The sequence below is a fragment of the Brienomyrus brachyistius genome, chromosome 24, assembly GCF_023856365.1.
Source record: "Brienomyrus brachyistius isolate T26 chromosome 24, BBRACH_0.4, whole genome shotgun sequence".
In the NCBI taxonomy this organism is placed as follows: Eukaryota; Metazoa; Chordata; class Actinopteri; order Osteoglossiformes; family Mormyridae; genus Brienomyrus; species Brienomyrus brachyistius.
In genome coordinates, this window is record NC_064556.1 from 7,498,706 (window position 1) to 7,628,475 (window position 129,770).

The 129,770-nt window shown below is 45.8% G+C and overlaps 7 protein-coding genes and 1 long non-coding RNA gene across 15 annotated transcripts; 4 read left to right on the top strand and 4 right to left on the bottom strand.

Moving 5' to 3' along the window:
• Positions 1–9,134: 9,134 nt before the first annotated feature.
• Positions 9,135–12,676, bottom strand: kpna7 (karyopherin alpha 7 (importin alpha 8)). 2 transcript variants are annotated; one of them, XM_048994880.1, is made up of 11 exons: positions 12,525–12,676; positions 12,337–12,439; positions 12,121–12,261; positions 11,944–12,029; positions 11,506–11,774; positions 11,355–11,437; positions 10,835–11,098; positions 10,448–10,681; positions 9,983–10,165; positions 9,498–9,644; positions 9,135–9,278 (listed from the first exon to the last, which is right to left on the bottom strand). In XM_048994880.1, the coding sequence occupies exons 2-11, from the start codon at positions 12,400–12,402 to the stop codon at positions 9,189–9,191; spliced, it is 1,563 nt and encodes a 520-aa protein (XP_048850837.1). In that variant the 5' UTR covers positions 12,403–12,439; positions 12,525–12,676; the 3' UTR covers positions 9,135–9,188. The 2 variants fall into 2 exon arrangements, with proteins under 2 accessions (XP_048850837.1, XP_048850836.1); XM_048994879.1 differs by having other exon boundaries at positions 9,498–9,647.
• Positions 12,677–12,957: 281 nt separating this feature from the next.
• LOC125720242 (tyrosinase-like) lies at positions 12,958–18,771 on the bottom strand. Of its 2 annotated transcripts, XM_048995464.1 has the most exons (6): positions 18,563–18,771; positions 16,901–17,699; positions 14,912–15,128; positions 14,146–14,293; positions 13,650–13,831; positions 12,958–13,474 (listed from the first exon to the last, which is right to left on the bottom strand). In XM_048995464.1, exons 1-6 carry the CDS (start codon positions 18,574–18,576, stop codon positions 13,248–13,250), a joined length of 1,587 nt encoding a protein of 528 aa, XP_048851421.1. In that variant the 5' UTR covers positions 18,577–18,771; the 3' UTR covers positions 12,958–13,247. The 2 variants fall into 2 exon arrangements, with proteins under 2 accessions (XP_048851421.1, XP_048851420.1); XM_048995463.1 differs by lacking the exon at positions 18,563–18,771 and having other exon boundaries at positions 16,901–17,762.
• Positions 18,772–21,805: 3,034 nt separating this feature from the next.
• Positions 21,806–36,477, top strand: grm5a (glutamate receptor, metabotropic 5a). Its single transcript, XM_048995256.1, has 9 exons — positions 21,806–21,902; positions 24,344–25,199; positions 25,960–26,209; positions 30,349–30,584; positions 31,378–31,624; positions 32,053–32,227; positions 32,410–32,536; positions 33,034–33,982; positions 34,699–36,477. The coding sequence occupies exons 2-9, from the start codon at positions 24,458–24,460 to the stop codon at positions 35,393–35,395; spliced, it is 3,423 nt and encodes a 1,140-aa protein (XP_048851213.1). The 5' UTR covers positions 21,806–21,902; positions 24,344–24,457; the 3' UTR covers positions 35,396–36,477.
• A 1,913-nt stretch (positions 36,478–38,390) lies between these two features.
• LOC125720132 (ras-related protein Rab-38-like) lies at positions 38,391–41,606 on the top strand. The gene is made up of 3 exons (XM_048995257.1): positions 38,391–38,836; positions 39,585–39,865; positions 40,851–41,606. The coding sequence occupies exons 1-3, from the start codon at positions 38,638–38,640 to the stop codon at positions 41,001–41,003; spliced, it is 633 nt and encodes a 210-aa protein (XP_048851214.1). The 5' UTR covers positions 38,391–38,637; the 3' UTR covers positions 41,004–41,606.
• A 5,789-nt stretch (positions 41,607–47,395) lies between these two features.
• Positions 47,396–80,353, bottom strand: tmem135 (transmembrane protein 135). Of its 2 annotated transcripts, XM_048995292.1 has the most exons (16): positions 80,201–80,353; positions 55,487–55,519; positions 54,465–54,592; positions 53,684–53,776; positions 52,386–52,419; positions 52,228–52,293; positions 51,787–51,833; positions 51,266–51,307; positions 50,994–51,164; positions 50,835–50,904; positions 50,575–50,742; positions 50,400–50,463; positions 50,201–50,277; positions 50,018–50,116; positions 49,871–49,938; positions 47,396–48,441 (listed from the first exon to the last, which is right to left on the bottom strand). In XM_048995292.1, the coding sequence occupies exons 1-16, from the start codon at positions 80,306–80,308 to the stop codon at positions 48,309–48,311; spliced, it is 1,401 nt and encodes a 466-aa protein (XP_048851249.1). In that variant the 5' UTR covers positions 80,309–80,353; the 3' UTR covers positions 47,396–48,308. The 2 variants fall into 2 exon arrangements, with proteins under 2 accessions (XP_048851249.1, XP_048851248.1); XM_048995291.1 differs by lacking the exon at positions 80,201–80,353 and having other exon boundaries at positions 55,487–55,838.
• On the top strand, positions 65,083–95,599 carry LOC125720153 (interferon-induced protein 44-like). 5 transcript variants are annotated; one of them, XM_048995314.1, is made up of 8 exons: positions 65,083–66,106; positions 66,690–66,765; positions 68,962–69,157; positions 70,254–70,406; positions 70,666–70,837; positions 71,363–71,463; positions 71,909–72,081; positions 73,099–74,750. In XM_048995314.1, exons 2-8 carry the CDS (start codon positions 66,713–66,715, stop codon positions 73,259–73,261), a joined length of 1,011 nt encoding a protein of 336 aa, XP_048851271.1. In that variant the 5' UTR covers positions 65,083–66,106; positions 66,690–66,712; the 3' UTR covers positions 73,262–74,750. The 5 variants fall into 5 exon arrangements, with proteins under 5 accessions (XP_048851271.1, XP_048851276.1, XP_048851272.1 ...); XM_048995319.1 differs by lacking the exon at positions 73,099–74,750 and having other exon boundaries at positions 71,909–73,089; XM_048995317.1 differs by lacking the exons at positions 65,083–66,106; positions 66,690–66,765; positions 68,962–69,157; ... (3 more) ...; positions 71,909–72,081; positions 73,099–74,750 and adding exons at positions 87,056–87,158; positions 90,705–90,771; positions 92,264–92,459; ... (2 more) ...; positions 94,597–94,697; positions 95,143–95,599.
• Positions 81,329–82,501, bottom strand: LOC125720173 (uncharacterized). Its single transcript, XR_007385366.1, has 4 exons — positions 82,152–82,501; positions 81,864–82,023; positions 81,608–81,767; positions 81,329–81,351 (listed from the first exon to the last, which is right to left on the bottom strand). It is a non-coding gene; the product is annotated as an uncharacterized LOC125720173 (long non-coding RNA).
• Positions 95,600–107,564: 11,965 nt separating the features above from the next.
• LOC125720167 (interferon-induced protein 44-like) lies at positions 107,565–110,973 on the top strand. The gene is made up of 3 exons (XM_048995352.1): positions 107,565–107,686; positions 108,280–108,380; positions 110,510–110,973. Exons 1-3 carry the CDS (start codon positions 107,605–107,607, stop codon positions 110,672–110,674), a joined length of 348 nt encoding a protein of 115 aa, XP_048851309.1. The 5' UTR covers positions 107,565–107,604; the 3' UTR covers positions 110,675–110,973.
• The last annotated feature ends 18,797 nt before the right edge of the window (positions 110,974–129,770 follow it).

Here is a 129,770-nt window from a genome sequence, read left to right on the forward strand (position 1 = left end):
GAACATACATATAGTCCATACAGAGGTAAGCAAGGTAAATAAGATGGTGCACATAGTGAACAAAGAAAATGTGGTTCGAGCTTATAAAAAGTACACGGTACACCAGTAAATGACATGAAGTGAAAAAGAATGCAATAATAAAACATTATGGCTACGAGTAATTCTGCAGTGTTTTATAATTTCAAATTACGTTGCAATTATAGTGCAGCGTATAAGGAATTACTACTTGTCCTTAATTTCCCTCTTGGGTGCTCTCTACTAAATTAATGGTGTGAATATTGAGGGTGTTTCTTCATTCGGCATTAAGGAGAATAGGCTTTCCTTTCAAAGGGGGTGTGGAAGCGATGCCATTTACTACTCAGCTGGCCAAAGGTTCCAGCAGTGGGCATCCAGATACTGGTTATGGTGTCACTATACTGGGGGATCTGTAATGATGGTTGTCTGAGACCCAGAGCACCGTCCTGGCTTACCATAGTGGCCAAGTGGTGGGCTGAGATACGGCCACTTTTATACTCATAGTACTGGTGCCTTTAAATGCCAGCGCCCCCTAGAGGCTTTTCATAGAGAACACGAGTAAACCAGTAATAACTGCTTTTTCAGGACAGTGGATGCATTTTGTGTTTGCAAGACAGGTCGTTTGCATAACCGATCAAGAAAAAAACAAAACAGCTGGTTTGCTACTTCAGTGCTGGTACTGGACCAAATATCAATGGGAAGAAGGAGCTACTGAATTTTTAGTACCAAAAGTTCAGTACCTGGTGCAGTGTTAAAGCGCCCAAAGCAGAAGGCAGGATGCAGGGCCGTTCTGTAGTGTCAGTGTGTCTGAATATCAGACTGACCGTTGTAGGTGACTCGCGCAACAGACCTTGTGTTTAAGGACAGATTGTAAAGCCAACTTTTAATAAGCTCTTCACTGGTAGGAACATTGCACATTCATATAAATATATACTGTATGTATTTTTACAATGGACTGTCAATATCGCTAATCAATAATGATCAATTCGAGAACATTCAGACTAAGACTATTAAATTACAGATAAGGACAAGAATATGGAGAGCGCCCAGCTAAGACTATAATGCAAACAGGGCCGGCATTAGCGGGTACAGATCGTGGGTGCAATCCTCAACCGAAGAGAAACTCTTGGATCTCCATTGATGATGTTCTTCACATCTGCCTGCTGGTGAGTAGTTGCCAGGAAGTTAGATGGGGAAGGTGGCCCCTCCCGTCCCAGCCTTCTGTCCACCTGCCCTCCCTGGCTTAAGAATAGCCACACAGTCTGAGTGGAGAGGGGGTAAAGATGCAGAGGGCCTGGTCGCCAGGCAACCCGGAGAAAGGGCGCTGCTGCAGTGCTCTGACCCCACCTCCGCACGTGCCGAAGCCAAAACATATTCCTGGTGCCCCCATATACTCCACGCCCTTCTGAATGAAGGCACGGCCGGCAATGTGTCATATACACCAGCGCTGGAGGGATCCTCCAGGGAGGGTGATGAGAGTAGCAGGCAGGAGCCCCGTGTGGAATGAGGGTCAGTGTCACTCTTACCGTCAGACCCATCCAGATAGCCATCCCAGCCATAAGAGGCCGCCAGAGAAGTTCCTCCTGCTTCGCACCCTGGGCTGTGCTTCACATCCAGTGGACCTTCTGCTGTGTCCCATCGGTAAGCTGGGAAAATGGGAGATCCTTATTGATGACCTGGGTGTCCTATAGCACGAAGCCTTCAGCAAAACTGCAGTAGGGAGCTATGAGTAAGATATGTGTGAGATCAATGGTCATGTCTGGTGCAGTTTTGCCATGTGTAGGCAGGTCTGCAAGGAGCCACGAACATCATCAAGTCCCTCAGCTGGTAAAACATTCACGTCAGCGGAGGATTTGCTGATCACTAACATCACATCATGCTTCTCTGTGCTTGGGGTTTCTTCACAATATTGTACACTACACTCTGCACACAGCCAATTTTGTACACACTGGTGTGCAGCCGGAGTGACACACGCCACCGTTCTACGCACACCTCTACAGCGCATGCACCCCCCTTACACCTATGCGGGAAGAAGCCGACATGCTGCACGTGGAAATGTTCTCAGCGTGCGACAGTTTACTGCATACTTCTGGAATGCTCCTCCGACACTGTCAATGTGTTGAAACCAGATTACAATTTTACGTAAAAATACAAGACCTTCTGGAGCAGAACCAGGAGGTGTGACATCTTTTGTCTTGATAAAGACATTCCCTATGTTGTTAATAATTCTGCTTAATATGGCATCCAGAGAAGGGAAATTTCCCAGTAAAGCTGGAAGCTTTATCGGATTGCAGCCTGGGGCAGTCTGACGTATCACAAGGGACTTTTCTATTGTCACTCGAAAATGGAATTGGATTCAGCTACAGAAATGCATCCCTAAATCGTAAGCACTGCTCGAATTCCCAAATAAACATGATACAGGTCGTCATCGACTTAAGGCCGCAGTCGTTTCCTACCGGTCACAAGCCAGCCCTTTATTTCATATGCAAAAATTATCATATCCTGTATGACAAAAGTATCTAATCTTTAAGTCATATTGTTTGGTGTTGGGGGCGGCATGGTGGTGCAGTGGTTAGCACTGTATGGGGCGGCATGGTGGTGCAGTGGTTAGCACTGTATGGGGCGGCATGGTGGTGCAGTGGTTAGCACTGTATGCTGCGGCATGGTGGTGCAGTGGTTAGCACTGTCGCCTCACACCTCTGGGACCCGGGTTCGAGTCTCCGCCTGGGTTACATGTGTGCGGAGTTTGCATGTTCTCCCCATGTCGTCGTGGGGTTTCCTCTGGGTACTCCGGTCCCCCCCCCCCCACATTCCAAAGACATACTGAAGCTAATTAGAGTTGCTAAATAGCCCGTAGGAGTGCATGTGTGTGTGAATGGTGTGTGAGTGTGCCCTGCGATGGGCTGGTTCCCCATCCTGGGTTGTTCCCTGCCTCCTGCCCATTGCTTCCGGGATAGGCTCCGGACCCCCCGCGACCCAGTAGGATAAGCGGTTTGGAAAATGGATGTTTGGTGTTTCCTTTTTATCACCATTTAAGCTACTAAGATAGGGATGTATACTGTACTGTGAGCTGTGAACAGTAGTCTGAGCACAAGATGTCTCGTGGGAAGGGTTGCACTGCCTGCAATTGGGGCGGAAACTGTCATACACTCTGGGCAGCAGGAAATGCGGCATAGCCGAGGGCATTTCCAGTCTCGATATGGTCATTAAGTTGATCAGTGGCAAGTCATATACAAAAATGACCTGCCAATTGAAAAGGTGTACATTCCACAAAAATACAAATATGATGCTTTTAAAAGTAACATTTTTGCCGCCCTCTCATCTTTTTCTCTCCAATTATATGAAATACTGGCTTGTATGTTGCACTGTTCTGCAGCGACATTAATGAATGTTTAATCTCCTACTCCAGTAAGCCCATGAGAAAACGGTGCCCATGCGGACTCACTTTGGGTTGGCCTCTGCCCCTTGACAGTGGGATCGAAGCTTCTCCCCAACTGATTGGCAGGAAGTTCCATTATGACAGAAACTGGGGTTGCAGACTGTGATCTCCACCTCACAGCGCCTCCCAATGTATGGGGAGGAACAGCTGCATTTCTGAATAGGAGTATGTGACCTAACTTAGAACTTACCAAAAATGATGGATTCTCAGTCATTGCAAATTTAATCCGAATGGTAAATTGCAGGTGATACACATTATACACAAATGTTTTCACTATTTTTAATATATGCTGATTAGTACAGTGCCATGACTCACCACCAGAGGGCAGGTTCGAGCAGCTGCCACCATTCTGACAGGGCAGAATGGTGGCAGACCAGTCCCCAGGCCCAGAGATCCAAGGGCCCCCCCACCCCTCAGCAGGGGCCCGACAGAGCCAGGAGGGCCAGAACCCACCAGGCAACCGCCAAAGGTGAGCCAGTACCCACCCGAGCATCCAGTCTCGAACATCAAGAATCACCAACGCACCAGCGGCCGGGGGCCCCATCCACCGGCAGGGAGTGTGGCGGGGGGGAATAGAGCCCGAGATGTTATTTCAGGTGGAGTCTAGAACCCAACCTGACACATGCGTATAGACAAACAGGCATACACATGCACAGGCATACGTTCCCACCCTCATGCACACATAAACAAATCTTCACACATTCACCCAACATTTAGACACACAGAAATGAACGCTGTACACATACTCTCACTCCCCATATATACTCTATGTGGACCCCATTTTTTCCTCTGGCCTGGAGACCAGAAGACCACCCCGGACCCCGCAGCAGCCGAGAACCCCACCAGCCCAGACCCCGACCAGACGGCCAGCTCTTCCTCTCAGCCCCCAGCTCCAAATGGCGAACAAAGAACGGGGGTGTGAAAAGACCCCATGCCCCCCTTCGCCCGCTCAGATGTGGTGTTGATGCGTGTTGTTCTAAAGTGCTTTTTAAACAGGGGAAGGGCACGGTGCCAACCACTCCCTGCCAACCAACAGCTGGTGTTAGCTCGGCCCCTCCCCAGAACTCTCAATGTCTATGGCATTATTTTCTATCACTGCAGAATGGCATGACGCATATGGAACGGGAAGGTGACAATACACTTGCGGCTCGGAGACAAAAAGGGTTTATTAACTAAATAGAACACAACAAGGAATGTAAAAAAAAAGGACCACAAGGGGTCAAAACAAAAATGAGAGAAATAAGAATCTAACAAGAAACCATAAAGCAAATACACTGGGGAACCAAGCAACACGGAGAACAGGACTGAGCACCAGAGTTAAGTGACAAACACAGGAACCACACACAACTACAATGACCCATCAAAGAACAAACCCCGAGCAGTCACTTAAATACACAGCTAACGATATACAATGCAGAACAGATGAGAATCATAACCAATAAACCAATCACAAGGACTCGAGGAAAAGAAGGAATAGGTGTGGAATGTTACAATTAAACAGCACGGGAGACTATGGAAAATTAACCAACACTAAAGGTTAACTAAAACAAGGAAAACTGAGTAAATGAGAACAAGGAACGAAAGACAAGGAACCAATTGAAATGTAAAAAGACCAAAAACAGGAAAGCACTGCTAACCGATTACACTTTGGATAAGGCTTGTTCTTAACCAGCTTTAAAACTGCGACTGTCTCCCCCTGTAATTTTATTTTCTCTAACACAGTCATTTTTGTGTCTTTTTTAATGACTACAATCTGATTCTTTCATTTGAAGAACTGGAACTGGAAATCGACAATGGTTAAGGGGTTCTGGGGACAAACCTGATTCCTCATCAATGGAGAACCTGCCCAGTCCACTCCCAGCGGCCACAATGGAGACTCTTTCAATGTTCGCATTCAATCCATCATCCAGGTCTTCCACAATGATCTCAGCAAAGATGGGATCTTTATCATGCTTATTGACACGTTCCACTCGCAAGAAGAGCTTTGCTGTGCTGCTCATAGTCTCATCACCATATAGCTTGATTCCCCGGTCAGCAACCAGTATCTCTATCTCTTGTAAGCCCCTTTGGTTGGGACTGGGTTGAGCACTGAGGAAGACCACCTCACTAGTAGGGTGGTTGGCCAAAAGCTCAACTGTCTCTCTGAAAAAGTAATAGAGGTCTCCCTTAGAACCATCATCAGTTGCTGTCAGTCGCACCAAGCTGGTCCCCAATGGCATTTTCTCCTGCTCGGCTACAGAATAGATGGTGGGTGTGAAGAGGTCGAAGATCATTAGTGTCCAGGACCAGCACAGTGACCATAGCTAATGCCTCAAGGCCATCTGGGGTGGTGGCTGTCACAGTCAGTATATAGGTGTCTCTAACCTCCCGGTTCATGATAGCAGAGCTCCCTCGTCTGGTGTGAATGCACAAGAAACAGAAATCCCCAAGTGCGTAGTTTTCAGCCTGAAAAAGGCCACCATCCCCAGCAGAGATCCTGTATATGACCTTCCAGGACCTAACAACTAACGTAATTCCCATGCGAGCTTCACTGTTGATGTAAGTCCCGGCTGCAGAGTTCTCGTGGAGGGTGGCGTTGTAGAGCGAGTGTGTGAAGTTAAAAGTGGGGCCAGGTGCAAAACTCTGAGAAACTTGGCAGTGGCTGAGAGGCAGTAGGGAGAACTGGAGGGCGAGGCACAGTAGACTGGTCCACATGGCTTCCCAGTGGCACCTTTCCACAACCCACAGCCACTGACCCATCCTGACGAGAGGAGAACACTGAACATTTTAGGTTCCTGGAGGTTCAGGTTTAGGGTGGGATTAGACCGAGCCACTTGTTTACAAATCTGACCTGACCTGCTTGTTTGACTTATAGGATTGATAGAAGCACTAGATTTCCTTCGGGTTTCACTGATAATAATTCAGTTAATTTATTTCCCCAACGTAGCTGCCTCAAAGCACTTAATATATATGAAAGGTAATCACTACACAGCCAGAGGCAAAAGATAAGTCACCATGAAAAATAAAGATAAATGAGAAAAAATTCTATACAGCCCTGAATGTATAAGCCAAGCACTCATTAAGCCCTGACTTAAAGAAGGCCGTGTCTGTAGAATTACGAGCACAGCAACAAGGTGGGCTGAACACCAAAGTGAAGATTGACTCACAACTCAATCTTCTGTCTATAGTAAAGAGTGACCTAGATACAGGAGGAGTCACAGAACATACCACTCTGACAGCCTCAGTATAACCACAGTCACAAATGCATCTCCAGCCTGCATCCCGTCCTCCAGTTAAAATATAATATACAGAGCTACCATTACTTTCACAGCACTGAATATTGGAAATATTAACAAATCAGTAAAATTAAGATATCTATAGTGACTATTATTTAAGATATCTATAGTGACTATAGTGATATATTATTTTACGTGATTTTTTTTTAAGATAGCAGTGGTGTCATAAGAAGCAAATAAGTTTGTAAGTGAAAAGGCTCAGTCAGTCTTACCTTTTACATGGTTGTTTTCGTGTTTGCATTACTCTTAAATTACATTTATTCGCCATTTTTTATTTGGTTTGCTATACAATGCAGCCGGAACCATCGTCTTCATAATAAAACACTCAGCAAAGAAAGAATCAGAGTTCAGATTCTCAAGTTACACATGCATCGGGGTTGAAATCTATTTTACAAAATTATGAAATACAGATAAATCGAAACTTTAAAAAATCACTGTAAAAATGACTTCTATCTGCTACACCCATGTACAATCTGATCTCCCCCGTCGAACTAAAGCTACCCAAGGACGTACAGCAGACACAGACCGTCACACACACATACAGCCACACACAGAGGCACACGTGTTTGTAATCATATCTTCGTTAGCGACTCTCCATTCATTTCTATGGGCATAACCCTAATCGCAGTAATGACAACCTAAACCCCTACCCAGTCCTAACCTCAACGATAAGAAACAAAACAAAAATAAGACTTCAGGCATTGTTTTTTCTTCTATTGTAGTCAAAGATTTTTTCTAAAACTGTCCCCACAAGGTCAAAATAACAGGTTTGTTTCTGTTGGGACATTTGGTCCCCACGATGTAATAAACTCACACACACATACACACACTACAGTGAAACGGGCTTTTTGCTGAAAATGTAGAAATGATGATGAAAAACAATGCATTATTTTTACTGCTGTTTTTCAACAAATTCAGTAAAGCCTTTAACAACATACTGTAGTGTTCGGTACTAAATCCATCACACTTTTTATTTAACTGGTTTAATACTGGCTGTTGTCAGTCACAGCCACCCCCTACAAATATGCTTGCTATTAACTCCAACTCAGCAACACACCAAGCGTGTGAAAACCCGCAAAACACCCACTTAAATAGCCTCCCTCGATGGTGCCAATTCTCGGATGCAGTGTCGTACAGTCCCCCACAATCATTTTGCTCTCTGCCAAGAACAGCAACTTTTACAACCTTCCCAGGACGAGGATGCTACGATAGTATGTATGCACGACAATGCACATACATAGTTGTTCTGAAGTAAACATTCCATTTGTTTAAAGCAAGTTTCATCCCTTCAGTCATGGTTCTTGTAATGCAGAATCCCTTTGACAAGAGATTTGAGACGTAATAATCAGCAAAACCAGCAGATGGCAGCAGTACATCAATGACTAGCCATTCTGTCATGGCATCCCATATTTCCGACTGCTTTAGTTGTTCCTTCAGTAGCTTAGTGGCAGAATCCTGTTACAAAACGTGAAATGTCAAATTCTCAAAACCAGCGCTTTTTTTTTTTTTTTTTGCAAAAAGCAGCAGTATTTGGTTATTCTCAGCTTGGTCTCCTCTGGCACAGGGAGATGTATCTACACATGCTTACATCCAGGAGGGAGGCGCAGTTCTCGGTGTTCCTCCATGGTTTCCTGCAGGTTGTGTGTTCACAGCATCCGACCACATGCTGTGCGATTCATCTTCCTCAGAAGCAGCTGGAGACACTTTGCTTGGGGCATTTTCAGTACTGTGTAAACCTTCTACCAAGCATCTGTGCTGTTAGACACAAACTCCACCCAGCTTCAGTGAGCACAATGACAGTGTAACTCAACTGCCCCCCACATCCTAGCAGTGTTGCCTCAGCTTCATGCATGTGCAGAAGGGCCTCCTAAAAGACAAGCCCTTGGAAACCATTTCCACAGTTTCACTCAAGCAACAGGATTCTAGAGTCCGTTTAATATTCAAGGAACTTTTCAAATGAACAAGCCTGCATGGTATTGCAGCACACAAGGTGTAACTAGCCCTCTGGGATTAAGGTCACACTGCCAGGTGTCGTGCAGGTCACACCGAGGGATGTACATTGTAAGTGGCCTACATCACGCCCCACTGACTAACAGCTTGGCTGTGCTGTAAACATCCAGAGAAAACTGCCATTGCATGACTTGTTTTCCCAAGTAAATGTGTGTTGAATTGGAACAGCTTGGAGTCATCTTGCTGCTGGAACTATCATTTCAAGTCTCCATATGACCATATTTACCCTTGGAGAGAAAAATAAAGGTATGCAGGAGTGTCATGGACAGCAATGCCCAATGCAAACCATTGGGGAAGGAAGGAGAATCAGGTAGTGCTACTTAAAGCTGTGTCCTACATTTTACAGTAGCATTAAAATTGCCAAGGCATCTTTGAGTCAATCCAGATACATCTAGTTGGAAAAAAATATCACCTTTATTAGTTAAGTTACACAAAAATCATTAAAAACCTTAGAAGTTAAATTGTTTATCAACTTCAGCAGGCTTGAAGACAAAGTCTCTCTCTGTAGCTTCCGTCTTGAAACATTCGTCTTCCACATCCTAGTGGTAATAAAAAGGGTTATGGTGCATGCAGTAGGATTTCAAAATCCAAAACAGCGATCAAGCAGATTGACACTAGCTGATCACCAGCATTCCACATACAAGCTCACAAAACTGCTTTAAAATCAAGAGGTCTTTGGATGTGGAACCTTGTACCAGATTGCGTAACATTCCACTTCGTACACCAAGCATAGCCATTAGTGGTGCTGATATACTTACTTCATTGAAGTACTTCTCAATGAGCTCCTGGGCAGTACGATACACAGCATCATTCTCATGGTTCTGAAGCTGCTCTATGCGTTCCAGGCCTCCCACCTCCTCCACCAGGAGGCATAGTTTGTCAGTTTCTCCCAGCTTAGTAGCTGCCTGCTGGTACAGAAATGGCCTGAAGCTCCAGCTCCTGATGCACTGAACCAAGTCACCCATCTCTATGGATCCTCCAAGTCTGCAATCCAGCATCGCAGACCCACTGCTCTTGGACCTTTTCATGTCTTGGAGCCAAGTGCAAACCCTACACGTCAGGCTAGGTTCACAACCTTCAGCAGTTGGGAAATGTAGTCTTTGTACAACCATTTCAGAACCATAATTGCATCCTGCTAAACTACAGGATGAAGGGGACCCACAACCTTCCAGCAGGGGTAAACCAGTGTCATTTAAGGCTGATGCCTAAAATAGCTCTAAAGCTTAAGGCCAAACTCCCTTACCAAGAACATGTTGTTGATGGCATCCAAAATCACCAAGATGGTCTTGGCATCCTTGATGTGGAGAAGATCCAGAATGGCCTCCAAACCCCCACTCTGCACCAGCTGCACTACCTGGTCTACTGTGCCCCCACTGGTGTAGTTGGTTATGGCCCAAACAGCTTCCCGTTGAGTCTTGAAGTCACCCTGGGAACAGCAGTGTGTTAGACTCTGCTGGTGTACCAAGCCTAAGCTCATCCCTTCCCAACCTAGTCACTGGGGTATCTGAAGATGCATAGAACCAGCCAACTGGTACACTTGGATGTGGTGGGTTCCCTTCTACCACCTGTCCCCTTGAAGGCCATTCACTCAGAAAAAAGTCCCACTGAGACAGGATTAGCATCAACAGCAGGACACTAAAATTAGTCACTGCAGGTGTTCAAATGAAGGTCCCCCCCCCCCAAGCAGAGACCTTCCACCACATCTTACATTCCTCAGCAGGTCAATTAGTGGCGGCAGCAAGCCACAGGTGATGAGCTGCTGGATCTGCTGACATGGTCCAGCCGCGATGTTGGACACAGCCCAGGCTGCCTCCTTCTGCACACTGGGCTTGGGGTGCCGCAGGAGGCGTGGCAGCGCCGACAGCACCCCCGCGTCGATCGCCACCTGCGTTTGCTGGTCTGAGCCACTGACAATATTTCCTATGGAGCGCAGAGCTGGGGTCTGGAAGGAGATTGGTGCTCAGAGTCCAGAAAGACACCACAATTGACACTAATTGTGCCACTCCGATTAATAGCTACAGGTTATTCAGAGCATTTTTAAACTGGTCCCATACGGAACACTTGGACATAGACCAGAACACTACAGCAGGTTTACCAGCACAGACAGCTCCTCAGATTCCATAAGGGCAACCACACGAGGAACAATGCCAGTCTTGACCACAACATCAATGCGGTCATTGGAACCGTCGGTGAGGTAGGAGACAGCCCAGCAGGCATCGGACAGAATGTCTTTGTCACCGAGATGGAGGAGCTGCACCAGGGAGGGCAGGACCTGCTGCACTGCAGAAAGGGGTGGGAATGGGTTCTTGTTGCGGCACAGGTTGGACAGCGTCCATGTTAGGTTGCGCAGGTAGCCCACCTGGGGAGGAAACAGAGGTTAGTCATATCATGGCGATGGTACATTTCTATGGACATAACCGCAATCCCAACAATGAGAACCTTAACCACACGCAACTAGAGACCACTTGGCATTTTAGCTTTGGTAACAAAAATCACAGGATTAATGAATGTTACCCTTGTGGTGACCTAGCAATAGTCCCCACAACAAAAACAGGTCACATTGTGAGGACCAAGTGTCCTCAGTGTAATACACACCAAGAGCAAGGGTCACTCACTGGAGCATCTGGGGTGAGTCGGGCCAACAGGGCTGGGATCACATTACATGCTATCAAGGCATCCCTGTAGGCTGGTCCATCACCTGAGCAAAGGAGAGCAGGGTTCAGCCCAGGGCCCAGACATCCCAGGCTATTGGCCCACAGCACTCACCAGCGATGTTTCCCAGGGCCCAGACAGCCTGCTCACTGATGTGCAGCATGGGGGAGCCCAGCAGGGTGATGAAAGCAGGAACAGCGCCATTCTCCACCACTTGCTGCGTGTGCCAAGACGTCCCGGAGGCGATGTTCGTGAGAGCCCAGGCGGCCTCGAACTGCAGGGTGGGGTCATCATCCCTCCCGAGGAAGTCCACAAAACGAGCAAGTAGCCCAGCGTCAATAATCTCCTTCAGAGGGGGGTTCCTCTCTCTGGAAAGCAGCTTTCTATAGGGGTGGGAAGATGGCACAGCACTCACCAGCATCAGTGGTGAAAGTAATGGCTACAAATCAACTCCAATAACAGATCAATTCCAAGGTTTTAGGCAGAGGACAGACAAGGACTTGCAGAGAACAGAATCAGGTCCTTCCAGTTAAAGGAAGCATGTCGTGGCACCTGGCTGCCTGGCATCCTCGGGTCTGCTGCTCCTTAGAGTTGCTATTCACATTGCAAATTATTTCCTCAATGGCAGCCGAAATAACCTGAAAATAATCTGCGCGTTAATATCGCTGAAAACGGGCAAAGTATTTATACGTTACAAGTTGAGGGCAGTTCCAGCAGGAAAAAGGTCACCTCTTTGTTATCGGTCGCGTACTCCGGAGAGAGAGCTTCATCGTCGGGCAAGGAAGAAATATTTCGTTTCTTCAAAATACTCTCACTTCTCTGAGCTTTCCTGAGCTCCACACACACCGCAATGCGACGCTCCCGGAGTTTCTGCAAAAGGACCATGCATCGGGCCGTGAAGCAGGGCAACAGAAGACCGTCAGAGCACACTGCGCGTTAACTCACAGAAGGCTCTTTGCCTTTGTTCTTGAACTTGGTCATTCGCGCATCGGTGACGTTTGCTGTCGGCATGATGAACACGGATTTACGGGGAGTTTGAAAACGCAACCTAGTGTGAGAAGACGATCAGACACCTTCACATGGCAGTAAACACCCAAGCACATGAAACAACTTTAATTGTACCATTATTATACCTGCAACTGTGTCGTCGGCCGGATCCGGCTCAGTCGCCCGCTAATTAAAAATAACGCGCACCGCAATCGTGCACCGGTGCGGATGAAATGGCCGCGGCGACGCGCCAGCAGGTGTTTGGCTTCGGCGTGATTGCACGTGAACTTGAGATTCTCCCAGGACGTTTCTCCTTTGCGTCTGCCTTTTACATTGCCAGCAAATTATGGCGTAAATTATATCGATGATTATTGGCATTATTTTACAGCTTATAATTACCCATATAGGCATCCTATAGGCATTACACCTGAAAACATAAAAAATGGGTAAACTTAAAGCGGTATGAGGAACATAAGTTGTGGTGTATTACTGATGAAAACCTTTTGGCCTGTAATTCTCACAAAGAGCGGGGGTGTGAACCGAAGCAGTTATATCACATAAGCATGAATCAACAGACAGTTTATTTCAAACTTTTATTCAGAACTGCAGCTGTTACAGACGTCAAGATGGTGATGGTGAGTTTCTCTATAGCAGTGAGGTCAGTAATAAACTGGGTTTCAGCTTCTACTCGTCTCTCTTGAAGGCCATCTGAGACCTGCTTTTAATCCCTGAGGGCTGTCCTGATTGACTGTCAGACTGAAATGCACCAGACGTCCTATTTGCACATGTATCAGTGCAAAAGGTTTCCTCTGCAGCTTCCTCTCTGTGAGCCAGTACTTCCCCCTCCCCCCTCCCCCTAGGAGGTCAGGTTACAGCATGGGGTGTGCACCCAGCAGTGGCTGTTTCTCCATGTACGCTGATCCCTTCTTCATCTTCCTCCGCCACGGCCAGCAGGGGGTCGAAGGCAAGCTGGTCAGAGCGACCGCTGTCAGCATGGTGACCAAACCCCCCAGGGCAGCGGCACTCAGCAGCCAGGGCCACGTCCTCCTAAACTGATCCAGGTACGGGCCGAGGACCTCCTGTATGAAATACTCAGCTGGAGGAGAGAGGGGACGAGAAATGAAAGGGGAGGTGATGGGGAAGAACAGCGGAGAAAAGCGTGGTTTCTGAGCAGTGCAGGAGCCGCTGGGGACTCAGAAGCACTTTCAGCTTTTAGATGTTCTGGGGAGTTAAAATGAAAGCAATGACGCGTCCGCATGTGTCGGCCCCACCTTGTGGCAGCAGGTCTGCGTACTCGTAGCCCAGCTCCTTGCTGGAGATGAAAAAGTCCCTGTTGCGGTACAGGGGCAGGAAGGGCACCATGAAGTAGGCGCCATTATGGCCAATCGGCGCATCGGCCTCAGGATACTGCCCCCTGCTGGGCTGGTGCTTCCGCAGCCAGCGTTCGTAGATGCTGAGGAGACAGGGAGGCGTTTTGGTGCAAATGTACACATGCTTCTCCTCATCAGCTGACCACAAAGTTTGTGGGTTGGGAGTGGGTTGGCATCACTTGGGGGGAGGGGGGTAGGCAGGGCTCTCCTGACCACAGAGTGTGTGGGGGGGGGCAGGCATAGCTCTCCCTGGGGTAGGGGGGGTATGTGGGCGTCACCTGTCCACGCAATGTGAAGAGGTGTGGGTGCAGGGATCACTTGCCCTGAGTAATGGGGGGGTAGGTGGGACTCACCTGGCCACATAGTGTGTGGGGGGGTGGAGGTAGGTAGGACCTACCTGTCCACAAAGGTATGATGGAGGAGGAAGATGGGGTCGTTGGCAGAACCCTGCACTGAGGACATGGAGCCATTCATGTAGACGTGCAGTGAGGCATGCATCATCAGCTGTGGACTGCTGCCCAGACCGGTCTCGGGGTTTCCAAAGCCTGAGCGGAGGGCAAAGGTCAGAGGTCAGGGGTGCAAGCATCCCCCAAGCCTATTGGCAGTTAGGCTATTCTGTTAGGAAGAGTGAACAGACAAGCCCAACATGAAGAAATCTACACACCCACACTAAAACCTCAAAAAAGAAGTTTTTCTCCTTATTTAATAATAATGTCTGAGCCAACATGTCCTGAAAAAAAAAAGGTAAACGATCACACACAATATACGGGGGGGAAATTAGCAGGAGGAAGTGCCAGGCAATCTGATGAAGATTAAGATTTCGCTATCATTATATGTCACTGAGTGTGAGGTATTAACACAGCTGGATGTTTTGCTGAAGTGAGAGATATTCAGCTTCAGGCCTTGGCTGCACCACCGAGGCCGGTGAACACAAGCTGATTATATGATAAGAGTTAGCAGACGTTAGCCGAGCTCGGCCTCACAGGCCTGGGTTACGCCAGCAGTAATGTGAAAAATGGAATACATAAAGCATTAAGGGAACAGGTACAGCCACAGATCTTTCGTACAGTGTGGCTTTACGGTAGTTTGCAGGCTTAAAGGGATGGAATCAGGCATTGGGATGGGGATTTGACAGAAATATGAAGACAAATGGTGCAGCAGACCTTCCAGAGTGTTCCGGAAGCTCCTATTGGCCGTTATGTCCATGGGGCTGGTATCATAGTCCTCTAAGGAGAGGGCAAACTCCACATCGGCCGAGGTGGGCAGCCGGCTCACCAGCTGGCGATCGTGGCTGCCGGGGTTACGCAGAAGGGGCCCCTCCCCCGCGCCGTCGCACAGCACGCCTCGGCTGTTGTACTCCAGTGCCCGTGAGCAGATCACCTGTGTGGTTTAAGGGGGAGAGATTAACGCGACGCTGGAGAGGGAGCCCCATATTATGAAGAAGGCTCTCCGTGTTCACATGTACGAAGTGGGCACTGTGAACCCTTTCAAATATAACCAGTAACATTTATGCTTGTTAATGAAATAATACTTTTACAGCAGGAACAGCCACTGCCTCCAGCCACTTGGGAGCCGCGTCAAAGAACCAATGTGAGAGAGATGCAGTAACTGCGATTTTAAATTCCCTTTATGCCTCAGCTCAAATAGTCACTCCCGAAAACCTGTCACACAACTCGTACGATACGTTCCCGTGTTTTTACCATTTTACCAAATGCACGTAATAACTTATGCCTCCCTATTTCCATCCCCAGCTGGAGACTTATGGATAATATACAGTATTTTGCAGGCGCTTGCATTCAAGGCCACCCGCTGAACACAACTGGCCCTCCGTATCCGCGGGTTTCACATCCGCAGATGCAACTAACCGCGGATCGAAGATATTTCAGAAAAAAAAAACCCAGAAAGTTATTTTTGTCATTGTCATCATTCCCTAACCAATACAGTATAGCAGCCATTCACATAGCATTCACCTTGTATTAGGTTTCGTAAGTAATCTAGAGATGATTTGAAGTACACGGGACGATGTGCGTAGGTTGTATGCAAATACTAAGCCATTTTATATAAATAAGGGACTTACGCATCCGCAGATTTCGGTATCCGCGGGGGGTCCTGGGGCCAATTCCCCGCGGACACTGAGGGATGACTGCATATAGACCTACTTTACCCACTTATTTTACCCGGCTTCTACACAATGTTAACGCCGAGAGCTTATATAAAACTGCCGAAGTGCAGATCTGACCCATAAGCTCACTTTAAAATTGTAAAAAGTAGACAGATACGTTGTGTAGGGTGCTCGCTGTAACTTGCTGGGTGTTATACAACGGCTCCCACGCGTGTCGCCCACGGAGCAGTTAGATAACACGGCGCAGGGGTGTAGGGCTCCAGGGGAGTCTGGCCAGGACACCATCCAGGGCTTCATGCTGATGATGGAGCCCATTCCCTTATTCCCTCTCCTAGTTTTGAATCATTTTTATTCATGTGAGGGTCGTAGTTGTGATCCTCTGATTTAGCTCTAATAGCTGCGTCAAATTATGCTACACTGGCCGATACAAAATGTGCCAAGGGGTGTAATGTATTGTAAGTTAATTATAAATATATTATGCTATTTGCTTTGTGGTGCATAAAGTTATACTGCAACCACAGTACAATGCAATGCACTTAACGTAGTTCTTCACTGGGTAGCTTTAGGCCTGTTTCACTTCTGTACAAATTCACTGTGCGTTTGTGTGGCGGACGCCTTCTTACTGCGGTAAATGTACAGCGTGACGAATGCTATTCGTTCTTATTTAGCCTACTTTCACATTTATTTCATCTAGTAGACACTTTGATCCAATGCGACGTACAAGTGAGTTTTATGTTTCCCGAAATGCCAGCGGATGTAACTAATGAACCTCGCTGCAAATTCACTTCTGATTTATCTTTCCTTTACAGTAAATAGGCCTACAATGTGATGTAAAATTAAAGCCATCGCTTTGCTTAATCACCATGCTGTTTGTTTGTGTGGAATATTCCACTCCGATTTGCTACATCAGGAACACATGGGATTTGATGCGACAACATTCATGGTACAAATTCATGTCCTTAGTCGCTATGATTTACCCTCATTTTTTATGGAAACGCGCTTCGCTTGCTGATCACCCCCCTTACTTTACCTTCCACGCAGAGAACACAGATGCGGGGCTGATCCGGTTCGGGTCCAGCGGGCTCCGGGCCCCCATCAGCTCGTTGGTGCACACCTCACAGTCTCGCACGTCGCGCCAGTCCCAGTAGGGCAACGCGAAACCCGGATCGCCCGTCAGCCGGCGGATCTCATCCTCCCAGAGCAGCAGGTAGAGCCGGTGCCAGGGCAGGAAGCCTGGAGCCCAGTGCCCAAAGTCCACATTGGTCCACACGTTGTCGGGTCCCCCGAGAAGCGCGTCCCTGGATACATAATAGTGTATCCATACGAAGAGGTCGTAGATACTGACGTCTGCAAACATGGGAACCGAACCATTACCCATCTCACTGTAGGTACCGGTCACAATCACATAGTCAGGGCTTATGGTGTTTTTTGCCAAGTTTAAGTAAGAGATGAACTTCGTCCTTTCGCTGAGCGACAGATGGAAGATGCTCCTCCTGACAGACTCCCGGCTCTGGTCACATCTCTCACCGGCGAACCCGAACCTGCAGCGTCCACAGTCAAAGCCCATGTAGTTTCCCGTACAGGAACAAGTCCTATTGAAGAAGACGGCGGGCCACCTCTCCCTGTCGTCTATGCCGGAGAAGGGGTACTGGGGGCCGTCGGGCAGGTCAGACACCACCACGTCCTGGCAGGAGCCCCTGCCGGAGAGGACTCCACACGCCGAGCCGTCCCCGTCCCACACCGGACAGCACTGCTTGGTACGCAGCGCCTCGGTGGTCACACAGGGCCTTGGGAACTGCTGACTTGTGAGCCGCAGCAGAAGTAAAAAACTTAGGACAGCGAAAGAAAACATCATTCCTCGGGTGAGCAGAGCTTATCTGAGGGATTGGAAGGACTGGAGCTTTATGAGGAATGTCATCAGAAGGCAAAGCCCCCGGCTCCCCACGGGGCCCCAGCACTGTCACATGCTCAGGTTAAGCCCCCCCCCCCCCCCCCACATGGCGTGGCCACTGAAAGGCATCCTGCTCATTGGCAACCTCTGTAGTTTCCAGTGATTTCATTGACTGTCTATTTATATACTTATTTTTACAATTTACAATTTTAACACTGCATTGTGTCATTCTTACGTTTGATGAATAAATCATATTATGGAGTTTGTTAAAAGTTGAAAAACGCAGATTTCCCGAAAAACTGTAATTTGAACAGCGATGTACATGGATTACAGATAAACTGTCCTGTACAGAAAACCCTCATGTTTCGGTGTTTCTGTGCGTTTAAAAATGGTACAAAACCAGGTGTTTTCTATGTTAAAATGTATTAGTAATAATAATTATTATTATTCTTAGAAAATATTAATATATTATTAGAACAACTAATATTCATGATAACAACCATCACAATAATAATAGTAATAATAAAGACGGATGAAATACGTTATCTAAGCTGACAAAATCCTTAATTTAATGCTCTGAAAACTGATTTGGATTGATTTAATCCCGTGGACAATAAGTAAACTTGTTTTTTTTCGCGTCTTGTTAGTGCGTATGTGTGAATAGATAGATAGATAGATAGATAGATAGATAGATAGATAGATAGATAGATAGATCTACTTAATGCATATCAGCAGGGAAGAGCGAAGTACTTTTGGTTTATCATTTTAAAAGTTGTAGAGAACAACATAGAAATTCACTACCTGTAAATTATCATGTCCTCCTACTCAATTTCTTGTGTGGTAAGAGGAGAGGAGGGGTCGCGTTGTGAGTGCATCGAGACTAAAATCTTTTAGGGGTCACGAGCCTGTCACACGGCTGGCCAACGAAACACGTGTTTGCCCTAAGGGCTGGAGTGAAGCGTCACATGCTGGGATGGCAGCCTCGGGTCCGGGGTTGACGGGAGAAGGAACAGGACATGCATCCCCATGAGATAAAGCGCAGCATCTGATGCACCCATACGATCCACCAAGAAAAACGAATTCGTGTATAGTAATAACAAAATATCCGTCATTAACAAATTCAAAATCTTTGTAACGAAAGTTTTATACATAACGTGCAGAACTTAAATTAGGACCTTAAACGGGATTATAATTGAACGCGGTAAACATTTCAAGAACCCGGGGGTGGGCAGTATTTCACTTTAATGCATTTTAATGTATTAATTACATTCTGAGTATTTTGTAATTCTTATTTTGCCGGTGGGGAAAAAATCAGATATGTGTGTAACAAAATACTTTTATTGTATTTTATTGCATTTTAAAATATTTCAAATAATAATAAAAATATATATATATATTTATTTATTTTCTGTAATTTTGAGAACCTTCATCATCAGGCTTACAGACTTTTAAATACAGGCTATCACCATCTTTGGCTAGATGCAAGTAAATCATGTGAGACGTCCTGTTGATCCCTGTCTTCCCAGCATACACTTCTTGTGGACGTCCTTAGGAAGACCGTGTTACTACGAAAAACAACGAAATCCTTCAAAAGCTACTCCAAGAAGCTGCCTCGAGCGCGGTTCTGTCTCGAATTAAATTGGCTTATGGTGAAGTATGTAGTGAAATAAACTTATGTACTGCTAACTGGATGTCAGTATAGGACAGAAAAACAGAGCGGCTAGCAAACAGCAGTCCTGTGCTCTAGAACTACTGAATTAACTTGTTAGAGGCATTCTAGTTAATTTCAACCGGCATGCTCATGCACATGATGCAGGGGCATCTTCTGGTTTGTCGTATATCGAAGCCTTCCTTAGCGATAAATCAGGCTAGCTACTTTTGTTCCTAAAGTAAAAATTAATTTCTATCAGTTAAACATGGGCGTTTTAGAGCCACTGATTCTATTTAAAAGGTTAACCGACTGCCGAACTTCACGTTATATATTACATGCGTCACGGCCGCTGATCCCGCGGGAAGGGGGAGGAACAGTTTCTTCGTTGGGTTTGCGCATGTTAGGCAAACTACTGTAAGACAAACCGGGAAATTCACGCCATATTTATGGTAATTAATTTCAGAAAGAGTCTGTGCACCTCCTTGGGCGTGCACGCGCACACACTGGCGCCCTGTCAACCGCCGCTGCACTAATTCAGTGGGAAACCTGGGTATGCATTATGCATTTATGATGTTGCTCTGTCTTTGTCCTGCTCTGTGTGGCACCATGGTCCTAGGGGAACGTTATCTCATTTCTCTATATACTGTATGTATGGTTCAAATGACAATGAAACCGACTTGACTTGATTAAGGGTGTTATAGATCGAAAATAGACCGAAACCATGATACAAACGTCTACGAGCTGGTACCCTCCAATAGGTGGCCACCTATTCCATATCAGAGTTTTTGCCTCGTGCTGATTGGTCAGTCTCCTATAATCATGCATGTGTCACTAATGTTAATGTGAAACAGGTGGATGAATCTTTCAGAAGAGGAAACAAACCAGTGAAAGCACAATAAGAAATGAACTAATTAGCCAAGCACAGCCTTTAAGTTTAATAGTAGTTTGTAAAATCTGTAGGTGGTCGTCCCACCCCCAACCCGCTGCCGAGGTGCATGCAGCCTGCTTATCTCTCGTTATGTTAGTCGTTAAAAAGTCATTTTGCATTTCATAGGTAACACTGTCACATTTAAATAACAAAATTATTATTCTATTTAATGTTTTGGCAAGCTGTGTATTTTGTCAATATTGCACATTACTAGGACTTTATTAATGGTATTGGTTATAGCAAGGATGTAACTTTAGTTTCAAAATGGAGGTCGGGGGTTGAGATCTCCGCCCATTTAGGAGGAGACATGATTATTTGAGGATTTTGATCATGGGGGGCTTACAAGCCCCCCCGTAATTTACGCCCATGCGTCGTGTATGTTATCATTTGTGTTTTCAAATTACAAATAACTTGTATTTTACCTACATCAGTATTTCGTACTTCATTTTGTTACATTTCATGATTTAGTATTTGTAATTTGTAGCAACATACTTTTTGATGTATTGGTCTCTGGAAGTATCAGCCTTTACGCCATCAAGCTGGACTCTGGACTATGTTAAATAAGGATCATTCTGGCTATAACGCCTGCAATAGTTTCATCATCAATTCGATGTTCGTAACAAACTACAAGTCAGAAATACGCAGATACTGACTGAAAGTCACGAGGTGCCATGTTGGCGCTTTAAAAAATATTCGAAGGTTTGAATATGTATGACCTATAAAAAAAGCAATATAACTGTAAATTATATAAAAATCATACAGAGCTAATATAGTTTAATTCCTTCTCTTCGTGCGTCTTATCTTGTCTCTCTGCCCATCAGACCCTTTACGGCTCTGTCCCTGCACTAATGACATGCATCTCCACGGCCTTCTCCCTCATCTGCAGGTAGCCCGCTTTGGAGGGGAAGCGCGCCGCCACGCATACACGTGAACTTATCAAGCAGAAGGGAAAATGTTCGCTGCGAGTCACGTAAAATGCAAATATGTTCGTACTTTGTATTTGTCACTATATATAGCCTATTTTTCCAACTATACTCAGAACTATGCCTGTTGAGTTGGAAAAGGTGACGTTTAGAGTTGTTTTAACATTAACAATAATAAACAATACGGATCCAGCAGCTACCTTGCTTGGACCCCTAAAATAAAAAAAAAAAAAAAAAAAAAATATATATATATATATATATATATATATATATATATATATAATGGAATTAGACCAGACGATATTCCTTAGCGCACGTAGCTCCGGACCCTTACGACCCTGCATAAGAAAAGAGGGCAAAGAAAATGGATGGATAATATACCGAGGTATGCGTCTTACTGTACCATAATTCACCATCTATCCTGCCGGTTATGTACATTAAGTTGCACTGCTGAAGCCAAACGCAGCGGCTTTGCGGCTTTTATGCAAATTAAATCTCTGGCGACCGAGGGGAGGCGCAGTGGAGCAGCCCCGTTGCCATGGAGAAAAAGTCGCTCGGCGTCGATGGTCGGAAAAGGGAGATCGCTGGTGATCAGATGCGTTCGGCACTTATACGATGGAAGTCCATTGAACCGTCAAGGTACGTAACCTGCTTATATTCTTACTCCTTGTAAACATGTCCTGAAAAATCTGTAGAGCTTAATGACAATTTAATAGTAGTATAAGATGTTTTAATTTTGAATCCTTTTATATACATTAATCCATTATGAAAAAAGCAATGTTTTGTATGTTAATTTACTTAAAAGTCGCCACAGTTGAATAGAATGATGAATTTTATTAATGTTTAATATAATTTTGTGTGTATGTATTGTAATATTTGGTTAATTATTTCTTTTATAGTAAAACTGGAGTCCAGTAACTAAATAATTAAGTATACCTGATAAAATCTAATGCCAACAGTCTAAAGCCTGGTTAACTGTCAATGTGGCTTTAGACAGCCAGGAAAACCTGCTCAAAAACAGAACCTGGGATAAAATTGCCAAACATGATCAAGGTGGGACTTTAAGTGTGATACTTTATTAATCTCTGTGGGCAAATATCCATGTGAAGGAGAAAATCTTAATGGTCATAAAAATTATTTACAAGTATGCACCATCACTGGTGAAGGCAAAAATTAGATTTGAGGAAAATTGGCATTGCTATGGATGAATTAGGGAGCAGAAAACGGTTTTGTCTACAAGACCCTGAGAATAATAAGACTATGTGTGCTGGTTTGCCACAGCAGTCAAATAATTTTGCTGGAATTGAAAGTAGAATTGTTGTGTTCGGAGGCGATGTGCTGGACAGCCAGAAGAGTGCAAGCTGTAGTTTGATGTGAAGCCAAAATTTAGCCAAGAGCATTGGCACCACATATACCCAAACTAACATCCTCAGTAGACACTCCTTCATCTTCAGCGGTGGCACAAAGTATTTAGGTCAGTAGAATGGCAAGACGAACTAATTTAGGTAATTTTATGAGCATAGCTGCACTTCTGTAACACAGACCTTCATAATGTATCTGAAAAGATTATTTTCTGTATATTGCATAATGTTAAGGAAAGACTCACGCCTTTTCTTTAAGAAAACCTGTGGCTTTAATCACTGAGGACGATTTTGTTTTTCAGTGAGCGAAAATAGTTTATTTGAAATAAGATTAACACTGGGCTTTCGTTCTGAATTTTTTTGAAGCGTCGCTCTTTGTGCATGGAATAGTTTCCCAAGCACAAACCATGTTACAGGGGAGGGATGAGGCAAGGGGCCACTCTCCCGGGATGCATGCTGGGAGAAGGCGAGGCTCCCAGGGCTGGGATTCTGAGGCACCAGCCGTGTCTTCCAGAAAACACCGTTCTTACATACTTACGCATATATCTTCTGTGTGGGGAGCAAAGGTAGTTTAGAACATTAGTACTACAGTATGGCACCAGCATAAAACAGGCACACACTGGCATCAATTTTCTGTTCACAGGGTGGCGCTGTGGAGTGTAAAAACTAAGCATAAGTTATGAAGTAGACATGAATATCCCCAAATGACACTGAACAGTTTAAGCATGCTGCGGGAGCAGAGAGAGAAGATCACCATAGAAAGTCGTAAGGCGAGACAAGACGACAACTCAAGATGGGATGGGATGGGATGGAACAGGATAGGATGGGATGGGACAGGATAGGATGGGATGGGACAGGATAGGACTGGACGGGATGGGACTGGACGAGATGGGACGGGACGGGACGGGACGGGATAGGATGGGACGGGACAGGATGGGACGGGACAGGATAGGACTGGACGAGATGGGACTGGACGAGATGGGACGGGACGGGATAGGACGGGACGGGACAGGATAGGATGGGACAGGATAGGACGGGACAGGATGGGACGGGACAGGATAGGACGGGACAGGATAGGATAGGATGGGACGGGACGGGATAGGATAGGACGGGACAGGATATGATAGGATAGGACGGGACAGGATAGGGTAGGACGGGACGGGACAGGATAGGACGGGACAGGATATGATATGATAGGATGGGACGGGACGGGATAGGACGGGACAGCACAGGATATGATATGATAGGATAGGATGGGACGGGATAGGATAGGATAGGACGGGACAGGATATGATAGGATAGGATGGGACAGGACAAGATAGGACGGGACAGGATATGATAGGATAAGACGAGATGAGATGAGAGTTGTGAGAAACTTTATTGATTTCAGATCATAAGCTGTAAGACCGTTATCACGGTTGACTTATGTCAAGATGGTACAGAGGTTATTGTACTTGAGTCTTTCAGGAAACTAAGGGCCTAATGATTGGTCTCTTTAATATATATCCACAAATTCCATAGTTCTTGCACACCACAAATTAGGAACTGGAAATGGGTACCATAAAATAATCTTGTTGTTAATATCTCCAGTACATATTCATCTCGGGTTAAGTCATAGGGAGTTTTAGTCTTTTGGAGGTATTACAAAGTGACATGCCACTGCCGACCTGTCCTCCAAATGAAGACCTGTGAATGCTGACTCCTGGTTTATCTTGCTAGGTTGGGAAGCTCACACCCTTGTCCTGATCATATGTCATCACGCTGGAATCATTTCGGTAATTAGCTGCTGGCGTGGATCAGAAGCCTGCTGAGAAACTTCTCTGGACAGCAACCATGAGCAGTGTGTCACACTCCCCGCACCCCCCCACCATAAGCAAAAGGTCCCTGTTGCTCCTGCTTCTCCTGCTGTCAGGAAAGCAGTGGGGACCAGCTCCCTCCAGCCTCCTGGTAGGCGCCCAGCCCAGCGAGCACCGCATTCTTGCACACGTGCCTGGAGACCTTGTCATTGGTGCGCTGTTCTCCGTGCACCATCAGCCTCCTGCAGACAAGGTGCATGAGCGTAAGTGTGGGGCAGTACGGGAGCAGTATGGCATCCAGAGGGTGGAGGCCATGCTGCATACTCTAGACCGCATCAACGCTGATGAGCGCATCCTGCCTGGTGTGATGCTGGGCTGCGAGATCCGCGACTCCTGCTGGCATTCGGCCGTGGCCCTGGAGCAGAGCATCGAGTTCATCCGTGACTCGCTGGTCTCCAACCAGGAGGATGATGGGGGGGACTTCGCAGCCACTGCACGCTGCACCGCTGACAGTTCTGACCAGCCTGCAGGCTCTAAGAAGCCCATTGTCGGACTGATAGGACCTGGCTCCAGCTCTGTGGCCATCCAGGTGCAAAACCTACTGCAGCTCTTCAACATCCCCCAGATCGCCTACTCTGCCACCAGCATGGACCTCAGCGACAAGTCCCTGTACCAGTACTTCATGAGGGTGGTACCGTCTGATGCACAACAGGCTAGGGCTATGGTCGACATCGTCAAAAGGTACAACTGGACCTATGTGTCAGCTATACACACTGAGGGTAAGTTAGGAGAGCAACGTATGTGAAGTTCAGCTCGGTATAGTTGCAAGAGTTAAGACTAGCTCTTCACTCCTTTGGCTGGTTGACAGTTAACATTAGTTCTTGTCGCTGCTTTGGTTGGTTGGCATCCTACACAAATGGTACCTGGGAGGTTTTTAGAGTTTGAGCAGCAGGAGATGCAACGTTTAAGTAATCGAGATTCGCCCTGAAGGTTCCCAGATGGTTAAGTACGCTGTCAACTGACATCGAGGTACCATGTTTTAGAAGCATTGCGACCGAGTGCCCCGTTGGTCTGAGAAAACATCTGGCCACACTTCTGAATGGCTCTCATTGAATCAACACTTACTGATATCAATATATAAACATGGCTGAGTGTAAATTTGCATATAGAGAGTCTCTAGTACAGGACATTATTTCAAACCCCTTTAAAATAGATTCTGCTAAAAAGTAGGTGACCTGGATTTTATGCAAATGGGTTTTACGCAAACGGGGGTATACTCCTGACATTCCCCTAAATGGGGACACCACATGTGCCCCCCTACCTCCGAGAACCTACATGTGCATGTGGTGTCATGTATAATATGGGTTCGTGTGTGACAGTGTGGCTTTTGGTGCATTGAATTGTGGTTCCTGGAAATGACTCTCCATTATTACCCCAGAGGTAAATGCAGTGACTTATTAGCCTTGCATGTGAGCTGTGGCATCAGGCGGTACAGACGCTAAAAGCGGTGCTAGTTAAAATTCGGGGTTTCTCCTGCAGGGAACTACGGCGAAAGTGGCATGGAGGCCTTCAAGGACATGGCGACCAAAGAGGGCATCTGCGTCGCCCACTCCGACAAGATCTACAGCAACGCTGGCGAGCACAACTTCGACCGACTTCTAGACAAGCTGGTCGCGCACCTGCCACGCGCACGCGTGGTGGCCTGCTTCTGCGAGGGCATGACCGTGCGCGGCATCCTCATGGCCATGCGCCGTCGCCACCTAGTGGGCCAGTTCCTGCTGGTTGGCAGGTCAGTGGAATCCGGGTCCACAAAGCCTCTGCATGTTTTTATGTTTAACCTGATTTGTGTTTTTTTCTTTTGCCGCTAGTCCTCAGTATGAGATGCATTCACCTGTGTCTTCCTCTACCAAGGCCATCTTCATTGTCTTCATCATTCTTATCATTCTCTCAGAGGCCATCACCATCCTGTTACCCTCACAGTAACATGCTGAAGACATTTAGGAGACAGACTCCCTGCACAGTGACTAGACCTTTCCAGTGCGCTTTGCAGGTAAATGCCCTTCAACTTCCAGTATTTACTCGCTCACAGTAACATCCATAACACAGAATCAGATTATCTTGGCTTTTAATGCAACCTTAATTTCCACAGAGAGGATCCTTGGCTAAAAAAAGAGTCAATTTACAAGATGGCACATTCCATTGGATATTGGGGAAAAAAAGATTTTGTGAATGTACCTCAAGGCTATCATCGTCAGAAATAAAAGCTGGTCTATTCTTAGTTTGATTTTATGAAAAAACACTAATTTCTCATTAACTTTTACTCTCTCAGCATCCAATTCGGTGATCTCTTTTATTTCTAGCAATGAATATGAGTTGGTTACAGTTCTACAGAAGCTGTATGTCAGAGACTCACTCATCAGTTCTTCATTATTTTAATGGGTATGAATCCCAATCGTATCTTGCTCTCTTGTCTGTGTGCAATCCACCTTTATCAACTAAGTGGCTGCTCTGGAACCTGCTTGATTATTGGTCAAGCAGCTATGTGTGTGTATGTTCAGGTTTGCTCACGTCAGTGATCATATCTCCACAGTACAGTCTCAGAGGAACCCCAGTATTCAAGAAGTGCCATCTGAAGTCTGATTAAAGAATGAAACATGAAAAATGTGGAATTATACAATAAGTTAACATAGTTTAAAATGCATTCAGTGGCACTTTATTATGTACAGCTAGGTAATACTGGGCATGAACCATTTTAAACTCCATAATCACTTCAAGGATAGAAGACTAGAAGAAAATTAGTAGACAGACAGAGAGGGACACAGAGAAACAGAAGAGAATAGCATAGAACTTACAGGGAGAGTAAGACAGAATTCACAAAGGGAATAGCATAGAACTTACAGGGATTGTAAGACAGAATTCACAAAGGGAATAGCATAGAACTTACAGGGAGAGTAAGACAGAATTCACAAAGGGAATAGCATAGAACTTACAGGGAGAGTAAGACAGAATTCACAAAGGGAATAGCATAGAACTTACAGGGAGAGTAACACAGAATTCACAAAGGGAATAGCATAGAACTTACAGGGAGAGTAACACAGAATTCACAAAGGGAATAGCATAGAACTTACAGGGATTGTAAGACAGAATTCACAAATGGAATAGCATAGAACTTACAGGGATTGTATGACAGAATTCACAAAGGGAATAGCATAGAACTTACAGGGATTGTATGACAGAATTCACAAAGGGAATAGCATAGAACTTACAGGGATTGTATGACAGAATTCACAAAGGGAATAGCATAGAACTTACAGGGAGAGTAGCACAGAATTCACAAAGGGAATAGCATAGAACTTACAGGGAGAGTAGCACAGAATTCACAAAGGGAATAGCATAGAACTTACAGGGAGAGTATCACAGAATTTACAAAGGGAATAGCATAGAACTTATAGGGAGAGTAACACTTGATTCACAAAGGGAAGAGCATAGAATATGCGGAGAGAGTAACACAGAATTTGTGAGCTGCCTCAGGCATGGTGTTAAATTTCCTCTTTCCTAAGAGGTACAGTCTTCCAACATCTCTTTTTTTTGTCTGGTTTCCCTTTCTGGGTGTATTTCAGTCCGCAGCTTCAGAAGCAGAGGTCAAACCGCTGCACAGAGGATGTACCATGGAGCAGAAATGTACCCAGCCAGCAGAAATCACTCCTCTGGCAAATCCTGAAATCCAGATTTTGCCAAGATGTTCACGACTGTGTCTGCCAGGATGAGACCCTCTGAGAGCTGCTGAAACCCAGATAGCTGGATGATTTGTCCTATTTGCTGGTGCCAGAGACACCCCATTCGTGTGTATATTTTATATTAGCAAGGCTGAAGTTACATAGAAAGCATGGTAAAACATATTCGTGTTTGTGTACACCAGATTTAGCAGGTATTGGTTTTGTCACAGAAATGTCTGGGTATTTTAATAATGACAGAAGTGAGGGTGGGTAAAGTGTGGGTTGTTAGCCACAGTGTTACGGGGTGTCGTTCATTTATAGGTAGATGCTTTATCAGGCCTTGCGGAGCCCAGGAAGTAATGGCAGCCATATCTGGCTTGTGTGGACTCGGGCTCTTCTGTTCCCACGTCTCCATGGAGATGTGAGTGAGGATTCCCCCTGGCCTAGACGCTGGCCTTTCTGTCTGTGTGGCACCTGCATCACAGCTGAGTCTCTCAGACAGGCCTGATCTTCATCTGCCGTGAACTAATGTGGCCTTTGGCTGATTGGAGGTTCCGACACAGCCTTTCACCGCTATTGGTTCCAAATGCCAAAAGCATTTGTTCTGTCTGATTGGCAGTTCCGACACAGCCCTTCACCGCTATTGGTTCCAAATGCCAAAAGCATTTGTTCTGTCTGATTGGCAGTTCCGACACAGCCCTTCACCGCTATTGGTTCCAAATGCCAAAAGCATTTGTTCTGTCTGATTGGCAGTTCCGACACAGCCCTTCACCGCTATTGGTTCCAAATGCCAGAACCATTTGTTCTGTCTGATTGGCGGTTCCGACACAGCCCTTCACCGCTATTGGTTCCAAATGCCAAAAGCATTTGTTCTGTCTGATTGGCGGTTCCGACACAGCCCTTCACCGCTATTGGTTCAATGTTCCAAATGCCAAAAGCAAGAAAAAGCAAAATACTGAGACATAAATATCCTTACATTCCTCAGGATCTACTCCGCTTCTGGGAGGTGACCACACCGAACCGATTCACATGATCCTGACCTATCTGCCCTAGTTCCAGGTCTCTGGATATTACTGACTGACGAGTGTCTCTGAATGAGTTGTTTTCACCTTCACCTGGTTTTTGTCCATTTGAGCCATCATACTGTTACCACCTCATTACATCATCATCAACAGTCTTTACTTAGAAAGATATAATAGTATTAATTGGGTGGAAGACAATTGGGAATACAATTGCCTTTTAAGGCACAAATGACCAAGATTTCTGTCACCAGCACCAAAGCACTTGTCTGTCTGTAATGTCCGTGGAATTTGTGTGTTGTCTGGCTGTTTGAACAGTACCAGCAAACCAGTGTCAGGCTGGGGCCTGTAGTAGAGCTTTCTGTGATGTTTCGGCAATCAGTGAGCAATAAGTCCAATTCACTCACACTCACTCCAGGTACATGACAAGCTAAGATGGATTTAGCAGCTTGTTCTTGAGATTTAAATTTTTCTCTTATCATAACTGCCCGGGGATGCAGAGTGATTTTAACTTGCCCAATTTGAGGCATCTGTTGGACTGGTTTTGAGACCAGTAAAAGCCCTGAAAGGCCCATCTGTAAAAGTTTGTCCTATTCAGGGTCACAGGGGATCTGGAGCCTACCCCAGAGGTTATGGGTACAAGGCAGGGAACAACTCCATCGCAGGGCATACTTACACACCAGCCATTCACACATGCACAACTATGGGCAATTTGGTAACTCCAATTAACCTGTGGGTCGGGGGGGAACCAGAGCACCCGGAGGAAACATCACAACGACATGCAGAGAACATGCAAACTCCACACACATGGAGCCATATGGAGACTCAAACCACAGTCCCAGAAGTGTGAGGCAACAGCGTCACCGTTATCAACATCACCGTTCCACCCCCTTAAAAGGCCCATTGCCATGGAAATCAAGTGTCCCCTAAGCAGGAGGAATAATATTACTCAGCATTTTACAGCTTCTCAGTGAGGTGGCCTGCACTCCACTAGGAAAATACATGGCTTCGGGGGACTTTCCCAGCAACTCTCAGCTGCTGCAGCTTATGCGACATCCACATCATATAGGAAATGTTGTGGTGCTGATGGTTTATATATTGCCAGGTCTATGGTTCACATTTTATGGGCTCTGGTCTGCAGATGTTACCAGTCAAAGCTTCTGCTTTTCCTTCTCTTCCTTCCTTGCTCTCAGCGATGGCTGGGCCGACCGGTACGACGTGACCGACGGCTATGAGAGGGAGGCTGCTGGTGGCATCACCATCAAGCTCCAGTCGGCCTACGTAAGATGGTTTGACGATTACTACCTGGCTCTGCGGCCCCACAACAACCAGCGCAATCCCTGGTTCCCCGAGTTCTGGCAGCACCGCTTCCAGTGCCGGCTGGCAGGTCACCCGCAGGAGAACCAGCAGTATAATCGCACGTGTAGCGGTGAGCCGAACGACACGTTACAAGAGTACTGGACTAAAATGTCGTGGACTATCCAAATACAGCTAAGCTAACCAGCTACGTGAGCGCCCCATAGCAACTCCGCAGCTAAGCTAACCAGCTACGTGAGCGCCCCATAGCAACTCCGCAGCTAAGCTAACCAGCTACGTGAGCGCCCCATAGCAACTCCTCAGCTAAGCTAACCAGCTACGTGAGCGCCCCATAGCAACTCCGCAGCTAAGCTAACCAGCTACGTGAGCGCCCCATAGCAACTCCGCAGCTAAGCTAGCCAGCTACGTGAGTACCTCATAGCAACTCCGCAGCAAAGCTAACCAGCCACGTGAGTGCCCCATAGCAACTCCGCAGCTAAGCTAACCAGCTACGTGAGCGCCTCATAGCAACTCCACAGCTAAGCTAGCCAGCTACGTGAGCGCCCCATAGCAACTCCGCAGCTAAGCTAGCCAGCTACGTGAGCACCCCATAGCAACTCCGCAGCTAAGCTAACCAGCTACGCGAGCGCCCCATAGCAACTCCGCAGCTAAGCTAGCCAGCTACGTGAGCACCTCATAGCAACTCCGCAGCTAAGCTAACCAGCTACGTGAGCGCCCCATAGCAACTCCGCAGCTAAGCTAACCAGCTACGTGAGCACCTCATAGCAACTCCGCAGCTAAGCTAACCAGCTACGTGAGCGCCCCATAGCAACTCCGCAGCTAAGCTAACCAGCTACGTGAGCGCCTCATAGCAACTCCACAGCTAAGAGGCCACCCTCTTAGTCTAACTGTCTTCCCCTAAGCAGATAAGGAGTCACTGAGACAGCAGTATGCCCAGGACACCAAGATGGGCTTTGTGATTGATGCCATCTACTCCATGGCCTACGGTCTGCACAACATGCAGAAGGAGCTCTGCCCTGGCCGAGATGGCCTCTGCTCAGCCATGCACCCTGTTGATGGTCGCGTGCTGCTCGACTTCCTTATGAAGACCAACTTCACCGGAGTGTCTGGGGAGCTGGTCTGGTTCGATGACAATGGGGACTCCCCGAGGCGGTGAGGAAACAAAGCAACCGCTAGGAGTGTTGCACACGCTACTGTATTTAGGAATTATGGGAAAAATATGGGTGACTGTCTCCCATAACCTAATGACTCAAAGACTGACATGCCTTTATCCTGCAGAGATGTAAACCGACAAGCAAATGGGGTAGCTGGAGATACAGCACAAAAAAATATTTGTGTTTGAAAGAGAGTGATTTTTTTCCCAGGCTAAATGCACTCACCTTGTTGGCGAGTTTCTGTTTGGTCCTAGAGTGTCGCCTTCACATAATCTGATTGTAAGTCAGGTGCAGGCTGTGATGTCATACACATGCCACTCATTCACATTTTAGCATCAGCTTACCAAATGGCACCTCAAATTTGTGTTTTTGAGTAACCTGCTCTACCCCAGAATACATGGCCCTTGACTTCCTTACCTGCTCCAGGTACGAGATCATGAACTTCAAGAAGATGGGTCCAGAAGCAGATGACTACAGCTATATCAGCGTAGGCAGCTGGGACAACCAGGGGCTGAAGATGGATGACGATGAGGTGTGGGCCAACCAGAGCGCGATCATCCAGTCAGTGTGCAGTGAGCCATGCCAGAAGGCCCAGATCAAGGTGAGGCTAAGGAATTCTCTTTTATTGTAAAACGTCATTTTTGTTATCTGCTGTACTCATGTCACATGACTTCCAGTCAGGTGGGATGTTAACTAGGTTAAAGGCTCCCTGGTCATTGGTCTCCCTTCCTAAATGCTTTTCTGAGTCCCACCCCAGCCATACAACTCTGTGCTCCCTCCCAGGTGATCCGCAAAGGTGAGGTCAGCTGCTGCTGGACCTGCACTCCTTGCAAGGAGAATGAGTTTGTGTTTGACGAGCACACCTGCCAGGCTTGTGCCCTGGGATCCTGGCCGACTGATGACCTCACAGGTGATCCTTTGCCCCTATTCAAGGAAATGTCACATTGATAGCTTCCTCTGGATTTCAGAGGCGGACATTTCAGGTCCAGAAAGTAAAAATTCAGACCGCGATTTTGTTTCAACCAACCAGTTGAGTACTCTATGACTGAGGCCCAGAGTTGAGTCATAGAGTACTCAACTGGTTGGTTGAAACAAAATCCTGGTTTGTATTTTTACTTTCTGGACCTGAAATGTCCGCCTCTGTTGGATTTAAATTGCTCATAAAAGGTTTATGAGAGCCTGTGATGGGTTGGCGCCTCATCCTGGCTTGTTCCCTGCCTTGCACCCATGGCCTTCAGAATAGGCTACAGACCCCTACGACCCTGGTTATAGAAAATGGATGTATGGATAGATGAAAGGTTGACATTCTGTCCCAAAGCTTGAGATCCTCAGCTCAGTAGCCTCAAAGCTCAATCTTCAGAGATTCTTTCTTCTGTTTTCATGTAGTATTTTCTGTCCCCATTGCAGGCTGTGAACCCATTCCTGTGGAGTACTTGCGTTGGGGTGACCCTGAGCCCATTGCCGCTGTGGTGTTTGCTTGCCTAGGTCTCGTGGCCACAGCCTTTGTCACCTCTGTCTTTGTCAAGTTTCAAGACACGCCGGTGGTGAAGTCCTCCAGCCGTGAGCTCTGCTACATCATCCTGGCTGGCATCTTCCTGGCCTACCTCAGTACCTTCTCCCTGGTGACCAGGCCACAGATTGCCTACTGCTACCTGCAGAGGCTGCTGGTGGGGCTGTCTCCCGCCATGAGCTACTCGGCCTTGGTGACGAAGACCAACCGAATCGCGAGAATCCTAGCCGGCAGCAAAAAGAAGATCTGCACACGCAAGCCACGCTTCATGAGCGCCTGCGCCCAGCTGGCCATCGCCACGCTGCTTATTCTGATGCAGCTGGCCATCGTGGTGACACTGTTCGTCAAGGAGCCACCGGCCGTCGTGCACGACCACCCCAGCATGCGGCAGGTTCGCCTGGTGTGCAATACTAGCACCCTGGGCGTGGTGGCACCGCTCGGCTACAATGGGCTGCTCATCCTCAGCTGCACCTTCTACGCGTTCAAGACTCGCAACGTGCCGGCCAACTTCAATGAGGCCAAGTACATCGCCTTCACCATGTACACCACCTGCGTGGTTTGGCTGGCTTTCGTACCCATATATTTTGGCAGCGACTATAAGACGGTGACCATGTGCTTCTCGGTCAGCCTAAGTGCCTCCGTGGCACTGGGCTGCATGTTCGCTCCCAAGGTCTACATCATGCTGGCCAAGCCGGAGAGGAACGTCAGGAGCGCCTTCACCACCTCCACCGTGGTGCGCATGCATGTGGGCGACGGCAAGTCCGCCTCCTCCTCTACTGCCAGTGGTGGCTCCGGTAGTGCGAGAAACCTCTGGAAACGCAGAAGCTCTGGGGCTGAGGCACCGAGGTGAGGAACAGGCTTATTGTGCATCTGTAGTTGGGGGGGGGGGGAGGATGTTCTTTGGGCTGTCTGGACTGAGCAGATACATGAACTGACCCAAAGGATTTAGTCATTTATAGTTGTTCGTGTTGAATTGGCGAGTCATAACTGAAGCCAAACCTTCACCCTAACCCTAACTTTAGCTTAACACTCAGCTGGCTATCCCTGAATTTTGAAATATGCATTTAGCAACCACACGTCAGAACACTGCTCTACGATGGTATGGTGCCCCATCCAGGGTTGTTCCCTGCCTTGTGCCTGTAACCTCAGGGATAGGGTCTGGACCCCTAGCGACCTTGAAAAGGAAAAGCAGTTACAGAAATTGGATGGATGATGGATGGATGGGTGGGTGAACGGGTGAATGGATGATGGATGGATGAATGAATGGGTGGGTGAACGGGTGAATGGATGGATGGATGGATGGATGGATGTCAGAACGCAGTAAATGTGAAGAGTCAGGACAGCCTTATAAAACACATATCCCTAAAGTCCTCCCTCAAGTCTTCAACATAATCACCTTGGTTTAGCACATCAGTGAGCCTCTCCTGGGGACACTGGAGGATGTGCCTTGTTCTTCATTCCGCGAGGCACGTCTACATTGCATTTTCCTTAATAAGAGTCAGTGGGGGCAGTGCCTTTAGCAGACTAGTCAGGAGCTCTAAACTTGTGCTTCTTGGATGCAGTTCCAACGGGAAGTCGATGACCTGGGTCCAGAACGAGCGAAGCTACCATCACAGCCTGTGGAAGCGTATTTCCATCCATATCAAAAAGAAGGAGAGCAACCAGACTGCTGTTATCAAGCCGTTCCATAAGGGCGGAGATGCGGCATCCGAGCCAGGGGCCAAGGCGCAGCACTACCCGATGACTTACCACTCGCAGGTGCCCTCACCATCAGCAATCAGCGCCATGGGGGGGCCCTCGATGGGACACGAGGAAGAAGATGATGAGGAGGAAGAACAGGAGGAAGTGGCCCTGTCCTCATACATGAGCCAGCGGCCAGTGGAGCTCTCCCGGGTCTCCATCATGGAGCAAATCAGCTCCATGGTCGACCGCTTCACTGCTAACATAAGTGAGCTGAACAGCATGATGCTGCCTGGCTCCCCATCATTGATGCCCAGATTCAGCATTACCAGAGAGACTGCGGGTACAAGCATGCAGCAGGAGTCTAGTTTGGAGCAGGAGGAGACAGGCCACTCCCACATCCTAGCCCCCATTGGGAGACCAGGCACCCTGGAAGATCTGATTGGGCTCATGCCCCCTTCTCCCTTCCGGGACCAAGCAGACCTGGCTAACTCTGCTTCCGTCCTCTGCATGCCCTCCTCCCCCCCATATGAGGGGCTGCTGCTGAGGGAGTTCGGTCCCAGTTCCTCATCCCTGTGAGCGAGCTACACTATTGGGGTGGGGCTACATTGTCGGGTGGAGTTTGCTGGGAGATATATTCTGACAGATCATCGACACAGTCCAGAATGACAAACAGCCTTGGACCAATCAGGACGCGATGGAGTGCCATTGCATTGATTACCATGTTGATGGTATTTAAACCATCAGTGCAGGACTAGAGCAGGGGGGTGGTACAGCAGCTGTTTGGACCAACCAGATTGAGCAGAGTGAGCTTACTGTCTATACTCCACTCATTGGTCCGGTATGGCATGAAACTGGTGCTAAAATCTGATAAACCATCTGAATTTAAATACAAGGTTTTTGACCAAACTCCAGTCCTGCTTTCACACACACAATACCAGGGCATTCTTCATACTGGCATACAGTGGTGGAGAAGGTAAAAATCCGAACCGAGATTTTGTTTCAACCAATCAGCTGTGCATAAAGAATACTCAGAGTACTCAACTGGTTGGTTGAAGTGTCAGATTGCCTCAAATGCGCAGAGGAAAACTTACATACCTTATCTTAAAGGTCTACAGAAAATGTCAGTTCATTTTGTCTCTTCTGTTATTCACAAAGATGCCAACGAAATGTGGGCGATGTAAATATAAAAGCATGGTTAATATATCTTTTAAGAAAATGTCATGTGGTGGTGTTTGATTTAAATAGTTTTGAAAGGTTATTTTTTTAATGTTATTTTGATATATATTCAAGATTCTCTATTGTCATGCAGCCAGGTTGGTGACTTTTGGATATATACTCCATAACATTAATGCACACTATACTGCATACTACATAACATAAATCCATACTATACTTTATACCTCCTAACACTAATGCACTGTACTTTATACCTTACAACATTAATGCACAATATACAATATACCTTGTAACACAAATAAGCACTGCAGAGTATACTCGGAAGGTGGCTGGTTTAAGCCTGGCCTTGGCAGAATAGTCACATCTGTGGGCCCTTCAGCAAGGCCCTTAACCCCCAGCTCCAATGGCACCACTGCAGGTGGCTGCTCTTCACTGCCAAGCTGACTCTCACCTACATGTGTGTCAGGGAGAGCAAGATGGGGTAGGCAAGAAGAGAATCTCCTCACGATGGATCAATAAATTGCTATTATTATTATTATTATTTATTATTTTATTATAGTCCATAACATTATGCACGCAATTCTGTATACCCAGTAACATTAATGCAAACTAATCCACCCACATAGCTTGGACCTCTGCACTTCTTGTTCGGTACGGGGTTGCAGTGTTAATACATGCCTGATGTGTTTGCGAGTTATCACGAAGTGAGTACAGGAAATGCTGCCTCTCACTCACACAGAGCCTCACAGTTATTTCTTCTCCCAGTATGTGGCCAAAAAAACTGTAATTCCGTAAATTACTTCCATTTAGACAAGAGTTCGGGATATTCAGCTGATTAGAATAGTTTTGACTGGTACAAGTTTGGAGAGAAATACCATTTAAACACTAATTTATTATTATTATTATTATAATTAATACTAGGCTTACTATATATCTTCTTTTAGTGCTGCCTTACCGTTGTTATTGTGTGGTACTGTTTCTACCCTGACATAAGGTGTTTGACACAAGATGGATTTGGTGACCAAGGGATATTTCTTTTGGTCTTGGAAACGTTCCCCCATATCTGCATATCAGTTGTCTAGATGCACACTGGCAGTCTAGGGGGAGGACAATTTAATATTTTATGTCGTCAGACATAAAAATATGACACCTACAATAATACTGTCGCAAGACACAATATGGTGTGTGTGTGTGGATTAGGTTTATATTACAGTGTGGGGACCAATTTTCCCCCACAATGTAATAAAAACCTGTTACTTTGACGCTGCGGGGACCATTTCTCAGGTCCCCTGAAAGATCTGTGAATGCAATCAAAAAACTAAAAATGACAAAAGTCTCGTATTTTGTTTGGTTACTTATGGTTAAGGTTAGGGCTGGGTAGGAGAATGATTGGAGAGTCCCCACAAAGATATAATTACAAACCTGTGTGTAAATACTGATGACAAAAGCAACAGACTTAATATCCTGTAAACTATAGGGCCTATTGTTTTACATACACTATGCTGGTTTGTTACATTCGAATAGCTGATATTTTTTATTGGGAATGTTGTTGATTCAAAACATTTCTTTTATTGTTAAGTTATATTTTGCATATTTTAAACGTGCTTTCACAGGAATGACTTTAAGGCGCTGTACAGACAGATGTAAAATCCTGGAGACAGGACGACAGAAACTGATCCTGGAAATTCACTGGTTCTGCGACACCTCGTTGTGCCGTAAGAGAATTGACTATTTTTTTGTTGTGCTTTTTAAAACTAACGTTTTCCTGCGTGACGGACGGTGAACGAAGCAGGTTTTAGCGGCTGTTTGTGTATTTTGGCTGTGCTGTTCCCATGGCGATGTCTTCCTTGTCATGTGATCACACTGCTGCATGCATGTCCTAGTCACGTTATTAAAGTCACGCTTAAAATGACAGCACATGGTCTGTGGTGTGTCCTGAGTGACTCAGCGACGCTTCCCCCGCATCTATAAACGCTAATTCAGTGCTTATCTTGCATTTACCTGAACACACTCATAGGCACACAGACAACCCTGTTTGGGCGTCATATAAAATATTATGAACAGTGATCGTGAAACTTTGAAAATGTCATCTGAATCCACCTGTCTGTGTAAAACCTTCTTCTGGTTTTAGACTATTGTGAATATCAGAAAGCAGTAATCTAGGAATACATCCGTAACAACGATTCTGTTGCCATTAAATACGTGCATGCCCTCCAGCTATCATCCGCAACATTTAATTAGATTTCCCGAACAATTGGATGTAATGTTCCCTTTATTTACCGCGCAGAAACTGCATCCGGAGGCTGACAAGTTAAAATTTCTGGAAAGCGATTTCCATCTATTATAAAGTAGGTTAGTAAAATTACGACGGAACTCCAAGTTCCCGCAGATGAACACAGAGTAATGAACTCCAATAAAAGAAAGTTTTTTGTCTTGACAGTCAAGAGTTTCGCTTTACACCCACTGCGCGGCTAGGGTGATTCACGGGATAACAGCTATCATGCCGATACAATAATGACTATAACATCTCCGCTGTCGCCTGTCCCTGTCGCCCCACCGTCTGGGGGGCGGTCCACTGAGGCAGCGGCTAGGCAGGAGTGAAGGCAGTGTGGCTCCCGGGGGCATTTCTTACGTACGCCGCCATGCAGAACAGCCACAAGGAGCGTCTCTACAAAGTGCTGGTGATCGGGGACCTAGGTGTGGGTAAGACGAGTATCATCAAGCGCTACGTTCAGCAGAGGTTCTCCGGCAACTACCGCGCTACCATCGGAGTGGACTTCGCGCTGAAGGTGCTCAGCTGGGGAGGGGAGACCGTCCGCCTGCAGCTGTGGGACATCGCCGGTAATCACGCCACATTGAACTCATTTACTTAGAAAACCGAAACTTCGGGTAAAATTTCACTCACTTTATAACATATGAAGACAAATAAATAAAGGCAAATAAATAACAAAGTATATGATGCACTGCATTTCTAAACAATTTCTTTAAATCGTGTTTAGCCCATTTAATCTTTGCTTTTTAAACGTGCCCCATAAAGTTAGTCTTTTACAACAGAATAACTTTATTTTAGTCTTTAGCCGCAGCTTATTTGTCCTGCTTTGAACGTCAGTTCAGCTACTGCCCCGGTTTGCGCGGTTCTTCTGTGCGGCGAATCTTTACAGATATTACCGTAATAATTTTTAATATGACACTACTGATCTCCGTGACGTCTTTTTGATAACCTGCTTCTTCAGACAACACGTCGTAAATGTCTTTAACAAACTTATAAAATATGACACCATCACCACCACAAAAACCAAGGAATCACAGTTTAAAACTAACTTTTGTTGAGGTCTACGAACCATGGGGGACCTCTATGCCCGGATGGTCCCATTTCGATGAGAAAAAGACGGCACACCTGTCACATATCCAGATAGTCTAGTGGAACTGAGAAGGCAGGACATTGGTTTGCCTCTTTGCCTGGACTGCTAAACTATGTATAATTTTATGAGGGCACAGATTTAACTGGCTTCAATGCAATAAAAGTACGGGATCGTAGCACTACTGCAAGATGAACTGAACCGGTGAGCAGGTTGCCTTGCATTTGCAGGTCAGGAGCGTTTTGGAAACATGACCCGGGTTTACTACAGAGACGCCATGGGTGCATTTATCATCTTTGACGTGACCCGGCGTGATACATTTGAGGCGGTCGCCAAGTGGAAGGAGGACCTGGACTCCAAGCTCACCCTGTCAAACGGCAGGAGAGTCAGCGCCGTCCTCCTGGCCAACAAGTGCGACCACGGGTGTGAGCTGCAGAGTCACGACGCAGCCAGGATGGAGCAGTTCTGCAGGGACAGTGGCTTCGTGGGCTGGTTCAGGACATCAGCGAAGGTACCTCCTCACTAGGTCAGAAACACAGCTTAGCTGTGTGACAGCCAACATTCTGTTGTCCTGGGACGCACGGTGAGAACGTCACCCGCAGTGAGACAGACATACAGTGGGAGAGTAAGACAGGGACACACACGATGGGAGAGTCACACAGACGTACAAACAGTGAGAGAGGCACACAATAGGAGAATCACACAGGCACACACACAGTGGGAGAGTCACACACGCAGACACAGTGAAAGAGTCACACAGACACAAAAACAGCGAGAGAGACAGAGTGGGAGAGTCACACAGGCAAACACACACATTGTAAGAGTCACACAGACAGTGAGAGAGACATACAATGGGAGAATCATATCAGCACACATACAGTGAGACACACAGTGTGACAGTGACACACACAGTGAGAGACACGGGCAGTGAGAGTAACACACAGTGGGGGAGTCACAGAGACACACATATAGTGAGAGACACACAGTAGGGGAGTCACACAGACACACATATAGTGAGAGACACACAGTAGGGGAGTCACACAGACACACATAGTGAGAGAGACATACTTACAGTGGGAGAGTCACACAGACACACATATAGTAAGAGAGACATACACACAGTAGGAGAGTCACACATATACACACATAGTGACACAGTCACATATTCACACAGTGAGAGAGTCACACAGACCACAGGTCCCCCTCCGTCCTACATCTGCCAGCTTTTATAACAAGTAGGACATTTGCAGAAGTCCCTGGGGGGGTCTCTAAAGAAACTTTAATATGAGGGAACACTTGGGACATACAATTACTTACTTCATGAATATTAATTATGGTCATTATGCCAGCCAATCAGAATGGCAGCTCAGATGGCAGTCAAACTCTGTAAGACAAGGGCATCGTTTGTGGCTTACAAATGTGATCTATGCTTCGTTGATCTCTTTTACACTCTAACAGTAATCCATAACATGAACTCTATTCTCTCCTTCTGTCAGGACAACATCAACATAAATGAGGCAGCGAACTGTCTGGTGAAGCACATCATCGCCAGTGAGAGGGACGTGGTGAAATCGACCGTGCCTGACATCATCTCACCAAAGCTCAGTGCAGTGAAGGACAGCGCCTGCTCTGGCTGTTTTAAGGGGTGAGGGCCGGCGGGGGGGCGTGGTTACATACTGAAGGGACGCTACTTGTGGGGTGTGGCTTCTCACTCAGGCACGATTATTAAATGCTGTGGCTAAAATGCAGAATGGCACCTTATGTCCTCTGGGCTTCAGTCTTGTACGATAAACAGGGTTCCTCTACTCCAGAGGTGGGGGATCTGATTCATGGAGAACCGGTAGAGGTGGGGGGGGTTTTGGGATGATCTCTCAATCGGCTGTTTACAAAGCAGTGATTCTCTACCCCTGTCCTGAGGACTCAGTATCACTGGCACCCACAGTGGCTCTCCGTGAATCAGGTTCCCCACCCCAGCTCTACAAACTCCATGGATCAAACAAAAGACTCCTGGCAAACGCTCTTTTTTCCATTGTCTGAAACAGCCAGAGCAGCATTTGAAACGATGAGAAAATAATGAAAATTTTTTGAAACCTTCTATAAATGTGACTGTGGGCCCATTTTTACAATGGGGGACAGGTTTAATGAGGGGGTGGTCTGCATGGTAAAATGGAGCAATGCAGAAAGAAGTGCTCTAATGCATCTGTACTCATACCTGTACAAATGGCAAATAAAGCATCATTTCATTTCAATCACTATGACCTTAAATAAATGGCTAGCTGGCTAATTACCCTGTCTACCCTTTCTCTCCATGTCTGTCATCTTCTCAGCCTGGACACAGTCTGAGTTTTCACAGACAAGCCTCTGCACAATCTGGTGTAAAGCTGATTACCACCATTACTCGTCAAATGTCTTATTCAAAGCACATGTAGATAAAACGGTTCGTTCACAGAGCCAAAGCCTGAAATATGGAGCCACCAAGCAGCTGGTCAACAACTGTGTAACGCAGGGCCCCATCCCACCCTCCTCTCAGTAGTGCATGTTCATAGATCCAGAGAATAGTCTCTCTAGCTGCAGTGAGTCCCCCAGGAGGACAGGGGCTGCCAGCATGACTCACTGAGCACCAGCTGTAGACTGCAGCGGCCCTCCAGCTTTCCTGTCCTGGGTCCATGTCCGTAGATCCTCTGATTTGTGTCCCTGACAGCAGTGAGTCCCCCAAGGGAACAGGGGGCGCTAGATTTAGTCACTGAGCACCAGCTGCTGTGGTGCCATTTTATGCTGCCAATGGGAGGGCACCCAGTATTCCGTAGTGTCAGATACAGGCCGGCCAGCATATCAACTCGCCTCCAGCAAGCTGATATAAATCGATGGCTCCAAGTCCAGGCTGTTGCATGTGTGATTAATGATGGTGGTGGTGGGGGGGAATCCGGACCTCCACCCTCTGCGGTCTGTCCAGCATGGACACCCCGAGGCCCAGTGTTTCTGATTGGATGGTGCTCACTGAGGAATGTGACCCATTCCACCGTAGAAGCACTCATTTCACCCTTTTTATTCTTGTGTACCGTCTCCTCTGAGCTCACCAGGCACACTACTCACCTGTGTCTCCAATAACCCACCAAAATCCCCCAATATCCCCACTGATTTCATCTGGCTGCTCTAACTGAACTTGGTCAGAATCATCCCTTGAATACCTACACTCTCTGTCCGGTTTGTTTGCAGGACTGGTCCCATGACAGTAATCATAGCGTGTTTGTTTGTTTCCACCACTAACTGAGTAAGTCAACGAAGCCAGGTCCCATGACTGAGGTGATGGAGGCACTGAGAGCAGTACTGGAGCCCGGGAGGTTCACTAATGAAAGCCTTGTGTGCGGCACACAAACCGTGCGTGAAACACGCACACGTATCTAACTCCGCTGCACCTCACTGAGAGGAACGTGCTGAAGCCAACTGTTTAGGAGCTGCCTGGGGCTTCAGAGCCTCTTCACTTAGAGTCACACTCAACCAATCGGCTTAGGAAGAAAATCTCACGCTAAGTGATGCCAACGGGTTTGATGCGCCTTGTTTCACATTGGTGATGTACCTTGATGAATCCTTCCTGTCTGAAGCTCAGTCACAACAGTCCTTCTTGGGGAAAATAACCCAAAGATGCTAAAAATAGAACTACGAAGACATACGTCTCCTTTTCTTTCTGTGATGTGCTGCCACTTGCCACCTTTTACTGTTGTCAACCCCCCCCCCCCCCCCCAACCCCCTACCCATGAAAAATCTTAGGCCCGAATGTCTGATTTGTCCTGCTGCTGACCCTGGGTGGGCTGAACACGGCTGGTTAAGATGCCATCTTCACCATAGTTTACCAGCTAGTCACGGGGGGCGTTGATGACATTCTGCATACCGCGATGGCAGTAACTCTGAAGAAGTGTTTCTGTTCGCTGCAAACAGCAGCTATACACTAACGGATCTGCCTGAGAACATGTATAAACTCAGGGCCGGCTCGTGTTCCAGGTCTGTTGCATAAAATGTGGGGTTATATAATCTCTGCTTCACCAAGTTCATAATGACTGCTTGTTGCAATATATAGTCCTTACACAGTGAGCATTTCTTAGGATATACTACAGAGTTCAGTCACATTGACGTCCCACACACACACACACAAGTTGGTCTACCTATCTAAATGGGGACCGTCCATTCATTTCTATGGGAAAAACCCTAATCCCAATCACGACACCCCTAACCCCCACCCATTCCTAACCTTAACCATAAGTAACCAACCAAAATACACGACTTTTGGCACTTTTACTTTTTTGATCGCATTCACAGAGTTTTATAAAACTGAGGTTATCCAAATGGGGACCTGAAGAAGTTTCCCCAAAAGTAAGGAAGTTTCGGGTTTTACTGCACTTTGGGGACAATTTGGTCCCCAAATGCAACCTATGCAAGCCCACAAACACACACGAATTCGGTATCTATATCTTTGTAAGGACTCTATGGGCATAACCCTAACTGGGACAACCTTAACTCCTACCCAACCATAAGTAACCAAACAAAATACAAGACCTTTGGTATGTTTAGTTTTTTGACCGAAAAAAATGTCCCCAGACTGTCAAAATAATAGGAGTTTATCACATTGTGGGGACATTCGGTCCCCACTATGTACCATATACATGCCCCACACAGATACGTGAAGTGACTCTGTAGTCTTTATGCTCTGGGACCACTTCATCACTTAGGTAGCTCAGGTTCCCTTCCCTAACCATCTATCTCTAGAAAATCACGAGTTCAAACCTTTTGGCTGGCAGTGGAAGAAAATCCAGTCCATAGTTTTGTTTATCCAACCAGCTGAGTACTCTGTGACTGTGATTCTTCATACTCAACTGGCTGGTTGACACAAAACTTTGGTCTGGATTTGTATTTTCTGGACCTAAACGTTCCACCTCTGGTGGCTGGTAGCATTTGATAATATCACTGTTGGACCCTTGAGCAAGGTCTTTAAGTTCCAGGGACACTGGCTGACCAGGTCTCTGACCACAAGCTTTCCTCCCTTGCATGTTGCTGTGGGCAAAAATATCTGTTAAATATTTAAATGTTCTGGTGTATATGAGCTCAGCAATAGAGGGAACTGTCTTGTTTTTATTTCTGGACAGATTGTCTTACTCTGGAGTTCTGACATGTAAAGACAAACGCTCAATAATCAGAGCAATGCCAGGTCATTGAGAGCGCTGGATTCTGCTTTTGTTTGCATAATCTACATGTGGGAGATGAGAGGAAACAAGCACCCAAATGAAGCTCCATAATCGATTATATTTCAGCATAATGGGGTCGTGTGAATGGATGACTGACACAGCAGGTCACCGCGTTGCGCACCGTCTCGGTATAGACTCGGGCGACTCTGTGCATGTGGATCTTACACAGATCGCATCACATCTCACAATCGCTATTCATTTGTTGAGCTGGAGCGGCCTGCAGACGAAGAGCAGCTGCCTTCGCAGGCAGCCACACGGCGACGCACCCAACATCCCAGCAAGATGCTGTGTGGATGGATTCTGACCGCGGGAGAAACCAGAGCTGCTGTCTGAGGCAGGACCTCTCAGGATGACGTCGGCAGAGGAACAACTGGGAGCCACTTCATGTGACCTAAACCCCTAATGCTAACACTGTGACCTTAAGCCTTCCCTCCTGCAGCTGACCAAGTGGTGTAAAGTTCACAAGGAACTCTGTTTGGCTAAATTGGAGGAGAGACAGGATCTTAGCCAGATTTCCTTCACCTTTGGGAAACAGCAGGCGGGGACGAACTTGGGGGTGAGTTGGACACGTTTCCAACAGGAATCACGGGGGAACACGCAGGAGATGTAAGAGACTCAGTGCACATGTTCCCAACAGTAATCACGAGGGAACACGCAGGAGATATAAGTGACACAGCACCTGTTCCTGACAGGAACCATTGAGGAACACGCAGGACATGCAAGTGACACAGCACCTGTTCCTGACAGGAACCATTGAGGAACACGCAGGGCATGTAAGTGATACAGCACATGGTCCTGACGGGAACCATAGAGGAACACGGAGGACATGTAAGTGATACAGCACACGGTCCCTCTGCGTCTGCTTGTGGCCCCTTTAACTGGGCGCCCTCCAGGAAAACCCAGAGAAACTGGGGTTTGTTCGATATTTAAATGCCTTCCAGTATAATTTGCAAGGTCGTTTCAAAGACACTGTGATAATTAGAGAAAGTTCTCACAGGGGACGGCTAGATTACGTCATTCTGTTGATTCGAGGTCAGAGGGACTCAGTAATCGAAGCTCAAAGCCCATCTATGCTCAGAGAAACAAATTGAGGACGATGGCATCTAGATGGAAACCACAGGGGGCGGAGCACTGAAACAGTATCCAATTAAAAGCCTCCAGATCATCACATAACTTGGGCCTTCTGACTTACTTTGATTAGTTTGTCACGGAGGTGTTCACTACAGAGGAATGTCAGCCTTCTGGGTCACGTTTCAGCCGCATAGCATCTTAATCTGGGATCACCAGGTGCCTACATCAATTGCCAATCAGCAATGCCCGTCCAATGTTCTGTTGAGCATGTTCTACTTACAGAACCATAGTTCTCTACAGTGGTTTAGCCAGGCTCACTTACCTCATCACTGACTTTAAGGGGTACGACGGATGCAGAGCCCGCACTGCCAGCCCTGGAGGTCCAGGGAATCTGGAACATCACTGCTCCACCACAGGTCAGTGTGGAGCGAAGCTTGCAGAGGATAGAGTGTGAGACAACAGGAGCACGGATTCTGATCAGTGACCAGGCATTCAAAGGCTTTGGATCAAGACAGATGCAGCATTTTGCTCACGTTACGCATCAGCAGAAGGAAGGTGTCCACTGGTCTGCCTCACAGCGCCCCCTGGTGGTACTTTTTAAATTTGCATGCTCCTCATTAACATATCACCTAGAGCAGGGGTGGGCAATCTTATCTGCAAAGGGCCAGTGTGTATGCAGGTTTTTGAGATAACCTTTATATCAGCTTTTCAAAGCCAGGTGTGAGAACTCTTCAGCCAGTCAGTAATCTAATTTGGGAGCTAGAGTGAAGACCAGCATACACACCAGCCCTTTCTGGATAAAACTGCCAATCCCTGTCTTAGAAGCTGGTCTGGTCCCCTGACATTCCTACTGCTGTCTGATGGGACCAACACACATGGGAAGCTGTGGGAGAGTGAGATACACAAAGGCTGCACAGCAAAGCGCTCAGAAAGGATTCGCTCACTGGGGATGGAAACACAAACATCCTGTAAGATTCACCACAGCATGAGTGAGGCAGCTGAGAACAGCTCCGCATTTCACCGTGTTCCTCTTACTGACATTCCATCCGGGGCATCCCCTGCGGCGCGGTACCAGCCACGCAGTCATGGAAAACAGGTGGATCCCTAAACGATGCAGCGAACATAATCCACGGCAGGGAAATGCACCAACACCTTAACACAGCCACAGGCGTGGAGGCCACACCTGCACTCACTTTAGAAGAGAGAGATGACTCATCGGAACAGACTCCTCCTCCAATGACCTGCTCCTTACTTAAGGTATTTTTGGTCTTCCTGCACTGCATCTAAATACATGGTGCTAAGCATGATGGGAAGTAATCTGTACTCTGTATAGAGGAGACCGGGGAAATTTTTTCCATGTTATTTTCTTTAAATGTAGAAAAATGATACAGTGGAAAAAAATAAAAGTAGTAGTGTTTTGTAGTGGTGTTTGGGGGAATCTAAGTTATGCAGGAAGATTACTGTATTCTTTCGAACAACTGATCCCGTTCATCGATTGGCTTCAGTCTCCCCTAAACTGTGGCTCTCACTTTGTAAGGCTATTCACTCATTTCAGTGCTCACCTGTACCTCACTCTAACCCCAAGCCCTCCCACGACAAGGTCAGCGTAACTGCAAACACCAAAAAGGGGTCAGCTGTGTCATACGAGACCGTGCTACACAAGAGGCACTCTGATCACGGGACCGTAATGCAGGATCTGGACGGAAGGAAGGCGGACACGACAGCAGGAAACGTCACCCGAAAGCCACTCAAACAGGCTGCTTTATTGTTCCCGATGTTACATCCAGTTCAGTGAAAGATGAACACATTCCTTATTAGACTGATCTTAACTCGCCTCTCAATAATTCTTTGCTAGATTTCAGATCTCAGGGTACTGTCAGCTATTGGCAGCTTGCACAGTCACTGCCCTGCAGGGGGCGTGGGGGGAGGGGGTCCTTCGCATTTTACCCAGCGTGGGGGCAGTCATACTGCTCTACAGGCCCGTGGGTCTGGGTCTCCCATCCAAATGTGTAACACTTCACTTTAAAACGGGCAGTCAGGAGAAACTAAAAGCCTCACTTTAAATCGGGGACTTTAAAAGCCCCGTTTCCATGTTTAAAAAGACATCTACAGATATATCTCAGGAGAGCCTGATTTTAGCTAATCATACTGGTTAGATTTGATTGTAAATTAATGAGATTAAAAACTCAAATACAGAATTGCATTTGAATTCAGATAAGAGAAGATTCTCGTTATTTTACCTGCCGTTCGATCCATGTTCTATATATCAATACGTAACTGCAAACTACTACAATCATCGATGCCAAACCATTCAGTGAGGGATCTGTGGAAAATCGCATTTGGACTCACATGTGTTGGGTTTAAGTTGGTCTCTGCCCAGTCCTCCTATGTCTGACACACTAATGGGAACCCTTTACCTGACCTCCTTCAGCACAGCCCACGTTATACCAGCTTAAGGTGACTCAGTGGCACCCCCTAGTGCCATGACAGTAGGGGGCATGTTTGGCTGGCATCACGGCGGTCAAGCTGAAGGCACTTCAGGTAAAGCGTTTCCACGGGCTCACATGAAGGTAACACTGATCACGCTGCATGGGGGGTGCGGTCGAGTCCATAGATCCACCAGACCCACCCCCGGGCCACCCCGACTCAGTCGAGATGCCCCTCCACACCGGGAGGCATTAGGGTGTATCTGGGGTCCAACTGGGGCACAAAATCCGGGAACTCCTGTGAGGCCTGAGTGCCAAAGATGTCCAGAACCCGCCGGTTCATCAGGGAAAACCTGGAGAGGCACATACAGGAAAGGGCATACTCGTCACTCCAGGGATCAGTCACATGGGACTGCTGATCCCACCCCCAAACACCAGCTGGCATCACACCGAGGATCAGTCACATGGAACTGTTGAACCCACCCCCAAACACCAGCTGACATCACACCCGGGATCAGTCACATGGGACTGCTGATCCCACCCCCAAACACCAGCTGACATCACACCCGGGATCAGTCACATGGGACTGCTGATCCCACCCCCAAACACCAGCTGGCATCACACCGAGGATCAGTCACATGGGACTGCTGATCCCACCCCCAAACACCAGCTGGCATCACACCGAGGATCAGTCACATGGGACTGCTGATCCCACCCCCAAACACCAGCTGGCATCACACCGGGGATCAGTCACATGGGACTGCTGATCCCACCCCCACACATCAGCTGACATCACACCCGGGATCAGTCACATGGGACTGCTGATCCCACCCCCAAACACCAGCTGGCATCACACCGAGGATCAGTCACATGGGACTCCTGATCCCACCCCCAAACACCAGCTGGCATCACACCGAGGATCAGTCACATGGGACTGCGGATCCCACCCCCACACATCAGCTGACATCACACCCGGGATCAGTCACATGGGACTGCTGATCCCACCCCCAAACACCAGCTGGCATCACACCGGGGATCAGTCACATGGGACTGCTGATCCCACCCCCAAACACCAGCTGGCATCACACCGAGGATCAGTCACATGGGACTGCTGATCCCACCCCCAAACACCAGCTGGCATCACACCGAGGATCAGTCACATGGGACTGCTGATCCCACCCCCAAACACCAGCTGGCATCACACCGGGGATCAGTCACATGGGACTGCTGATCCCACCCCCACACATCAGCTGACATCACACCCGGGATCAGTCACATGGGACTGCTGATCCCACCCCCAAACACCAGCTGGCATCACACCGAGGATCAGTCACATGGGACTGCTGATCCCACCCCCAAACACCAGCTGGCATCACACCGAGGATCAGTCACATGGGACTGCGGATCCCACCCCCACACATCAGCTGACATCACACCCGGGATCAGTCACATGGGACTGCTGATCCCACCCCCACACATCAGCTGACATCACACCGGGGATCAGTCACATGGGACTGCTGATCCCACCCCCAAACACCAACTGACATCACACCCGGGATCAGTCACATGGGACTGCTGATCCCACCCCCAAACACCAGCTGGCATCACACCGAGGATCAGTCACATGGGACTGCAGATCCCACCCCCACACATCAGCTGACATCACACCCGGGATCAGTCACATGGGACTGCTGATCCCACCCCCACACTAGCTGACCTTACACTGGGGATCAGTTACATGAGATCAGTCACTTGGGACAGCAGGACCCAGCCCCCACACACCTGCCCTTCGTAAGCCGCAGGAGAAACTTCCAGTAAGACGGCCGCAGATTCTGCACCTCCATCACAGCCTGGAGAAACACACAGCGCCTGCTAGTTAGAAAGCAGACACACAGAGACACAGACAAACACCCAATGACATCCACTTACCGCCTGGAAGCAGATTGCCGTGGATACAGCATAGATCAAAGTGTCAGCGTGTGGAAAGTAGGGGACCCGGCCAGCCTCAATGCCCTTAAAGTAAACTGTCTGTGGAGAGGAGGAGGGAGTCAAGGGTCTCCACAGTCACGCAAGTGCAGTCTGACAGAACACAGGTCGCTGCAGGGTCACTACCTCCACCAGCTTGGAGAAAAGGTACATGGAGATGGTGGTGCTCTTGTAGAAGAACATGGAGACCCCAGCCAAGAATCCTAGCAGGAGACAAGACGGAATAAAGACGCTAATTTAGGTAGCATTACTATGGATATCACTGGACCTACGGAGGCAGGGGTCACATCCACTTTCATCATGGCAACTGCAGGGGGCGACATACCAGCAATGAGTGCGTGCAGTTCATCGTCAAGGTTACGCACCCACCGGAGAAAACAGCTAGTTCCCTGCGACAGACAGGAAGGCCGAGATCAACGTCGAACCAGCAAAGGATTCAGGGATTTAAAATCTCATCATGAGTATCCATTGCCTTTGGGCTACGGTGGGGGTGGGCGGACCTTGTAAATGCTGACAAAGGAGCCGAGGAACGCCCCCAGCTGGAAGTTCTCCTTATTGTAGAGGAGGGAAAGCAGGCGGGACGGACGGGTGAAGGCGTGTCGGAAAGCGGAAGGCACCCTCAAGCAGCACTGGATCAGGTAGCCCACGCTGAACATGCGCACAAAGCCCTGTCGGAGAGACAGAGAGGGGCGCGTGGGGTCAGGCCAGTCTGGGGTGGTGCGGCGGCGGCGTGGGGGGGCAGCATGGAGGCGGCTCGCACCTTCACACAGTAGCTGATGCAGTTGTCACCATAATGCTTGCAGCACCTGTGCCGGGGGCCGTGTTTACATCTAGGAAAGGAAAGAGAAAAGACGTTGGTGTCCCCCCCCCAGTCTTTCGGACGACTGGCTCCATGTCCCCGTGCAGCCCAGAACCTCACACAGACTCCAGCAGTCTCCTGGCCAGGTCCTTGATGGAAGATATACTGGAGGTAGACAGGACACGAGGCCGATCTTGTTTTGGCTCCACGGTGCCCCCCTCTGGGCCCTTTGGGTATGTGTGCTCTGCCAGTAATGAGTGAGTGGGAATCTCCTCTTTGCCCACAATGAACCTAATAGACATCACAGAAGAGACACGTGTTTAGCAGTGCTCTGTGAATAGGGCCACACTGGGCGGACCTTGTGCGTTTATCACGCGGCCGTGGTCACGTACTTCAGGGCAGAGAATGCAAATCCCTGCAGTCCGTCTTTGCACCTGGGGAACAAAATAAACACAAGGTTTCCCCTTTGCACTGCGTTTTGACTGGCTGTTAGTTAACAGTAACAATCGGTAACAACACTCTGCAATAGTCATAACATCCATTTATCAGCAGAGGGCAGCACTGAGCTAGAAATGAAGCCCTTAATGTATGAAATTAAAAGAAATATGACAGATTTGCTAGTAAAAAAAACAGGAATTCTTTGATTTCGACATATGGTATTATTCACAAAAGGATATACAGGTGAAATCTGTAAAGGATTTTGGGGACGAGCACAGGATCAGTCAGCGTGTAGCGTCCCTAGAGGAACTTGGGTTACGGGCCTCGGTCAAGGGCCAAATGACGGCATTAGTCTGCCACCCATGGGATTCTAACTGCGGACCTACCGCACACGGGCAGTCCTATCCCACTGAGTTACTCACCACAACGTGCACCACTGACAGCCGCAAATACTACGGACAAGAATCTTCCTCACCTGAAGAAGAACATGTAGAGAGCGGCCGTGATGCAGAAGAGCAGGACCTGCAGAGAGAGCAGAAAGGGCTCAGAGGAGACCCGCACAGGCCACAAACGGTGAGAGCCTTCCGGAAGCCCCGGCAGATCCTGCACAAGCAGCCAGGCCGCTCTCTCACGTGGCTGCGTTTCAGGAACAGTGCTGAAGGGCCCGAGGCTGTCAACGGCTAACTCCGGAACATTCTACCCACTTCCTCCTGAGAAATCGGATGTGATACTCGCTTCTGAATAAAAGCTATGCTCCAAAATCCTGTCCTCAGTGGGGAAAGGGGGGGGAGGGGCAGGACCCCAGGCAGAGTCTGCACTGATTGGCTGGAAATGTGGTGTGACAGCCAGTGTGGGGGAGTAAACAGCCTGCTCTGATTGGTGGAGGGCATGGTGTGACCTCATGCTGGGGGCTCACCTCGCCATGCTTGATTGGAGTGATGATTCCTCTGGTGGCACCCATGCGGAATATCGTTTCTGTGGCCTGGATGGGCGGGAGCAGGGCAGCAAAGAAGATCCACATGAACAACAGCTAGTGGCTCGCAGTCGAGCTCCACACAAGGCTCAGGCTCTTACCAGGTTGGCCATGTATATGGTGAGGAGCCCCCGCCTGCGGGAAAGTGGGAGGGGGACGGTCAGCATCTGCACCACCACGCACACACACAGACCTGTACTCATACCTTTGTGGGGACCGCTCATTCTTTTCTATGGGAAAAATGCTAATGCTAACTATGACAACCTTATCCCCTACCCAGCCCTTACCATGTCCGTAAGTAAACAAACAAAATACAAGAGTTTTTGTTTTTTCATTTTTTTTTATTTTTAGAATATTGAGTTTTCCCTTAAAGGGACCAAAAGGTAAAAAAAAACTGAAAAAAACTGGTATTCATCACATTATAAAGGTATATCTGGACTACACACACATACCCTCACACACATACCCACACACACACACATACCCTTACACACACACATACCCTCACACACACACACACCCTCACACACACACATACCCTCACACACACACATACCCTCACACACACACATACCCTCACACACACACACACACACACACATACCCTCACACACACACACACACACACACATACCCTCACACACACACACACACACACACACACACATACCCTCACACACACACACACACACACACATACCCTCACACACACACATACCCTCACACACACACACACATACCCTTACACACACACACATACCCTTACACACACACACACCCTCACACACACATACCCTCACACACGCACACACATACCCTCACACACACACACACATACCCTCACACACACACACACACACACATACATACCCTCACACACACACACACACACACATACATACCCTCACACACACACACACACACACATACATACCCTCACACACACACACACAGTTCATATATTCCTATCATCTCCAATGACTCCATTCATTTCTATGGGCATAACGCTAAACCGAGCCATTATAACCATTACCTAACCCTAACCATAAATAATCAAACAAAATATAAGACTTTTGACTATTTTAGTTTTTTGATTGCATTTACAGATTATGTAAAGTTAATATTGTTGGGGCCTGAAATAAATCCCCACAAGCTCAAAAGTAACAATTTATGCAACATTGTGAGTTAAATTCAAACAGGAAATAACTGATGCACGCATTTCAGGCTCACGCACGCACACACACACGCATGCACATACACACGCGCACACACAAACACACACGCACACACAAACACACACACACACACACACACACACACACACGCACACACAAACACACACACACACACAAACACACACACACACACACACACGCACACGCACACACACACCCCTCACCTGCTCTTCCGCTCAATCAGGATGGCGAGGTAGGATGCAGGCAGTGCTGCTCCAAATCCTGCAGACCATGAGTAAAACCTACCCAGAATTCTCCTGGAGCGGGGGTGGGGGGTGGGGACAGACGGATGTGCATTATCACTCACTATCCCGACAATGTGATACGCCGAAACTGGGGGTGGGGGGGACACGAGAGAAAAAGTGTTTCAGGTGTACGACTTAGTGGCCTGTGGCTTCACATACAGTGTAAGAGCCTGTATCTGTGACCGACGCCCATGCAGCAATCTGCAACATCGCCCCCTAGTGTTAGGGGGTCAAAAGCAAAGAACAACATCTCCAAACTGCACAAACTGAACTTGGAGCACACTGTGCATCACAGTCTTCATACCACCTGCAAGCATAAATATCATGGGAGCTTCAGCGTAACAGTCCCAGCGGAAAAGCAGGACAACTGCGACCAAATTCCATTTCTTTAATCTTATTTACTTTAAACACAAACTATCTGTTTCACATTCAGCATTTTACTATCTGTCCACCGGGCTGTAACAGTGCTTGAACAGCGAACCCTCTGTTACAGTCAGGATATTTTAATTTGCTGTTTGCAGCATAACATGTCATTTCCAAATCCCTGTTCCCCTTCAGAAGGGGCCGGGCTTGGAATGCATGTGGAAATCTCACTTCCCGAGTGACCTTTAGCTGAACACGTGGCTGACGTGTTACACGGACTTTAACCCCCAATGTGCTCGCACCCCCAGCAGCCCACACACACAGATACTGCGCGTACCTGAGGATGCAGAAGAAGGCGATATAGAGGCCTCCATTGGCCGTCAGGAAGGAGGCGCTCTGGAGGATCTCGGGCAGCAGCCTCTTCAAATAATAATCCCTCTTCCTCCGGCGCAGGATGGCAGCAATCTGTGGGCAGAGATGGTTACTGCGGACGGATACCAGCCAGCGTGTGGCGCTCTCCTCCGTTACTGCTGCATCTGTCCTCAGCTGAGGGTCTCAGAGTTCCCCCAAGCAGGGACTAATGCGGACAGCCTGGGGTATTAATCCTCACCCCACTCGGGATCCGAGCTCATATACATTCCTGGGGTATTAACCCTCACCCCACACGGGATCCGAGCTCACACACAGTCCTGGGGAATTAACCCTCACCCCACATGGGATCCGAGCTCACACACAGTCCTGGGGAATTAACCCTCACCCCACATGGGATCCGAGCTCACACACAGTCCTGGGGAATAAACCCTCAAGCAACACGGGATCCGAGCTCACACACAGTCCTGGGGTATTAACCCTCACACCACACGGGATCCAAGCTCATACACAGTCCTTGGGTATTAACCCTCACCCCACAGGGGATCTGAGCTCATACACAATCCTGGGTTATTAACCCTCTGAACTGTGTTCTTATACATGGTGACCCTGTGTGTGTGTGTGTGTGTGTGCGTATGGGGTGGATGGCTGTCTTCCCTATGAGAGTTACACCTATGACAGTTACAGGTATTAGACTTACAGCCTGCACACGGACTGTGACCGGGCTCTGTAATCCACCGCTGTCCTTCACACACTCAAATTGACCGTAACCGTAAAAAATGAGAAGCACACGACAGGCAGGGACGCTTTACCGACATGGCTTTATAAGTACTATAATGAACACGATCCTGTAAAAACAGCAGACCTGGGTGTCGGGGACAGGTCGGGAAGTCCCCCTCCTCCGAATGAAGCTCCGAACGGCCGGCAGTCCACAGGCCCCGCCGGGCGCGCCAGGGACCCGGTGCAGCGAGCGGTCACGGCGGTACTTACGAGGTACAGCGGAGCGTATATTTTAAGGGAAACCTCCAGTGCCCCAGCCGTCACTTGCAGCGAAGACACGGTGCAGGACGTGCTCCAAGTGTGCCCGATCTCGTAGCACGTATGTGGAATGGACTTGCTGAAGGCCGCCATCTTTGCGAGCGCTCGCCGCGGCTGCGCGTTCAGGAAAGCGCGGGGACGCGCAGGCTGCGGAGAGCTGAGGAAGCGGGGGAAAGGTCGCTGCTGGGGTTACTTCAGGGCAAGCCGCCTGAGCGTCTCAATGGAGGGAAATCAGGCAAAAAAGCAGAAAAGCGCCTCGTTTTTGGCACGAGAGTTACTGATCGTCTCGTACCTTGTCCTGACGGAAAATCATATGATTTCGCAATTGGGAAAAGAGACGGCAACCCATCTTTCAGCTGATAGATGGCGCAGTATTACTGTACAGTATGGTTCGGCAGCATCGCTGATTTTCTTTTCGGTCCCATAAGAACTAATACCAAGACTGGTATCCAGATACATTTATTCTTTTGTGTACAGAAATCCAACCTGCAGTCCAAAACTAGTGCCACAGTGCATATATAGGCGTACGTGCATTATTAGATGTAATTAGAATTAGAATGAACTTCAACCCAGTAGGATAAGCGGTTTGGAAAATGGATGGAAGAACTTCATTGATCTCAGAGGGAAATTCTAGTGCATACGTGTGGAATACAGATGAACATATGTTCAGTGCGAAAGACAAGGTGCAAAGGACACACGGTGCAAATAAAAAAGTAACATAGTACAAACTACTGTAATTATAAGGTACACGATAGAGTCCCGATGAACAGAACAATACGAAAAACTAATGGCATGGATAAATATTAAGCTGGGGAGTAATAAACGAATAAACTAGTGGAGGTAATGCAGCATTTTACAAGCAGATAGCACCGGATGAGTGGCTTGCTGGAGTGTTACGGCTGAGGATGGGGGTGGGACAGTAGTGGGAGGCGTTGTGGTGTCTGATGGCAGCAGGCAGTACGGATCCGCTGTGGTGCTTTTTAGCGCATCGTGAACCAAGAAAGCGCCCCCTGGAGGGGATGAGCAGAATTGTTCTTAATATTGTTCAATTTTGTTAGAAACCATTTTTATGGGAGGTATTTTCTGCAAAAAATTAAATGAAAATTATAAAAAGAAAATACAATCCCCACTTTGCCATTTAGTTTCCAAAGTCTGTGCGCAAAAAATCATGCAAAAAATGAAAAATAAAATGAAAATTAAATAGCACCATTTGTATTTGTTACAAATGAAAAATCACATTACGCCCAGGCAATTCCACCATTTTCAATACAGGAAGACTTTCTTGTACGAAATAAATATACGTTCTATAGCTCAAACCTTTTATTCATACGTTATTTTGTATTTCCAAAATGTCTTTTAAAAACTTCATCGTGCGCAAACATTCTCTTTTAGCGGTGCTGTGAATAAGAAGAAAACTTAAGCCCCGAAATAAGACGCTACGAATAAGAAGCTAAACGGATCGGAAGGTGCAGATAAGTAGCTAACTTAAGCCGCGTGTGACTTTGCCATTAGTTCGGGGGACAAGGTCAGACCATGGCTAAGAAACATGAAGACAACGGAATCCGCAAAGGCACCGAGAAAGCGCGGAAGTGATCCGCAGCTCCGTCCACCGCCCCGCTGTGAATAACATATATTTGCATGCAGTGAACTTGAAAAAAAAATGAAAACGCAAAGTAGGAAATGAAAGGTCAAATAGCATATATAGCAAGCTATGCGGTAGTGCAAATGTATAAGTAATTGTTAATCATACTAATCATATGTTAACCATGTATTGGCAGTGATTCAATGACAATACGTCAATACGTTAATCATCAATCAAAGGACAACTGAGTATTTACAGTGATTCAATGTCATGTAATCAATATCTATATTCATATCTCCAGTAGGAGCCTAACAGTCGAGACATGTTCTGGTAGACTGAGCAGAATGGGTGGACTTTACCTTGCCACCAAGGTGAACCAATAGAATTCGAGAATTGTGTTTGTTATACGTTTAAGCTTGGTTCATTGGTGTGTTGTGACCAATCAGGATTTAGACACCCTTACTGTGAAGTGGGAGTTATGGTATATCAACTGGTTGCTCGGAGAGCTCCGGAAGATTTTGGTACCGAATGCCAGAGTGTGATGAGAGCGCTTTGCTGAGTTGCAGAAATAAAAGAGATTTCCTTTACCTCATCAAACTGAGAGGTCCGACTTTTATTCTAAGTGTTATATTTAAAATTTTTCTACCACACTGGAAACAATCAGGGAAGCACACTTGGGAAGTGAGGGGGCGTGGCACACATGAGGAACCGACGAGCAGGGCATGACAATACCATGTATTGCTGAACATTTTCTTCAAGGACCTTTTTCCGTGACTAAGTCGAGACGTTGAGGAGCTAAACATATATCTTTGTACCTGTTCTTTTCTCTAAGTTAGTTGACTGGCAATAACAAACAATTTCAAACTGACCCAGACTGTTTCCTTATGTTTCTCCATCTATTGCAATGTTGCTCTCCTTACCTCTAGACCAATTTGGGGATGTAACACCTACTTTCATTTTCACAATTGTCTAAATTTTGTTTAGAATATTGAGTTTTCCCTCATGGGGACCAGGAAACCGGTAGCAAACCCATAAATGCTTAATTTTGTTTCTGTGTAAAAAGTCTTTCTCTTATTTTTAATTTTCAGGGGTTTTTGTGTGGAGTTCTTCGTTTCTGTTGTTGTCCAATCATGTTATACCCAGCGAATTCATGCAGATGTGTAGAAGGAATGCAAAATCTGTAAAAAAAAATTATTATAACAATTATGTAACCACCCTTATCTGTGTGACTATATAAAGTGCTTTTGAACGTACGCTTTCACTTTCATAACTGTCTGTCGAAGGTCGTCTGGAAAAGGTGAGTTTTTCACGCACATTCCAATACCGTGCAAAATGTTAGAAACCCCATAACTCGTTCATTTATTGGTTTTGTGAAAGTCTTTGGCTATAATTGACAGTTACTGACCATCTCCAGTGATCTTCCCGGAGAACTCATGTAGATGAAAAAAGATTTCAGCAGCTGTATTACTATAATATTCTAGAAAGCCTTTGAGAGGATTGTTTTACTTTTACTATGGGATTACATAAAATGATATTTTTACTTTCACAGTTTTCTATATAACTGCAGCTTTCGAGTGTAGTTTGGAAAAGGTCATTTTGTCCAGTAGCTATACGTAGACCTATATTTCAATAGCTCACGGAATGTAGGCTAGTAAACCACATTATTTGTTAATCGTGCGTTTCTATGAAAAGTTAACATGAACGATTGTTTTTAAGATGCTTGGGTGGGACTGGGAATGTCCATTGCTCTCAAACCGTATCATTCCATTTATTACACTAGCCGACATCAAATCTGGTGAATAATATCAAATGACATTCTTCAAACACCCTTCATAAACAAACATTTTTAGTATATTTAGTTTTGCTCCAGCACGTCTGGTTTTTCTGTGATTTTGACTTTTTTCATATACTGTATATGTATATTTTTTCATATATTGTATACCTAATAATGTCATTTTGATACCAGTCATATAAAATCACCAGTAACCTGTCATAGACTAATTTTTTGTACAAACTAGTCAGCAGGTTTTACAGGCAGTTTGCAGTTATGTAAACTTACAGGTATTCTGCTGCAGGTCCACTGACGCCGACCTTTGTATGCAGAACTGTGGTCCGCTTTCAGGTACTGTCACTCAGTATCAGAAGGCGGACCACAGATAAAAAGGTTGCTGAAGGACAGTGTATTTGCAGCCAAAATGGTGACAGTGGAGAGGCAAGCCTGGGAAGAATTTTGTAAAGTAAAAATTTAAATGCCTAGAAATTTTTTATACAATTTAGACAGCACAGAATCATTAACCTACTTCAATGCATTTATTTATACAACCACATATTTCCCACATTTTGACATGAGTGATGCAGTGATGATACAGTCTCATTATTTCTTGATGCCAACCCTCCCCATTAATCCGGGCTTGGGACCGGCACTTAGTTGAGCTGGCTTGCTCCCTTAAGTGGCTGGGTTAGGCTAAACTATATACATAAAGACTACAATAAAACATCCCGAACTATATAGTATAACAAAACGCAGCTTATAGAAGGCTGAATTGCAAACAAACAAATTAAAAGGTCCACGGCATATAATCAGGGTATATCCAACAAAAAGCAGTTTAAGAACGTAGCCTACATGGCGAAACTGCAAACAAACAGAAGGCCTGCGGCATATAATAGCCAATTAGAACAGAAGTTGCTCAAAGTTATTATTTTTCTTTTATAAAATAAAAAAAAATTATAAAAATAATTTTCTTTTTTTGTGTCCCACTTTTTAAGTTTGCTGTAGGGATTTTACAGATTTTTTAAAAAAATGACACCATACACCCACCATAATAAGAATGTATACAAAAAATGACAGATATATAAAGTCACAATTAAAGTGTAAGTAATATCTTCTATCTGTCAAAAGCTTCAGAGAAATGATATCAGTATAACAGTGTATTTAGTGTATGGGAGGGTCACCTCCGATCTGGGGGTGGTGTCCACTCCGGCCCTGGTTACGATGCATTTCTTGGACTCGCACCTTCGTTACTTTCCTGAAAATTTGAGTGAGGAGCAAGGTGAGGGATTTTACCAAGATGTTAATGGAATACCAAAGACGTTGGAATATAAATATGGTTATTGTTGGGGTATGTACAGGCAGAATCCTGATGCTTCATACGAAAGAAAACCATACCGGTAAAAGTTTCACAGTGCTAAGTGACCAGCAAGGACATGATGAAGTGTTTCTTTAATGTAACATTTGCTATAATTTATGTTGAACTTCAATTGTAAATTGGAAGCCATATTCTGAAGCTACATGAAAAACTGCATGACACTTAAGTTAATGTTGTGGTTACTGAAGAGTTTTGAGAAAGTGACTTCAGTATTGCAGTATCTGTCTTAGCAATTGAAATAATCTGTAAAATTCACACTGCCTTTCCAAACTGATTGGTGTGAGGAGCAGTGACAGACATTCCAGACTGATGGGCCTTTGACAGTATGCAAAGGTCTGGTGACTCCAAAGTCACTTCAAAGTTGTAACACTTTAGTAATCAAACCTCACACAATTCTTTGAATGTCTCATTCACCTTTGTGTAGCCAGCCCCTATGTCTATAAGCTTCAGAGCTCAAAAGTCTTGGCTAGAAATGTTTATAATGTGATTTTTTACAATTTGTCAGCATCACTGAAAATAGGTTTTTAAAAAAGTGTGTAAAGTAGATTTTAGAACCTACAATTAGAGAAAAAACAAAATAATCAATTTTCTATAGCATTTTCCCTGCCACTGCTCTCTCTAGTTAAGCCGGATAGGCTATACCATCTCGACTAGTCACAGAGTAGTAATTACATTTCTGTGGTTTTTGTTCTCTTGCCCTATTCATCACAATGATTTAAAAAACGGTGGATTTAAAAAAAAAAATCTGTTAAGTCAAAAACAGTACTGTGTCATGCTATGTAAATCTACACCTAGCACCATTGGTCTACAGGGGAGTGGGCGGTATCAGGAGCTGCACCAAAAAGAGTATCACAACTGTCCTAACACCTTTCCGCATATGTTAATCATGCAAGGGCAGGACTGACACTCAAATACACTGCCTCTCCATTAAAATATATACTACTCTGGAGACATGTCCAGTAGAGTTTTTCCTCTGACTTGACGCCAGACCCCCACCAAACCCACAGCTCTCCAATCATCAAAATTGCTCAGAAGTGACCCAGCAGAATTTGGGGGTGGAGACTTATTGACTTAACACCCTATGGTGTAAATTGTACACTATTAGAGTTAATAAAGATTAACACTGCAAAAACAACACTCAATGCACACTGTAAAGTGTGAAAGGTACCACTGAATGGTGTAGACCCATATAAACACCATGCAGTGTTAATTTAACACTGGCGCATTTGCTGTGTAGGTGTAGGTAGATTATGAATAAAAATGCTGCACACAAGCAACAGCTTACAGGAGTCGATCTGTTAAAAATAATTGCACATCATTCATGATAGAGCATGCACTATCGAATGATATTTCAACTCGGAAATTTATCGGAGGTGACATGTGAAGGCAGCATTAGCACACTTGCTAGGAAATATTAGCAGGTACACAGTAAGCTAACCTTATGGAAACAGTATGGACAATACTTACTGAGAAATAAAAGAACATAAGCAAATACATTATCAATACTTAATAAACTGATTCAGTGTTGAAGAACCCACCAAGAATCAACGTTGATTGATCATCCCCGACCATAAATTGATTCAATGCTGAATATTTCCAGGAATATCAATGTTGACTCAGCATCTTACTTTCAATTTTGAAAAAGTCACTTTTTATCAAATAGTTTTGCCGCCATCGGTTTTTCAATATTGAAAATCTGACCAATCTGTTATGTCATGTTTAGTGTTTAATGTTATCATTCTATGTAGTGTGTGTGTGTGTGCGTGCGCTTGCACCCACTTGTTTATGAGGAGTAAACGGGGTGATGAGCACGGTGGGTAGTGCGAGTGCGTGTTGTTGGAGTGGTACGAGTGTAATAAGCGCCATCTGGTGATTAAACCCTGAACTGTATCTGCTGGTCTCTGCTGGCGAATTATTGCAAGCGTGGATCAGTGACAGACTATTATAATATTTTTATAGAAAACTGCAGCCTGGTTCTTCTCTTTTCTCATTAATGAAGGGCTTCTTCCTTGCTGTATGGGACTTCACTCCAGCTTTTAGGAACCTGATTTAAACTGTCCTAGCAGTGCACTCCACACCACTTAATGTTCCCCATTTTTTTCAAAGGTCACTTCGAATGTCATAATCGGATTCATGAGAATCTATCAGAAAAGTTAATGATCATCTCTGGCATTAGAGTGTCGCTTGCGCCCTTTACCTGACTGGTTCCTGGTCATTCACAATGTTTCCTGCTTCACCTTCTTCTGTACTGCTGTCTTAGAAATGTTGAACCTGAAAGTAACCTGCTCACAGTAGCCTTCAGCCAGCAGAACCACAATTAAACCAGGGACGAGGGAGCAGGAAGGGGCCAGGGCGAAGGCAAGGCGAGGGGGGGAGCCGCCGCAGGCGGCGACGTCCTCCGACGAGCCGCGGGTGGGGACCCCGCAGGCGACCGAGGAGCCGCCGTCGGGGAGCCCCCAGGCGACAGACCAGACACCGGAGGGGGGAGCGAGGCAGGGCGACGAGGCACCGGAGAGGGACCCGCAGGCGACAGCCGACCCGGAGGGCCAGGACCCGCGGGCGCAAACCGAGCCCCAGCGCAGGTGAGGCAGGGCGAGCCAGGGGGCAGGGCGGGTGGGACCCCCGCCCTGCGTCTGTGTCCCCTCCCCTTGCGGGACACAGACAGGCCGACCCTAGGTTGGGGTCGACGTCGCGAGGGACAAGGAATTACAAGTTCTGTCCCCGAGGGGTCGCATTCCAGCTCCTCCACCTCCGAAGAGGGAGGAGCCAAGATGGAGTCGTCCGGGACCACCTCGGGGACTAGGGTGAAAGGAACAGGAGCTGGGGCTGCAGCAGGCGGAGGGACAGGAGCTGGGGCTGCAGCAGGCGGAGGGACAGGAACGCGGTCAGGGACAGGAACGCGGTCAGGGACAGGAACGCGGTCAGGGACCGGCCATGGGGGCGCCACTGGAGCTGGAGCTGCAGGCGGTGGGGGCGCCTCTGGAGCTGCTGCAGGACGGTCAGGGACAGGAGCGCGGTCAGGGACAGGAGCTGCAGGCTGTGGGGGCGCCTGCCCGGGAGCTGCAGGTGGCTGCAGTGGGGGCGCAGGGACTGCTCTCCGGAGCGAGATCAGCCTCCGGAGATCCTCGGCCAACCGCTCAAGGTCTCTCAGAGGCGAGGTAGGGGAGAACGTGGCGAAATCCTGCCCCAGCTGCGCGGCCAGTTGTTCCCCCTCCGGGGAGCCCCGTGTAGCAGGTTCCTCCATCACCCTCCAGTACAGCCCCTGGAGGGCGAAGAACCGATCGGCGATGGCCAGGGGCTCACTCGGGACCTCCAGCTGGGGCGCAGCGCATGGGGGAGGCAGCGGCAAAGGGGGCACCTTGGCCTGGGGGGCTGCAGCAGGCAGAGACAAAGGGATCCCCTCCGGGGTCGCTGCTGCAGAGACCGGCGTGGCCCCTTTAAGACGCCGTGGCACACGTGGGATGGCGTCCCTCACCGCTCTCCTCCCTCCCCAATTTGTCAGCCGCTCGGGCCGGTAATCACACCGCTCGAGGGGCGGCAGCAGTTCCGTAGGGAGGGGCTCCAGGTCCGGGAAGACGAAGGACTCGTCCTCTTCATCCTCACCTGGAGCCCAGAGCCTGGCCAAGGAGCAGGAACCCAGACTGTACGGTCCCAGGTCAGGACCTAAAACGAGCTCCTCCTCTTCCTCCTGAAGGAGCCCGGGGCTGGAGAGCGAGCAGGCGCCCAGATAAACCGGCGACGCCTCCGGGATTCGCCTTCCCCTGCGTCTCCTTTTCTTTGTTGGGTCTGTCATTCTGTCACGATCGGTCGCGGAGGTAAGCGGCGATCGTGCGGGAAAACGGGTAAGCAGGATGCAGGTAGGCGGAATACGGGGATTAACGAGGGTTTAATCAATAAACAGGGAGCAGGAGACATGTAACGCCAACTAACATCAATGACAGACAAGAAAAACTGGGGAGACCAGGACTTAAATGCACAAGACTGATTGAAAGCAAATGGAAACAGCTGGGTACAATTCGGGAAACACACGTGGGTAAGCAGGAGGCGTGGCACACAGGAGGAGCGGACGAGCCGGGCGTGACACTATGGGTACAAGGGAGGTAAAGATGAAAAGATGTGAATTAATATTACAAATTTTCCTATTGTCATTGTCCTTATGAATGTCATAGTCAGAGGGGGGTGACACCAGAACAGCAAACCAGGTCTAGGATATGGCTTTTGCAGTGAGTAAGGAAGTTAATGTGTTGCTGAAATCCAAAGCTATCCAGACAAGGTGTGAAATCTCTGGAGAGGAGGTTATTGTCATTTTCCATATGAATGTTAAAGTCACCAAGGATTATAATATTGGGAAAGAGTACTGAAAAATGAGTTAGAAGAGTAGTAAAGTCATTTAGAAAATCCTTATTTGGCTTAGGTCGTCGATAAACATGTATATAATTATGTATGTAATTATATAATATGTATATAATAGTACGAGTGGATCCCGGGACCTGTGACGCAGTGTATTGAAATGAACGCAAGAGTGGGGCGGAGACGGGGAGAACTTCCCACTGCTTCCAATGGATCATTGCAAGACCTCCGTCCCACCTTGAGTCACAAGGTTGGCAAACATCAAACACATTATGCTGTTGCCATGTTTCAGTCAAGCATAGAAAATTCACCTTACGCTCAGAGAGGAGATCCTGGACGCGATGCCCCTTACCAGTCAGAGAGTGGATGTTTAATAATCCGAAGCTGGTGCTGGAGTTAGCCTGCTTGACTGTAGGATTAGCCGAATTGGTTAGGCGAGCTAACATATTGTGGTTAACATCCCGGTTGGTGTTGTGATGAGAACGACGAGTTGAAGACCAGATGGACTTGATCCAGTTAGTATTGTCATGGCCAAATTTCCTCCGGGACCCTCGGTGGATGTACCTGTGACAAGGTTTGGAAGCGATTTCCGGGTGGAGGTCAAGTGCCACGGGTGGAGGGACGGCTAGGTGGACGTACCTGCGGTGAGTCTTGGAAGCGATTTCCGGGTGGAGGTGAAGTGCCACAGGTGGAGGGACAGCTAGGTGGACGTACCTGTGACGAGGTTTGGAAGCGATGTCCGGGTGGAGGTGAAGTGCCACAGGTGGAGAGACGGCTAGGTGGACGTACCTGCGGTGAGTCTTGGAAGCGATTTCCGGGTGGAGGTGAAGTGCCACAGGTGGAGGGACAGCTAGGTGGACGTACCTGTGACGAGATTTGGAAGCGATGTCCGGGTGGAGGTGAAGTGCCACAGGTGGAGAGACGGCTAGGTGGACGTACCTGCGGTGAGTCTTGGAAGCGATGTCCGGGTGGAGGTGAAGTGCCACAGGTGGAGAGACGGCTAGGTGGACGTACCTGCGGTGAGTCTTGGAAGCGATTTCCGGGTGGAGGTGAAGTGCCACAGGTGGAGGGACGGCTAGGTGGACGTACCTGTGACGAGGTTTGGAAGCGATGTCCGGGTGGAGGTCAAGTGCCACAGGTGGAGGGACGGCTAGGTGGACGTACCTGTGACGAGGTTTGGAAGCGATGTCCGGGTGGAGGTCAAGTGCCACAGGTGGAGGGACGGCTAGGTGGACGTACTTGTGACGAGGTTTGGAAGCGATGTCCGGGTGGAGGTGAAGTGCCACAGGTGGAGAGACGGCTAGGTGGACACGGAGCTGCAAAAGCTCAGTAACACTTAGTACTGTGTACTGAAGCTGTGCTGTCATAGGGCGGTGAATGATGAATAAAACAGCCCAGATAAGCACGGACCACATACACACCCCGTGAATCCACATCATAGTAGGGAGCGGGCATTAAATGCTGGAGGCTGGAGGATGCCCGATGTGGATGGAGGTAAGCAAAAGTCCATCCAGACAGCTTCGTCACGACTACTAATAACCCGCAAACTGTATAAAAATGATTCAGGATGGGATTACTCGCAGATACTCAGCGGGGCTGACTTCAGAAATTTCTGGGCCCCATACTAAGTAAAATTCCCTTTTCCATTGGAAGGGGACCCATAAGGGCCACTTAGACCATTGTAAGGGCACCTTATAGGGCACTGCATCACATTCTCTCCAGTGGAAAGGCACTCATTAAGGCACTTCATCACATTTTCTTGCTCTATAGGGCACATCACCTCATATGATGGGAGCTAAATCATGTGAAGGGGAGCCAGTAGCGGAATTTTTATGACTCAATAGGGCACTTTAACAGTGCTCCTTCAGCTATAGGGGTACCGGCCACCAGTGATCTTGCTCATTGTTAAGGCCATCTATTCAACATTGGAAACCTAATCATGTCCTACAATGGTACTTTTGCCAGGGACTGGCTGACTCTGCTGTTTCATTTACATTGCTGTGGATTAAAGTGTCTGCTAAATACACACATGTAAATGGTTTCGAACAGATAATGAAAACAGTGTTATATTGAACAGGTCTGCAATTTTAACTCTGGAGAATGGGAAGTTGGTACAGCAGTGAACCATGGAGGAAGGTCGAGTGGGAAGAAAGGTATGGAACGTGGTTTATATTTATTTATTTATTTTCACAAGCATTAATTTTGTCATTTTAATGCATATATAATATTTTAAATTATACACGAGTTCTATACCCCCTTTTCACACACATGCACAAATAAATACATTTCAGGTCAGGACGCTGTGCCCATGATCAGTGGATCACTGGTTCAAATCCTATGGCTGCAGTGTTGGAAAAAAGCATCCAACTTTTATCCATCAACTTTGTGCTGCTCATCCAGGTGCAGGTCATGGGGGCAGCAGCCTGAGCAGAGATGCCCAGACCTCCCTCTATCCAGCCCCTCTGAGGGGATACCAAAGCATTCCCAGATATAATCCATATAGTCTCTCTAGCGTGTCCTGTGTCTGCCCTGGGATACTGGAAGCACCTTCCCAGGGAGCCGTCCAGAAGGCATCCTAGCCAGATGTCCAAACCACCTCAGGTGTTCCTTTTTGATGTGGAGGAGCAGCAGCTGTACATTGAGCTCCTCACCCTGTCTCTAAGGCTGAGCTCAGACACTGCGAAGGAAACTTATTTCCAGCTGCTTGTATCTATGATCTCATTCTTTCAGTCGCTACCCGAAAGCTCCTGACCATAAGTGAGGGTTAGAACATAAATCGACCGATAAGTCGATTCACTTTCTGGCTCAGCTCATTCAAGACAGACCGGCACAGCATCCGCATAACTGCTGATGTCTCCAGCTCCAGTCCTCCCTCACTCATGAACAGGATCCTGAGACATAATCTCTTACGCATGAGGCAGTAACTCTTCCCTACCCTGGTGGGGGCGATCCAGCCTGGTTGAAAACCATGACTTCAGAGGTGCTGATCCTCATCTTGGTTGTTTCATATTCAATTTCATATTCAATTTTCATACAGATAAAAGTATGAAAAAGTACAGATACCACAACAAAATCTTACTCATTTAAGTAAAACTCATCCAGTAAAATACTACAAGTAAAATTACAAAAAATACCTGGTTTACAAAAAATACTTAAGTGAAAAATACTATACATTCAAATTTATTGTTCTTACCAGAAGCAACCTATTCTTTTAAATTCACCCAAGGCAGGTTTGAATATAGCATTGTAAGTTACTTGTAGCACTGTAGGAAAACTGAATACAAGAGGGTAAGCGGATATTTTCGTTTTATTCAAAATTGGCTGTGAAACTTGCTGAGCTTCCCGGCATAAATAGTGGAATGATGATTTAATTCTTTGCTAAACAAAAGATCAGTCTAGATGCCAGATTTATTAATTAATTTAAATCCCTCATCCTCCACAATGGAAAATGGCTGATCGTCCAATGCAATCATCACCATTATTTCAGTAGTAATTACCTCTAGCGCTGATAACTTTGAATATTGAAAGTTGAAATATTGTTTAAGAATTGTGAGAGAAAATCATGATCTCAATTCAGAGTGAAAAAAATAGTGATTTTTGCCTAGTATCGTGCAGCCTAACTTAGATGTGCTTCATGCAATAGATTTTTTATTATTTTTTTTTTAATTGGCTGAGTAATGATGGTCTTATGCGGAATGCACCCCTTAGTACAAGTACAGTCATCACCATTATTTTAGTATTATCTCTAGTGCTGATAACTTTGAATACTGATAAAGTTTAAACATCAGACAGCAATTTTGGTAAGTTAAAATATTACTCAAGAATTGTGAGAGAAAATCCATCCATCCATCCATTTTCCAAACCGCTCATCCTACTGGGTCGCGGGGGGTCCGGAGCCTACCCCGGAATCAATGGGCATGAGGCAGGGAACAACCCAGAATGAGGGGCCAGCCCATCGCAGGGCACATTCACACACCAGTCACTCACGCATGCACACCTACGGGCTATTTAGCAACTCCAATTAGCCTCAGCATGTTTTTGGACTGTGGGGGGAAACCGGAGTACCCGGAGGAAACCCCACGACGACATGGGGAGAACATGCAAACTCCACACACATGTGACCCAGGCGGAGACTCGAACCCGGGTCCCAGAGGTGTGAGGCAACAGTGCTAACCACTGCACCACCATGCCACCCCCTGAGAGAAAATCATGATCTCAATTCAGAGTGAAAAAAATGTGATTTTTACCTAGAATCGTGGAACCCTACTCAGATGTGCTGCATGCAATACATTTTTTATTTTTTTTAATTGGCTGTGTAATGATGGTCTTATGCCGAATGCATCCTTTAGTACAAGAAACAGACTCAAGACATCGGTGCAAAACTACACACCCATAATTGACTCAGTGCCTCGGGCTCGGATTCTTCTGGTTGGTGATGCTGGTGCTGGAAAATCAAGCTTCTTCAACTCCATCAACTCTGTCTTCTGTGGCTCCATAACAGCCCAAGCCAATGCAGGAGACGGTCCCACCTGCCAAACCCTGAAGGTAATGTGATCATCTAAATCTTCCAGTCGTGGGGCCTGTATCACAAAGCTGGTTCATTGAGGTCAGGCTTCAAAGATAAGTTTCATTTTGACTAAACCAAATGTAATTTAAGATAACCGGTATCAAGATGCTGACTATCAACAAACTGTATCAAGTCAGGTTCTTAATGAAATCAAGATTATTGCCTGAGTGCATGCAGCTATACTTCAGGTATACTATGCAGGTATACTTCAGTGCTGCTTATGAATTTTCTATGAATGCATAATAAATACATTATGAAGGTGCAGTTAATGTAAAGTGTTACTCAGTTTTTCACTGCAGCAATCTTTTCAGACAGCCATACTCATGTTGTTGTGTATGTCCCACCTACTCACTCATTCAATCTTTGCCAAATATAGTCTTAAATAACACACACAAGCTTGTGATAGGAACTGAGTGTAGCTCCATCTTTTCACTTTGTCTCATTGCGAAATCTATTCCCGGTCAGATGTAACTCATGTAACAACAGATATCAAGGTGCCAGTTCCACTATTTCATTACTATTATTATTACTATCAGTGCACCACTATAAAATGCATTAGTAAAACACAGCTAAAAACAAAACAGTGCAACAGAATTGCATACATATCACGTCTATAAATCTTAAGTTTCCTTTATAGTTTGGATTTAAATTGAGCGAGTGCTGGAAAAAGTCTTTACTCACTCTGCTCATTCCTGATAGCACCATACCAGACTCACATATGTCAAATAATGTGTGTGCAGCTGAGCAAATGTATTAGCAGTAACAAATGAATGAATGAATGAATGAATGAATGAATGAATGAATGAATGTTACATTTATATAGCACTTTTTAAGAACCCAAAGTACTTTACAGAAGTAATGGGGAGCCACTTCAACCACCCCACTGTGTCGCCCCCCCACCTGGATGATGTGACGGCAGCCATTCTGCATCAGTACGCTCACCACACAGTAGCTAAGGTGGTGAAGAGGCAGGAGAGAATTCACTAGTTAGATACAGGGGAAGATATTTTTTTCTCCGCTATCCTTACTGGACAAGCTGTCAGATGGTGAATGACATCATGTGTCTTTTTACAGTTTCGCACTTACAATGTGAGAGAGGGCAAAGGTGGACGGCCTCTCTCATTCCTCCTGTGTGACACCATGAGATTGGAAAAAACAGCTAATGGAGGGGTGAACACTGACGATATTGAGAACATCCTAAAGGGCTACATACCGGACGGGTACCAGGTAAGAGCTGTGTATCTAACCAGGCCTCAAAAATACCTGCAGTATGAACACATGCAGGTCTGATTACGGTAATGGCTTACAGAAGTCACATGTTTATAGAAATCACCGAATATCATTCACTGTTTTTTTTGTTAGTTGTTTCAGCATTAATAATATACTGTTGTTACAGATATGAAATGACTCCCTTAACATTTTGCTGGTATTTATCATGATACCAATGTCAGTGACTATCCGAATGTACCTCATCTTGTTTGTGTAGTTTAACCCTACAATGCCATGGAGCGAAAATGGTGATCAAACTCACACTCCATCACTTAAGGAGAGGATCCACTGTTTGGTGTTTGTTGTAGATGCCCCAACACTTCCAGTACTGAATTCAGAAGAAAAGAGAAAAAAAATCATTCAAATCAAGGAGAAAGCTAACCAGTTAGGTTAGTGACGGCTGGCGTGTGATTTGAATGTGTGATGTGTTGAACTCAACCTGCCTTTCCTGAGACATGAGTAATACTAAATCATCATTCAGTGACATGAAAAATTAACCTTGAATAATGTATTTGGATATTCAGTATAAACCAAGAGAAATTCAGTTTCTGGATTGGAAACTTGAAAATGAAATGTTTTCCATAGCTTTGCCAGAAACAGTTCTCATGCCATAACTGAAGGAGCTCCTGGATGCTCCTCCACACAGAGCTGCTCCATCTAGGAGAAACTCAAGGGCTTTCTGTCACTTAGAGCCCACTTAAGGGGATAAGACTGAATTCTGGGACATGATCATGAGCTCAGCTGAACGCATGTGGATTCAGGAAGGGCAGAGAGATGCTGGCAGGTGCTTCTTAGTAAGACAGACAGTGTGCTGATTGCTTTGAGCTTGCTCAAGAAATTCTGTCCCCTGATGATGGCTTATTCCATAGAACATACAATATGTCACTAGTGAAACTTTTATATTGATGTTTTAGAAGTTCCTCTAATGGTTCTACTGACCAAAGTGGACAAAGTGTGCCCACACACAGGAAAGGACTTGAAGAATGTGTACTGGAGTAACAACTTAAAGGAGCAGGTGAGTATCAGGGTGTAACACTGGAACCAGTCCTGAAAGCTGCAGTGATGTATCAAGACAGTATTGGTGGAAACCAGCAGCAGGACTCTGGACTGAGAAATGCACCAGAATTTCTGCAGCAAATAAATGCAGCACAATGAATGAGTAAAGGTGACCTGCAGTGACCCGGCAGCCTGGCCTGGGTGTCTCCTTCCTCAGGTCCTCTGATTCATGGGATAGATTCAATGATGGATGGATGATAAATCTGTGTCTGACATTTCATTGCCCTCAAGAGCTTTAGAACTTTACTTGAACATCCACATTGAGGAGTTTCTGCTAAGGAAAAGTTTCTACCATTTGAAAATGAGCTTATTGCAACCATGTTTAACATTAATTTCTCTATACAGAAACTGAAGAAAATATATTTAATGAAGAATGTATATGTTAACTGCACGTCTCTCTGCAGATCTACAAAGCAAGTGACTTTCTGGGCATCCACGTGTCAAGTGTGTTTCCAGTGAAGAATTACTGCAGTGAGACTGAGCTGGACATGCGCTCTGACATCCTGCTTCTTGCCGCAATGCAGAAAATGCTACACTTAGCTGACGATTTCTTTGCCAATTTTGTGGAAGACACAGAGTGAGTTATGGATTTAAAATTGTCTTTTCATTCAGGCATATATGATGTGTGTATGAAGTTGAAATATAATCAGATACACACTGTACTACACTAGATTAACAGATACTAAGATAATTAAAATGACCTGATTACCTGATGATTCCAACATGGGTCAGTTTCTGTGTCAGTCTCAGCTGTTTGGTCCAGAATTCTAGGTCTATTTTGAGTTTGCCTGTGTCACTGTCAATTTGATTACTAGATTATTGGATTGTAAATAGAAAATTAAATAGTCTCACATTCAAATTCGTCATCACTGGAGTTTTAATTAAAGGGTGTGTCACATGGCCATTCTTCAGAAGATCTTATCAAAGTGCTTAGCTTGCTATTTTAACTGTACTTAGGCCCTTGTACACAGACTGATTACTGACTGGAGAATAAAATTATCATATATAACATGTCATGTCACCAAGCTAAACACTTATGTACAGCTGCAGAAAAAATTAAGAGACCACAGCTCAATTTTTTGTTTCACTCATTTCTCAATGTATGGGTGTGTGTCTTGGAATAATACTTTTTATAGCAAACTGTATTGCATATTCGTTAGCATTGTAATACACTTAGTGAATGTAATCCTTAGGACAAAACTATAAAGATGTAACCTGCGAAATACTATATAACCATGTAGCCTTTAGAGAATGTAGCCCAGTTACTGCTGCCTGATCCAGCCTCAGAGTTTCTGTATCTGTATCTTACTTTAGCCCTGATTGTATGTGTGATGGCTGCCTCTACAGCCACACAGTTAAGTTGAAGGGAGGTATCATTTCATGGTTTTTATGTTTGTTTAGTTTAAGTTGTAGCATATTGATAATTAATATTTATTTAATCGATTAATAAATTAATTAAATTAAATATTTAATTCTTTTGTTTCCTTATTTAACACATTTACCCAGTTTGCTGGATGAAGCGCGCACATTTAGTTAACTGTGGAATAATGTGTTTTGAGTTTAATCGTGTGTTTCTTTTGATTTACCTGTGGAGTACTGAAGGGATTCCCAGCTGTTCCAGGCAAAGAGGTGGCCAATATGGAAGCTGGGCTAAATACAGGAAATTGGACAACTCCAACTGGTTGTTTGTTGGGGGTGGAATAGTTTGGTATTTAGTTTTATTTTATTGTTTAGGTATGTTTTTGGAGTTAATTTGATTTTGTTTATTTTGATTGAAGCATTAGTTGATTGTTCTGTTTTGATTTATTTGTGGTATTTGTCATTGTTACTTTTTTCTTTTGTATCTTGTGGTTTGGCCAACCAGTATATATAGTCCTTATGGTGTCTTGTTTGAGAGAAGTCAGCTTGTTTGTTTAGCTTGTATTGTTAGCTGTGGTGTGATAAGTTGATTTTTTTGTGGGCCCAGGTTTATTTCTCTTGTTAAAGTTTCTTTTTGTTAATTCAAAAGGAGTTTTTTTCTAATTTAGCTGTGTGCCTCATGCCTGCCATCTCGGTCCCTCACAGTATGAAATGTGCATTATTCAGCTCTGCAGCTTTTCTATGTTGAATTCGCAACAATATAATTGGCTGTAATATGTGGCCAGTTAAAACTTCCAAAGACTGCTACTGATCATTATAATAAAAACACCTGGTTTCTCACAATACTTCTGGGCGTCTTGCCTGGGTCTGTATCACGGTGCCCTTGGCCGACTCCGCCCCCTCTGACATGAGTATACAAAACACTGTGGAGCCCATTTTGCTATCATTGTGCTTCCAGGAAATATGACTGGCAGCTTTATCTTATAGAGGCGAGGAAGTAATTGGATTCCAAAGGAGACAGAGGATAGTGGTAAGACAGAAAGGGGCGGGAACTACCTGAGCCACGGAATGGGAAGCAATCATCACCACCTCTGCCATCTTCAGTTATGCTAATCATTGCAGTTATGCTTTCACCATTAGAGGAGGAATTACTATCTGGAAAATAGAGAAGTGAAATCATGTGTCATATCCTGTGTTTAGTGTGGATTCATGTTACTTCTGATTGGATGGACAAACCCACATGATTCCCTACAATCGTAATGTAGCATTAAAGTGGCTTCAACAGAAGTGTTTTTCCAGGGACACTTTTTGGTCTCTGTGTCAGCAAAAGACACAAGGAATCATACTGGTTTTACTGGAGGGAGACGATGTTTGTCGTGAGAAGGTCACTAAAGAGTAGCAGGTATTAAATATCACCAAGATCATCTAAAATGCTATGCTCATCAATTCAACATGATCCTCCTGATTTTTCATGACAGAAACACTCATAACTATGGCTATTAAACTACAATGTTAGTCATTCATACTTGCCTGTAGTACTGGTGTGGTAGAAAATTTTTAAATCAACCTCTCTGATAACACAGAGAGTCACTTAGAATAAAAGTCTGGACCTCTCAGTTTGGTGAGTAAAGGAAATCTCTTGTATTCCAGCAAAGCGCTCCTGTCACACTCTGGCACTTGGTACCAAGTCACACGGAGCAACCAGTTGATAAACCACAACTCCCAATTCCCAATAAGAACTTCTAAGTCCTGATTGGTTACAAAACACCACCAAACCGAGCTCAAACGTATAACAAACACAATTCTCTTGCTCTATTGGTTCACCTTGGCAGCAAGGTAAAACCCACCCATTTTGCTCAGTTTACCAGAACATGTCTCGACTGCTAGGCTCCTACTTGAGATATGAATGTAGATATTGATTATGACATTGAATCAATGTAAATATTTGGTTGTCCTTTGATTGATGATTAACGTATTGACGTGTTATCATTGAATCACTGCAAATACATGGTTAACGTGATTAATCTGATTATCGTAACAATTACTTATACATTTGCACTACCACATAGCATGCTATATATTGTCTGCTGCAACTATTTTATAAAGCTATAACTCGCTGTGCACCAGTTGGGGCAGCTTCGAATCTCTACCTGCAGGTGGTTTCTCCCACCCCCCTTTGTTCCGCTGTCTGCCTCTCCAAGGTCTGAGCTTTCCTCAGGGTCTGCGGAACTTACTGCAGGCAGCTATCTCGAAGCGAGGTCACACAGTACTCAAAACAATCTCTTCTTGCCTAAGGCCTAGGACATAACAGACCCAATATGCCAACCTCCCGGGCCTACCAATGTCCAATTTTACTTCCACACTGGTAGTCATGGTCAAGACATCTTGAACACCCCACAGTCCAGTTAGGCCTCATTCCCCTCATCTCCTCGGCTCCCGATGGTGAAGCTGGTCTCCACACCAATGTATATGTCCACAGCAACATGACAGTGCAGCAGCCATGTAGCTCCCAGAATTCTCTGCTACCATGGCTACAGTCTGGAATGTTCTGGGGAGAGGATCATGCACAACGTTCCGGTGAACTCCATCTATCAACAGAACCATGAAGCTCCTGTTTAAATCCAAGAGAGGCAGAACCAGGAAGTCTTCCTACTTATTCCTCATTTGTACAGATACGGGGGACAGATGCACTATTTTACACTGTCAGATTAATAACCAAATTCTGATGGCTTGGGCAGGACAGGGAGCAGCTCTGAGGATGAGACCTTGTAGATAAAGGTCACTCTATGGAAGTGGACTGTGTGTATGTCCACCTCGCTGCCCAAAGGCAGAAGGTGCCAGTCTGCCTTTTCCAAGTTCTGGAGGATGGCCACTAAGTCGCCTACAATACCAGGGAGCTAATCAACAGGCCCAGCTGGGGATACACTTACAGGCACAAGCGTATCTACTAAGAACTGTAAAGGATTTCCTCCAGGTTGGCTGGTCATGTCATTGGTGGTCTAACACATTGTTTCATTTAATGTGAACCACAGCATACTAATGAGCTGTTAGTGGGGGCAAATCAGTCTGAAGTATTAAAAGAGCTGCAGTCACAGGCTCCCACTGCTGATTCACACATTGCAGCATATCATATTTGCCCTTCCACCGTGTTTCAGCTTCCATAATTAGCTTCATCACAGGCCGACCCATTTGTTCTTTGGCTTCAGTCGCTTGTTTTGAAATCACTGACAGTTTTCCTTGATTTTTTTTCTAACTGCATTGAGTCCAGTAATGAATTGATTTTTTTACAATGAGATTTAGAGCATGAGCAGAGCAAACAGCATGCCTTATTTTCAATTCATTTGCAGCAGCTATCATGTTATACATACCAATGTCTAAGTTATTGGTTATGGTACATTCTCAGGGTACCAACTCACAATATTCTCACACTTGGTGTCATGACCTGTGCGCCCAGTCCTCGTGTGTGCCACGCCCCCCGATCATCCTCATGTGTGCCACGCCCCCTGATCATCCTCGTGTGTGCCACGCCCCCCGATCATCCTCGTGTGTGCCACGCCCCCGATCATCCTCATGTGGGCCACGCCCCCTGATCATCCTCGTGTGTGCCACGCCCCCGATCATCCTCGTGTGGGCCACGCCCCCTGATCATCCTCGTGTGTGCCACGCCCCCTGATCATCCTCGTGTGTGCCACGCCCCCCGATCATCCTCGTGTGTGCCACGCCCCCCGATCATCCTCGTGTGTGCCACGCCCCCCGATCATCCTCGTGTGTGCCACGCCCCCCGATCATCCTCGTGTGTGCCACGCCCCCTGATCATCCACGTGTGCCTCCCCGATTGTGATCACCTGTTTCCTGTTACTTTCGGCTTGTCTTGTGTATTTAGTCTGCGTCTGAGTCCGTATTCCCCAGACTTGTCATTGATGTTTGTTGCCATCTGCCCTGTCCTTCCCTCGATTCCCTATAATAAACCCTCGTACCCTGAAGTCCTCGCCTACCTGCCTCGTCCTTCCCCGCTTCCTGCCTGCCCGTCTGCCACCGGTCACGACACTTGGGATCGTTTTTTGACTGGGTCATGAGTGTAATTAGATGTTCACAAATACACACAATATGGACTGAAAAATGGAACCCATCGTCTGGAGTATCTTTGATTCATAGGATCCCACCAAAATTCAAACCAAAACCCCACCTGTTGAAAATAAACCAAGCCAACTAAGGACGGAACCTCCTTCCATCAGACCGAAATACTTCGCTGATTCACTGCTTGACCGAAACAAGCAACTTTTTCTGAATGAACTAAGCTTTGAAACTGTGCTTCATTTTCAGTGAGCCTAGCGAGTTCGACACACAATTCGAGTCTCGGTGTCGATACTCACCTGCGCCATAGTCATTTTTTAGTTTGTAATAAAAATCCCCTTGTTTTCTATAAACTGCTCAGAAAATTGCCAAATCATTACCCCCCCCAACCATCCCCCCTTCCCTCTTTCCCCATTGCCCACCCCGAGAAACTTTTTTAAAATGAACTTGTCAGCAGTTGCCTGCCCTCTTTTAACCTTCTCATTCACTCTCTGCTCTCCTTGCGCTTCTGAAATCATGATTTTAGTTTTGGTTTCATTTTTGATTCAGAATTGGCGAAAGCTACTGACTGCGCACGTTATTTACATGACAGATCTGCGCACCGGTGGAACAAACCTCTTTTGCTTCAGAGGTAGGGGAGGGGAACAAGGAGGGGGATGCGGGGACAGGAATCAGGCAGATAAACAGATAAAGGAAATAACAGACAGGGAGGCAGAACTTATGTATGGTATTATTTATTTCTATAATAAAAGAAAGTATCAAAATTACAAACCAAAAGCTTTTGTTGTCCCATCCAGGCAGGTGCTCAGGGTTTTAATTAGCCAACCTAGATGATGTATATGTATTTTATACCATATATGTTTCAAAACACAAACAGACTTTAACTAAATATCATGGATTCCACTTCACAATGAAATTAGGTGAAATGAGTTAGAAAGAGAATCAGACTTACAGTCCTTCTGCGTTGTATCTCCATCATCACCGAAGGCTTGTTTATTCCCCTGCTGCTTTAATAATCTCAGGTAGCTATGTCACTCGGACACTGGGCAGGTACGTCACTCGGACACTGGGCAGGTACGTCACTCGGACACTGGGCAGGTACGTCACTGAAACCCTGGGCAGGGATGTCACACACATATTGGGCAGATGTGCCATAAAAATACTGGGTTGATGTGTCACACACAGATATTGGGCAGATATGTCACACACACACACACACACACACACACACACACACACACACACACACACACACACACACACACACACACACACACACACACACACAGGCACTGGACATTTTAAATGCAGAAGCATCCACATGGTTTAACTCCTGATCTCCGTTCTACACAAACACATGGTCGTGTGCAGAGACCCTCACAGATTCTCACAGCCTCTTAAATAGCCTCCACCTGTTTGTCAGCCACTGCACCACAGCCCCTGCAAGGCCGTGCTGCTCCTGCGCTGCTTCACTCTCCTTCTAGGGGGTGGGATTAGATGAAAAAGCACCTCATCTTCGGCTCCAAGAATTGCTGATCATTTAGTGCGTGCTGCATATGGGAAGTCACATGATTTCTCAAAAGGGGCAGCAACTCATCTAAGGGTGACTGACCAAGCTGTTCCAGTTTAACACTCATTTAATTTGAAAAACAAGTCATGCAATGGCAGTTCTTTTCTCTGGATGTTTACAGCACAGCCAAGCTTTTAGACAGTGGGGTGTGATGTAGGCCACTTACAATGTACATCCCTCAGTGTGACCTGCACCACACCTGGCAGTGTGACTCTTAGTGTGGCTCATCCTTTGCTGACAAAGTGCTCTGCTCTCCTTAATCCCAGAGGGCTAGTTACACCTTGTGTGCTGCAATACCATGCAGGTTTGTTAATGTTAAAAGTTCCTTGAATTACCTTGGATATTAAATGGACTCCAGAATCCTGTTGCTTGAGTGATAAACTGTGAATGTTGAGGAAAATGGTTTCCATGGGCTTGTCTTTATGAGGCCCTTGTGCACATGCATGAAGCTGAGGCAACACTGCTAGGATGTGGGGGGCAGTTGAGTTACACTGTCATTGTGCTCACTGAAGCTGGGTGGAGTTTGTGTGCTGTCTAACAGCACAGATGCTTGGTAGAAGGTTTACACAGCACTGAAAATACCCCAAGCAAAGTGTCTCCATCTGCTTCTGAGGAAGATAAATCACACAGCATGTGGTCGGAAGCTGTGAACACACAACCTGCAGGAAACCATGGAGGAACATCGAGAACTGTGCCTCCCTCCTGGACGTAAGCATGTGTAGATACGTCTCCCAGTGTCAGAGAAGAATAAGCTGGGAATAAGCAAATACTGCTGTGTTTTGGGCAAGGAGATGTCAGCGCTGGTCTGAGAATTTCATGTTTTATAACAGGACTGCCTTTGCCTCTAAGCTATTTGAAAAAAAGCAAAGTCATACATGGGAAGCCATGACGGGAAAGTTGGCCATTGATACACTGCTGCCATCTGCTGGTTTTCTTAAATTATTACACCTCAAATTCATTTCTTGGTTCTCTAAAAGGGATTCGTTATTACTAGAACAACGAAAATATGAAAAGCAATATATTTTTCATTAATGAAATGAAAATCTTAAAACAATTAAAACAATCAGCAACATCGCCTCCTAGTGTTGGGGGTCAAAAGCAAAGAACAACATCTCCAAACTGCACAATCTGAACTTGGAGCACACTGTGCATCACAGTCTTCATACCACCTGCAAGCATAAAAATCACGGGAGCTTCAGCGTAACTCAGTCCCAGCGCAAAACCAGGACAATTATGTATGTGTGTGTGTGTGTGTGTGTGTGTGTGTGTGTGTGTGTGTGTGCGCGCGCGTATGGGGTGGATGGCTGTGTTCACGCCAGAGCAGACAGGACCTTCCCTATGAGAGTTACACCTATGACAGTTACAGGTATTAGACTTACAGCCTGCACACGGACTGTGACCGGGCTCTGTAATCCACCGCTGTCCTTCACACACTCAAATTGACCGTAACCGTAAAAAATAAGAAGCACACGACAGGCAGGGACGCTTTACCGACATGGCTTTATAAGTACTATAATGAACACGATCCTGTAAAAACAGCAGACCTGGGTGTCGGGGACAGGTCGGGAGGTCCCCCTCCTCCGAATGAAGCTCCGAACGGCCGGCAGTCCACAGGCCCCGCCGGGGACCCGGTGCAGTCAACGGTAACGGCGGTACTTACGAGGTACAGCGAAGCGTATATTTTAAAGGAAACCTCCAGTGCCCCAGCCGTCACTTGCAGCGAAGACACGGTGCAGGACGCGTTCCAAGTGTGCCCGATCTCGTAGCACGTATGTGGAATGGACTTGCTGAAGGCCGCCATCTTTGCGAGCGCTCGCCGCGGCTGCGCGTTCAGGCTGAGGAAGCGGGGGAAAGGTCGCTGCTGGGGTTACTTCAGGGCAAGCCGGCTGAGCGTCTCAAGGGAGTGGATCAGGAACAAAAGCGCCTCGTTTTTGGCACGAGAGTTACTGATCGTGTCTTGCCTGGTCCTGACGGAAAATCACGTGGTTTCGCAATTGGGAAAAGCGACTGCAACCCATCTTTCAGCTGATAGATGGCGCAGTATTACTGCACAATAGGGTTCGGCAGCATCCCTGATTTTCTTTTCGGTCCTATAAGAACTAATACCAAGACTGGTATCCAGATACATATATTCTTAAGTCTTTTGTGTACAGAAATCCAGCCTGCAGTCCAAAACTAGTGCCATAGTGCATATATAGGCGTACGTGCATTATTAGGTGTAATTAGAATTAGAATGAACTTCAACCCAGTAGGATAAGCGGTTTGGAAAATGGATGGATGGATGAACTTCATTGATCTCAGAGCGAAATTCTAGTGCATACGTGTGGAATACAGATGAACGTATATTCAGTGCGAAAGACAAGGTGGAAAGGACACACAGTGCAAATAAAAAAGTAACATAGTACAAACTACTGTAATTATTATTATTATTATTATTATTATTATTATTATTATTTTTATATATATATTCCCTCCACCACCCCCCCCCCCCTCTGCGGAGGACTACTTTATTTCTATTTATATATTTATTATTATTTATTTCCTCAAGAGAGGGAGAGAGAGGGGGACAGAAGGACGAAAACGGAGAAGAAGGGAAAGAGAGAGAGGGAGGGAAAAGAGAAAACAAAGAGGAAAACAAAAAAAAGAAGAAAGAAAGAAAACCACAGACAATCTGCTTCAATACCTGCTGATGAGAGAAAACAACAACCAACATCTGCACGAATCACAATGAGCATGTTAAGGATCAACAGCCGATCAAGACAGTGTGTGTCTGTGAGAACCTGTGTGTACACCTGTTTGTGTCTGTGAGTACCTGTTTGTACACCTGCGTGTGTCTGTGAGAACCTGTTTGTACTCCTGTATGTGTCTGTGAGTACCTGTTTGTACACCTGTTTGTGTCTGTGAGAACCTGTTTGTACACCTGTGTGTGTCTGTGAGAACCTGTGTGTACACCTGTATGTATCTGTGAGAACCTGTGTGTACTCCTGTGTGTGTCTGTGAGAACCTGTTTGTACACCTGTGTGTGTCTGTGAGAACCTGTGTGTACTCCTGTTTGTGTCTGTGAGAACCTGTGTGTACTCCTGTTTGTGTCTGTGAGAACCTGTGTGTACTCCTGTTTGTGTCTGTGAGAACCTGTTTGTACTCCTGTTTGTGTCTGTGAGAACCTGTTTGTACACCTGTGTGTGTCTGTGAGAACCTGTTTGTACTCCTGTATGTGTCTGTGAGAACCTGTTTGTACTCCTGTTTGTGTCTGTGAGAACCTGTTTGTACACCTGTTTTTGTCTGTGAGAACCTGTTTGTACTCCTGTTTGTGTCTGTGAGAACCTGTTTGTACACCTGTGTGTGTCTGTGAGAACCTGTTTGTACACCTGTGTGTGTCTGTGAGAACCTGTTTGTACACCTGTGTGTGTCTGTGAGAACCTGTTTGTACTCCTGTTTGTGTCTGTGAGAACCTGTTTGTACTCCTGTTTGTGTCTGTGAGAACCTGTTTGTACACCTGTGTGTGTCTGTGAGAACCTGTTTGTACACCTGCGTGTATCTGTGAGAACCTGTTTGTACACCTGCATGTGTCTGTGAGAACCTGTTTGTACTCCTGTTTGTGTCTGTGAGTATCTGTTTGTACTCCTGTTTGTGTCTGTGAGAACCTGTTTGTACTCCTGTTTGTGTCTGTGAGAACCTGTTTGTACCCCTGTGTGCACACCTGTGTGTGTGAGCGCGCTGGTCTTCAAATGGTTTCTCCATGTAAATGTCTAGAAGTGTGTGTGGGGAGCCACAGCCCCATCCCTCAGGACATGAAGCAGACACGGAGGAGGCCCGGACCCCAGACATCCAGAGGCCCCCCAGGGCATGGGAGCCCCCGGAGGACCACTGCAGGGAGAATAGCAGCCCTCACCCAGAAAAGGGCAGAGGAGAGCTCCGGAGGGAGGCCATCCGGCAGCCACAGCGCAGGAGCCCCAGGGGGCCGTGGCGGCGAGCCCGCAGGCTCCGCCGGCGGCCGTCCCCACCAGGGCAGACCAGGCCCTGGGCCCAGAGATCCAAGGCCCCCCCCACCCCCCAGCAAGGGCCCGACAGAGTCAGGAGGGCCAGATCCCGCCAGGCAACCACTGAGGGTGAGCCAGCACCCACCCGAGCACCCAGCCCCGGACATCGAGAACCACCAACGCACCAGCGGCCGGGGGTCCCATCCACTGGCAGGGAGTGTGGCGGGGGGGAATAGAGCCCGAGATGTTATTTCGGGTGGAGTCTAGGACCCAACCTGACACGTGCGTATAGACAAACAGGCACACACATATAGAAGCATACGTTCCCACCCTCATGCACACATAAACAAATATTTACACATTCACCCAACATTTAGACACAGAAATGAATGCTGTACACATACTCTCACTCCCCATATATACTCTATGTGGACCCCATTTTTTCCTCTGGTGAGGAGACCACCAGACCCCACCACAGAGGAAAAACTACCCCCGCCCCAGCATTCAGTCAACTCCCAGACTGCATAAGACAAAAGACAATCAGGTTGAGTCCTTCCTCCTCCTCTATTGGATCCCCCCCCCCCGCAGAGTGGATACCCCAAAAACAGGGACCCCCTACAGACAGATGGTAAGAACCTCCCCGCCAGCCGAAGAGGCCCCCAGCTCCACTGAGCCGCCGAAGGCCTCCACACCGGGGCCGAGCCCCCATGCATGCACCAACCCACACCCCGCGACACACCTACCAGGACCCAAGCCCCCCCAGCCCAGCCGGAACCCCGGCCCGGAGGCAGAGTACCCCCAGAACCCCAAGCCCGCCCCGGATCTACCCAGGAGCAGCACGCCCGCCAGGCCGGTAACCTACGTCCGCCGGCACAGGCTCCCCCAGCAGCGCCGCCTGCAGCCGCCAGAAGGACCCCACCCAAGAGCCACCAAAGCCCCATCCAGGCCAGGACCACAGTCCCAGCGCCGAACCCCCCCAGCAACCCACCCCCAGGGAACCCCCAGATGCCCTGAGCCAATATGCCCCCCCATGCCAACGACAATGACCAAAGCAGGACAAAACCCTGACCCCCCACGCCCACTAGGTGATGGAGCTGATCAAAGGAGCCCAGAGAGACTGATCTACTGTGGCGGCAGAAGCTGTATCAAGACTAATGTGGTTCAACAAACTGTCTCTATATTGGTTGATATTAAGGTTATTTTTATTCTTCCAGTTCATAAGGACAGTCTTCTTAGCAATGCATAGGGCGGTGAAAGCCATGTGGGTTGTGTTAAAATCTGTAGTGACACCATCTAGGTCGCCCAACAAGCAGACTGAAGGGGATGCTGGAATGGTACATCTCAGACACTTTGATAAGTCTTCACAGATCCTGAGCCAGAACATCTGAGTAGGTGGACAGAACCAAAAAGCATGGATGTAACTGTCAGGTGTGTCGCCTTGACAGTGTGAGCAGTTGTTAGACGACGTAAAACCCATCCTGAACATCCGATACCCTGTATAGTGCACTCCGTGCAAGATTTTGTATTGTATTAACTGTAAACTGGGATTTCTAATCAGTTTAAAGGTTTTTAAACATATCTTACACCAGAAATTGTGGTCCTAGCTGACTGATAGATCTCCCTCCCATTTTGCAATGGGAAGGGATATTGATTCATCCATTTTAGAAAGTGTCCTGTATATTTTAGACAGTAATTTGGGGGGTTTTAGATTAAGGAATTCTGCCACACTTGGTGGTATTTGTAATTTGATTTGATTAAACCCTAATTTCTTTTTTACTATAGATTTAACTTGTTAATAATAATGATAATAATAATAATAATAATAAATTGTATTTGTATTGCACTTTATATTCTAGCAATCTCAAAGTGCCACAAAGTAAAAGAGTAGTGTAATAAAAATACTATAAAATATTATAATAATATAAATAATATAATATATACAAAGATTAGACTATAAAGAGTAAAAAGTAAAAATACTCAACTAAATGTCTTTCTAAAAAGATAGGTTTTTAGATTTTTTTAAAAAACATCAGTCGACTGTGCGGCTCTCAGGTAGTCAGGGAGGGCGTTCCACAGCCTCGGTGCCACAGATGAAAAGGCCCTATCAGCCATGCTACGGAGCTTGGTTCTGGGGACTTGGAGGGTGTTAGTGTGTACAGAGCGGAGGGTGCGTGAGGAGGTATGGGGGGTGAGGAGTTCTTGTAAGTAAAGGGGGGCATGTCCATAGATGCACTGATGGGAGACCTTGTACTCTATCCTGAGTGGGACAGGGAGCCAGTGAAGGGTTTTCAGGATGGGGGTGATGTGATCATGCTTTCGCACCCTCATCAGGATCCTGGCAGCGCTGTTCTGGATGTACTGAAGTCTCTGAATATTCTTGCCAGGAATCCCAATGAGGAGTGCATTACAGTAATCCAACCTGGAGGAACAGGCACTATGCAATAATATAATATTGTTAATATTGTTGATATTCAAAAAATTTGTTCTTGTTAATCCCATATAGTTTAACTAATATGTCAAAGGGAATAAAGTCTATTCCTTCGAATATATGTTCCAAGTATTTAATACCTTTACAACTCCAATCTGGGAAGTTTATCATATTATTATTTAGTAGTACATCAGGGTTGTTCCAGATGGGAGTACGTTTGCATGGGATTAATGAAGACTCAGTCGCTTTTAGAAACTCCCACCACGCTGTCAGAGAAGAGCTGATGCTGATGCTTTTGAAACATTCGTGTCGTTTAATGTTTGAGCTAATGAAAGGTAGATCCGAAATCTTTATATTATTGCATAGTGCCTGTTCTACGTCTAGCCAAGGCTCATCTAAGAGGGTATGTTTTAACCATCCTGAGATGTTTTGGAGCCTGTTGGCTAAGAAGTAGTGGTGAAAATTAGGCAGATCTATAGTGTGTTCATGTCAGTGTTGTTGATCTGTTATAATTTGGAGGATGCAACATTCTTCTCATCCGAATGTTGATCTTTATCTGTATAAATATGAGCATGGATATGGAGACATACCAGGGATATACAGCGGTGCCTGCGGTTCACGAACACTTTTGTCTACAGTACAAACAACTTCGTTCGCGACCAAAAATTTTGTGAAAAAAATGCATTGGTTCGCGTACAAAATTTCGTCGACGAACAGATTCTTCAACCAGATTCCTTTTTATATACGCTAGCATGCCCCACTTGCAATTGTAAATAGAATGGCCACATCAAGCACCCAATTAGCACCGAATCCAAATACACAAACGGGAAACACAAGGTTGTCAGATGCCGAACTGTAAGATGCACACACGGTGGAAGATTTACACAAGCTAAATACACGCGAGAATAGGACCGGGTACACACAAGACACGAGCAAACACACGCGCCACACTAGGGAAATGCATACATTAACATTAACAGCAACAACAACAATACAAGGGTTAAGGACTGTTAATAAAGAGCGTGATTTCCCCGGCAAGCAAGTCTTCACCGTCTCTCTCTGCTCCCGCTGTCACGAGCGAGCTGGTATGGAGCATGGAACAGACATATAGGAGTCGGAAGAGCATGGGGTTTTTTTCAGGAGCATGGGGTTTTTTTCAGGAGCAACACAAACGATGTCACTGACATTAATGACCGGAATAGAGAAACAGACTCCGACACGGACTTAAATACACCATAGTAATCAACAGAACTTGAAACAGCTCTGAACACGGGCATTCCACACAAGGTAGAGAGGGGCGCGTGGCACACGGGTCAGGATGATTGGGGCATGACATGCCTCGGTCCGCTCGTCGCCATACTATATTGTTTTTTTCTTTAAAGTTTTTACTATGAAAACTATAATCATCCACGTGTGCTTCCCCGATTGTGCCCAGCTGTTTCTTATTTCGGCTTGTCTTGTGTATATCAGTCCACGTCTTCCTCTGGTGCCCAGATCCGTCATTAATGTAATGTTCGTCGCTGGCTGCCCTGTCTTCCTCGTTCTCTTCCCTAATAAACCCCGTTTACCTGCATCCTGCTTACCCACCTCGTCCTTCCACGATTCTCGCCTGCCCGTCCACCCGCAATTGTTACCACAGGAACATGAGCATTGGAAGTATGTATGATGTAAATGTGTTTCTTCCCTCTTCCAGGATCACATTCCTTTTACGGTAAAAAAAAAAAAGGCACCAGGCTGCTGGGCAGTTCACCCACTTCCCACTGCATCATCCTCGTGATTTTATATAGTAATGGAGGTGAAACCACTTATAAAACACCACAGATCCTCACGACATTCCCTAACTCCAGCTGATTCAGCACCCGTACAATCTCAGTGAGTGTAGTACACCGCGTGGAACATTAATGATGGCAAAGAATGAAAAGATAATCGCCATTGACCTAAATATGTGGATTTATCGATGTAATAAGTCATGACAGTTAAGAAAACATATCGCTAAAGAGCTGAATATACACAAATAATGCATGCAGTTTGTGTGAGGAACTTTCCGATTTGGGTGTGACTGCCAACTCTAATGTGATGTGGGAGACCTCACCTGAGCTATAGATGACAATATTTTACAATGTAATTATTCATGAAATAGGGGGTGGCCACCATTGTCTGTGTGTATAAACGCTTTGAACTCCTACTTTCACTTTTACAATTGTCTGTAAAACTGCAGCTTTTGAGTGAGCCATTTGAAAAAGGTGAGTTTATCAAACAAATATATGTATATTTCAGTAGTGTACAAAATGTAGGCTAGTAAAACTCATTCATTTTGTCTTTCTATGCAAAGTTCACCTGAGGGAGATTTTTGATGTGATTTTGGGGGAAACGGGTGGTTTCCGTTATTCTGAAGCTATTTTATTTCTATGGAATTCCTGTAGATGTACTGCATAGAAGGATTTGAAAATCTTTATTTATATCATTTTAAATACTTTATAGTAGCAATTAAGTAACTGGTAAATCCAAAACGTAGTTAATTTTTAACCTTTTACCACCGTTATCCGTGTAACTATATACTCGTAAAATGCTTTTTGAACTCCTGGCTTCATAATAGTCTGTAAAAACTGTTCCAGTCGAAGGTGGTTTGAGAAAGGTGAGATCGTCCAACAAAAACAAGGGTCTCAGGTTTCATCATATTTTAAAATATCTCACAATAAAGAAGAATCTATTGGTCGATCGTTTTACTGTGTGACTATATAAAATGTGTTGAAGTCTCACTTTCACTATTGTCTGTAAAACTGCAGCTTTCGAGTGTAGTTTGGAAAACGTAAGTTTGTCCAGATATATGTATATTTCTGTAGCATACAATACGGTAGGTTAGTAAAAAACATAATTTGTTAATTTTGTCTTTCTATGAAAAGTTCAAAACACGACATTGGTTTCATTATGAATCCGCGTCTAGTTAGCTGCGTATGCCTTCATGGGCATGAGGACGAATCACATACCAAACGAGCATTCTTGACAAGATCAGACAAAATAGATTAGTGTTTTTTAGTTGTTTTTTATTTCTTATTTTAGTGTTTTGTCCGTATAGTGTATTCTTGAAGTAAAAAACATCATGTCTCTAGCTATAAGGCCACTTAAAAAAAAAAAAAAAAGGTTCTCGTCCCCGCCCGACCCGCCGAAATGCCTCCGACCCGAATTTTTTTTATTTTTTATTTCGTAAAAATCGCATGGAAAATGCTCAAGAATGACGAAATTTGAATTTCCCGCGCATTCCACATCGACGATTGATCCACATTGTGTAATCCTAGTCTTGGAATGGTTTCATGAACCTAAATTTGTCTCTACCTGAGATTGGCTGGTGCAAAGACTTAAATCTGGGGAAGTGATGTGGTACATGTTCTTAAGTACTTGTTTGTAGAGTTGCATTTCCTTGTTCAACCATTCAGGTTCCTGTATTTAGTAAATTCCTCGTGTTTTAACATGTTTTAGTACACTTTCTTTCTAGATATATATTTTAAAATCTTGGTTGTTCATTTAGAATGGGAATGACAAACAGAATATTGGTTTCAAATAGTATCATTTTTATATTCACGAATGAAACATCAGCATAAAGTATCCAAATCCATAGTTGGGAAGGCATTTATGAGATACACATGGATCAAGGAATTTACATTCTTGTATTTTCTTACATTTAATATATTTGAAACGCAACAAACGAAGAACTGAGGCGTACTAAGTAGGTCTGCTCTCTTCGGTATGTATTTTCAAATATGTATTTTCTTACATATTTGAAAGTCCAAACAGTCAATCAAAATTTGTATATATATATATATATATATATATATATATATATATATATATATATATATATATATATATATATATATATATATATAAAATCCCGCCCGCCCGACCCACCCCCTCCAAAAAAAGGACGAGAACCAATTATTTTTTTTAAGTGGCCTTACCTTGTGAAGTAGTGAAAATCCATTATGCTGGAGCCCAGTTAGGCTAATGAAATGTAAATGTTTAACTCCAAAGCCACTTTTATGATAAGACGTAGCTGCCTTTATGTTTAAATTATAGCAAAACATTTTAAATCAACAACTGAGCCGTAACCATAAAATAAGAATAGCTGCAATATTAAGTGTTTATAAAGGGTGTGGCCACCGTTATCCGTGTAACTAGGTCTACATTATATGCTATGAACTCCTACTTTCACTTTCACAATTGTCTGCAAAACTGTAGCTTTAAAGGGTCGTTTGGGGAAAAGGAAGTCTCTGCAAGAAATATATACAGCCGCGGAAAGTATTAAGAAACCACAGCACAATTATTTGCTTCACTCTTTTCTCAAATTATGGGTGTTTGTCTGTGAATAATATAGTGTAGCGGCGGGCAGCGCGGCAGGTTGGACCTGAACTTTTCCAAACTACACTCGAAAGCTGCAGTTATACAGAGAATTGTGAAAGTAAAAATATTTTGTGTAGTCCCACAGTAAAAGTAAAACGATCGTCTCAAAGACTTTCTAGAATAAGCCATGAAGTTCCGTAAATGGTTCTTGGTAGTCGCTTGCGTTGTTATAAATGTGCCGTGTGTTATGTCATGTTTAGTGTTTAATGTTATCGTTGTACGTAGTGTGTGTGTATGTGTGCGTGCGCCCACCGTGTGTATTGGGAGTAGGCGGGGCGATGAGCACGGTGGGTAGTGCGAGTGCGTGTTGTTGGAGTGGTACGAGTGTAATAAGCGCCATCTGGTGATTAAACCCTAAACTGTCTGTGCTGGCTAATTATTGCAAGCAAAGGCTCAGCGACACACTATTACAATATTTTTTTTTATAGAAAACTGCAGCCTGGCTCTTCTCTTTCTCTCATTAATGAAGGGCTTCTTCCTTGCTGTGTGGGACTTCACTCCAGCTTCTAGGAACCTGGTACAAACTGTCCTAGCAGTGCACTCCCCATTTCTTTCGAAGGTCACTTGATGTCATAATCCGATTCATGAGAAACTGTCGGAAACGTTAGCTGTCATCCTTGGCATTAGAGTGTCGCTTAATTCCGCCCTCTACCTGGTTCCTCGTCATTCCCAGTGTCTCCTGCTTCTCCTTATTCTTGTGTACTGCTGTCTTTGAAATTTTGAACCTGAAAGCGTCCTGCTGCTCAGCGTAGCCTTCAGCCAGCAGAACCACAATTAAACCAGGATATAAAAATGCAGATTTTAAAATATAATATAGAGTGGTCTCTCAATTGTCTCTGTTGCTGTACATTTCAGTAGCGTACAAAATGCAGGCTAGTAAACCACACAAATCGTTTATTTTGTCTTTCTATGAAAGGCTCACTTGAACCGTAAGTTTTGAGATGGTTTTGGATGGAACTGGGAGTTTCCATTGTTCTGAACTCATGCAGATGTGTAGAAAGATATCAAATTCTATATTAATATAATAGGCCTAACTAACTGTAGTAATTACATAACAGTTAAATCCCAAACATCCTCGTATTTTACCTTTTACCACGTTATCTGTGTGATCTGTGTTTGAGCTCCTACATCCACTTTCACGATAGTTTGCATAAACTGCAGTGCTGGAAGGTTGTTTGGAAAAAGGTGGGGCTGCCATCTGAAATTTCTGGGCCCCATACTAAGTAAAATTCATTGAATGGGTTCATGCACATCACTGCTAACATAGATACTTTGCCAGGGACCGGCTGACCCTGCCGTTTCATTTACGTTGCTGTGGATTAAAGGGTTTGCTGCATAAATACATGAAAATGCTTTCAAACAGAAAATGAAAGCAGTGTTTTACTGTACAGGTCTGCAAGTCTGGAGAATGGGAACTTGGTACAGTAAACCCTGGAGGAAGGTTGAGTGGGAAGAAAGGTATGGATCCTGGTTCATATTTATTTTCAGCAGCATCATATTTATCATTTTAATGCATATACAATATTTTAAATTATACATGAGTTCTATACCCCCTTTTCACACACATGCACAAATAAATACATTTCTGGTCAGGACGCTGTGCCCATGGTCAGAGGATCACTGGTTCAGTGTTGGAAAAAAAGCATCCAACTTTTATCCATCATGCAGGTCATGGGGGCAGCAACCTGAGCAGAGATGCCCAGACCTCCCTCTATCCAGCCCCTCTGAGGGGATACCAAAGCATCCCCAGATATAATCCATGTAGTCTCTCTAGCTTGTCCTGTGTCTGCCCTGGGATCTCCTCCTGGTTGCACATGCTGGAAGCACCTTCCAAGGGAGCCGATGAATACTATACATTCAAATTTATTGTTCTTACCAGAAGCAAGCTATTCTTTTAAATTCACCCAAGGCAGGTTTGAATATAGCATTGTAAGTTGCAGTGCAGCACAATAGGAAAATTGAATACAAGAGGGTAGGCGGATATTTTCTTTTTATTCAAAAATGGCTGTGAAAGATAGTGGGATGATGATTTGTGCCCTTGAGAGGTAAAGTGGAATATCCCACATTTTTTACCCCTACCCCCTTTTTATTGAATATTTTCAATTGGATAAGTTGTTATTATCTATGTCATACCTCTATGCTACCTATGATATATATCAATTGTAGGGTATAGGCACACTGATTTTTTGAAAAAAATTCAACTTTGGAGCTCATTTTCTCAAAACTTTGTTTTTGTGGGATAGCCCACTTTACCTCTCAAGGGCACATTTAATTCTTTGCTAAACAAAAGATCAATCTAGATGCCAGATTTATTAATGAATTTAAAACCCTCTCCATTCACAATGGAAAATGGCTGATCGTCCAATGCAAATCATCACCATTATTTCAGTATTACCTCTAGCGCTGATAACTTTGAATACTGATAAAGTTTAAACATCAGACAGCAATTTTGGTAAGTTAAAATATTGCTCAAGAATTGTGAGAGAAAATCGTGATCTTAATTCAGAGTGAAAAAATTGTGATTTTACCTAGAATCGTAGAATCCAACTCGGATGTGCTGTGTCACGTTACGTGCTGGTTGCGATCGCTGGGCGCACGAGTGATCGCACAGGCAGGCGAGCGCGCAAGCAAGGAGAAAGCAGGCAGGCAGAATTCGGGGAACAACGGGGTTTATTTTGAAGGCAGGACGGAAAAACGAGCACTGACATTGACAACATCAATGACAGACAAGGGAAACAGGTAAGACCATGACTTAAATACAACAGGACTAAGCAACGTAATCAGACATGGCTGGAGACAATCAGGGAAGCACACGTGGGTAATCAGGGAGCGTGGCACACATGAGGAGCCGACGAGCAAATCATGACATGCTGTATGCAATAGATTTTTAATTTTTTAAATTTTTTAATTGGCTGAGTAATGATGGTCTTATGCCGAATGCATCCTTTAGTACAAGAAACAGTCTCAAGACATCGGTGCAAAACTACACACCCATTATTAAGTCAGTGCCTCGGGCTCGGATTCTTCTGGTTGGTGATGTTGGTGCTGGAAAATCAAGCTTCTTCAACTCCATCAGCTCTGTCTTCTGTGGCTCCATAACATCCCAAGCCAATGCAGGACCCAATCTCACCAGCCAGACCCTGAAGGTAATGTGATCATCTAAATCTTCCTGTCATGGGGCCTCTATCACAAAGCTGGTTCATTGAGGTCAGGCTTCAAAGATAAGTTTCATTTTTACTAAACCAAATGCAATTTAAGATAATCGGTATCAAGATGCTGACTATCAGCAAACTGTATCAAGCTAGGTATTTAATTAAATCAATATTATTGCCTGAGTGCATGCAGCTATACTTCAGGTATACTATGCAGATATACTTCAGGTATACTATGCAGCTACTTCAGTGCTGCTTATGAATTTTCTATGAATGCATAATAAATACATTATGAAAGTGCAGTTAATGTAAAGCGTTACTCAATTTTTCACTGCAGCAATCTTTTCAGATAGCCATACTCATGTTGTTGTGTATGACCCACCTACACACTCATTCAATCTTTGCCAAATATAGTCTTAAATAACACAGAAAAGCAATAGGAACTGAGTGTAGCTCCGTCTTTTCACTTTGTCTCATTGCGAAATCTATTCCCGGTCAGACGTAACTCACGTAACAACAGATATCAAGGCGCCAGTTCCACTATTGCATTACTATTATTATTACTATCAGTGCACCACTATAAAATGCATTAGTTAAGGACAGCTCAAAAAAATAGTGCAACAGAATTGCATACATATTACGTCTATAAATGTTAGTTTCCTTTATAGTTTGGATTTAAATTGAGCGAGTGCTGGAAAAAGACTCACTTTGCTCATTCATGATAGCACCATACCAGACTCATGTATGACAAATAATGTGTGTGCAGCTGAGCAAATGTATTTGCAGTAACAAATGTGGTCTACGTATGAATGAATGAATGTTACATTTATATAGCACTTTTTTAGAACCCAAAGTACTTTGCAGAAGCAATGGGGAGCCACTTCAACCACCCCACTGTATAGCCCCCACCTGGATGATGTGACGGCAGCCATTCTGCATCAGTACTCTCACCACACAGTAGCTAAGGTGGTGAAGGGGCAGGAGAGAATTCACCAGTTAGATATAGGAAAAGATATTTTTTTTCTCCACTATACTTACTGGACAAGCTGTCAGAAGGTGAATGACATCATGTGTCATTCTACAGTTTCGCACTTACAATGTGAGGGAGGGCAAAGGTGGACGGCCTCTCTCATTCCTCCTGTGTGACACCATGGGATTGGAACAAACAGCTAATGGAGGAGTGAACACTGACGATATTGAGAGCATCCTGAAGGGCTACATACCGGACGGGTACCAGGTAAGAGCTGTGTATCTAACCGAAGTCACATGTTTATAATTTGTCTTAACAAACTCTTTTCTAATGAAACCAAATATAATTTTTTGTTTGTTGTTTCAGCATTATTAATATACTGTTATTACAAAAATGTCATTTGAAATGACTCGCTTAATGTTTCGTTTGTATTTCTCATGATATCAGTGTCAGTGACTATCTGAATGTACCAAATTTTTTTTTGTGTAGTTTGACCCTAAAATACCATGGAACCAAAATGGTGATCAAGCTCACACTCCACCACTTAAGGAGAGGATCCACTGTGTGGTGTTTGTGGTAGACGCCTCAACACTTCCACTTAAGTATTCAAAAGATGACAGACCCAAAAAATTTATTAAAATCAAAGAGAGAGCTAACTTGCTAGGTTAGTGACGTCCATCGTGTGATTTGAATGTGTCAACCTGCCTTTCCTGAGACATGAGTAATACTAAATCATCATTCAGTGACATGAAAAATTAACCTTGAATAATGTATTTGGATATTCAGTATAAACCCAGAGAAATTAAGTTTCTGGATTGGAAACTTGAAAATGAAATGTTTTCCATAACTTTGGCAGAAACAGTTCTCATGCCATAACTGAAGGAGCTCCTGGATGCTCCTCCACACAGAGCAAACTCAAGGGCTTTCTGTCACATAGAGCCCACTTAAGGGGATAGGACTGAAATCTGGGACATGATCATGAGCTCAGCTGAACGCATGTGGATTCAGGAAGGGCAGAGTGATGCTGGCAGGTGCTTCTGAGTAAGACAAACAGTGTGCTGATTGCTTTGAGCTTGCTCAAGAAATTCTGTCAGCTGATGATGGCTTATTCCATAGAACATACAATATGTAACTAGTAAAACTTCTATATTGATGTTTTAGAGGTTCCTCTAATGGTTCTACTGACCAAAGTGGACAGAGTGTGCCCACACACAGGAAAGGACTTGAAGAATGTGTACTGGAGTAACTACTTAAAGGAGCAGGTGAGTATCAGGGTGTAACACTGGAACCAGTCCTGAAAGCTGCAGTGATGTATCAAGACAGTATTGGTGGAAACCAGCAGCAGGAGTCTGGACTGAGAAATGCACCAGAATTTCTGCAGCAAATAAATGCAGCACAATGAATGAGTAAAGGTGACCTGCAGTGACCCGGCAGCCTGGCCTGGGTGTCTCCTTCCTCAGGTCCTCAGATTCATGGGATAGATTCAATGATGGATGGATGATAAATCTGTGTCTGACATTTCATTGCCCTCAAGAGCTTTAGAACTTTAATTGAACTTCCACATTGAGGAGCATCTGCTAAGGATAAGTTTCTACCATTTGAAAATGAGCTTATTGCAACCATGTTTAACATTAATTTCTCTCTACAGAAGCTGAAGAAAATATATTTAATGAAGAATGTATATGTTAATTGCACGTCTCTCTGCAGATCTACAAAGCAAGTGACTTTCTGGGCATCCAAGTGTCAAGTGTGTTTCCAGTGAAGAATTACTGCAGTGAGACTGAGCTGGACATGCGCTCTGACATCCTGCTTCTTGCCGCAATGCAGAAAATGCTACACTTAGCTGACGATTTCTTTGCCAATTTTGTGGAAGACGGAGAGTGAGTTATGGATTTAAAATTGTCTTTTCATTCAGGCATATATGATGTGTGTATAAGGTTGAAATATAATCAGATACACACTGTAACCCTACACTGGATTAACAGATGCTAAGATAATTAAAATGATCTGATTACCTGAAGATTCCAACATGGGTCGGTGTCAGTCTCAATTGTGGTTTGGGTCTGTGTCCTGCGTCTGTATTTTGAGTTTGCCTGTGTCACTGTCAATTTGATTACTAGATTGTTGGATTGTAAATGGACAATTAAATAGTCTCACATTCAAATTCGTCATCACTGGAGTTTTAATTAAAGGGTGTGTGACATGGACATTCTTCAGAAGATCTTATCAAAGTGCTTAGTTTGCTATTTTAACTGTACTTAGGCCTTTATACACAGACTGATTACTGACTGGAGAATAAAATTATCATATATAACATGTCATGTCACCAAGCTAAACACTTATGTACAGCTGCAGAAAAAATTAAGAGACCACAGCACAATTTTTTGTTTCACTCATTCACTCGTTTTTTGACTGGGTCATGAGTGTAATTTGATGTTCAGAAATACACACTGTATCGGCAATATGGAGTGAAAAATGGAACCCATCGTCTGGAGTCTAATTCATAGGATCCCACCAAAATTCAAACCAAAGCCCCACCTGTTGAAAACAAAACAAGCCAACTAAGGACGGAACCTCCTTCCATCAGACTGAAATACTTCGGTGATCACTGCTTTACCGAAACAAACAACTAATTTGATTTTTTTTTCTGAATGAACTAAGCTTTGAAACTGTGCTTCATTTTCAGTGAGCCTAGCGAGTTCGACACACAATTCGAGTCTCGGTGTCTGATACTCACCTGCTCTATAGTCCTTTTTTAGTTTGTAATAAAAATCCCCTTGTTTTCTATAAACTGCTTAGAGGATTGCCAAATCATTACCCCCCCCCCCCCAACCATCCCCCCTTCCCTGTTTCCCCATTGCCCACTCCCCAATGCCCCTCCTGAGAAAGTGATTTAAAATAAACTTGCCAGCACTTGCCTGCCCTCTTTTAACCTTCCCTTTCACTCTCTGCTCTCCTTGCGCTTCTGAAATCATGGTTTTAGTTTTGGTTTCATTTTGGATTCAGAATTGGCGAAAGCTACTGACTGCATACGTTATTTACATGACAGATCTACGTACCGGTGGATCAAACCACTTTTGCTTTAGAGGTGGGGGAGGGGAACAAGGAGGTGGATGTGGGAACAGGAACCAGGCAGATAAACAAATAGAGGAAATAACAGGCAGAGGGACAGAACTTATCATGTGTGACGCCCGCTCCGTCCGTTCCTCGTGTGTGCCACGCCCTCTAATTACCCACGTGTGATTCCCTGATTGTGCCCAGTCATGTCTTGTTTCCTGCTGCCTTGTTTCCTGTATTTAAGTTCCTGTTGTGTACTAATCCAGTGTCTGTCATTGATGTTACCCAGCGTTTGTCCGTGCCTGTTGCCAGTAAAAACCCTGTTTCCCGAACCTTGCCTGTGTGCCTGCTTCCGCTCGCTCGCCTCTCTGCGCACTCACCAGGCGATCGCGAGCCGTCCCGTGACAGAATGACAGACCCAAACAAAGCGGCTTACATCTCCGAGGAGGAGTACTTCCGCCTCGGAGAGCGAGTGGATTCCTGGAGATCCCAACCCGGGATCAAGGAGGATCCTCCCGCGTGGAGCCTCATTCGCCGGTGTATGGAGACCCTCGAAGAGCTAGCCCTCGACCTGGACGCCCGCTTGGCCGAGGAGCTGCGTGAGGGTCTCCATGAAATTGCTCAGCTCCGGACCGAGCGCTCTGTCGCTCCCAGCGAGCGGGGGCCCGTCCTTCCGATGTCCGCGTCTGTGGACGTAGCTCCACCTCCCGCCGCTGCCAAGAGCCGGAGGAGGAGAAGGAGGGGACCAACGATCGCCCCGACGATCGCCTTGAGGGCATGTGCCCTCATCCCGGCGGCCCTCCCGGAGGAGGATCGGGAGAGCTCCCCGATCACCCGGATGGCCCCCAGCTCTGCTAAGCTGCCTCCCCAGGCAGCCTCTCCTATCCGGAGAGCACCGGTCCCGACTACGCCGTCGGAGCCGTCGCCGCTGCCCGCGGACCCCGCTCCCATGCGGCCGCCGCTGCCCGCGGATCCAGCTCCTGTGCAGCCGCCACCGCCCTCGGACCCAGCGCTCGTGCAGCCGCCGCTACCGCCTGTGCAGCCCGCACGGCCACCTTTGCAGCCTTCGCCTGCGCAGCCACCGCCTGCGCAGCCTGCAGCTCCAGGGCAGGCGCCCCCACTGCAGCAGCCTGCAGCTCCAGGGTAGGCACCCCCACTGCAGCAGCCTGCAGCTCCCGGGCAGGCGCCCCCACTGCAGCAGCCTGCAGCTCCCGGGCAGGCGCCCCCACTGCAGCAGCCTGCAGCTCCCGGGAAGGCGCCCCCACTGCAGCAGCCTGCAGCTCCTGGGCCGGCGCCCCCACAGCCTGCAGCTCCAACCCCTGACCGCGTTCCTGTCCCTGACCGCGTCCCTGACCGCGTTCCTGTCCCTGACCGCGTCCCTGTCCCTGACGCGCTCCCTCCGCCTGCTGCAGCCGCAGAGGCGCTCCCTCCGCCTGCTGCAGCCCCAGAGGCGCTCCCTCCGCCTGCTGCAGCCCCAGAGGTGCTCCCTCCGCCTGCTGCAGCCCCAGTGGTGCGCCCCGAGTCTCCCCTGACTTTGGCCCCTGAGACTCCTGCTCCCGAACCCCCTTCGACCCAAGGTCCCGAGGTGGTCCCAGAGGACTCCATCGAAGCTCCTCCCTCTTCGGAGGTGGAGGAGCTTGAGTGGGACCCCTCGGGGACCCTACTTTTGACTTTTTCGCCCTCGCCCCGATGTGCCCGACCCCGACCAAGGGGCCTGGTGTCTGTGTCCCGTAGGGGGAGAGGGCATAGACGTCGGACGGGGGTCCCTCCCGCCCGGCCCCCTGGCTCGCCCTCCTTCGCCTGCGCTGTGGCTCGCTCGGCACCTGTGGGTCCTGGCCCGCCGGGTCGGCAGTCGCCTGCCGGTCCCCCTTCGACGCCTCGTCCCCCTGCCTCTGTCCCTCGTCCGGCGTCTCGTCGGGCTCCTGCGGGTCCCCCGACTACGGCTCCTCGGTCTCCTACGTGGCCTCTACCTCCGGCCCTTCCCCGGACGTCGCTGCCTACGGTGGCTCCCCCCTCCTCGGGGCCTTCGCCGAGGGCCCCTCCTGCTTCCTCGTCCCCTTCCCCTGTGGCCCCTCCTGCTCCCTCCTCGGCCCCTGCCTCGGTCCCTCGCCCGGTCTCCTCGTCCCCTCCGGCTCCGGCCGCCTGCAGCCCCTCCGGCTGCCTCCCGTCACCCGCTGGGTCTCCCTTGGGCTCCCCTCTATTCCCCCTCCTTCTCTCCCTTCTTCCCTGCCTCTGTCCCTTCTTCCTTTCCTCCTCCTTTCTCCGTCCCTCGTCCCTTCGCTCCTCCTCCCATTTTTGTCACGCTGTCCTCTGTTCCCGGTCCCTTTGTTCTGCCCCGCTCCGCTCCTGGTTTCCCGGTGTTCCCTCCCGTCACTCCCGGTCCTTTTGTCCCGCCTGTTCCCTCCGTCTCCCCGTTTCTGGTCTGTCTGTCTGCCTTTCCTGTCCTCTGTGGTGTCCTGTCTTGGCTCCTGCCCCTTTGTCGGTTTTGCCTGTCTGTCTTGTTCCCTGTTCCCTGTTGATTTTTTTTTTTTTGCTCTTGTCTTTCTTTCCGGTCTTGCTTCCCCGGTCTCGTCCCGTCCGTCGCCTCCTCCAGGGCGCGCCCGGTACAGCGCGCCTTTGGGGGGGGGGTTCTGTGACGCCCGCTCCGTCCGTTCCTCGTGTGTGCCACGCCCTCTAATTACCCACGTGTGATTCCCTGATTGTGCCCAGTCATGTCTTGTTTCCTGCTGCCTTGTTTCCTGTATTTAAGTTCCTGTTGTGTACTAATCCAGTGTACGTCATTGATGTTACCCAGTGTTTGTCCGTGCCTGTTGCCAGTAAACCCTGTTTCCCGAACCTTGCCTGTGTGCCTGCTTCCGCTCGCTCGCCTCTCTGCCCGCTCACCAGGCGATCACGAGCCGTCTCGTGACATCATGTATGGTATTATTTATTTCTATAATAAAGGAAAGTATCAAAATTACAAACCAAAAGCTTTTGTTGTCCCATCCAGGCAGGCGCTCAGGGTTTTAATTAGCCAACCTAGATGATGTATATGTATTTTATACCAAATATGTTTCAAAACACAAACAGACTTTAACTGAATATCATGGTTTCATGTCACAATAAAATTAGGTGAAATGAGTTAGAAACAGAAACAGACTTACAGTCCTTCTGCGTTCACTCAACAGGTACATCACTCAGACACTGCACGGATAAATCACTGGAACACTGGGCAGGTACGTCACTGAAACATTGGGCAGGTACGTTACTCAAACACTGCACAGGTACATCACTTTTACACTGCGCAGGTAAATCACTGAAATACTGGGCAGGTACGTCACTCAAACATACTGGGCAGGTACGTCACTCAAGCACTGCACAGGTACATCACTTATACACTGCGCAGGTAAATCACTGAAACACTGGGCAGGTAAATCACTCAAACACTGGGCAGGTAAATCACTCAAACACTGGGCAGGGTTGTCACACACAGATTGGGCAGATGTGTCATAAAAACACTGGGTTGATGTGTCACACACAGACATAGGGCAGATATGTCTCACACACACACGCACACACACACATACACACACACACAGGCACTGGACATTTTAAATGCAGAAGCATCCACATGGTTTAACTCTTGATCTCCGTTCTACACAAACACATGGTCCTGTGCAGAGACCCTCACAGATTCTCACAGCCTCTTAAATAGCCACCACCTGTTTGTCAGCCACTGCACCACAGCCCCTGCAAGGCCGTGCTGCTCCTGCGCTGCTTCACTCTCCTTCTAGGGGGTGGGATTAGATGAATAAGCACCTCATCTTTGGCTCTAAGAATTGCTGATCATTTAGTGTGTGCTGCTTTTGGGAAGTCACATGATTTCTCAAAAGGGACAGCAACTCATCTAAGGGTAACTGACCAAGCTGTTCCAGTTTAACACTCATTTATTTGAAAAACAAGTCATGCAATGGCAGTTCTTTTCTCTGGATGTTTACAGCACAGCCAAGCTTTTAGACAGTGGGGCGTGATGTAGGCCACTTACAATGTACATCCCTCAGTGTGACCTGCACCACACCTGGCAGTGTGACCCTTAGTGTGACCTCATCCTTTCCTGACAAAGTGCTCTGCTCTCCTTAATCCCAGAGGGCTAGTTACACCTTGTGTGCTGCAATACCATGCAGGCTTGATAATGTTAAAAGTTCCTTGAATTACCTTGGATATTAAATGGATTCTAGAATCCTGTTGCTTGAGTGATAAACTGTGAATGTTGAGGAAAATGGTTTCCAAGGGCTTGTCTTTATGAGGCCCTTTTGCACATGCATGAAGCTGAGGCAACACTGCTAGGATGTGGGGGGTAGTTGAGTTACACTGTCATTGTGCTCACTGAAGCTGGGTGGAGTTTGTGTGCTGTCGAACAGCACAGATGCTTGGTAGAAGGTTTACACAGCACTGAAAATACCCCAAGCAAAGTGTCTCCATATGCTTCTGAGGAAGATGAATCACACAACATGTGGTCAGAAGCTGTGAACACACAACCTGCAGGAAACCATGGAGGAACACCGAGAACTGCACCTCACTCCTGGACGTAAGCATGTGTAGATACGTCTCCCAGTGTCAGAAAGGACTAAGCTGAGAATAAGGAAATACTGCTGCTTTTTGGGCAAGGAGATGTCAGCGCTGGTCTGAGAATTCGACACTTCACCTTTTATAACAGGACTGCCTTTGCCTCTAAGCTTTTGGAAAGAAAGAAAATGCAGAGTCATACATGGGAAGCCATGACGGGATAGTGGGCTATTGATACACTGCTCCCATCTGGTGGTTTTCTTGAATTATTACACCTCAAATTTATTTCTTGGTTTTCTCAAAGGGATTCACCCTGTATTTTCAGAAAATAATAAAAGCAATATATTTTTCATTATGCAAATGAAATGTTTATGTTAAAACAATTAAAGCAATCACCAACATCGCCCCCTAGTGTTAGGGGGTCAAAAGCAATGTCTTCAAACGGCACAATCTGAACTTGGAGCACACTGTGCATCACAGTCTTCATTCCACCTGTAGGAGCTTCAGCATAACTCAGTCACAGCGCAAAAGCAGAATAATTTGCACCAAATTCCATTTTCTGTCATAAATTAAACACAAACTATATACACATTTCAGGAACGTTTTATATATTTGGTTTTTGGGAAACTCTCCCTCTCCCATGATGTTCCACTGAATCAATAACTTCTGTCCTTGAGAAGTTAACTAAAAGCCCGCCCGCACTGAAAAATTATTGGTTTAGTTATTGTGGAGGGCAAGACAAACAGGGAACGGAAAAAGGGAAAACGAGTAACAAAGGGATATTTTTTGTATTTTCATTTTATTTTATTCACAGCACACGGACACTTCACAAAACACCTGGTGCAAAAAGACTTCTGTGGCCTGTACTCCGAAGCGAAGTTACTGGCTTATCGGGGCAACTTGTCGGATTTAAGGTACCACATCTTAAATGGACTTCATGATTGTTCACTTACATTTTGCCCAGACTACCTTAAATCTGACAAGTTACCCCGATAAGCCAGTAACCCCGCTTCGTAGTACAAGCCACAGGAGTGATTGAGGCCAAAACAATACACAAAAAACACCTACCGAACACGTTCCCCAAAGCTAACCTAATCCGATGTGCAAAAAAACAAAGTGGAAACAAAGCAACAATCCTATAACCGGACCCCCTAACCAAACGAACAATAAACCAACACGCTTCGCAAGAACAAAAACAGCAGCCACTCTGTACGCACCGAGTCACACACAGACACACACAGAGACACACACACGCAACAAACACACAACCCAAAATTACAGTGTCCGAAGGGGCGAGCAAAAGAGTAGTCAGTAGTCAGGCAGGAGATTGAAGGCCAGAAATGCAAAAGTACAAAAGGGGCAAAGCGAGACTCAGAAAACCAATAACCGAAATGGACATATATAATGAATCCAAAATCAATAAAGCAAACCAACAATAATAAAGCAAGAAACCGGAGTACCCGGGGGAAACCGGAGTAGCCGGAGGAAACCAGAGAACCTGGGGGAAACCGGAGAACCTGGAGGAAACCGGAGTACCCGGAGGAAACCGGAGAACCCGGAAGAAAACGGAGTACCCGGGGGAAACCGGAGTAGCCGGAGGAAACCAGAGAACCTGGGGGAAACCGGAGTACCCGGGGGAAACCGGAGTAGCCGGAGGAAACCAGAGAACCCAGAGGAAACAGGAGAACCCGGGGGAAACCAGAGTACCTGGGGGAAACCGGAGAGCCCAGAGGAATCCGGAGAACCCGGAGGAAACCGGAGAACCCGGGGGAAACTGGAGTACCCGGGAGAAACCGGAGGAAACCGGAGGAAACCGGAGGAAACCGGAGAACCCGGGGGAAACCCCACGACGACATGGGGAGAATATGCAAACTCCACACACATGTAACCCAGGCGGAGACTCGAACCTCGGTCCCAGAGGTGTGAAGCAACAGTGCCTAAGGATTTTCGAAAATGCTCAAATTATTATAAGTGACGGGTCCATTTAAAGGTGTATGAGGAGTTTTTAAAATAATGAGGTGGTAGATGGAGGCAGAATTTTTCTGCAGCCATTTATTGAACATGCCACACAGGTTAGCAAACCATAAAAAAAATGCTCTTTGACCATTTGTCTTAATCAACAATTAAAACCCATTCAACAATATTTTCTTAAAACAATCTTGCAGCATTAAAGAGGTTCACCTACTTTAGACAGCACAGCTGTAACTTGGGGTATTTGGACCTTGGTCCAATGCAGTGGTTCTCAAACTCGGTCCTCAGGCCCCACTGCCCTGCTTGTTTTCCAGCTATCCCTGCCCTACACACTGCTGATTACATGGATCAGGTGTGTTCAGTCAATCAGAAGCTGAAAGACAGCTGGGACTTGTGTGTGGGGCAGGGATATCAGGAAGACAAGCAGGTGGGACCCGAGGACCGACTTTGAGAACCACTGGTCCAATGGAGGAATGGATTTTTACAACTTTTACAATTGAAATATGGTCAGATGGAGCTCACTGGGCAGCACTGCGACTTCATGCTTCCAGGGTTGGGGGGTTGAAATCTGTCTCCACCCTGTGAGTTAGTAAATTCCTGCTGTGTTGCACAGGCCTCCCCCAGGCATTCTCCGTGTATTAATGTGGATGTAGATCACATAAGTTGTTGACGGTAGTTTGGCTTGATGCCAAAACCCCTGGAAACCCTCATGTCTGTGCTTCCTTCCAGGTCTCTCTTTTATCCAGGCTACCATAGTTACTTTAGTACTGCTGGAGGTTAGGTTAGGTGTAGGGCAATAACTCTTCTCCATCTTCTCTTTTCTGAGCTGATCCCGAGCCGATACTTCACCGCTTCAACCCTCACCTGGACTCCTTGGAGAAAATTGCATGGAACCAACTGGGACTTTTAAAACTATATGGACTGGAATTAATGTCAATGTCAATACAATTTCATGCTCCCCGGTTGCCCAGAGGAGGACGAGGTCCCCTTCCAAGTCTAGGTTTCTTCCTGCTAGAGGGAGTTTTTCCTTGCCACTGTTGCCTCAGGCTTGCTTGGTGGGGGTTCTGGCCAGTTATATGTAAAGTGGTCTGTGACAATGACTGTTGTTAAAAGCGCTATATAAATAAAATTTAATTGAATTATTATAGAGCCACTAGAGGGAGCTAATTACTAACAATATCCATCCATCCATCCATTTTCCAAACCGCTTATCCTACTGGATCGTGGGGGGTCCAGAGCCTATCCCGGAAGCAATGGGCACGATGCTGGGAACAACCCAGGATGGGGGGCAGCCCATCGCAGGGCACGCTCATACCAGTCACTCACACACGCACACCTACGAGCAATTTAGCAACTCCAATTAGCCTCAGCATATTTTTGGACTGTGGGGGGAAACCGGAGTACCCGGAGGAAACCCGATGACGACATGGGGAGAACATGCAAACTCCACACACATGTGACCCCGGCGGGTGAAACCCGGGTCCCAGAGGTTTGAGGCAACAGGGCTAACCACTGCACTACTAACAATATTCCCCCATATAAAGATATCGCAGTAGCACAGTACATTTGCAGAATAAGAAAATCCAATCATTGTGTTAACATGACTGAAAACATACTAAATCGAATTCCCCAAAATTGGACTAGATAATGTGATTGGGAATCAATGTATACATATATACATTCAGTTGGACCTCAACTGGCCTAGATGCTCTGCGCATGCTTGTGAGAAATATATTTTGAACTCCTTTTTGTTTCATAAATACCCTCATATTCATTACAATAAAATCACATTGCAATATTTGAAATTTTTCCAATACTGGGCTGTCATAGTATATTATACAACATATTTTATTTCTTCTTATAATATCCTGATATTGTTGGAGGAGGGACATAGGTAGGAGGATGAGCTGCAGGTGGCGGCGGTGAAGGAGGGGACACTTCTGGCAGGTCCGGATATCTGAATTGGGCTTTCTCCTTTTTTCAGCATCAGCTTCAGGTGGAGAAACAGCAGCGGTAGGATTGGCCCCCCTTTCCTCTCTGCTAATCTTATTTCTCAGTTGCTCCACTCTACCCTGTCACCCCCTCCTAGCTCTCACCAAGGCCACCAAGTTTAGAGTTATAAAGTTTAGAGTGCCCTCCTTTGGCCATCTATCCCCAGTCTGACAATTCCATTTTTTACAAGCCTGTTTTAGTCCGAGCCCTGTCGCCTGTTCGACTATCTGCCTTGGGGATGCCATTTAATTTTGACACCTGCATACAACAGCAAGCAGCAAAATCAACTGAATCCCATTGAGGATACTGCATCTGGGAGACCACCAGCACCACACCCTTTATCACATAAACATTTTTTGAAAGCAAGACATTCTATATTATCGTCATACACTCTAAGTCCCATAAGACTGGGAGTGAACCAAACCCTGAACAGTCCCCCAGCTTGGTGCCAGGGGTCTATTATAGTGCCTGTCTTATTGTTGCTGTTCCTGTCCTCACACAGGAATCTTACCCATCATTGGCTTGTTACGCAGTGCTGTGCTACAGCATGCAATGCATTCACTGTCCACTCTTCACCACACAGTGCCACACCACGCAGTGCACAAACCACCCTGCCCTCTGCCCATTATTACACCAAGCCTTCACCACAAATTATTCGGAGCGTACCCATTCCCTATCGCAGGTGGATTCCTGTCTGGCGTCGGGGATAACATGGCTTAGTCTGTTCTCCTCTCCCAGACAGAGCACTCGCTCAATGGCCTCTAACCACTGTCAGCGCTTTCCCCATGCTTGGATCCCTCAGCCACAGCGTTCTCCCACATGCACTCAGCTCCACATTCAAATGCTACTAAAAGCGAAAAGCTAACCCCCAGAAAAAAGCAAAAGCAGCAGCAAGAATGAATAAACAGAGAAACCTTTACCTCACCAAAGCAGGTCCGATCAATTTAGTCTCACGGATAGTCAGATCCAGAGCAGCGTGGTCTCAGTTGTTCCTTGATAGGGGACTGGGCCAATCCTCAATCTCATCTGGATCTGGTCCCATCATGCTCTACGCCGTACCCAATTCTATCGCAGGACCCCATCGTCTAGAACACAGAACTTTGCTGCCCCACGTTGGGCACCAAATTGTGGTAGAAAAATTATAACTCTAGTTAAGCCACTTGAGTAAATAAAACTCCGGACCTCTCAGTTGGTGAGCAAAGTTCTCTCTTTTTTTTGAGAAATCCAGCAAAGCGCTCCCATAACACTCTGGCACCAGGTACCAAGTACCCCGTGCACTAATTGATAAACCATAATTTCCAATTCCCTATAAGGACTTCTAAGTCCTAATTGATCATGAAACACCAACAAACCTACTTGAGATATGGATATAGATATTGATTATATAGACACTGAATCACTTTCAATACATGGTTAACACTAAATTAAAGACAAAGTTTTTATGCAAGGAAGTAAGACTTGTGTTGGTGGAGTGTGTGTCTACATTAGTGATGCTTGGTGCAGAAATACTACCGTTAAGCACAGACACTGCTCCCTGCTTGCGGAGTTTATTATTATCAAGTGCCAACCCTTATACCTAACACGGGGACACCATTTAATCCCCCCCCCCCCCCCCCACACACACACACACACACACACACATAGCTGGAGGCAAAGTTCAAGCCCCCAACCCTAGAGATCTGAGGCTGCAGTGATGCCCACTGTGTTCCCCTCATCATGTTCTTATCGCCATTACCCAGGGCACATTTGGCACTGAAATTATACATGAAATCACACTGCACTGATCCAGCTCTCAACGTGAGATATTTGATTATTATTAAATCCAGTCTGCTGATCACATAATTGGTTTCCACAAAAAAACTATTCAGCAGCAACACCAAGCTCAGTAAATAACTTGCTGACTGTTTAGCGGATCTTTATATTGTTCAAAAACAAAAAACTTAAGTGGGCCACCTCTACTGAAGAACTACTTGTCAGTCCCCCCAAGTTACATGTGTTTGAGACACCTGCTAAACTGGATTAACTATGAGATGATGAATGACATCATGTGTCTTCTTACTAAATCGCACTTACAGGGTGAAGGCAGGCCGAGGTGGAAAGCCTATGGCATTCCTACTGTGTGACACCATGGGATTGGAACAAACAGCTAATGGAGGAGTGAACCCTAACGATATTGAGAGCATGCTGAAGGGCTACATACCAGACGGGTACCAGGTAAGAATGGTGTATCTAATCAGGCCTCAAAAAAAAAAACCTGCTAATTGAACACATGCAGGTCTGATCACTGTAATGGCTTACAGAAGTCACACATTTATGATTACTGCTCTTATTCTTTCCACACTATTTTCTGAGGAAACCAAATCTCAATCATTGTTCTGTTTTTAATATAAATAAGGTACTGTTGTTACAAAAATGTCATATGAAAGGACTCACATGGCATTTTGCTTGAGTTCCTCGTGATTTCAAATTCAGTGCATGTCTGTATGTGTCATTCACACAGTTTTGATTCTTTAGTTCAACCCATCGCAGCCAAAGACAACAGAAGATCGTCAGCACTGCAGCATGCAGACACTTGCAGACAGGATCCACTGTGTGGTGTATGTGATGGACAGCTCATCACCTGGATTTCTGCACCCAGACACAAAGAAGAAAGTTGATCAAATACGAGAGGATTGTAGATTGCAAAGTTAGTGAGTGGGGAGAACAGGGAGGGAGGCGGCATCTGATCTGGAGTTTAAATTCATAAACAACTAAATCAGCTATTTTGTATGGAAATTATAATGTGTGTTATCACCTGGCTTTCTGGAAACATGTATCATACTGAATAATTACGCAGTAACATTATAAGTAACATCACTCATCCCTGAGAAGTAATGACTTTAATTATTTAGAAAAATACCAATACAAATTCACTTTCCTTGAATGGAACATCACAAACTGAAAGTTTTCCGTACCTTTGGCATAAACAGTATTCATGCTGTAACTGAAGGAGCTCCTGGATGCTCCTCCACACAGAGCTGCTCCATCTGTGAGAAGCTTGAGGGCTTTCTGTCACATAGAGTCCATTTAAGGGGATGGGAAGCTGGGACATGAACATGAGCTGAGTTGAGCACATGTGGATTCAGGAAGGGCAGAGTGATGCTGGCAGGTGTTTCTGAGTAAGACAGACAGTGTGCTGATTGCTGTGGGTTTGCTTATGAAACCGTGTCATCTGATAATGGCTTATTCCGTACAATATTTCACCGTAAATGTGATTGACATTTCTCTTGATGTTTTTAGAGGTCCCTCTAGTAGTGCTACTGACCAAAGTGGACAAAGCGTGCCCACATGTGGAGAAGGACTTGAAGAATGTGTACCGCAGCTACTATATAAGAGATCTGGTGAGTTTGGTTACAAGCTGACAAGATGGCAACTACTTGACAGGTTACCAGTGACAGCAAAATACACCCAGACAAACACAATGACCCTAATGACTAATGTTAGGGACATTATCTTCAGTATTTCAGGGCTCCAGATGGCGAGTCAAATGGCCACCAATGCAACTACATTCACAATTTTGTGACTAGTTTTTTCATTCTAGACACCAATGGAAACTTCCTTTCACAATGAAATAAAAAATAAATAAGGCAAGGAAAGCTTTTAATTATGTGCACTTACCCCATATATGCCTTTCCTTCTACATTATCACGTGATTAAAATGTGGCTTGATCCAGGACAGTCTTGAAAGATTGGGCGGGTTTTGTCAAATCGTTGCGTTGGAAACCCTTCACGCTATCTGGCAACCTGTTGTAAAGAGTATGGAGTCTCAGAAGGGGCAGAGAGAAAAATACTCCCGCAATCCCGCAATACTTTTCCATTACCATTAATAACTGCACTGTGTTCGTTTAAAGTAAAATAGGTGGCATTTATTTATGGACTGATGAGTATTACCCTAAATAATACATATATATCCTGTGAAGTGAGCTTTAAGCATTAAACTATGGGGGACAATGCATCATGTAACTTGCATATTATGTGTTTTTATACATAATTATTAATAATTGCACTGTATTTATTCACACTTTAAGCAAGACAGCTGGACGACTGAACATGAAATGCACACACAAACAGTGAAAGATATTACAAACAGTGAAAGATATTACAGCTGCAAAACTGCATATAAAGTTAAATTTAATGTGGTGCTGGGCTTAGGGTTCGTTCCCACTATGCGTGTTGTGTTGCAATTTTCATCAATGTGTACATTCTGTGATTCACTAGAACATTGTACATTGTAGAGAAAGCAATATATGATGTTCCCACTAGCGCACTGCACTGAAGTGCGTTTCTCTGTACTGCGCACTCCCATCGATGAAAAATGGATACAGACACATTCCAAAGTGTTTGAATGTAGTTTTTACTCCCTCTTTACCCCAACAAACATTAGGGACAGTCGTGTACAATCATAGAAACAGCCAATAGAACACAACATTAAAAATGTATAACGATGCACAAGAATGTGGACAAATGCAAGAATGCGGAAAAAAAAATCACCCAGTACAATGAGTTGCGCTTTTCATTGCATTTTCTAGCTTCCCTAGTGTGAACATACCCTACGTCATCAAGTGAGAATACCAGGGAGGTAAACCTTATCTATGACACCACGGTAGTTAGCTTTATATTCAGTCTCCCAGTTGTCAGAACTTTCAACAAAAGTAAGCAACTCTTTCTTTACGAGCGAATTTTAATTAATATTTCAATGTTCGTGTGTCCACAACACGTGCAATTGGGCAGCTGTCTAGCTTATATATTGCATATTTCTGTGTCATTTATTATGATGTCATTATGTATAAGAATGCAGAAGGCAATAGTAGGCAGGTCAGATAGCTCAGAAAGGAGAAAGAAAAGGCAGTGTATCGTATACTGGGGAGAAAATATCCATGTAAGTATTTTTTTAATTTATTTCAAATTAGCATGTGATTAAGATTATGGCTCCATAAAAAAGCATTTGGTTCCTAAATATTTTGGGTTTGGGTTGGATGTTTTTTTAGTCTGGAGTCTTGCATTATTTTCTAAAAAAATAATATTCTCCGGCAGCAAAATGACTCTGTGTGTAGCATTGTGGCCTCGCACCTCCATGGTTGTGGAATTGAATCCCACCTCCATTCCATGTCTGTGCAGTTTGCGTGTTCTCCCTGTGACTGTGTGCCCCCATAACTGAAAACATGTTTTTGGAGTAATTGGCATCTCAGTGTGTGATTACGTGACCTGCAATGAGCCGGCATCCTGGCCTGGGTGTCTCCTTCCTCATGTCCTCTGTTTCCTGGGGTAGATTCACCATGTACTGGATGGGTAGTTATGGATGGAGGAATAAATGACAAATTTACTTGTACAATGACATTCGCCAGCATCTGCTAAACACAGATTTTTGCCCTTTCAGTTGTGACTTTTCACAACCCTGTTTGAAACTAATCTTACAACACAGCAACTAAAGAAAATATATTTGAAGAGGAATGTAAATGTCTCTCTGCAGATCAAAAAGGCAAGTGGATGTCTGGGCATTGCGGAGTTGAATGTGCTTCCGGTGCAGAATTACTCCCATGAGATTGAGCTGAATGACGCCTGTGACATCCTGCTCCTCACCGCCATGAAGCAGATGCTCAACTTTGCTGACAATTACTTAGACAACTTTGATTAGGACACTCAGTAGAGAGACACCATTGATTCATCGTATTTGGGGTCAGTGCCAACAGCTCATTCTGATGGTGTCGAGAGCTGCCGCCCAGGTGTTTGTGTCCTGCAGTCTACAGATATAATCATACGCATTAATAAAATGACTCCTGCGTGGGTCACTGTCTGTCTCAGTCTTAACTATGGTTTGGTTCAGTTTTCTATGCCTATATTTTGAGTTTTCTTCAGTGTCTCTGCCAGTTTTATTACTAACCTGTAGGTTTGGAAATGATCAAATAAACTGAAATAAAATGGTCTCATATTCAACTTCTGCATCACTGGAATTTTTAATGAAAGGATATGTCACATGACGGTTTTTCAGAAGATCTTATAAAAGTGTTTAGCTTGCTAGTTTAACTGTATTTAGGCCCTTCTACTCAGACAGCCAACTGAGTGGAGTGATAAAATAATCTTGTGTAATATGTCAGAACATCAAGCTACCTACTTATATAATTGACCCCAAATGTGGCATGTGAACAAGAGACCTTCTGATGAAGGGAAGGGCTGTAGATCTACACGGCTCATCATTCAGTAGTGGAATCAGACTGAGATGCCACCCTCACCAGGGTCAGTACACATCCATGGAGGCAGACGGCTGACAGGAAGCCGAGAAGATGAGACCCCTAGTGCAGAGCAGACAGCAGCAGCCCCAGGAGGGAAGTCAGGGTTGGGATCCCCCTCAAGGGAAGCAGTGACATCCTCACTGCCGGGGCAGCTAGGCACCAAGCAGAATAAACACCACCATCATTATGACCAAAACCATTTCTGTAGGCACACAGACCAGCAAAGAGGGGACCACAATCATGACTATTATCGGCTTCATCAGCATAATGAGCATTATCTCCATCACCTCTGTCTACATCACCTCCATCACCACAGTCACCAGAACCTCCAATATTTGTACCATCTTCATCACCTCTGCCATCATCAATATCATGGTTATTCTCACCACAATGTCTTAGAATTGGAAGAGTGGAATTATGTGATTCTATCTGATTGGATGGACAAAATCACATGATCCCCTTCTGTGGTTCTGTGGCATTAATGTGCCTTTTACAGAAATGTTTTTTTCAGGGGCAATTTTCTGTTTATTAATATCAGTAAAGTAGCAAAAAATTATAAAGATAATTTTTAAAAATTAAAAATATCCCCCTCTGCTGTGCGTGTTATAATACAGTACAGTGGTTATTATTGTCACTCGCTGTTAATGTTTAAACGCAGTACAGTTGCTAATGTTGTCTCTTGATTGTGGCTGAGGGTTATAGTAAATACTAAGTATTATTCATATTAGGAATAAAATTGCCACATGTATAAACAATATTCCTTTGCACATATGATATGTCTTACACTGCAGTATTTTAATGCTGGTCATGATGGTCGTACCTGGAGAGCCATTTTCTGAGCTGATTCTTATTGCAAAAAGCTTGAGAACCACTGATTCAGCTGCTATAGCCTAACAAGTCCACTGATCCTTAAACACTCAGTGTAACTTACAGTGTAAAAATGTATAAATAAATGCAATATGACACAGCAGGTAAGATCGCCAACCTCGATAAAATTCACAGAGAAATATTAGGCAAAGCAAATGCAGTTTTGGTCAGACAGCCCAGAGCAGGATCTTATCGGACTGTTTCACTGATACTGTTTAACTCCACCTTAAATACACAAAAGCAGAATAAGATGCTTCACTTGAATCATACCAATACAATAAGGGCCCTTTTGGTTGTTTAATTGTAGCCTTACATCTCCAGGAGGGATAGATTCCTGCACCTGTGTGTCTGGAGTCTGGATGTTCTGCAGACATGTGTCTGCTGAATTCCTCCAGATCCTCAAGCTTCCATTCTCAGTCAAAAAAATGTATGTTTTAGGTGAACTAGAGTCTCTAAATGATCTGCAGTGTATGAGAATGAGCCTTATGGTGGAGTGGCATCCTATCGACAGTGCCCACTACCTCACAACTTGGGACTGGCTAAACTCAACAATGGATGTTCTACACACATGTCTCGGCTGGATTCCACCAGCTTCCATTTCTCTGTCACATCATGTGTGCTTTAGGTACACCAGAGTCTCTAAATGACCTGCAGTGCATTAGATACTCCCAATGGCAGGCTTGGCCACACCAGCTTCAGATCCATACTTAGAAAATGCTGAGTATTTTGACAGCATAGGAGATGGTGCATGGACTGGTTAAGAAACAACAAGCACTCTATGAAGCTAAACAGTCGGAAGGGTATTGGCGTAACATACCACTGTCATAGAGGGTGCCCTCATAATGCATGTCATATTGCACTCCATGGGGCTGAATGCTGTAGCATATGTGTGTGTAAAACCAAGTCAATTCAATTAAATTTCTTTTTATATAGTGCCTTTCACAACAGAGTCATTTCAAGGCACTTTATGTGGATGTGTGAGATATGATCCCAACAAAATGAAAACCAAAGCCCCACCTGTGGCTTCATACAAGCCAAGCCAGCTGAGAACTCGCTAGCAGATTGAAGCTCCACCCATGTGACCAAACCACTTCACTGACAGACACAAACAACTTGTTCAAGCCTCACAGATCACGTTTTTTTTTCTTCCAGAATGAACCAAGCCTCAAAGCAGTCCTTCATTAACAGAAAACCTAATAAGTTTGACACATAATTCAAGCCTCAGTATCAGATTCTTGGTCTACTTCTTGTGTGCCTTCCCACCTGTGTTTAGGCCCCTTGTGGTCCATTTTGTTTTCTTTTTTGTTTCCTGAGTTTAGTTTGTAATAAACATCCCCTTTTCTCTAAGCGGCTCAGAGGATCATCATTCACCATGCCAAATTATTACCTCCCCCCATTTCCCCTTGCCCAGCCCCCAAAGCCCCTCCTGAGAAAGTTTTATGAAATAAACTGGTCAGCAGTTGTCTTCAAATTCATTTTCACTCAATACACTTCTGCTTCTGAAATCATGATTTTAGTTTCGGTTTCACTTTGGATTCAGAATTGCTGAAAGCGACCGACTGCGCATGTTATTTACTCGACAGATCTGTGCTCCGAGGGATCAACCACTTTTGCTTTAAAGGTTGGGGAGGGGGACAAGGAGGGGGCCTTGCAGACAGGAAGCAGGCAGTTAAATGGATTAAAGGAAACAACAGGTGGATATTTATTTCTATAATAAAAGAACATTTCAAAATTACAAATCAAAATCAAATTATTTCCAAGGCCTTTGGAGGGCGCCTTACACAGGCAGGGACCTGGTTAATCAGGTCCATAATTACCCAAGGATGCCCTTAGGGTGCATAATGCAGTCATTTTGTAGGTGACAATGGCTTTAGGGATATCTGGGATGACCAGAAACTCCATGAAATTTCAGAGTAGCAGTCCCCAGGCTTTCATTTACCTTCCCAGACGATGTACATGTATTTTATGCCAAATTTGTTCAAAAGCACATAAATACTTCAACAAGTCACAAATGAATTGAGGTGAGACAGACCTAGCCGTACAGTCTTTCTGTGTTATAATGTCATAACTCATCATCATCACTGAATGCTTGTTTTATCCCCTGCTGGTTTAATAGTCTCAGGTAGATACATCACTCATACACTGGAAATTTTAAATGCAGAATCCATGCACACAGTTTATCTCCTGAGCCCCCGTTTGCACACACGCTCCCTGCAGGGAGATGTGCTGCATCACCAAGGAGAAACATGAAAAAGGCTGGTGCACAGACTCACAGGTTCTCACAGCTGGTTAAATAGCCACCCCCATGCAAAAGCTTCCTGTCTGAATAGACTTCCTGTTTGAATAGACAAATCCTGCAAAGAAGTGAACATGTACATCACTCTTTCTGTCTGTCCTTGTGCTGCTGAGTATTTCATATCTTTGAAACAGTGTTTCTTACTTCCTGAAGCATTGTGCTGACATGCTGACTGGCTACCAGGTGCGCTGTATCTGTAGTGCACCAGCAGGGACCCACACTTACCTCTGGGCTGTGGCACCTCAACATGTCCCCAACAAAGATTCAAACTGCCTCACTTGGATGTACCCCTCACATGTCCAATGCCCAAAGGATATTGCCTCAGGCCTCATCGGACCCCAACTTATCTGTAAGAAAGGTGCAATGCTTTCTGCCATGTCCACGTTAAGCATTACTGCTGAGCAATACTGCACTGCTGAGCACAGTTTGTGATTCTGTCTTACTGTACAACTGAGCACACTCTGTAATACTGCACTGCTGAGCAATTCTTTCAATACTGCACTTCTCAGCACATGCTGCAATATTATGTTCTTGATCACACTCTGCAATTTAGCACTGCGGATCACGCTCTGCAGTTCTGCATTTCTCAGCATATGCTGCAATATTATATTCTTGATCACACTCTGCAATTTAGCACTGCGGAGCACGCTCTGCAGTTCTGCATTTCTCAGCATATGCTGCAATATTATATTCTTGATCACACTCTGCAATTTAGCACTGCGGATCACGCTCTGCAGTTCAGCACTTCTCAGCATATGCTGCAATATTATATTCTTGATCACACTCTGAAATTTAGCACTGCGGAGCACACTCTGCAGTTCTGCACTTCTCGGCATACACTGCAATATTACACTGCTGATCACACTCTGCAATACTGCACTGCTTCACTCACCACATAAGCTCTTCCCCCAGGTTCAGCTTCAACTATCCTGAGCCAGCTTCAGAGGAAAGGTGTTGCCAAGGAGTTATTACTGATGTTCAGTGTAGTGGATGAGAACATTCAGACCTACTGCTCAGACCCTGCTGGGGTGGACTCTGAGAATGTGGAATTCTGGGAGTCCAACATGATACACGGTGTGTGAGGTGGCTTTCTGCTACATTGTAGATTTCCTGTGATGGACATCAATGAAACTGGTGAATATTGAGAGATTCCTCGAATAGCAGAGATATAATCTGTTCCTTGTTTAAGCGTTTATGTTACTCCACCAGGTCTTTGAGCCCCTTGTCTGTGTCTGTTCTGGACAAAACAAATCAAGAAATCATCGCTCATCTGTCAGAGATAATTGTTTTTGGGAGAAATTACATTTAATTATATTTGGGAGCAATCATGTACCATCTCCCATGAGTGGAAGTGATAATGTTGATGGCAACAAGACATGCACTAAGCCATGGTGTATTATACACTAAAATGAAAGGAAAATCAAAAGTAAATAAATGTTTATGTGTGGTTTTATGTGTCATCCCTGGCAGGGCCCATTATCAGGGTGCAGGATGGGGAGCAGGTCATGGTCACTTTCAAAAACGAAGCCAGCCATTCTTTCTCGATCTACGCCCATGGGATGGAGATTGGCCATGCCCATCCTGAGCCAGTATAGCCAGGTGATACAAAGGAGGGGTGGTTTTGCCTATCAATCCATGTTACCCTGTCCTGTTCCCTTCATTCTCCCGTGACCACTTCAACCATACATTATTTGACTGAGAATGGAAGATGGAGGATTTGGAGGAGATGCAAGGACTCTGAGTCAGTACTGCCAGGACAAGAACATGATGAATAGTGAGGCCTAACATTCAGCCCACCAACATTGTTTGTTTCAATTGTTCCTTGAATGCACTGTGTCTGTGTGTGTGAGACCGTGGGTAGATGTGAAGCAGGGTGGAGCTGAACCTCTACATACTGTGAATGACACCCTGACTCCTCTGCTCACCTTACAGCAATCAACAGAAAGCTGTATGTCAATCTTCAGAACCTGACCCTGGACCAGGGGGAGCGGGCAGACTGGCACCTTCTTTGGATGAGCAGTGAGGTGGACACATACACAGTCCACTTCCATAGAGTGACCTTTATCTATAAGGTATTCATCCTCAGAGCTACTTCCTGTCCTGCTCATGTCATCAGAAGATGGTTATTAATCTGAGAGTATAAAATAGGGCATCTGTCCCCTGTATCTTGGTATACATTAGACAGACAGACATCATTGATCCCCAAGTAAAAAGACAATATTAAATCCTAGTTGTGGTAAGGAAATAGATTTCTGCAGGTATGCAACGAGTAGGAATCTAACACGTGGTGTTGGACATAAAACATGCACACTGGCTCTCAACACCATCACTGTGAGGTGATAGCACTTTCCCCCAAATGTTTCTGGAACATCTCTACTCTGTGCCATTATTAAAATTGGCAAAGTAATTGTCAGCAAAAGTTTAGCATCTGCTGCATTGCAGTGAGAAGCAGGATGTCACAGCACGTGTCCAGTGCAATCTCATGGGAGTAATTCTTCACTGGAAACACTTGTGATACTGGAATGCCCACACAGTCACTTACTTTGTAGATCTGCAAAGAGACATGCACATGTTGTACATCATCCGCATATCAGTATTAAGACGGCCAGCTGAGTAATTAAGATTTATTTAAAAACGACTACCAATTTAAACTGGTTCCCAATCAAATAGATCTGTTTAACGAATCTGTTGGAGTTTTTTGAGGAAGCTACTCAGGAAGTTGATGATAAGAAGGCCTATGATGTCATCTACTTAGATTTCCAAAAGGCTTTTGATGTTGTCCCCCACAAGAGGCTCCTACTCAAAGCGACAGGTATTTTAGGTACCATAGCGACCTGGATTGATAACTGGTTAACAGATAGGAAACAGCGAGTAGTTATAAGAGGCACAATGTCACAGTGGGCCTGCGTCCATAGTGGGGTACCGCAGGGTTCAATTTTAGGACCACTATTGTTTCTAATTTACATAAATGATGTAGATACCAATATATACAGTAAACTGGTGAAATTTGCAGATGACACCAAGGTGGGTGGTGTAGCAGATACTGAATTAGCGGCTCAGCAGCTACAGCGGGATCTTGATTCAATTAGTGACTGGGCCGATACCTGGCAGATGAAATTTAACGTCGATAAATGTAAGGTACTCCATCTAGGGAGCAGAAATATAAAGTAAAGGTATTTCATGGGTGTCACTGAAATAAAGGTAGCTGATCATGAAAAAGACCTTGGTGTGTATGTTGATGCTTCCATGTCCCATTCTCGCCAGTGTGGGGAAGCAATAAAAAAGTCCAATAGGATGTTAGGGTATATCTCCAGGTGTGTGGAGTATAAGTCAAGGGAGGTAATGCTAAGATTATACAATTCCTTGGTGAGACCTCACCTAGAATATTGTGTGCAGGTTTGGTCACCATATCTTAAAAAGGACATTGTGGCCTTAGAAAAGGTGCAGCGTAGGGCCACAAAAATGATTCCTGGTCTTAGAGGAATGTCATACGAGGAACGGTTACTTGAGCTAAATCTGTTCAGTCTCAAGCAAAGGAGACTGAGGGGGGACATGATCCAGGTATATAAGATTCTAACAGGTTTGGATGCTGTTCAACCAAATAGTTACTTCAGCATTAGTTCAAATACACGAACTCGTGGCCATAGGTGGAAATTAGCGGGAGAACATTTCAAGCTGGATTTAAGGAAGCACTTCTTTACACAGCGCGTACTCAGAGTATGGAATAGCCTTCCTGATATTGTAGTGCTGAATCCTTGGGTTCCTTTAAATCAGAGCTAGATAAGATTTTAACAACTCTGAGCTATTAGTTAAGTTCTCCCCAAGCGAGCTTGATGGGCCGAATGGCCTCCTCTCGTTTGTATAGTTCTTATGTTCTTATGTTATCTTCTGTAATGTTTTCGCTGCAGAAATGTAGGTTAATTTCATAGTCCAGTGTCCTGCTGCTGGTTTCTGTCCTGATACATCGGTGCAGCCTTTAGGACCAATTCCAGTGTTCACTCACCAGATCCTTTATGTAGCAGCTGCGGTACACATTTGTTATGTTCTTTTCCACATGTGGACATGCTTTGTCCACTTGGGTCAGTAGCACCAGTAGAGGGACATCTAAAAACATCAACAGAAATGTCTCACTGGTCACATTTATGTTGTATGGAATAAGCCTTCATCAGGAGACATGCAGAATTTCTTAGGCAAACCCACAGCAATCAGCACACTGATGTCTGTCTTACTCAGAAGCACCTGCCAGCATCACTGTGCCCTTTGTGAACCCATTTGTTCAGCTGAGCTCATGTTTGTGTCCCAACATTCAGTCCCAACCCTTTAAAAGTGGGCTCTATGTGACAGAAAGCCCTCCAGCTACTAACAGATGGAGCAGCTCTGTGTGGAGGAGCATCCAGGAGCTCCTTCAATTACTGCATGAATACTGTTTATGCCAAAGCAAACATTCAGTTTACGTTGTTCCATTCTAGAAAAGAGAATTTCTCTTTGTTTTTGTTGAATATTCAAATACTTTATTAATGTAATTTTTTTTCATGCTATTTTCATTGAATTTCATTCAATTTAAATTAAAGTAGAACAATGTTGGTGTCACGGGAGACAAGGCAGCGATCGCGAGCAGAGCGGCGATCGTGCGGAAGGAGCAGGCAGGCAAGCGGGATACGGGGAAAACGGGGGTTTATTCAGGGCAAGGCAGGGCAGGGCAGGACAGGACAGGAAATGGGCACCGACAACATCAATGACGGACAAGGGAAACCGGGGAGACCAGGACTTAAATACACAGGACTAATCAAAGTAACTAGACAAAGCTGGAGACGATCAGGGAAATACATGTGGGTAATCAGGGGGCGTGGCACACACGAGGAGCGGACGAGCCGGGTATGACAGAACCCCCCCCCAAAGGCGCGCTTCTCCGGGCGCGCCAAGGAAGGGGGCGACAGACGGGACGAGGCAAAACAGGACCTGAAAAACAAAACCAGAAATCAATGAGGGACAGGGAACAAGACAGACAGGCAAAACTGACACAGAGGCTGAAGCCAGGACAAGACATGACACAGGACAGGAAAGGCAGACAGACAGACAAGAAATGGGGACACGGAGGGAACAGGCGGAACAAAAGGGCCAGGATTGAACAGAGGGAACCCAGAAGGACGAGGAGCAGAGACGGGAGGAACAAAGCAAGGGGGAGCAAAAAACAAAGGGGCAGAGACAGGCGGGACAAAGGCAGGGGCGTAGGGAGACAAGGAGGAGGAAGGAAGGGGAGCCCGAGGGAGCCCCAGCGGGCGACGGGAGGCAGCCGGAGGAGCCGCAGGCGGCCGGGAGGCCGGAGCCGGAGGGGACCTCGGAGGGGCCGAGGAGGCAGGGCGAGGGACCCGCGGAGGGGCCAGGGAGGAAGCAGGAGGGAGCACCGGGGAAGGGGACGAGGGAGCAGGAGGGGCCCATGGCGAAGGCCCGGAGGAGGGGGGAGCCGCAGCAGGCGGCGACGTCCGGTGGAGGGTCGAAGGTAGGGGCCCCGCAGGCGACCGAGGAGCCGCCGTCGGGGAGCCCCCCGGCGACCGACCAGGCACCGGAGGGGGGAGCGAGGCAGGGCGACGAGGCCTCGGAGGGGGACCCGCAGGCGACAGCCGACCCGGAGGGCCAGGACCCGCAGGCGCCAACCGAGCCCCAGCGCAGGCGAGGCAGGGCGAGCCAGGGGGCAGGGCGGGCGGGACCCCAGCCCTGCGTCTGTGTCCCCGCCCCTTACGGGACACGGACATCACGCCCCTCGGTCGGGGCCGAGGACGCCGAGGCAAGGGCAGAGGAGTCACAGGAGCGGGGCCAGGGACAGGAGCGGGGCCAGGGACAGGAGCGGGGCCAGGGACAGGAGCGGGGCCAGGGACAGCAGGCGGAGGGGGCGCCTCGGGAGCTGCTGCAGCGCGGTCAGGGGGCGCCTCGGGAGCTGCTGCAGCGCGGTCAGGGGGCGCCTCGGGAGCTGCTGCAGCGCGGTCAGGGGGCGCCTCGGGAGCTGCTGCAGCGCGGTCAGGGGGCGCCTCGGGAGCTGCTGCAGCGCGGTCAGGGGGCGCCGGGTCAGGAACAGGAGCGCGGTCAGGAACAGGAGCTGGCTGCAGTGGGGGCGCCTGCCCGGGAGCTGCAGCAGGTGGCTGCAGTGGGGGCGCCTGCCCGGGAGCTGCAGCAGGCGGCTGCAGTGGGGGCGCCTGCCCGGGAGCTGCAGCAGGCGGCTGCAGAGGGGGCGCCTCTGCAGGAACAGGAGCGCGGTCAGGAACAGGAGCTGGCTGCAGTGGGGGCGCCTGCCCGGGAGCTGCAGCAGGTGGCTGCAGTGGGGGCGCCTGCCCGGGAGCTGCAGCAGGCGGCTGCAGTGGGGGCGCCTGCCCGGGAGCTGCAGCAGGCGGCTGCAGAGGGGGCGCCTCTGCAGGAACAGGAGCGCGGTCAGGAACAGGAGCACGGTCAGGAACAGGAGCACGGTCAGGAACAGGAGCTGGCTGCAGTGGGGGCGCCTGCCCGGGAGCTGCAGCAGGTGGCTGCAGTGGGGGCGCCTGCCCGGGAGCTGCAGCAGGCGGCTGCAGTGGGGGCGCCTGCCCGGGAGCTGCAGCAGGCGGCTGCAGAGGGGGCGCCTGCCCGGGAGCTGCAGCAGGCAGCTGCAGTGGGGCTGGGTCCGCCGGTAATGCCGGCTGCACGGGAGCTGGGTCCGCCGGTAATGGCGGCTGCACGGGAGCTGGGTCCGCCGGTAATGGCGGCTGCACGGGAGCTGGGTCCGCCGGTAATGGCGGCTGCACGGGAGCTGGGTCCGCCGGTAATGGCGGCTGCACGGGAGCGGGGTCCGCCGGTAATGGCGGCTGCACGGGAGCGGGGTCCGTCGGCAGCGGCGGTCGCTCGGGAGCGGGGTCCGTCGGCAGCGGCGGTCGCTCGGGAGCGGGGTCCGTCGGCAGCGGCGGTCGCTCGGGAGCGGGGTCCGTCGCTCTCCGGAGCTGGATCAGCCTCCGGAGATCCTCAGTCAATCTCTCCAGGTCGGCTGGAGGAGAGGCGGGAGTGAACGCGGCAAACCCTTCCCTCAGCTGCATGGCGAGCTGGTCCACTTCTGGCGAACTCTGCTCGGCCAGTTCATCCATCACCCTCCAGTATAATCCCTGGAGGGTGAAGAACTGGGTGGCGAGGACAATGGGCGTAGCGATGACCTCCTGTGGGGGCGCCGCTGCCGCAGGCGGCGAGACGGTCGTGGCCCCTTTAAGACACCGGGGTACTCGCGGGATGGCTTCCCGTACGGCGCCGGCCCCCTTGTTCGCCAACCGCTCGGGCCGGAAGAAAGTCCGCTCGAGCGGTGGTGGCAGCTCCGTGGCGACCGGCTCTGGTTCCCACAGTGGCAAGGGTTCCTTCTCCTCTTCCTCGCTCGTTAGCCAAAGCCTGGAGAGCGAGCAGGCTCCCAGGCGGATCTCAGGCTCCTCTGGGATCCCTTTCCTCTGCTGCTTCCTTTTCTTTTTGCGGTCCGTCATTCTGTCACGGGAGACAAGGCAGCGATCGCGAGCAGAGCGGCGATCGTGCGGAAGGAGCAGGCAGGCAAGCGGGATACGGGGAAAACGGGGGTTTATTCAGGGCAAGGCAGGGCAGGGCAGGACAGGACAGGACAGGACATGGGCACCGACAACATCAATGACGGACAAGGGAAACCGGGGAGACCAGGACTTAAATACACAGGACTAATCAAAGTAACTAGACAAAGCTGGAGACGATCAGGGAAATACACGTGGGTAATCAGGGGGCGTGGCACACACGAGGAGCGGACGAGCCGGGTATGACAGTTGGAACAATGACAATGCATTTCTTCAGACCACTTGGTCACCCCTCCTCCCATCTTATCCATGCACTTCCCACACCCCCATCTCTGCCCCCCTCACCACACAAACACACACTGCCAACCTCTCCAAAAATCTTAATTAAAAGTCCTAGTTTAATCATGTTCACTAGATCTTCATCTTTGTAACATGCCACCATTAAGTGACACTGCTTCAAGTTTGGTGTGATTTTTCACAAAATTAATTAGGCCCCAGATAATCTCTAATTCAATGAGTTTGGGAAGTTTGAAAAGATCTATCCAATACTTTCACAAGGTCAACTCTCTTCTACAGCCGCCTTTTCCATCCTTTGTTGCCACCTGGTGCTGCTCCTTCTGTTTTCTTGTAATTTGTTTCAAAATGAAAAAGTTATCAATAGATTGTTTCTCATAAGTTTAAAAAAAGATCCGTGTTTTCTGCCACTAAACTGTGTAACAGTCTTAGTGCAGTTTGTCTGTGGAATTCGATCAGTTCCACATCAGCATTTAAAAGATATGTTTTCACGTTGGGTGGGATTCAAGCCAACAACCTTTTGATCATAAGTCTAGAGGCCTGACTCACTGAGCCACAAGTTTAGGTTTACTTCATTCCACAGACACTAATACATAAACTGGAAGGGCTCTGTATAAACGCAACTCATTGCAACTGGATCCGAGACTACAAACAGCCTGCAAAGGGGACAGGTCATTCAACACCATCACACCGAATACAAATGTTGAGCACGCTGCTCTTCACTCTGCTGACTTACAACTTCTCTGCCCCTCACAGCTATAACCACATGATCAGGTTTGGTTCATGGATGACACTATGGTGGCTGCTTTGGTCAGTGAAAACTCCAAATCTGTTTGCAGTGAAGAGATGGAGTAGCTGGCAGCATAGTGTAAAAAGAACCACCTTCCCTTTAATGTGGGAAAACCTATGTGATGATCATCAGTTTCAGGAAAGTCCACCCCAATCACACCGAAAAATGAATCAGCGGTTCCACTGTGGAGGTCATCAAAGCGCCAGGCTGAGGACCTCACATGGACCATCAATGCCATATCCATGGTAAAAAAAAAGCACAACAGCACCAGCACACAATCTCCATCATCTGCCGAAAACAAGTCTTCCTCCTTCATCATTAGCAACATTTTACAGAAGTACAATAGTGTCTTGAACAGCTGTATCACTGTCTGGTATGGAATCTGCAAAGCTTCAGAATGCAGAACATTGAAGAGACGAGTGAGGACAGCGGAGAACATCATTAGGACCCTCTGCCGGCAAAGTTCGACGATGAATCCCACCCCCCACAACACACCACACTCCTAAAAATGCTTCATGTCTTACCCGCAAGAAAAGAATTTCTTTGTCAAAATAGGAAATGACATTTCTGAGAGAGTGTCAGTAACCTGTGGTGTGCCTGAAGGTTTGATTTTTTGGGCCTTTGTAATTTGATTTGTACATGCTTCCCCTTGGCCAAATCATACAAGACTATGAGATGTCTCTCCACAACCATGCAGATGATACTCAGATTTACTTGGAACTTTACTAACTAGATGGGACAAAACTTTCTGCAGTTAAGGTAAAACAGAGATTATTTTATTCAGGAATACCAATGAGAGGTTCTTATCTGCTTAGCTCAGCTGCTTATCTGGATTTGAGAGCCCTAAGATCAAAATAACTAGCAAGTGACCTAAGGTGTACTAATAGACTTTGATCTCAGCTTCAGCAGTCATATCAAAGCAGTTAATAATTCAGCAGTTTATATCCTCAAGAACATCAACAGGAAATCCTGCCTCTAGCTCTTTGCGCATGAAGATTACATGTTCTTGCCATTTTGCGTGGATTTTAACAGGTTTAAGCTAAATATCAAACACATGATTCAATTTTTCATAATGCACAATATAGACAACAATTAACTGATCAAAGAAACTAAACATAGATGTATTGAAAATACCAAAGTAGAACATTATCTGTCCTTACAAGTGAGAGCATTATATAAGCACATTTGGATACTCAAGACTTTCAACATTAAATGAGGAGTTGGACAATGGCATTACCTTCAAGGTCAGGCTGGTGCCCTTGTATCCTGTTTCAGCTTCACTTATTATGTTGTCACGGAAGATAGAGTTTATGGAGTTGAAGAAGCTTGATTTTCCAGCACCAACTGGACCAACTAGCAGAATCCGAGCCTGAGGCACTGAATCAATAGTGGGTGCGTAATTTTGCACAGATTGCTTGAGATTGTTTTTTGTCCTAAAGGAATAGATATTTAAATTGGAAATGGAAATTAGTAAAAATTCATCAGGGATACAAATAATGCTATATCTTATTACATATTACAAGGCTGTGCACGTTTGAGAAACCAGGGACAGCCAGTGCCTGGAGCAGTTAGACTTAAGGGTCTTGTACAAGGGCCCAACAGTGAACACTCTGCCAGCCCTGGGATTTCAACTAGCGGACCCTCTGATCACAAGCACTGTGTGTGACAGGAGGGGGTTGTAGTACTCAAGCATGTTTTACAAATATACACATAAAGTTGTAAAAGTGCTACTGGTAAAAAAAAAGCTGATTGTAAAATGTGATAAAAACAGGTTTCATACCTAATGTCCCACACAACATTCCTCCATGTATTAGGGAGCAGCTCTGTTTTTTTCTCTGCCTTCTTCACTTTCTTAGAGGCACTAGGTTTATTTCCCATTTTCCAAACACCAACTTGCAGACCTGTTCAATGACAGTGTTATGTTTTCCTTGTCTGTTCAAAGCAAGGTCGGCGTGATTACGCAATGCTTTGCCACCAGCCCCCAAGGTCCAAAGCAGATTACATGTACATTTATTTATTTCTCAGATATTTAATTTAAAAGAACACAAACCAGAAAGCAGGATCAACCAGGGTCTGGAAAAATCAGGAGTTAAAGGTCTTATTCAAGGGCCCAACAGTGAAAAGACTCACTCAGTCACACGATTTGAAGGAAGTACCTGCTGATTCTAGAGTTCTAACCAGCTGAGCCACAAACTGCCCCATTGCCCTTTCGCATTTTGTTTTTAACCATTTCTTTTAAAAAATTTTAACATACATTATACATTTACAATATGTCTTATCCTACAGGTCATTTTGGAGTAATACTTTTAAGTGGGAAAAAAACAGGTGCCTGTACTCCCCTTGTTATCTGATGTTGGTGTAAACAAGCCTACTATGCTGCCAGTCATGTAAAAATATAGCATATACAATTATGCACAATGCATAACACTTGATAATAAGTAACAACCATGTTACTGGTTTACAGTATGTATTTACTATACTGTACTTTTTATCGTTATTTATTTTAGCCTATACCATTTAGCATAGGTGTGCTAGTCTCTGTAAGTTTTACCATCTAGGCATATGTCAGTACAGTCTACTGTATAATGTTTAACAATGATTTCTCTAAACATATTAAGCAAGGTATAACTGTATACAGATTTCTATATATCTACAGTACCAGTCAAATGTCTGGACACACATACTGGAAATCTTGGCATAACTTTACAAAAATGAAAACCTAACCCTAACTCCTACTTTCGCTTTCATAATAATCTGTAAAAACTACAGCGATCAAAGGTTACTTGGAATAGGTTAGTTTACCCAACGTGTGCAGTACCAGTCAAAGGTCTGAAAAATCATTTGTTTTTCAACAAGGTAATATCTTGTGAGCAAGGAGAGAAATAGGGAGGCCACAATAGATGATCTGGCTCCACAGTCACCTGACCCTATAGAGCTGGTTTTATCCAGAGTTTATATAGAGTTGGATAGAACAGTAAGAGAAAGGTAGCCAACTTGTGCCCAGAACTTGTGGAAACTCCTCTTGTCTGTCAGAATTGCAAAGCAGAACTTGAATATCACCATGACACGACTGCAAAGCGAATGCATTTCTGAAGACATTCATATCTGATGGACTCATCCAATAATACGAGATTAGATATGCTATAGATATGTCCCATTTAGCATCTCGAAGTAGCCTAGCCTGTCTCTGTCATCGCTTTGACTTAGTTTATTTTGCTTATTGTGATTCCTGTACACCAAAATAATTGGTAAAATGAAGATTACCCCGTCGATTTTACATAATACAATAGCCAATTAACATTAATATTTTTTGTGAACATATTACGTGTTTTGAATAAGGCTGAACAAGACTAGAAAAAGATCATATTGCGATATTTAGGAGTTGAAAATTAACTATATAGCCAAATGTTCAACTACAAATGTTCTACATTTAACTTATCTACCAACAGGCTGGCAAATAACATGGTGTTGCCAAGAATTGCACCAACAGACACAAAGCAGAGCCGACAAATCTCTTGCTTTTGCTCATGGCCACTATAAAATACGAAACATTTTCATAAAGCGGAATACAAATGGCTTTTCTTGGCCGGTTCTTCTTCGCCTTTCTTCTCTTCACTCATTTTCTGCTTAATTTCTCACCATCGCTCCACACAGTCTATGAATCAGTCTAACAGGACGACAATGATGTGGTTGGCTCGGAGACGGCATGCACGGCCATAATCAGTGACAGCCCTAATTAAAAGCAAGCGTGTCCAGACTTTTGAATGGCATTGTTACATGAGTGTCCCAGGAATGACACGGTTGGAGAATAACAGAAATACATAATTCCAGAGAAGCACACGTCGAAAAATATCATTCCGTTGGACTTTTGACCGTTGTATACCACAGTATTTCATACTAATGTGAAAGTGAAATTTGGAGTTCCGAAGCATTTTTAAATAGTGACACAGATAATGGTAGCCATGCTGTCGGTCATTAATATTTAACATATCCACAAATCCAAACTAATATTTTGTTTCTACCCCCCAGTTGAGCAGTCATACAGTACTCAACTGGGGGGGTAGAAACTAAATCTTGGTCTGGCTTTGCAGCCTCTGGAACTGAAATGGCCAACAGACTAGCACATTCTCTACATAGACACTGGGGTGTTTATGTCTGGCATATTAAATAAACTCAATTAAATATAAAATCATTGGCCTCCATGGCGATTTCACAAATGAACATTTTGTTTTTTTTTTGCATGAAATAATCTAAGTACGATTATTATTCAATACATTAGAAACTCACCTTTTCCAATCGACTCTTGACCTCTGAAGCTTTACAGGCTATTGTGAAAGTGTAAGTAAGAGATCGAGAGCATTTTATACAGGCACACAGATAACGGTGGCCACACCACATTAATATTTAACATTGTGTGAATGAGAGAATGTGGGTGTACTCTGCTCAGGTAGTAAACCAGCTCCACTCAGCCTGATTTGCTTCACAGTCCTGCAAGGTAGGGGCCAGTCTCTCTGTCTTTCTACTGGACTGGGGGTTGCATCCTGATGTCAGGCTCACACTTAACCTTCGTCCTGTGTTAGCTTTCTGTTCCCATCTCTTATATTAGACTGGTCGGTGCCAAACCATGTCTTAATAAAATACCCTCAAAACAATTATTTATCATCCAATTTGTTTCTTACCTCTTGGTTACCTTGTTATGCTTCCTGTATCCATGAAAAGATTGATTTTAATATTTTTGGCGTGGCTTTCTGGACCTTTCCTTACCTCTCGTTTTCAATAAAAAAAATTATGGTAAAATAAACCTCAAGAGAATTATATAAATAAACTGAATCTTGCCTTATATATATATATATATATATATATATATATATATATATTGGCATGCCTTGCCTTGATTTTGTTTTAATTTATTTTGTTTAAATAGATGTTCCTGACAAAGTAAAAAGGCCTTGATGCAGCACAAAAAGCTATGTGCTGCTTTTATTAATTTTAAACTTAAAAACGGGTCAGTACCGACCCGAACGCCACAGGAAGGTTAATCCTAGTCATCTGAAAAAGAGAGGTGAACTGGGCAGAATATATCCAAGAACACCAAACAGCTGAAAAACCTGATTACAAAGGCATTCTCCCATCTCATTAGCCAAGGGAGATCCGGAAGAGGCATAAGATGTTTTTTTTTTTTGAAAAACGGTTTTCTGTTATCGGCAGCACAGAATGTCCCTGAGACAGAGGTCTGGCAAACCTATTGACAAAGGCTTCATCTATGTATAATGATCTTTATCTTCCACTTTGTCCTCTAGGCAAAACAGGGGGGTAGACTTACCGTGTGCAATTTTCTAAATATTAAAAAAGTTTTCTTTCACCAGAATGCTTTGTTTTTTTTAAAAAAAGAAAAAAAAACCATACTGATCATATTATTCCTTTTGAATTTCCCAAAATAAATTGACTAAATAAGTTTATCATTTGCTCAGTTTTGTTGTCTGTGCAATAAAGTTGTTTTATGTATGATAATTACATTCTGTTGACTAAACTGAGTAATTAACATTATATCCATTAACTGTTGTTCACTGTATTACTTGACTTCCGTTGGGCCAATTTGATTTTTTCAGTAGCATTTCCTTTTAATTTAGATGTGATTCCTACAATTAGCCATCGAAATGTTGTGCAAACGTAGTAGTGCTATTGTAATCAGTTACCTAAGAATTTATAATTGAAGGGAGGAAATATTTTTGTCCTTCATAACGTCATGGTGTATTTAAGGTCATTATCTTCTGAAACTAACTGAAATACCAAGCTTCAAATACTTTGGCTTACCGCTTTTTAATACTTGCATAAAAGTAATGATTTATTTACACTTTATAACAGTTAATGCCTTATCTTTGTGACGGACTCCAGGTGGCTTCAGACACCAAAACTAAGATAAACAGCATTCACAGATATGAGTGCGGATCATTTTCTTTTGTTTCACCATTCTATTGCTTTATCTATTATACATCAAAATATTTATAACCACGGAACTCAACCATCGCCACAAACACTAAATCACTCGTCATAACCACTTGCACTAATTATTTGTTACTATATCTGTCATAGTAATTTGTTACTTATATTTACTTTGTTATTCTGTTTGCACTATTACTACTGTTCTTTTTAAGCTCTTTACTGTCTTATCTTTATTCCTCTTCTCGCACTGAGCATGTTTAAGACAAAAGAATTTCCCTCAGGATAAATAAAGTTTATCTTATCTTATCTTATCTTATCTTATCTTATCTTATCTTATCTTATCTTATCTTATCTTATCTCTCCTTAATTATGTTAATACGACTTTGTTCCAGGAGTGTGGGGTCATGCATCACATGACCCACAGACAAATGGTGTGTATAATGCAGTATTTTCTACAAATGGATATGTGCTTTCAAACATTTTAATTCACAATGAAAAACACATTCCCATAAAGGAAAAGTCTATTTTATAAAAATCAGTGACTGCTATGAAAAAACTAAAAATGCTAAATACTCTTGTATTTTGCTTGGTTACTTGTGGTTATGGTTAGGGCGGGGGGGGTGTTGGGGGTTGCCATACGTTAAGGTTGCCATAGTTAGCATTAGCATTTTTCCCATAGAAGTGAATGAGCGGGCCCCATAAGGATAGGTATACAGTACCCGACACATGCATGCATACATGTGTGTGTATGTGTATGCATGTATGTATGT

Excerpts from the sequence above, each read along its gene's own strand:
- kpna7 (XM_048994879.1), bottom strand. The coding sequence starts at position 12,402 with ATGCCGACAGCAAACGTCACCGATGCGCGAATGACCAAGTTCAAGAAC. Across the intron at positions 12,030-12,120 it reads ACGCGACCGATAACAAAGAG|GTTATTTCGGCTGCCATTGA; the intron begins GTGACCTTTTTC and ends GATTATTTTCAG. Across the intron at positions 9,648-9,982 it reads CCATCAACAACATGTTCTTG|CAGGCAGCTACTAAGCTGGG; the intron begins GTAAGGGAGTTT and ends TTTCTGTACCAG.
- LOC125720242 (XM_048995463.1), bottom strand. The coding sequence starts at position 17,725 with ATGATGTTTTCTTTCGCTGTCCTAAGTTTTTTACTTCTGCTGCGGCTC. Across the intron at positions 15,129-16,900 it reads CTGTGTTCTCTGCGTGGAAG|GTGATCTGCTCACGGGCACT; the intron begins GTAAAGTAAGGG and ends TAAACCACACAG. Across the intron at positions 14,294-14,911 it reads CTTCCGGAACACTCTGGAAG|GCTTTGGAAACCCCGAGACC; the intron begins GTCTGCTGCACC and ends CCCTCCGCTCAG.
- grm5a (XM_048995256.1), top strand. The coding sequence starts at position 24,458 with ATGAGCAGTGTGTCACACTCCCCGCACCCCCCCACCATAAGCAAAAGG. Across the intron at positions 30,585-31,377 it reads GTATAATCGCACGTGTAGCG|ATAAGGAGTCACTGAGACAG; the intron begins GTGAGCCGAACG and ends TCCCCTAAGCAG. Across the intron at positions 33,983-34,698 it reads TCTGGGGCTGAGGCACCGAG|TTCCAACGGGAAGTCGATGA; the intron begins GTGAGGAACAGG and ends TCTTGGATGCAG.
- LOC125720132 (XM_048995257.1), top strand. The coding sequence starts at position 38,638 with ATGCAGAACAGCCACAAGGAGCGTCTCTACAAAGTGCTGGTGATCGGG. Across the intron at positions 38,837-39,584 it reads GCAGCTGTGGGACATCGCCG|GTCAGGAGCGTTTTGGAAAC; the intron begins GTAATCACGCCA and ends TTGCATTTGCAG. Across the intron at positions 39,866-40,850 it reads GGTTCAGGACATCAGCGAAG|GACAACATCAACATAAATGA; the intron begins GTACCTCCTCAC and ends TCCTTCTGTCAG.
- LOC125720153 (XM_048995314.1), top strand. The coding sequence starts at position 66,713 with ATGGGAAGTTGGTACAGCAGTGAACCATGGAGGAAGGTCGAGTGGGAA. Across the intron at positions 69,158-70,253 it reads CCACCTGCCAAACCCTGAAG|TTTCGCACTTACAATGTGAG; the intron begins GTAATGTGATCA and ends GTCTTTTTACAG. Across the intron at positions 70,838-71,362 it reads GGAGAAAGCTAACCAGTTAG|AAGTTCCTCTAATGGTTCTA; the intron begins GTTAGTGACGGC and ends TTGATGTTTTAG.
- tmem135 (XM_048995292.1), bottom strand. The coding sequence starts at position 80,308 with ATGGCGGCCTTCAGCAAGTCCATTCCACATACGTGCTACGAGATCGGG. Across the intron at positions 55,520-80,200 it reads TGACGGCTGGGGCACTGGAG|GTTTCCCTTAAAATATACGC; the intron begins GTTTCCTTTAAA and ends GGGGCACTGGAG. Across the intron at positions 51,834-52,227 it reads CTCCAATCAAGCATGGCGAG|GTCCTGCTCTTCTGCATCAC; the intron begins GTGAGCCCCCAG and ends CTCTCTCTGCAG.
- LOC125720167 (XM_048995352.1), top strand. The coding sequence starts at position 107,605 with ATGGACAGCTCATCACCTGGATTTCTGCACCCAGACACAAAGAAGAAA. Across the intron at positions 107,687-108,279 it reads AGAGGATTGTAGATTGCAAA|AGGTCCCTCTAGTAGTGCTA; the intron begins GTTAGTGAGTGG and ends TGATGTTTTTAG. Across the intron at positions 108,381-110,509 it reads GCTACTATATAAGAGATCTG|ATCAAAAAGGCAAGTGGATG; the intron begins GTGAGTTTGGTT and ends GTCTCTCTGCAG.